This window comes from Telmatherina bonti, assembly GCF_933228915.1.
Source record: "Telmatherina bonti genome assembly, chromosome: 17".
Lineage (NCBI taxonomy): Eukaryota > Metazoa > Chordata > Actinopteri > Atheriniformes > Telmatherinidae > Telmatherina > Telmatherina bonti.
Window position 1 is genome coordinate 20,962,584 of NC_136615.1, and position 115,339 is coordinate 21,077,922.

Here is a 115,339-nt window from a genome sequence, read left to right on the forward strand (position 1 = left end):
TTTAAAAAGCTCCAGGGCACGCCACTAGGGCAGCGCTAAAGAGCCGCATGCGACTCTAGAGCCATGGGTTGCCGACCCCTGGGCTAGAGTCATGGCTGATAAACCTTCATTTTAATCTGTCTATCTAATTTTATCTAGAGTTTCAGGTCATTTTATTGCTTTAAGATTAACAGCAAGGTAGTGAAGTGTAATAATGATAAAGACAATAATAAAGACATGTCATTGTACTTTCAGATAGCTTATTTGAACTCATCACAGTGTGAGAAGCATGGGTGTGATGATGGGGTCCAGGTGGGATGAAGCCATGATAAACCTGTGCAGCTCCAACTGATAGAAAGTCTGCTGTGCTGCCCACTTTACGATTGCAAAATTATGGATTGGCTGATGAGTTTGACTCACGTACCTCTCACAATCAAGTCTCAATCTCTTTAAAATGACTCTCTTTCTTACTACTGTGATACTTGTACACAGTACATCTGTGTAATTAAGTCACAATCACCTGAATATCCATCAAATGTTGAGCCAAACACAACTACTGAGCAATCTAGGCAAGTTAACTTATAGATGATGTCTTTTAGAACAATTTTTGTTTTGTCCGTACTTTTGAATTTAACTAATCTACTTAAAGCAGACACACTCTTCTACGCAGCTTTTTTTAAAACAAGGAAGTACCTGCAGGAATTAAACTGGTTATTATGGTTCAGTGTTATGTGCAAACCTTATGTAAACACAGTGTCTCATTTCTGATCCACGTTGAACTTTGACTAATAGCCATTCTGTAATGACATCTGTCAGCAGAACCATTGCATATACATATATATATATATATGTATATATATATATCTATGTATATATATATATATGTATATACTCTGTATATACTCTGACTTACTCCCACCATCCAAAGAATTTGTGTGTGTGTATATATATATATATATATATAATATGTAGCCTTTGCTCACAGCGTAGAAACACTTTTATGGCCTGTGGTAATAATTTAAATGCTACAGCTTCTTTACAAACATCTTTTCATTCTGAATATCTTCAAATGATAACTTATCCTATGAAGGCTTACTTTCGGTGATCCTAAATTGTGGCCCTCCAAGGTCGATGTCATGCAGGTTTTACAAGTTTTACCTGCTGCAACACACCTGACTTAATCATTAGTTCGCTAGCAGACTTGTGCAGATCCAGACATCAGTCTCTGATCAAGTCTGAGCCTGAGATGTTTGTGTTACAGCAGGAAAACTTCTCAAACCTGCATGATACTGGTCCTTGGGAACGGGGATTAAGGATACCTACTTCATTTTGAGTGATTTGTTGTGATTTATTACCATAAACGTTCACTTGCCACTTCTTTAGCGTAATTAAGTCTTGTTAATACAGCTTTAGACCCTTTATTACTTCAGAACTGCTTTAATTCTTTGTACCATAGATTCAGATCTGGGATGTGGGGACTGGAGGTCTCACTGTCAGTTTCAAGAAACCAGTTGGAGATGATGTAAACTTTGTGACATGGTGTATTATTTTTCTGGAAATAGCGGGCAGCAGATGGGTACACAGCGATTATAAAGGGATGGACATGATCATGAACCATACTCAGGTAGGCTGAGTTGTGACAACAATGCTCACTTGGTACTGATGGGCCCAAAGTGTGCCAAGGAAATATCATCCATACACCATTGCACTACCAGCAGCCTGAATGGTTGATAAGTAGGACAGATCCATGCTCCTTATAAAAACTCTTGCTGTAACCATACTGATGAACATAGCAGTAAGATATTCCAATGCAGATCAGCCACTGCTGAAGAAGAAAAATAAATAATAAATAAACATTAGCTACACAACAAAAGCGGATAAAAACAATGAGCGACCCTGCTAGAGAAAACTGTTCAACAAATAGTGTGAGGAAGCTTCGCTATGTCACAGCCATACTAAGTTTAAAGTTTTAGTTCTACCTTCTGCAGCGTTGCTCTCTACATTACGCATTTGATGCTGTTGTTATATAAACATTTTGTCCTTGCATTAATTGAGGATTCAGGACATGTTTTTTTGGCCGCTTTGATCTCAGGATTATAATATTGGTCAACATGAGAGCTTAGCAGATACAAAACTTATCAAAATCCTAGTTATGCAACACTGGATGTACAGAACTGTGACAGGAGATTAGGATGCCGCTGCCTTTACATTTCCGAGTGATTTTGTTGAAACTCTATTTCTCTTTTTTGTTATGTTTCTTTTTAGGAAGAACTAATCTCATCTGAACTGGTCACAGTGTGGCTTGGAGGTCAGAGGAATCCACCTCTGCAAATATGCCTGGGAAGCGTGAGGAGATTGGACGTGTTTTTCCAAAGCATCACATTTCAGACAAAGTTCATTTATAGGTAGATTTATGTTTCCCATCTCAGATGTGCTGTGCTCTGCAGATGAGATCCATTTTCATTAGTTTCCTGTGTTTCCTGTGCTCCTGGCTGGTGTGCTAAACCGTGTGTGCATATGAAGTATGATTCATAGCTTTTTGTTTGTGTGTTTAGATGGGAGTGGGGAATACCGTCCTGATTGGTCGAAATATTTTCTCTGGCGACGAGCAAACGTGATCCCGCCTGCAGAGGCACTGCAGTGTGTGCTGCAGTGAGGGAGAGCATTAGAGAGAGAGGGCAGAGAGAGGTGGTGTGTATATTGGAGAGAGAGAGAGAGAGAGAAGAGGGGGTAGGCAGGCAAAATAAGCCACATGCATAAGGAGGGAGTCAGAAGCGCAGCAGAGACAGATCGTGTGCGTGTGTGTGTGTTTGTGTGTGTTTGTGCGCATGTATGTGTGAAAACACTGCGCATGTGTGACAGTGAGCCGCACTGACTGGAGCAGACGGTGGAGGAGAAGGAACAGTAATGAATGGCAGCTGAGAGGTAACAGCAGAGGAGAGGGGACGAAGGAGAAGCGAGAGAGGTTCACCTGAAGACCCAGAAGAAGAGGCGGGCAGACAGAAAGGAGGAAAGAAAAGAGAAGATCTGCCGGTGAGAGACCTGAAGCTGCTGCATACACTAAGCTGAATCATTTGTGAGAAGAAGCGTAGAGAAGAGGGGGAGGGATGGAGAAAGAGGTACCAGAGGGCGACGCTCAGCCACAGCTTGAAGAAGAAAAAGCAAGGTTGGAAGAGTGAAGGACGAGGGTAGCAGAGAGGAGGCGTGAAGAGAAAAGAAGGATGGAGATGGCAATGAAAGCAGCCTGATGCATCCACCTTGCAACAGCCTCCTCCATCTTACGTCTCCTCCATGTTGTCGATGCCTCTAGAATAAAACAGGCATGAAAGAGCATCCCACCCCCTGATGAGACGTCGCCTGGACAAAGAGGCGAGAGCTTTATCATCGCAGGACTGCTTTGGAGAACATGAGCGAGAAGAAAGCAAGAAAAGGCCGGAACAAGACAAGTGCGTAGATGCGCAGGTGAGGACGAAGTGAGGCGTTGCAACCTTTCTCATGGTGAAGACGCTATGGCTTTTCTGGGTGATGGTCCTGTGTTTGCATGTTCTGTGAAGTGCAGCTCATGCATTCTGCTCTGAGACAGACGATTCTGTCCTTCTTTTCTTTGTGCAAGCACGACAAAGGTAGAGGTCGCTTCTCGCTTTGTTGCTTTTAAAGCTGGGATTTGCATGGCTGTTGCATCATGTCACATACACACATGGATGCATGAATGGAGACACAAATGTAAGCGCACACAGACGCACACCTACGTGCCTTCACTGACCATGAGCAGCGGGTGGAAACTGTGAGTAGGGCTTAAACATGTGTGTGAGTTTGGGTGTAAATGGTGTCTTGAGGGTTTCCTGTCTCCATGACATTTGACAGACCTCTGCACAGACAGCAGGGGCAGGAGGACAGAGGGAGGGGTTAAGAAGGGGTGGGGGGGGTGCTAACAGAGACGGGGTTTAGAACTGCCTGTTCTGTGGTTGTCAGCAACACTGAAACATCTCCATATTGGCCATCCATTGGCGCAGCAGTTAGAGCGCTCGGTACGCCATGCTGCGATTGCATAACTGCTGCTTCCAAACACACCCCTCCCACATGTGCAGCGCAGTGGGCTGAAGCCGCTCCGTCTCACACAGCCCAAATATTTTGACCACCTTACCTCTGCCTTACATACGATCCCCTTTTTGAGCTGAAAGCATCATGGCTGGGATCCACCTTAAACCTGGCCTGAGACAGCTATAATCAATTTCTAATCAATCAAGCCTCTTACTGCTCGCACTGGGCGCTTGCTGAGCTTTTCTCTCATCAATTTTCAATAAGGCATCCATCAGGGAGAGCGATGGTAGTTATTGTTGCTTTTATATTTCTGCACGCGTGCACCTCTGCCTTGTTGCCGTGAGAGCCGAGACGAGAACAAAGAGCACTTGGCTGTAATGAATTGCGAGGCAAAATGGCCGATGTCTGCCGTGAATGACAGCGGGCTGAATTATTAAAATCAACACCTCGCCACACACCCACGAAGCACTCCATACCCATGGAATAAAACACACACATGAAGCTGACGTTATAAGTTAAAATGACAGATGGGCAGATGAACGCATCATACGCAGATCTACATGCAGAGGAAGATTTCCAGATGTGTTTAGATACTAGCATGAGCTTCACATCTGCTCGCCATTGTTATTATGGTATATGTGCAGCAAGCAGACATACACTAAACAAGGGGACTTGTCTTCAGATTTTTAGCAAAAGTTGTGATGTGCTACGTAATCGGAGAACGACGTTTTTCCACACAGACATGACAAGAGACGTGTCAACATTTTTTACGAGCCGGAGTGTGAATGTGAATTCAGATGTGGACATAGCTGGCATACTTTGACATACTGCTGGCGTGTTGCATGGGGGCACAAAGGCCAGCACCCTCTGTTTTTGTCCAGATCAACATGCAGATAGAGAGAGAGAGAAACCACTGGACAGCGAGAGGGAGAGACGGACAGAGAGACAGATTTTCAGTGAGAAAACAAGATGGACAGACGACGAGAGCAGCTCGTGCGCAGTGTTTCTGTAAGTCATTCAGAACATGGTGCCCTTCTCCTGCTCTCCTGACTGCACAGGTGGCCTCTATCCAGCCATGTTGGCCAGGCCAAAGCTGTGTGTGATTGTGCAGGTATGTGTGTGGAATACACAAAGGAACATGGTAGGTGTGATTTCAGATGAAAGTTTTTAGGTGTGTGTGTGTGTGTTTTCTGCTTTCCATCACACATTTAGAAAAATATATTTTAGTGGTTCATATCAGCCTGTTATCAGTTTGTTTGTGTGTCTGCAGGAATGTGAAGGGTGGAGCCCTGTGTGTGATGGGGAGTTGTCTGAGGGTGAGAATGTTCTAGGTGTGTGTGGCTCTATGATCTTGAATGGAGCTCTGTGTGTGTTTAATGGTATGAGGAATTTGCTGCTGAGGCAGACTCCTCCGACATCTCTGTGGTCAGCTCTCTCTTCCACCTCTTCTCGCTTGTGACGATGAGGTCAAACGCCTGCCATGATTTCATCAGTGTAATAATTCCTCTGCTGGATGATGATCCAGAATAATGTTCACACACACAGTGTTGGGACTGGGGAGTGCTGCTGCAGTTCACACAGCTTTAATATGATGGCTTGCTTGAAGATGAGCCCCTTACATAACAGAAGCGGGCTCAGTCTATTAGGAGAAGGCTGCGCCAAACCCGGCCCATCAGCAAGCAGCCCGCATCACTTATCAGCCCTTTTCATAATGCTGTCACCAAATTAGTGGGTAATTTTAGCTGCTTCGTCTCCTTTAGGTGCAGCGTCTCTTCATTCTGCGTAGCTGCTTCATCATCCCGATCCTTACCATTTTTGAACAGATCGTTTTTTTACAAGCTGTTCCTGTCCTTTAAATGATTCTGAACAAGCTTTTAATTTTTATCTTTATGATGATTCAAGCTTAACCAGAGAGTTTACAGAGTTTCTCTGAGTTTCTCTCTCCTTGTTCTCACAACAATATTTCTAAATTATCTTTACTATACAATGTCAAAGTATCAAAAGCACCTGGCAATTATGGTGTAGATCCCCCTTAAATAGCTTGTCAGTGCATGGACATGAGGCCTCTGGAGGTGTCCTTTGGTCTCTTTCAAAGGCTTGTTGGATCCTCTGGGTTGTGGGTTGAAGCCTCTAATTGGTATTCTGCAGACTGTGGAAACCTAGATTAGTACTTTTGGCTCTTACACATGTTTTTCAGGATGACCCCCAACAGTTATTGTGGTATGGAAGGTGCATCTGGCATGTTGGGGGTGGGTATGTTTGGTCGGCAGCAATATAAGGAGGTGAGACGAGTCAAGAAAAAACCCACAATGGGTATTACACAAACCCAGTTTCCATGACTCAGGTTTTTCCACCTTTGCATTTTAATGCACTTGTCAACATCAGACTTTGTTTTCACTTAAGATACACAATCTTATTCAGAATTGCATATATTTATGTGGATTTTAGTTGGAATAAAACCTACTCAGACCCCCATTTGCTTTATTTATTAAGCAAATTTCATTTCAATTAAACATTTTGACCTAAAGCAAAGGAAAACTTTATACCACAATAAAAAAAAAAGGGCAAAATACAATTTAAATATGTAACTATATAATCAATAAGTATATAAACATCATAAGAAAAAAGAAAAATGTACGTAAATAGAACTGTACATATCGCATTAAAGGAAAACAGAGTTAAAATCTCATCCTATCATTTAAATTTGACCATACTAGCAGATGTGTCCAAAATGTTCTACTGTTAATTTTATATGAGTATCACAAAATTTTTCTTTATTTTTATTTTTCTAAAAACTCCATACACACTCGACAAGTTGTCTTAAAAAATGTCATTTAAAAAAAGATGCAATCACACATATATCTGTATTGGTAATTTGAACATGAATACATTCATAATGACTCTACCGCAGAGATCTCATGCTATTTGCTACATCATATTTGTTTTGCTAACACCCATCCTTCTGAAATGTGTATGAAAGCCTGCTGTGTGTACCCACAGACTGCCAGAGGATGAAAAGAAACAAGCTATTTTGGGGAAAGTGTTGCAGTGCTGCAGTGCTGGTTGGACACATTTGGTGAGATAGTGAGTGATTGGTGATATTTTCAGTGATGCTTGCTACCATGCTGGTGTGCCTGGGCGTGCAGATATGTCAACAGATTGATAGAGAAGAGATGAATAAGAGAAACTACCCAATATGGCTCTCTGCATCACATACACCAAAGCACTTCCGCCCGTTGAGAAAGGTGCATCTTCCTCATTCAATGTGACTCTTCAGCAACGGTTGGGGGCAGGAAACCACTAAGAAGTGCACAGATAAACAAGCCATAAATAGAAGCCAGGACCTGTGCACCGCTCCCTCTACTCTCTCGTTTTTCCTTTCTCTGTCTCTCCTCTTCGCCATGTAGGTCACCTCCTCTGCTCAGTTTTTTTTCCCTCTAATGAATCATCACTGCCGACAGCCGAACAGAGAATGAATGACGTGCCATCCTCCCTCTTCTGCCATTTGGCAGCTATTGTTTTGGTGGAGTTAAAAATGTTCATTTGTACATTCGTTCTTTCTCACAAACCCACTCACGGTATGACACAAACCATCCGTCCAGATTGTAACCTGTTCCTACGCATGTTAGAGTCGAACCAACACAAGAAGCCTGTCGACGAGAAGCAGGAAGGACCAAACCACTGCTGTGTCACAATCAGCTGTTCTAACCACATCTTCTTACTGTCAGTTTAGAGTTCAGTTTTCTCTTTATGAGATATATGCAGTATTCTATGTGTAAAAAAGGGAACAAATAAGAATTTAAATGTACTACAGCTAAAGGTAAACATGGCCCTTTCCTCACTTTGCTGCTGAGAAATGCTGCATTGAAGTACCGTACAAATGGAAAATTCAAAATCTAGCTCAACATTTTTGACATCACATCAAGAGAAACTAAAACATCTTATTCTTTTTGGCAAAAAGAAATTGAGTTATTAGCAAGACAGTCCATCTTTTTGTACAGTTATCTTTAATGTGCTCGAAGATTTGATATTCTGGCAATTGTGAAACAAATGATGTTTGTGTAAGTAAATCAGAGAAATGAAACATAAAATACTGTTTGTTACTGGTCTCAGCAGTTACTTAGTGGTGCAGCAATAATTTTGTAAGAAAATAAAGTTGTGCTAAAGAAGCTATGCATGTGTGTGTGAGTGAGAGTGTTTGGGAGGGACAGCTAAGTTTTTTAACATTGCATGACATCATTGCATGGTGTCTGTACACCTTTTGTTTAATAACCGCTTCCCCTTAATGTTATACACACAGCAAAATTGGGAGAAACGACAGAAGTATGAGCTGACGGTTGTATTACTACTGAAAAACACACCATTGCACCAATTTCTTTGGGTCATAGGATAAAATTTAAAAAAAGAATAAAATGAGAATTGGTGTAAGTTTTGTTCCAGTTTTTAGGGATATTCTGCTTTTTGGTCAAGTGAAAGTTGTCAAAGTAAAACTACCCATGCTTCTGGGAGAGGGACTACACATGAACCCTTTAACTGCATCCAGATCAAACTGGATTCTTTAGGATTTAATAATCCTGTGAACATATTTAACAAATTTCTTTATTTTACTATATCAAACTGAAATGCATTGCCATGTTTTTTTTTCTATTTATGCACATGGTCTCAAAAAATATAAGATCCAGGTTCTACCATCATTGTACAGATTCACACCAAATACATTGTGGTAAATCAAGTGATTCAGTCAAGCACTCAATGAAATCATTCAAAAAAAAAAACCTCAGATTTACTGCAACATCACAGTTTCTAACTCAATGCAATGGAGTACACAAAATAGGTGTACACAATTATAAGTTACTAGAACAGACACTTAGTCAAGTGGCACATTACACATTTTGCTAGTCACCCAATGTATTAAGAAAATTAACTATTCAGTGTCAAACATCTGTATTAGAGTCAGCTGATCCTGCAATTTGCATTTCAGTTATTTCTTACATGAAATAACTTCAGAAGGAGGTCTGAAGAGAGGAATCCTTCCCATGTTGCACCTCACAGCGAGTCACAACACAGACTATGTCAGTCTTTCAAGACACAGCATATTACAGATGCAACAGGAAATGGGGATCTTTTTTCCGCCATCTAGACTACCCTGGCATCTTTTACCGTCAGATAAGAATACAAAGAAACTGATTTCCAAACAGATAAAGCTGAATGAATTCCAATCAGTCTTTCTGAGATTCTAATAACATAAAACATCTCAGTAGCTTTTTCATGTCAAAGACATGGGTTGCAACTTTGTGTATTTCTTCATAAAAAGAAAAATAAAGCCTAATTTTTTTCTTTTTCTTTTGTTTTTATAGGTAAATGGACCAAAGGTATCCTGAGGAAAGTCATGGATTTGAGATGCTGATAAAGGAAGACGAGCACATCTAACTGCTATTACTCCCTCTGCCTAGTTGTGAGAACCGTCTGAAAGTCTAAATAAAAAAATATATAAAAAAACACACTTCACTCCCACATCTTGAGGAATTCAAGGAGTCTTTGGAGGAGACTTCGCACCACCCCTCTTGACCATTATAAGTCGGCTCCCAAAAAAGATCTCCTCCCTCCTTCTTATCAACAAGCCAAGGAAAGAGGTGACACAAGCCCTCCTACATAAGCTGGACCAAGAGGAGAGAGAAATACTGAAGAGTATTCTTTCTTTCTCACACTTTAAAGTCAATATATAACACAGCCACAGCCAAAAACAGGAAGTTAAGTGGTTGTGTGGGTGAGTAACACCCAGGCAGGGCACCGGTTATAGTCTCAGACAATACCTCTTGGACCTTTCTTAACTGCCTGTAATCAGTTCCATCACCCTCTGTGAATCCAAAATTACAACAACTTGTACTGTATGTATAAATGTGAACATTTGTGTGCACACAAGACAATATATCAATTTATATTTTAGTGTTACATTGATAAAAACCAAGTGAGAACATATCTTAGTGTGTTAAGTATTCCAGACCCCAGTGTGCTCTGTGGATTGCTATCAGAAAGAGCACAAGAACATCAACACAAGCAAGTTAAAACAACAAAAGTCTACCTTCAAATAGTCAACACTTGACAGATATTTCAAACCGGACGGCTAAAATCATCAGTATAGATTAGCTGTAACATAATAAGACCGAAAGACTGCATTGCTCTGGCTAAGATCTACTATCAGTTTCCCCCTCATAAAGACTCAGGCTGACTGGGTTTCCCACCGGGGGGATCTCTAAAGGAAAACATGGAGGCAACCATCCGTCCTCACGTCCCCTCTAATGGCTGATTTCAAAGACGGAGTCTAATCTTCTCGTACAGAACCAGGCAGGGGTGTACAGCGCTGATTAAAGCTACAACCCTCTAACACTTCCAAAAGAGTGCGAATGTCCTGCCTAAGGCGTCAGCCCATCACCATCCCCATGGATACCGTCAAGATTATCCAGTCGGAGAAGTTTCCCAGAGAGTGCCCTGTTCCCGTCACCCAGCCCCGCTATGCCCCGCCACCCAGAGTGGCATGGGATGGTGGCGGTGAAGGTGAAATTATTGTTAATCAGGCCTGCAGTGACCTGACACTGGACATAGCGGGGTCTCCCAGGCCTATGGTGTCTCCTCCGGCCCCCATGACACGCAGGGAGCAGAACTTCCTAGCGCAGCGCAAAACCAGTGCCAATGAAATCTGCTACCACCAGTTCCATTACAAGATGGAAGACGTTATAGTCAACCAATACGTGCTGCGCTCCTCCTCCACCTCCTCCTCCACGTCTTCGTCCTCCTCCTCGGGGCCTGTCATGCCCTGCGAGCCCTTGGACTGCCCCACCTGTGGTCACACTTATAACTTTGCTGGAAAGCGTCCGCGCATCCTCTCCTGCCTGCACTCGGTGTGTGAGGAGTGCCTGCAGATCCTCTACGAATCCTGTCCCAAATACAAGTTCATCTCTTGCCCCACGTGCCGGCGCGAGACGGTGCTGTTCACTGACTATGGCCTGGCTGCTCTGGCCATCAACACCAGCATTCTGAGCCGCTTGCCCTCTGACCCCAACGGGCCTGTGCAGTGGGGCGGGGACGCCGATCGCAGCTGCTACCAGACTGTGCGTCAATACTGCCAGTCAGCCTGCACCTGCCAGATCGCCAACCCCTTGTCCTCCTGTGGCATCATGTAGACAAGGGGGGGCCACTGCAGGCATGACTCGACGCTACTCCCCACCACCACCACTCTTCTTGTCTATAAGCTAAACCCTCTCTGCCAACTCCCTCCTCTCACACGTTCAGTAAATAAATCCTTCTATAGATGTTATCTCTCTATATTTAATAGCACAGATGGATGCTGTGTGGGACTAATGGATGCTGGTGGTTCAGTATATAGTAAATAATGTATTTTATGTATGGACTGAAAAGCTATTCACCCTCTCTTGTTTGGTTGGAAGTGTTTGTCATGACATCTCTTTACATGGGAATGCCAGGGGAGGTCTGCTCCCCCCCCTACCCCCAACCTAGGTGAATAAAGACTAAATGAATTAAACAAATACATTTTTGTGGCTGATTTTGTTCTCTTATACAAACCAGATCCAGTTAAAATGTGTGAAAATGACAAGCTGTGTCAGATTTTAATGACATTTTTAATGACATTTAATTGACATAATTGACATTTCCCATTTTTTTTTAGTAGTCATCAAACTAAGAGAAATACTTACTGTTAAACAACAAATAAAAGAATGCTTGATTTTTGACACTTGTAGATCATTACAGTGCAACCCCCCCCTACACTCCCCACAAGTAGTGACAGAATTACACTTGTGCAAGAGGAAAGTTGTCATCCAGTGAATTGTCTGATTCTTAAAGGACATCTGAACTTATAAGACAAGGACATAGAAACACAATACATTTGGACATTAAGAACTAAAACATATATCAGATGGGCCAGACCAACCTTTATGGGGACCTAAGCCGAATTTGATCCATGTTACTCATTAGCTTGCATCACACCTATGTCATTCTGGTGCTTTTCAATGTTTCTAGGATAACAAAAACAGTCAAGTATCAATTTTTTTAGAGTTATGTATGAGTGTGGCACTCTGAACTTGTACATGTAAATGAATCATAAAGTGAAATTTCAGCAGGAATTGATTAAACCGATAGTTTCATGGCTGGAACGCAGTCTTAAAAATAGTATGTAAATACTGTTGAATCTGAGGCAGAAGACAGAACAGCTACTAATGAAAATGACATCCCTGTTACTTTAGACCTTGCCACAACAACCAGCCTTGGTCAACACCCATGGGTGACAAATAACTGAACAACCCAGACAATGGTCAGGTGACACGTGTGACCTCAACAACCCTCATATGAATGTTTCTTTTACACCCCTAGGCGTTCCATGACTCATCAGAACTGAAAAAGTTTTACAGCTGAGAGGAAATGAGACAAGAAAAATCCAGGGCCTTTATTCAAGCTCACGTCTTGGAGGTCTGAGAATCTATACCAATATACCTGGGTCAATATACAGAATTGTTTCTGAACAAGAGCATGAATTTTTTATTAATTGCATACCATTTTGCATTATAGCAACCCAACTGGGATCTTATTATTGCTTTACCTCAATATCAATCAAGCTTACAATGCTAACCATCAAGCTAATGCATACAGTTGTTCTACACCATTATTACCATTCATCAGGCTCCTAAATATTTATTCTATAGGTGTCTGGACCACAGATAACACTGCTAACCTGCTAAATTAAATTACCTTTGTTACGCCAACTACAGAACCTGTGAAGAATCACTTGATCTAGCGGGCATTAAGAAACATAACATTAACAAACATTACGGCTACTTTGTTCCAAACAAGCAAAAAATGCTTCATTTACGGTATCTTGGAGGTGGATGTTGGATAAACAGTGCAGCCATTGTTGGACGCTGATGTGAGAAATTTTAGACAACAAGATAGAAATCTTGTCTAAATTTCTATCTTCTTTAAAAATAGTTCATACCTGGCTGGACTGTTTACATCTACTTGAAGACTAATTTCAGCTATCATTGCAAGGATTAGAAGCAGAAATGGTTTAATTTGCATTACATGAACGTTTACAGAGCAATCTTCAGTTGTATTGAAATGTAAGATACTTCTGCCTTGGTTTTTATGTGTCACAATCAGATTTATGTCCATCTTTCAACAACAGTCTATGCTTCAGATAGGTTTTCAGTGCTGACGGTGGTGAAGCTAAATTTTCCAATGCTACTTAATGGCATTCATCAGAAAACGTTACATTTTAATGTTTTGAATGATTTTAAAGAACTACGAACACTATAAACTGCTCAGGTTCATTCAAATTCAAGAGTAATTAAAACCGCAAGCGGTGATATAGGCCCTCGCACCATGGCGCCGCTCGGCATAATGCCACCGCCTCCCCTGGCAACATCCTTCCCATGCCTCTCTCAACCTAAAGTTCAGCCAGACTGCACTTCAGGCCATTTAGGCCTTATGAAGGGTCACTTCCTGTCACCAAGGGGCGGGGCTAATTTATATTCTAATTATTGACATACAGAAATGTGAAGGATATGACTGGCATCATCTGTAGCAAATTTGGTGCAGGTTGGTTGTTTTTTGTGGGAGTTATGTCAGTTTTCCTTTTCATTGCATCACATCTGCTTTGCTGCCCCGCCTCTCCTAAACGATATCCCCTATTAAAAGAAATAGCACAACTTTTAATCACACATGCCTCTTGAGCATCCTGACTCATTTGGGTTAAAGTTAGACAAAATTCTTTGGAGAAGTTCCTCAAAATGCATGGCAAAGAAAATGACAGAAATGACCCCAAAAATGGCACCTTTTTCAAAATGGCCGACTTCCTCTTTGATTTAGCCCATATGTCCAAGAGACTTTTTTGAAGGTACTGGAAGCATCTACAAGTGTGCTGAATTTTATCCATGTCAGTCAATGTAGTGGGCGGGGCTGATTAATTAAAATATTGTAGGGGGCGCTATGGAGCCATTTACTATCTTCTCCACTATATTTTAATTTTACTCTATTAAGGGCATAACTTTCATGACTCATGGCAAGTATGGTGAAGATCAAAGGTTTCATGGCTTTGTTACAGGTACTTCCTGGTTCATGATATCAGACACTTCTTGTTGCCAAGGGGTGGGGCTAATTCATAGTCCCATTATTGCATTGCAGATTTTGTTCATCATGGGACTGGCATCAAATGTGTCGATTCCTGTGCTGATATGTTGTTTTATGTGGGAGTTTTAGCAATAAGTCATTGTTAATGAGACATAAAACTTTGAGGGCCCGCCCCTCCTAAACTAAATCTTCTATTAGAAGAAATAACACAACTTTACATCACATATGCCTCCTGAGCATCCTGTGCAACTCCTAGGAGGAGTTGTTTAAAATGCATGGCAAAGAAATGACCCCAAAAATGGCACCTTTTTCAAAATGGCCGACTTCCTGTTGAATTTAGCCCATATGTCCAAGAGACTTTTTTGAAGGTACTGGCAGGTTCTCCAACTGTGCTGAATTTTATCCATGTCGATCAATGTAGTGGGCGGGGCTGATTGATTGAAATATTGTAGGGGGCGCTATGGAGACATGCTCCATTTATTCCATAATGTTTCAATGGGGCTTAGTTCAGGGCCTTACTGTCATCAGTCATGGCAAGTTTGATGGCGGTCCAAGGTTCCATGGCTTGGTCACAGGTACTTCCTGTTTCATGGCGTTGGACCGCCATTCGCCATGTCCCGTTTAGCGTAGCGACTTGAGGTTTTTATTGTGGCATCATGAATGGGTTTGACATGTTTTGGAGGAGGCTCAAGTGTTTGGGACCATTTGCTTAGAAGCATGACCCTCAAACGTGGAAAAAACCACTTCCTGTTGTAAGTGGACGGGGCTTAGGTCTACACCAGCAATGGTCACATTAATCTGTTCAGGGCTGATCCCTTATTAATCCCTATAAGTTTTAGGGTGATCAGATCAAAATTGAGAATTTTATAGTGATTTATGATGTCACGCCGCCGCATGGAACTTCGCCATGGCGTCACGGGCATGCCGTGCAGCGTAGAGCAACGTCCTTTATCAGATCTCTTCACCAACATGTTTTGTGATGCCTGAGTGAATTTGGGCCATGTGGTGTCCACCAAGCCAGAGTTATGGGTGTGTGAGCAAAAAACAACACTTTTGACCTCCAGGGGGCGTGGCTATTTCATAATCAAAATATTGACATATAGAACTATGTAGGAGGGGACTGCCATCATATCTAGCAAATGTGGTGCAGAAATCTTGCTTTATGTGGGAGTTATATCCGTTTAATTTTTCATGGCGAGACATCAAACTTTGAGGCCCCGCCCCTCGTAAACTAAGTCTCCTATTAGAAGAAATAACACAACATTGAATCACACATGCCTCCTGAACATCCTGAGCAATTTGTGGCTCAGTGGGATAAAAGCCCTAGGACGAGTTCGTTAAAATGCGAGGTGCTAAAACACCAAAATATTGACTTTGACCTAAAATGGCCGCCTTCCTGTCGACATTTCACCATGACATTAATAGGATTTTTTGTTTGTCCTGTCATGTAGATCATGTGTATGAATTTTCATAAAGATTAACGACATGCAGTGGCGGGGCACCTAAAATAGGTGGCGCTCTCGTTCAGTTTCGCCCAAACATTCTGGAGCACCTCAAAGTATCAAATTTTTCGTATTCCCTTGGGGGGGTACGCAAAATTTGGTGAGTTTTCGAGCACGTTCAGGCCTCCAAAAAAGCACGCGAAGTGTCCGAATAAAAATAATAAACACTGCAAATACAATAGGCCTTCGCACCGCCAAGGTGCTCGGGCCTAATAAAAAATGTATAGACAGTTGCACTTTTCTTTTGTTTTTTACAGAAAACAAAAAAAAAAAAGCCAAATAATTAATTGTTCTGGCTTCTCTACATAATATGTCTGTTGTATGTAGCCCTGATATGCAGCACGACAAAGCATCAAGAGAACAATCTAAATTTCATACAAATGAAACTAAACTAAAATGAAAGAACACAAATCCTTATGCCTGATAAGGGTGCTGTATAAAATTTAAATATTCATATTGAGGAGAAATGCATCAGGAAAAACACACAGAATATAGAAGTCGTGCTCTTGTTTTTATTGCAAAATTCCATCAAAACAATTGATGTAAACACTATGATAACTTATATTTACAATATACTTAGTAATATTTACAGATCTGCAGATTTGTAATAAAATACCTGCAAATAAAGATCTAATGGAGCTTTTAACTGCCTCTAATTTCACTCAGATGAACTTTTTCAAGAATCAGCTACAGTTTTGTATTAAAAAAAAAAGAAAAAACTGAAATAGGTCCAAGTTATGGGGTTTGGATGTTTGTCTTGTTTTGGCCCAGTGATGGTCTGAAGATCCTGTTCGGGATATACTCCACATCTAGCCTGAAGGCAACTGGGACAGGCTCCAGGTCCCTCATCACCATAAACTGGAATAAGCAGATATTAAGATGGGTAGACAGAAGGTGCTGCATCATGAGACTGCAGGTAGACATTTTGAAAGCAATTCGCTTCTCTTCTTCACAAACGAAAATGTCCAGACATAAAGACACTGCAGAGCATTTATACAGGCTGAGTTTTCCTCCTTCCTCTGAACAGCTGGCTTAACCGTCGGCGGGCTGGCTGTCTCTCGGATGACTGCATCTGTTGGCTTTAGAGATAAAAAATTCATCAGGCAAAGGAGTTGTGGCACAAAACTGGAGGCACTGTGTGAGCTAGATTTCATGAAAAAATAAGGACCAAGTGTTCAAGAGTGCAGATGTACAGTCTGAAAATGAACTCTTAACCAAAGCCCTGACATTTACTGTGCCTCAGCTCTGAGCCACTGCTGCCAGTGTGGCTGGCTGCCATGATGGAGAAGCACACTTCCTCACAGCATCATATGAGATTAATAAGATTGCTCCTTTAGAGGTGATGTACACTAAATCTCACCCATTTGTGTCTGACGCTGTAGACGCCTCCCTTCTCAAAGACCCCAATTTTAACTTCCAGGACTTCCTTTGTTTTTTCAGATCACCTTTTGTCAAGTTCTGAAAAAAACAAATATAAAATATGAAAGAAATAAAGAAAATATATATCCACTGTGTATGTACACTGTACATTTATGAAAAACCATGGACTAATACTGGGTATGTCAAATTATTTTGCTATGATTATATTATTTGTTTCATGTTAACTGCACACATGTTAAATTATTATTATAAATGTAGCTCACCTGCTTTTTGCAGTCTTCCTCTATCGTCTCTAGTAGGTCATGTGTGCTCAAGTGCTGCCCTCTGCAGGTCACATTTTTCTGTCCTGGACCAAGCACACACATAGTCAAACAGGACATCTTCATACAGGTACATCCATCCATTTTCTTCACCACTTAGTCTAATTCAGGGTCACAGGCATACAGGAACAGCAAAGCCAAGAAGAAGAAAAATGCCGCAAAAGTTATTCAGGACAAAAAGCAGTGACTCAGTGGATGACTCACTTAAATGGATTGCTGCAATAGTTGTGTCTGAGATAGATCTCTGTCGAAAATGTCCGTACTTCCGCTGCTGGGGTTCAATAGAAATGCTTTCTGCATTCTCTGCATTTTGAAGCCTTTGACAGGTAGTTTCTTCCTTCTCAGCAGCTGGGGATGCAGTCCGACAAGCCTCAGAAGTCTGAAAGAAAAATCATTAGGTGTTGCTACTGTAAAAAGGAAGCTCATCATCAGTAAACTGGTCTGACGTGACCTGGAGTGACGCACATGCCACATTCATAAACCCTAGGCACCTCGTCAAATGATCAAATCTCTTCTGAAGTTTACACACAAGTGTTATCGAAAGGCTCACCTGCATGTCCTGATGTTCTTGGAGGGAATTTGTCTCCATCTGCAAAGCTCGGATGTGCATCTGCTGTCTCGCTATCTCCTCCAGCGTCTGACATACCTGCTCCAAGTAATGGAGCCCGGGACTCAGTTGTTTCCTCTCCTCCACACAAAGGTCCTGCTCATATCAGTGAGCAAGAAAATGGTTATAGTATAAACCTTCTTAAAAACTGAAAAAAAAGGGCTAATGAATACTTCAACTGCAAAATAAACAATACTGAATGAATCAGTGAGGTTCCACCTCAGGTCCCAAAAATTCCTATGAATAATGAGTCTATCTCAAATTTATGGATATATATAAAAAAGAGAAAACAAAATAATGCAGAAAAAGTTGGAAATTCTGTAAAATAAGCTCAACGGAAATATGCAAATCCATATTATAAAATGTAATTTTATGACTTGGATGCAAGATTAATTTTAGAACTTGTCCTTTGTCATAAATTAGCTGTTTTTTTGTTTTTTTTGTTTTTTTTTTAAAGCATCTGGTACTGTTTATTGAGAGTTAGTAGATTTGTTTGACAGTCTCAAGCTCTATCATGTGGGCTTATAACTGTGATGAAAGAATAATTGAGCATAATTGCAAAAAAGCTCATAATTGCTGTTTTGACAAGCTGGCATCGCATGACTTATTCATGCTGCGTTCCTCTCAGCCATTGATCCTTGACAACAACAATGTAAAGGATACCTGTCACAAACACACACAAACACACGCACACACACACACACACACACACACACACATACAGACTGGACCTTTAAGAGCTACTTACACAAAGCCTGTTGTTTAGACACCATGTGCCATCAGGATGAACTGAGTTTGAAGCTGCTCATTAAGTCACAGGTTATAATCAAATTTTTTAATCAATATGAATTTTCTCAGCGTTCTGATTCACCTATCTTTCATAACTATCAACACCCCACAGACTGCTTAACTTCCTCTTCATGTTTCCATCAATTCTTCTCATACTTGTCACCTTGCCAGACTGGTTTACGATCTCTTTTTACCAAAGATGGATTCTAAACAAGCTGTAAGCATGAAAGAGATTCTGCATCGGTGATGACAAGCCTGTCTTTATATTTGAAAGCAGCTTTGTGTGTGTGGGTGTTGCAAACCTTTCACTGAGAACTTTCTACCATACTTTCCTCAACATTCACAAACTGGAGCTGTGCAAGACCATACATGTGATAGTGAGTCACAAACAAGTATGCAATGTTGAAACTAGAAACAGAAACTAATCCATGAGAAACACAAGGTTTAAAATTCCCATTTAAGTGCGCCGCAATGTCTAAAGCAAAGATCTCAAAGTTTTAGAAAATTGGTTCATGATTTTAAAAGTTTCTCACCTCTGATCCCTGCTTGTAACATCCTATGGAAAATGGACGCTCTTCTGACATCTGCTTGGCGACCCTTCTCCTGGGGCCCAAACTCGCTGACCTTTGACACCCCTCTGCCATTGGTGTGTGCTGCTTTGATGGTAGAGATGCTCGAAGCCTTTGGCGGTGCAGCTCATCTTCCCGGTTTAAATGTCTAAAATTTGCCCTTTGTAGAGCTTTTTCTAGTTTCACATGCAAGTCTTCGGAGAGCTCTTCGGCTCTGCTGGCGCACAGTCGAGGGGAAGAAGAAGAGGAGGAGGACGTCACAGAGAAGGATGGCAAGAGAGACTGCGATGGAGTGAGGCCTTCATTTTGTTCTGTAAATAAATCCACTTCTACATTATTTGTTGAGGCAGAGCAGGGTGTAGCGGTACATGGTGTGTCACAGCTGGCTGTCTCCACTCCAGAGTCCACAGAATCGGAACGAGGGTTTGTTTCCATGTCAGGAGAAGATGGTAAACAGTCTTCGGTATTACTTCCAGTCAACTTGGACTCAGTACAAGTTCTATTTTCGTTTACCCAAGCCTCCATGAGGTTTCCAAAGCTCCTGTACAGATTCATCTTCAAAGCGCCACACCCCTTCTCCTCACACCTCTGTGTGCGAACTGCTGAGGAAAAAGAGAAAAACACCAGTTTATGCACCCTGTACAGGTGAGCTGATGATGCAGACTTGAAAAAATCCCCTTTGAACCGCCTCCATTCCTTCTACATGCCTCTCTACATCACAGCATGGAGATGCATGTTTATACCTGCTCCTTCCTGTCAGTAAATACTGGGGGAAACGGTGACTCCTTGCAACATTATTTGAAGACTGATTCATCGCAGCACTTACAAGAAATCCAAAACATAACATCAACAAGCCTTTACACGGTTGCATGGATTATACCTCATATTTTGCTTATCTTTGTTCTGTTTATTTGTTAAAAAAAAAAAAACAAGTTTTAATCTGATTTAATAAATGACTTTGTGTTTACAGAAAAGTTGTTGTCAACAAAGGAGTCCTAACATTCAAAATGAAAGGAAAACTGACAGTTGCCACCTGGCTGTTTCCCAGGAACTGAGATGGAGAGAAGAGACACCGCTGTGACCTACAAGCCTCAACATGACAGACATTTTCATATAGGAGAAGTTTGGGCACACAGTGTTTAGGTGTGTGTGTGTGTGTGTGTGTTTGAAAACCGGAGCTGCAGGAAAATTTAAACAGTGCAAGCTGCTTCATCGCATCAACAAACCCAATAAACCAGGATTTATCTGAGGCTGTAAGACTGTGTTGAACGAACACTCCTGTCTGCTGACAGGAGCTTTTTTCCCGCTCAGCTCGGGTCATCCAAGCTGACAAACAGGCTCATTCATGACCTCGCAGGAAGACACAAAGAGGCCTGTGAGGTCATCTCTCTGGCAGCTGATGAACACAGGAATTTATTACTAGATGTGAATAGTCTGGTGGATTTTTTTCCCTTTATTATTTCTTTCTTTTTTTTTGTTTTAAGTCAGATTTGTTTTAAGTGTTTTATCTTTTTGTAAGGATTAATGCAATGTTTGTCTTTCATTTTTCAGCTGGATGTCCCGGTGTTTTCTTTTATGTTGATGTTTTCTTTTACATAATGTTCTGTCAGCTGATGCATTCTGATCATGAAAAAAACTCTCCACAAGGAAAATATAGTATATTTGATCTGATTATGTCCAAGTATGTTTAGTACATCAAAGCATTTTTTTTTAAAAACTCATTTTGGTATCCTTCTCTGAAGCCTTGTTTAGTGTGTGCATTCCTTAAAGTCTGCAGTTTCAGGCTGCATTTCAGAAGCTCTTAGACCTGAAAATCACTAGGGGTAGCTGTTGTCTTTGTCTTTTTTTTTTTGTTTGTTTGGCAAATACAATTTGTTTGGGTCATTCTGTCAAATCTCAGGCATTTCTGTCCCCAGGACATTATATTTACAAGGTCTGTGTGGATATTACAATTCACAGAGGAAAACTTGTGGATCATTTAAGCTAAAACTGAAACTGAACAAAAACTGAACAACTATTATGATCGTAAACGTGATCAACTTTATGCAATCTAAAAGGATCCAAGTCTTGTATTAACATACTGCGGTCAGTTGTCTAATAGCTTTTTTTTTTTTAAAAAAAAGATCCTTGAGGAAACATCATTTAAGCACCCCATGACGCCTACAGAACCACTGTAAGTGTAATGATGTTGCTACATAAGTCTGATTCCAGAGCTTATCGGTAAGCCTCATGAACTCATTACAAACATTATGAGGTTGGTTGCATAGATATTCAGCAAGACAGAAGAAAGAAGACGGGTACATTTGTTGGGTTTTTATTGACAGAGGGTGATTGTCACTGGGCATTAGAGGAAGCATCCAGAAAAGAAAGAAAATAGAACAAAGTGGAGCAGTTTCACAAATTTCACACATCAAATATTCACTGTTCAGAAAAAGAAAAGAAAACACGTTTTTAACTTTTATCTGCCCCGCCAGCCATAAATATACTCCTGAAACACAGATCAATACCTGAAACAGACACAAGGTGGCTTGTAACTGTGCAACAGAGAATCAACTCTTGGAGACACATTATTATAGTAAAAATAAATACAGAAATGGCAGAAAATGTTTTGTGAACCTGTAAGAAAGTCAATGGAAGGTGTAAAGGCAGGATTACTCACTATATGTTTGTAAACTCATGCACTTACAGTAAATTCATGCTGGGAATAAGCTGAAAAAGATCAAGTTGGTAAAATAAAAAAACTTTACTAACAGTCTACTACAAGAGGATGGTGTCTGTCTGTCTGGGTGTTTGGAACTGCTGAAGTGTTGGTTTCCTTCTACATCTAAATGAGAGAAAAGATGGGACTATGTAGAGGTTGATACTGACACTCAGTATTAGAAATATATAGTTTTGATCCACAAGAATGCTCGACAGTCTACAGCTGATAAATATTCACATTTCATGACTCATGTCCACCAACAGGAAATACAGAGGAAGAAACCCAAGTCCCTAATCTTTATCATTCCATAGAGTGGAGGCAATTAGGGTCATTGGCCTGTATTAATCCAAGTATTGCTGGGAAACCTTTAAGGTTCTGATGCATCATTACATCTTATCTCATAGCTAACATGAGCACAAACAACTGTATTAAAGAAATATTTTAAGGTCAGACCTGTTTAAAAGTTCAGTCTGAGTCAAGATGTGATGTAGGTGAGTCGCTACAAAGTGGACGTTAGTGCATTATTAGAACATGAGTAAGATCAGTTTCCACTCTGAACATGTACAAATATCAACATATTCATGCATATAAGCATGTAACAGTTTAGCACCTCTGCAGATCAGGATTGTTTCACATGTTTAGTCTAGAATGAGCACCGTCCAGGATATTCACCTACCCTGTCAGCGGCTTTCAAGCAACTAAAGAAGAGTAAACACTTTAGCATACGGAAGAAAGAGACCAAAGACAATGCTAGCATGGAAATGAGAAAGTGAAAGTGAGAAAGAAAAGAAGAGTAAACATCAGGCGGGTTTTTAATCTCTGAAAAGCTCAGAGAAAAAGAAAAACAGGTTGTAAGACATGTCATGTCACAGAGTCGTCACTGTTAACCAGTTAACTAGCTTACTTTGTGTTGGGATTGGTTCTGTCTGTAAAGTTGATGCCAATAATTTATAATCAGGAAAAGATTGTGCTCACTTCAACAGTATTTTAGCTGCTTTTTAGAGGCCATGTTTGTAAAGTTGTTACCCATGTTTAGCATATCTTCCTGGGCTAGCATCCCACACTAGCTTGACTTTTTGCCTTTGTTAGGAGAGTTTTATCAACTTTGGGTTAGCATGTCACCAGTAAGAGTGTGCTGAGAAAATACAGTGGTTCATATTGTAGTTCAAAGAACAACTTAAAGAAACTTGTGCAAGTCAAACTCCCTTATGCAATGTTCATGTATATTTCTTAGCAATTACATATTTGATTAATATTACAATATTATGTAATATTATATTACAACCAATAGATATTACACATTACAACAGCAGTGAGTTGATCCTTGTTATGTTATTTAATAGATTTAACTGTAAGTTGTGACATGAATATCATCTCTGTCTCTTGTTTTTGCTTTTTTTTTTTTTTTAGTGCCTAATGATGATGTTGGCTTCTTTAGCATGACAACAAATTATGTGCATGTCTGTCCACATGCAGATGAAAAATGTGATTTTATGGTTGTGAGCCATAAAATGAGATGAGGTGTCACATCACGCAACTGTAAGAAGAGCCAGAGAGCAAAAACCAGCTAGACAAACTGGTGCAACCAACATTTCCTCCCTTTTCTTTTTGCTTTTTAGCTGTCACGCTACAGTTTGTGAAGTTAAATGGATTTTTGTTCAGGCAGGTCATTTCTTTTGAATGTACAAAGTGCAAAAGATGTTTTCTTGAACATCCAAATATAAAAAGTTTTAATATTTTTGTCTGTAAGTACAGGAGCTAACAACTGAGCTGGTGTGGTGTAAAGCTTACTGAATACAGGCCAGGGGCTGTTGATCTTGTGCTTTTACATTTTTTTTCTATCAGCTCAGAAGTGCAGTTGAGCTCTGTGTATTTCTTTTCATGCACTCAAGAGTTTTCTTTGTTAGAAGTGTAAATATCCCCCACTGTGTCATTCCCCCACAGAGGGTTTAGATTTCAGCACTCCTTCTGTGGCTGAGCTCCACCTGGCTTCAATGATCTGATGGATTGAGCCAAGATCCCAAGCTGTGATCTGTCCAAATGTAGCCACTGCGATGGTAGCCTGTGAACATGGAAAAAACAACAACAAAAAAAACCAATCATGAATAGATATTGTTGGTGTGGTGAGATAAAGATGGTATTTTCATTAAGCTAAAGCTGATTCACAGAAAAAAACGAAACAAATGAAAATATACAATATCTCAGGATTACGAAGAAACAGATGATTGTACAAGGTTTAACACACGAGTGAAATCTGCTTTTGTTTTAAAGCTTGCCGCTTCTTACCTTCTGCTTTGGACTCCATTGTGATGCTGAGAAGAGTTTACTGCTTTTTTAGGATTATCAGCTGCTCCAAACAGTTTAGCCCAGCGCAGGTTGCCCTGATGAGGACTCTCTGCCTGGACCAAGGTCGACAGCTTTTGTGTCCCACAGTCTTGCCCCACTCTCCTCTCCTCTTGCCAGCTGTACATACTCATCTGATTCCAAGTGTCTGTCTGATTTTGACTAAAATCTACAGCTTCGGCATCCTCAAGATCAGGCTCCTTCAGCAAGAACTCTGCAATAGGAGCCAGTGGACTCCTGCTGACTTGCATACTTCCAAGTCGTTGCTTGTAGCAGCCGGAATTCTGCGGACCGTGAATCTCTTGGTCTCTGTTGGGTGAGATCTTAGCTTTTTGGGGGCTACAGCTGTTCTCTACCTTTCTGTCGACTTGTAGCTTTGGCCAACGGGTCACCAGTAGTGCTGAGCATGGCTGAGGCGGAGAACCCGTCGGCACCTCTGAACGCACTCCGTGACGTAACAGTCTTGGCTCCAAGAGCAAGTTGAGGTCAAAGGGCAACACAGAGAGCGGCTGCAGCAGAAGCAGCAGCTCTTGAAACAAGGGCTGGCAACGACCCAGTGACATGAACAGGAACCCCCAAGAGTGGTAGTACGTTTCCACCACATCTGTAAAGCACACAAAGATGAAAACAACAGTGACTTTAAAAGACTGTTATTGCATGAGACTTGTTAATAGTTCTAATGCACAAACCAGATTTCTCTCATGTAGTTATATGTTTTAATGACTTTTGCTTCCAAACCCAACAGAGTAATATAGAAACCTGCAGCCAACTAGCGTTTTAGGGGGTCTGATTGCAGATTAACTCAGATAACTCATTAGTGCATGATTGATAATGGGTCAAAAGGGTTGATAGGCTGAGCTACATCACCTTACTGTGGGAAATGACCTGTGCACTCACCTTTTTGACTCTGTAAATGGCTGAGCCAAAACTCCAAAGCCCTCAAACTGCAAGAGAAGATAAGCAACAGCATTACTGGTTTTATGCACCGTTTTCCTCATTAGTTTTATTCGATATGGTTCTTACTTAAGAAGGCCCATGATGAAGGCTCTCAGTCTCATGCAGTGGCTGGTAAGCTGGGGGCATTGCCTGATTTTGGAGACCAGACTTTGAAGGACCTTGGTGGATGGACCTGCAGCAGAGTTGGACAGAAACCAGAACAAACAGTGACAAGACCGCATCCCCCACAACACTATGCTAACAGCATTTAGCACTGCTGAGCAAACGGACCTTTTCCGTGATATTTAAACATACCGATTGTAGTGGAAATCTCCACCACACTCCAGGAGTGATTGCGCCGCTGCCCGAATATGAAATCCAGCTTGTGATCCTTCAAGCCATCGTCTAAAATCTTCTGGATTGCGGGACACAAGTGCTCCAGGACAAGGCCGGCGATTGTTGAGCTGTAAAAGCTGTTGCCCAGACGCATCTGTGCCACCAGGAGAGAAATCTCACACCAGGGATACATAATCCTGGTCCTCAAGAGCCAGGGTCCTGCAGGTTTTCAAAGTGCCCCTGCTGCAACACACCTGATTCAAATGAATGTGTATTCAGCAGACTTGTGCAGAGCTTGTCTGAGTCAGGTGTGTTCCTGCAGGGACACTGGCCTTCGAGGACCGGGATTGAGGATCCCTGTCTCATACAGTGTCCTGTACTCTATGTTCTGCTGACAGAAGTTATTTGACTCCTCTCCTATCATACCAGTTTGGCACTTTTCCATTGGAAGTACATCATTGACGGTGCTTAGCTCTGCATATTCATACCTTCTCTTCAGGGTCTCTGCTGCTGCCAAAATGGGCCACGATCAGATCAACTGCTCCGCTTACATTTCTCAGCAAACCTGGAAACATCAGACGTGTTGAGTTTAACTTGTTTCTCATACTTATAATCTTTTTCAGTATTTTTCAAGATTTCAAGATGTTTCAGGTTTTGAGGTTAAAAACTATGACACAGCATCTGTAGATCTTTAAAAGGGTACCTAAACAGAAATGGCAGACTGCTTTTAAGTGTCATTATCATACTGCTGGTATGCAATGGGAACTAAAATTGAAGATGCAAGAGTGACTTTTCCATTTCAGTAGTGATTCCCCGCCTTACTTTTTACATCTCATAAAGGCCAGCCTCTGCAAATGTCACGGTAAATTCTTTATGCATGTTGATGCTGCCTGGAGCGCCGCCCCACACTGACTCTTCAATGCTGCTGCAGTGCCTCCATCGATGATTATATTCCATAAATAATTAACATCGGTATAATTAACTTTACAAGTAGCCCGTATATTAGCATTGACCCTAAATGACTAGGTGAAATATTGCTTACTCGTACTACTGCATCACTCCTTTTCTCATCCTCTCTTGGAGCTTGCAGCTTCAAACACATAGGCTACAGAGCAGAAGGCTCAGCCAATCCCGTGCACGGAGAGTTAAAAATAGGTCATGTCTGAGAGGAAGCCCCTTCAGGGTATTGAAGTGACTGCTGCAGCACAGCGAGTTTTTATTGCTGCTCTAAACCACTCATCACTGGTGTGACGATCCAAGCAAAAGGGTCTAGTTATTACTGATACTAGTTTACTTTTTCTGCTTTCAGATTGAAAATTCAAATGTGTTTTCCATTATTTGAACACGTATTCATGTATCGGTGAGAAATGGGCCGTTACCTCTTCTTTGAAGATGGCTGATTGACATGGATTCGTATGATGTATCGGGCGAAAGAAAGAACTCTGTGGGCGGTCTGTCACTCAGGATCAGAGATTCGCTGTGTTGACTCGGCTTTGAAATGAGCCTGGCAGACTCCTGGATTTGCTGGGGATGCAGGCCAGAAGTAGCCAAGGAGAGCAGAGAGCTCAAAGAGGAAAGAGGAGCTACTGTGGAAAGGGCAGCGGTGAAACTACAGTGGAAAAGGCTACAATCAGCAGGGTTCTTCTGCTGCGGCTGTGAGGTTGTGGGAGGCGATAGGGTGACTTGCAGGTTAGGGAGTTGGGTGTCAGCTGTTCGGGGTAATGTGGGTGGTGCGTGGGAAGATCCTGCATGGTAGGAAGTTTTGGTGAGGGACTTACTGGGGCTTCTGGGTTCAGGGCTGGCAGGAGTCTGCTCCAAGTTGACGGTGATCAGATCCTGATAGGTGGGAATATTAACAAGGTTGGATTGATTTGGGGCAGTAATACAATGTACAGAACTACTAGTTTGGGTTTCACTACAGTTTGGATTTGAGTTATCTTGAACCTGAACCACTCCGGGCTTTAAACTAGTGTGATATGCATCCAAGCTGCCTTTTGATGTATTTGGGCATCTTTCTCTTTTGAAGGATTGGTTCCACGTGTGTTTGTGACCAAAGCACTCTGGACTTGGGGTGCAAGTAGAGCAGCTATCAGAGGTTGAAGGAGCCTCCAGGAGGATGGGGCAGTGGCTCTCCATTAGTGATGAATGAAGATTAGATAAGCCCTGGCTTCTCTTAACCTTAAACTCCAGGCCTGGCTGTGGGTTCCCAGGCTTGTTGCTCTTTTGATTTATGTACTGCTCAAGAAGACAGCCCAGATGCTGGGTCTGGGACGGCGGGTTTCCTGCAGGTAGCAGAACAAAGGGCTGGATTGGCAGTGATGTTGGTCTTTGGGGCTTAGTGGTGTGCTCCATTTCTTTTTCCAGTGAACAAGCTCCTGAAAAAGAGAGAGAGAGGTTATAAGCAACACTAGATTCACTTTGCAAAACTAAATGTCATTGCTTATTTTGCTCTCACACCCACAAACCAAAGCAACAAAGAAAATATCCCAGAAATGGTTCTTTTACCCATCTCAGAAGGATCAGTTTTATTGTGCTCTTGGTCCGTAACTGCAGATGGTAGTTTGGATGCAGCTCTTGCATCTTGGCATTTGCTGCTATGTGGGCTACATCGGCTGGGGCAAGATGAACATGGTGTGTGGGAGATGTTCTGGATGCGGTCTGCATGTTGCTTCCTGCAGAGGGCTTTGTCAGTAGAGGTGGTGGCAATCTGGTAATCAGTGGTCTGAACGTGGGAAGAGTCAAACCTAGAGCTGCATCGGGAAGATGTCAGCCTGTTTTCTTGATGCTGTTCCTCTTTGTTCTGACGAGGATACACAAGACAAAACAGTAGCAATTAGATTTTATTAACCAATAATACATGGTTAAACCAATAATAATAATAATATTAACCAGTTTTCAATTTCACAGTAATTCAGCAAGTCTTTGGTTAATATGAAATATTTTTTATAAATAAAAACACATTTTTTTATGGCTTTTCCCTGAGATATTGTATCAGCGGCGAGCTAAATATGCAGAAAACAGATTGTGATTCTATAAAAGGTTTAGAGATCATCCGTAAATGTGCATAGGAAGAGCAAGGCTCAGACTTTACATTTCAGTTTCATTGTTTAAATTTCAGCTGTTTATGAAATTATATTAGTTTCAAATGCTGACTCTCAGATAAACAGAAAAAGTCCTGAATGTACACAGAAGACAGCAGCAGAGAATATTTTAGGATTGTTTTTCAAGCAATAAAAGCACACCTAGACAAGATTAAGGCAGGAACACGCTCCAGGACGCGACATGTAATTATCCAAGTCTACCGTAAGAAGAGTTTCTGAGACTAAATTAAGCAGGTTAACCACAAACTGAAAGCAATAAAAAAAAAAAAATTAAAAAAAAAAAACAACTTTGATTTGAGTTAAGCTAAAGCAGCTCTGATACACAATTCTTTGGACAAATAACACTAATTCCAATTTATAACAAGGCTGGAAATGCTTAATCATCTGAATCTAATGTGTGGTTACACAGTGATGGTGGGCTTCCAGTGGGTCACTACTGTTTGCACCTAACAAATGTAACAAATGTAGTTTCAGAAGACAAGCTAAAGGTTTAACCATAAACATATTAATTTTTTTCTAACATACCTTCTTAATTTCATTTAGTTGCCCTTCACTCTTGTGATTGGCAGGGGGAGGGAATGGGCTGCTTCTGCCCTGCCCCTCCGGACAGCTTGTCAGGCTAGACCAGGCTGGGCTTGGTGACTGGGAGGAGAGGTCACAAGACACAAGCTTGTAGTATTTCTGGTTAGTTCCCATGGCCAACATTGACTGGCTTTGAAGACAGGCAGCCAGGTCTGATACCTCCAGTGAGGAGAGACTAGGAGTTAGCACCTCCACAGAGTACAGGTTGCAGTTAGAGTCGAGACCCTGAGGAGACCAGCCAGAACCAGAAAGAGCTTTGTCAGCCTCTTCTTTTGGAGGAGAGTAAACAGTCCCATCATAATGAAGTGCATGCTCAGATGGACTTTGAGGAACAGGTTGGAGATTGAGGAACACAGATCCCTCAGAAGAGTGACAGGGATGAACTGCAGGACTGCTGAGATCATGAGGGGTGGCGGGGTTATTGCTCCTGTTATAGATTGTGCAGAAGTTAACTAAGATGCCATCAGAACTGTTACAGGAAGAATCACTGACATAGTCTGTGTGAATGTTGGATTGCAGCTCTGGGGAACATTTGTGCTGGCTGTGGATGCAGCAGGACATGTTATCCTGCAGTCTGTCAGAGTCCTGTTCCAAACAAGGGGTTCCAGATCTGCCAGATCTGTCCACATGAAAGCACTGACATTCAGGCTGCAGTGGGTCCATCTGGTTAGAAAGCCACTCTCGGTCGCTCCTTGTACCCAGCATTGTCCCTTCACTGCCCCATTCACTGTCCAGGTCCCCGAGAGGTAACGTATCAGTTATGACATCATTATTAATCGGCCAGTTTGAATTTCCATGCAAAACAAAAGACGAGTCCTCGTGATATCTGTGGAGATTATCTCCATCACTGTTTTCATCTTCCTCCTCATCATCAAGATCTGTGTTGGGGAGGAATGAGTTGTGCGAGCGCTGGCTGCCTTGAGCTTCTGGACTTTCCTTCTTCAGGTGGGAACTCGTCTCCTCTGGCGATGAGGTGGAGTCGTACCTCCCACTGCTGTCACTGGTCCCCTCCTCCTCTGTTCGCTCCTCATTAAGACTACAGTAGCTGCTGGAAAAATGTCTTTGGCTGTCTTTGAAGGCATGTTCTCGGTTGAGAGTGTATTGCTCTGGGAGGGACACAGCGCGGGTCAGGCCGACTGAGCACAGCCGGCTGGGCCTTTTGGCTGAGCTGCACACGGCCTGGACTGGAAGCTGCCATGTGGGAAGTTGGACCACAGGGAAGTGGCAAGCTACCAAAGTGTGCCCTGAGAGACTGGATGCTCCAATCATGTTGCTAGAGAGGGCTGGACCATAGACGCTTGCTCCATGTTTCTGAAAAGAAACCCTGAAAGAGGGAAAGAGGACAGTGTGTCAGACAATGATGAAATGGTGCAGCAACAAACTCAAAGCTATGGATCACGCAGCAAAGTGGATACCAAGACATTAAAATTACTCTGTGCAATTAGCAGCACTCGCAAGTTAAATTGAGAACTATGTAAAATGGCGCCTCTATCTGCATATCAGGTGTGTAGGCCGATCCCTCTGATCTGCTTCTTAGATCTTTTGCCTTCAGAGATCTTTGTGATTCAGGCTTTATTACAAAAACAGACTGAGGCGTAAATATGTAAACACTGCAGGAGTTGGTGTAAAGAATGTTATTTTCCAGCCATAGATCTGAAACAAAACCTCTGGGACCCAATTTTAGTGCTTAGTAAAGAACATAAAATACAGATTTACATGTGGAGTCGAAGCATCCCAGCAGGACAGAATAAAACACCAACAAAAAGCAGAACTCCAGGCTACTGCTGTCTCCCTCTGCACTACCAGTCCTCAAAGTCAGACTGTGTTGTGAGTGTGTGCCTCTGGCCCTCAGCACAGAATACACTCCATGATTCACTCAACCATTAATAAACCCCTCCTCTTGGCTCTGGCCAACCACGATCCTCTCACAGTTACTCAGCTGTGCTGTAACTAGGGCAGCTGCACTGCAGAGATGCTCCGCTGGCAAGGCTAAAAGTAAATACTTTCACATCAGTTTAGTTCATTCAAAGTGTTCAGTCATATCAATATGCGGAGCACTTGGCATGAAATGCACGTACATAATCATACCGGTCCTGAAAAATAATTACAAACCATGTAAATGTGCTTGTAAGCTTGTAAAGTTGTAGACAGGAGACGTATGAGTCTACTCTGAAATAAAATCTTGCTTGGAGAACAACAGATTTCTAAAGACGCTGTAACGGCCTCAGTCACATCTGCTGCTAAAGACAATGCGGTAAAATTTTAAATCATGATGTAACCATTAAATAAGCCCCCTGCAACATTAAACATAAGGAACATGTTGCATTAGAACCTCTATAGCACCATCTCATCTCAAATCCCATCATTGGACTCAGTCATTTATGGTACAGTGTTAATTTAAAACGGTGCAACCAAAAGGCAAATATAGCATGCATATCATTCCGATCTGACACTATGCAGGTTATCCTGTGGATGCTACTGTGACACACACTGCCCGAGAAAACATTGTTGCCCACCTAGCACTTCCAGCATATGTTATATTGTATCAGAGAGGGACAAACCAATGTGTAGCTTTGCAAAATATGACTTAAAAATAACAATAAAAACCCAAAGACATTGACCAGCAGTATCCAAACAATCTGACAACGTTATGTGTCATACAATATGATGTGCATTGACATTTATACCTTGAACAGACAAATTCTATGCTGGTTTGTTAACATTTCGTCCTCTACATGGAGTCTTACTGCCCTGTTTGGTACACAGTTGTGAAGCCACTTTAAATAGTTTTCATGCGATTATTCAGATTACTGTATCTGGCAGGAACCTGTGTGAGAGACTGGTCTGCTCTCCCTGCTGGACCTCAGCTGTAAGGAAAAAAGTCTTATTGGAGCAACTCTAGCGTCAATCCGCTGGAGCATGCAGAGATGCTTGTGATTAACTCACCAATTTCTCTGGAGATGTCTGTCCGTTCATGTCAGTCCATCGAACATGAACTCCGAAGCAGAGTCCAAGGCCACATTCAAATCATGATACCGCTTGTTATTTCTGATGTGGATCTGTAACAAGACATCATTACAGCTCATATGAATCTGCATTTGCATTATTTATAGAAAAACATCTGAGGTTTAACTCGACACGATCAGAGATGTTTGATCTACATTTTACCTTAACAGACAGCCGTGTGCATATGTGTGTATGTCTGTTAGAATGAAGAGATATTCAAAGAGACTTAATGAGAACAGCTTGCCAAATAACTAGAGACAGAGCAGGATATTCATGCTCCCAAAAAACACAGATAGGGAAAAAAAAATCCATTGCAGAATCTAGAAATGGCACATTTAGGGACAGCAGTTTTACAGCATAAATATTTAGATGACCTCAATACAAAGTAACTGAAGACAGGCTTAATATCCTGGAAAACCTACCAGAAAGCAATCAAAAAAATCAACATAGAACAGAGATGATAACCTTCCCTCTTCTTCTATGTTCCTCATTAAGTCCAAAACCTCGCAAACATCCTTTTTTTTTTTCAAAGGCATTCAGGTTATCAGATAACTGATATTTAATGTTACCGGATTAAATCCCCTGGAATAGATAACTCTGGTGGCTGCATGAACCCGGTCCAACGCGGGGGTCCGGACAGAAAAGAGCATCAGTCCTCGCGCCTCGGATTCAGCACCGCTCAGGCTGGCTGACATATTGCGTCACGACGGCTTAAGCCAATGAGAGGAGAGAGAAGTCTCCGCAACTCAACGTATCCAAGACACCAGGCGGAAAACTCAGACAAAGCCTAAAAAATGTTTGGCTTTTTTTTTTTTTTTTTTTTTAGTCTAAATAATTATACAGTAAGGAGCATGTTTACAACTTACAGTATAGTACATCCACTTATCGTAAAAGCTGCTTTAATAACAAATATAGCCCATCTCGTTTTTATTGTTATCATATCGCTGCTCAAAACTGTTTGAATTTCAAAGTTCAGTAAAAAAAAAAAAAAAGAAAGAGACAAATAAGGACTGAGTAACCTCAGTAATCGTTTCTGCATCTACAATTTGATCACATTTAGATAATTGTCCTGAGTAGCTCGTCAGACATGTTGGTGCTACAGTTACCTCACTAACCTGGGCAGGGGCGCCATCTAGTGGTGAACATGAGTGCTAACGTTTGATGCATCAAAGTGGCACATTCAGGTGTGTTGGAGCAGGGAGACATTAAATACCAGCAGCACTGCATCCCTCATGGGACCAAACTGAGTATCTGTGGTATATAGGATTCTGTTGCTACCCGGTGTGGGTAAAGATAAGGGCATTCTGGATTGTTAGATTACATTAGTTACCTCTTATATAATCCAGTAATTCTGTTTCCCTCTTCTTGAATATGAATCAATTGGATGTTAAAAGGACTTTTTAATATCCAAGTAATTGCACAACCTGCAGTATAATTCAGAGCTTCACATTTACTGCCCGGAAGTATAACCTTTTATTCCAAAAGGTGAGAGAAGAGATTTCTTTTTGTGTGTCACTGCCTGAGTGGTAGATTCCTGCACTGCTGTATACACATAATTGAAATCAGATTATGTGATTACAGCACATAATCCCCCCCCCCCCCCCCCCCCCCCATTAATGACAGCAGAATGCAGCTAAACCTGGCATATTTTCATTTGTTTAAGAGTAGAAAGGCAAGAAAAAAATGTGAGCAATACAACTTCTTTAAAAAATATATATTGTATATTTGAATATTCACAGTTTATAATGTTTACAAATAAGTATATAACAATAACATGAACCAAAAAAGTCAGAGCACCTCACAAACTTTGCATGAATATTTATATTTTCTTATCAAAAACACATTCAGATTACACAGCCTTGCTGATGTTGTAGCAAACAAGATCACTCCAGATGCCATTCGACTTATGTGTACACAGTTTTTACAACTCTGTTGTTCTGCAGGAATTATCATTTCAGTTGAATGCACAGGGTGTGATAAGCTTCCAACAGGTCTGCAAATCAAGCCCGAGTGACGGACAAGCAATGATAGACAGGTGGGCTTGGTCCATGAAGCCTATGCGTGTTTTGCAGCCACCCTGATAGAGTTTGTGTTCTTCACATGGAATATCAGAAGGAACAGATATTTTTCCTGTAAAGATAAGAAGCAACTTTATGACAGTGTCCTGACTTTGATAAAACACGCAAAATGCATGTGCAAACAACGGCAATGAAACAGTAGAGAAATATAAGTTTTTACAGGATATAACTATGTCAAGGAATATAATCTATTTAATGTCCTGAATGTTGTTTTTGGTTTATTATCCATTAAAAAAGACACAACAAAATGTTCAGTAATATCAAGTGTCCTAAAGTGGAAAATAAATTGCATTAGGAAGAAAGCTACTGAGTTTCTTAAATGTTAAGGCTTTAACATGAGAGAAAATCTCTTCCCTACCTGCAGTATTTTGTGCCACATTCTAAGTGATCTCTACAGCTGGCACCAACAGGCTTCAGGCTGTTCCAACGCCAGAGCAGGGATCGCTTTGTCCGCTGGATCAAACCGTTCCAGTCCTCAGGAACAGGCAGCGCATTGACCTGTATAGTCAAATATTAAACCCACTGAGTGCAAAAAGCTTCAATCTGTTCCTTCAATAAATGTCAGAAAAAGATAAAGCAAATTTCATAAACCACAATATAAAGTTATTGGCTCACCTGAGTGATGCATATCAGGGATAGAAAAACCGAGACAATGATGATCTTTTGCTGAAGTGTCGTCATTGTTGCCAGATGGAGTTTGTGCAAGAAGTTGGTCTGGTGCAGGGTTGGTGTGGCCTGCGGTGCCATTATATTAAAGGCCTTAATTAGACTGGGGAGGAGTCAAACTTGGACAAATTCACTGTATTTGTAAGTGTAATGACTGAGACTGAGCTGCCCAAGGCAATGCCAGTAATGCAGTTTTCCTGCACAGCATTCCTTATCAGTTTTATAGTCAACCAAAGTCAGAGTTTATCTCTGTGGACCAAAGTACATTTTAACCTGGAAATTGAGGACAATTCCACGTCAGAATAACTGGAAATTTTAAAGAGAAAGTGAGGTTTCTTACAAGAAAGGTTAAATAGGGTTACACGAGGTAGGATCACTGCAAACAATCAAGCAAAGCTACAAAACTGGAAAGATAAACAAGGAGCAGAAAATTCATGAATTAGGAGGATTAATAAAGTATTTTCCATTTAATTTAATTTCATTAGGGTTTGGGTCCCTTAAGACCTCCTTTGAACTTCATGGCATAAGTAGGCAGTTATTTTGTGAATTAAATGATTTGAACCTAGTTATTATAAAATGAACTAATATGAATCATATTATGGATTTGTTTTAATCAATTATAATCTAACTATAATTTCTTGTATTGAATTTGACAGTCAAAGTGCTTTGGAATGACTCTTGTGAACTAGTGCTATGCAAATAAAGTTTATGCGTTACTGATTTGATAAACTATAACTAAAAGACAAAGGTCTCAAATATGGAGTCAAATCAGGGTCACAATGTATGTCCATTTGAAAGAAATATTTAAAATTGAAAACATGTAAGCTGAAAATAGAAGTTTGAAAAAAAAATTTTGTCTGTGAACTTTGAAAAACAAATAATTAGATTACAAACAAAACAAAATGCGTCAAATGTTGATATGGATTTAAATTGGATTTTTTTTTGTCTTTTTAATAAACTTTAAAAGTTTCCTGTTCTGCAATGGACTGGTGAGCAGTACAGGGTGTACCCTGCCTTTCGCCCAAAGACTGCTGGGATAGGCTCCAGCTTCTCCACGAGCCTTCATCAGACCAAGTGGTTTGGAGAACGAATAAATGAATGAATGAATGAATGAATGAATTCATTAATGAAAGCTTTCAGTATATTTTTTTCTCAGGATGTCTTTTTTTTTTTGATTCAGCTCTACAATTGAGGGTTTTTGTTTTTTTTTTGCAGTTTCAGTTTTCTTTCATCTTCAAACTTTGATTTTACAATTTCTAATTTCTGATTCACACTTTTTGTCCTGATCTGGTATGGTATCACGATTGCCAGTAAGCACTGCCTTCCCTCCATCACATTATCTTCAGGAGGCCTGGTTCCTAATTCTTCCAGCACCGGATTCTTAGGTTAGTATCTCAAAGCAACATTAGCTTCTATTTAGTTATTCAAATAATTGTATTATGTGCAATGAACGTCCACACATTAAGAGACAAACACAGAAGGTTTATTGGTGAGTCATGACAAATGACAAGACAAGGTTCAAATTGTTAGATATTTATGAGATGACCTATTATAAATGTGCAAGCAGAGATTACACTGCATTTTCAATACTGATTATTCCATGAAGTAGTAGTGTAAACAATGTTATCATATATGAGGACAACACAAGACCACGAGACAGTGGCAGAGGTGGAGGTATCAGTCACAGCTGTTTCATCTTAGTTATAATAGCACTGTTCATAAATGGATAATTCAAATCAACAAAATAAAATGTGTAAAAGTTATGTCACGAGCATAAATCTGATCATGCAATGATTCTGTGCACGAATCAGTAAGAATTACAGTCACAAATTAATGAAAAAATACTGAATCCAAAAGAGAAAAAAACATTTCAGTTTGGTTCACCGCCCCACGACATTCAAAAGATTAAAAACCTTCCCTTTATCCTTTTTAAGTACTACCTGTTAGCCTTTATCTCACATACGCTGGATTACCAGGATTTGATACAAAAAAGTTATGTTTTTCTAAATAAAAGTGATCAATATTTTCACATCTTTTGCAATCGAGACTGATCCTATTTACATATTTGAGACTTGTAAAGTGTTTTCCCCTCATGGACGCCACATTTAAGGCTATGCAAATAATAATCATTGCATTAAGAATAAAACATCCTCCCAGCAGTCAGTGTGCACAACTTGTCTTATTTGAATAGGCTTTTAGTCCAAACATACATGTGAAATATAAATTTCGTTCTCTTTAAAACAATCTGAGTCTCTCACACACTTTGGTCGCTGTAGCCAACCATCTTAGAAACACACAGGTACAAACACACCAATAGGAAATGTAGCTCATTCGACCAAAAATATCTCTAGGCTGAATTTTCTACTCTCCAAATCATTTGGATTAAGTAAGAGGTTTTATCACATTCAGGTTCCACTCAGCTCAATCCAATGTCCAACATTTAGTGGTAAAAGAAAAGCATGACCAGTATAAGGGTGAGATAAAAAAACAAACAAACCAGGGATTCATCATTACATCTTGTCAGTAAGTCAATGAAGTCAGTAACTAGGTTCCTGCTGCAAATACAAAGACAGTCATCCTCAAGTAGTTTCCTAAAACCATTAAGCCAAAAAAGGATTAAAAAGTGGCATTGTGATAATCAGTGTTTATGAGATCGATTGGTTAAAATGGCAGATAAACTGAACCACTGTATTTATGGCAATCCTCCTTCTCAGGCGTCCTATTAAGTGCTATGATGAAAGCAGGGGCTGTCGCTCAGCAGCAGTGCTCTGAAAAACAAAACAGAAACTCAACATCTGCAAGTTTTACACTTAATTTATCAACAGATTCACCGACACTGAAAAGAAAATGATGCTGAATGACCTCACCGGTGAGGTCAAGGTCACGTACTCACCTCAGGGATTTTCTGTCGACACATCAAGAGCATGAAGATGCCTCCAAGGATTATGCCGAGGCCGATCAGCATGAAAGGGATGTTCTCCACAACATCCTTTGTCACAACGATCTCTTTCAACTTCTTGGCTGATGTTTCGTCAATGACAATGCTCTGATGGTTAAGGGAAACAACAGAAACAGATTAATACACTTTACAGAATTAGAAAATATGCGAGGCAAGTCAGACGGTTAAAAGGTGCTAAATTTAATATATTGTTAAAAACTATTTCTATTGGGATCTAATCAGTTTACTGTAAAGTATTATTCTGTTTTTTATACAAGCAATCAGTTTTGCTTGCATTGGATCCACATACATGGCAGCTGTCATATTTGAGCCACCATTTTTACTACGGTGTCTTTGAACTGACAAACATTTTGTTTGATAGGTCCTAAAGCTCTTTTTGCTCTAAGAAGCACCTTAAAAAGGACCATAAACAGTACACATGCACGATTTTTCACTTATTTACCTGTTGTGCAGTCATTACTTCACCTAAAGCCACTGGATCAACTCACAGCTGAAAACATATACAGTGGGGCTCCAAAGTTTGGGCCCCCCTGGTAAAAATTTATTTTAATGTGCCAAAAAGAAGCAAACAAAAGAGGGAACATCTCCAAAAGGCGTCAAATTACAGATTAGACATTCTTATAACATGTCAAAAAAAGTTTGATCTTATTTCCATCATTTTAACTTTTAAAATAACAGAAAACAAAAAATGGCCTCTGCAAAAGTTTGGGCACCCTGCATAGTTAGTACCTTATATTCCCCCGTTTGGCAAGTATGACAGCTTGTAAACACTTTTTATAGCCAGCCAATCGTCTTTCAAAGCTTGTTTGAGGTATGTTCACCCATAGTTTCTTGCAAAAGTCTTCCAGATCTTTGAGATTTCTGGGCCATCTGTGACACACTGCTCTTTTAAGGTCTATCCATAGACTTTCAATTATGTTGAGGTCAGGAGATTGTGAAGGCCATGAACCTTCAGTTCATGCCTCTTGATGTAATCCAACCTGGATTTTGAGGTGTTTTTAGGATCACTATCCATTTGTAGAAGCCATCCTCTCTTTAACTGCAGCTTTTTCACAGATGGCATTAGGTTAGCATCCAAAATTTGCTCAAATCCCATTGAATCCATTTTTTGTTCTACTCGCGACATGTTCCCTGTGCCACTGGCTGCAATACAACCCCAAAGCATGATTGATCCACCCCCATGCTTAACAGTAGGATAGAGGTTCTTTTCATTAAATTGTGTGCCCTTTTTTCTCCAAATGTACCTGTGCTCATTCCGACCAAAAGGTTCAATTTTAACCTGATCAGTCCACAGAACTTGTTTCCAAAATGCATCCGGCTTGTCTATATGTTCCTTTGCAAACTTCAAAAGCAGATTTTTGTGGTAAGGACGTAAAAGAAGTTTCCTTCTGATGACTCTTCCATGAAGGCCATATTTGTACACGTACCTCTTTATAGTGGAAAAGTGCACCACAACTCCAGTATCAGCCAGATCTTCCTGGAGGGATCGTGCAGTCAAACTTGGGTTTTGACTTGCTTTTCTTACAATCTTGCGAGATGTTCTGTCTGATATTTTTCTTGGTCTTCCAGATCTTGCTTTAACTTCCTCTGTTCCCAATGACCACCATTTCTTGATTACATTCGGAACAGAGGATATTAGCATCTGAAAACACTTTGCTATTTTCTTACATCCTTCTCCTGCTTTGTGAGCATCAACTATTTTCAGTTTCAGTGTTCTTGACAGCTGCTTAGAGGAACCCATGGTGCCGATTGTTGAGGTAAGGTCAGATGAGTCTGAGCATTTAAAACCTTTGAGATTGACATCACCTGGTCTTTCCAGACACTAACTGTAAACAATCCAGGACACTGTCAGGTCTCTGTTGTCAATTTGGGTTTGCCCAAACTTTTACAGACACCATATTTTGTTTTCTGTTATTTTGAAGGTTTAAATGATGGAAATAAGATGTAACTTTTTTTTTTTTTTTTTACATGTTATAAGAATGTCTAAACTGTACTTTGATGCCTTTTCGAGATTTTCCATCTTTTTAAAGCTCCTTATTTGCACATTAAAATAAATGTTTACCAGGGGTGCCCAAACTTTGGAGCCCCACTGTATTTGTCTGGAAATGTGGAGTAATTTCTATGCCCATATTTACCACTAGATGTCAGTAATTCGTTCATACTGTACCTTTAAGCTACTAAACTTTAAATATTAGGTTTAAAGCTGGGGTGGGTAATGTTACTCTGAGACATTTTTTTTTTTTACTCTGGGTAAAGTGGTTCCTCACCCTGATAGTAGTCTGAACATTCTTAAATCATGAAAAATAAGAAATATAGTTAGACCCCTAACTTTACTGTAAATCTGTAAAAACTCTGACCAATCAAAACGTTCGGGCCAAACTGAAGTTGTTCATTTCTTATATTTCGTAAGCTTCTTCACGGCTAAGAAAATGCAGGAAGGGTTTCTCTAACCCGGTTTGGTTTATTTGCTTTCTCCCGCTAAACAGCCGTAAAAAAGAGAAAATCATTGGTGGAAAAAGCTGCAGACTGGAAAAGCACTCAGCGAGTGCAAACCTCTGCCACGGCCTTTAAAAAATTCCTGGATCCAAACGGTGATCCGGATCACCACCAAAATTAAACCTGTTCTTCCTTTTAACATTTCCAACAATTCCTGAAAATCTTATTAAAATCCGTCAATAACTTATTGAGTCATCTTGAACACAAACAGATAAACGCCGGTAAAAATACAACCTTGGTGGAGGTAATAAAAAAAAAAAAAAGCCTTGGATCACGCAAGGAGCAAAACCAGAGGAGGAGGAGCCAAGACAGGGCGCCACTTTCACATCTTGCCAGCTCCCCAACATTACCTATCCCACTTTAAAGTACCGTAGTTAAAAGTTTAACTCTTGGATTTATGTAATAGCTGTGTCAAAATAGGAACACAATGTAGTAGGGTAAATAATAAGTGATAAGTAGAAGATAAATTTAACCTCAAGTTAAATTTTTACAGACAAACCCAAAAGGTTTGTCAAGGTCAAGAGAAAATCAACTTTTTAGATGACTTTGGGTTCAGTTTAAAATACTGATAAGGATTTCTGTACATGTAAACAAGCACTAAGTACCATGCAGATTGTGTGTGTGTGTGTGTGTGTGTGTGTGTATTTGTACCTCATTGAGATAAACCACAGGCAAGACCACCGTCCTCACATTTCCAGTTTGACTGAAATAAAAATAAAAACAATCACGTTTCTTTTTCTTGTTTGAAGCTTTTCAAAATTGATGTCTGAGGTAATAATTAAAACAAAAACAAAAAAAATACTTTAAAAAAAAAAAAAATCTAGCTCTGATTCAACATGTTTAATTCAGTAATTCTTCTTTCATGACATGGTTTTTGCATTATCGAGCAGGTCCATGGCTGACTGAGTGGACAAGGGTTTCCAGGGGCAGAGTTCTCCATTAATATGACTCAAAGTAGTGAGCAAGCAGAGTAGATGAATAAAAATGTTTAACTCTTTTCAAAAGACATGAAAGCAGATAGTTTGACAAAATCAACAGCAGTCTGGAGCCGCATCGTCTGTATCAGTCAGGAAAATGGCCCTCTGAAGAGTTAAGGGGTCCTTATTTTATACGCCACATTCTGTATGTAAAGACTTATTACAGTCTGCATTCTGGTCTTTATCCTGTTTATACCTCATAAACATCAATAGCAATTGATTTTTATTTGTTAACATTGAATCTGCAAAAGTATTCACCTCCATCAAAGTCTTTTTTTTATTATTATTATTTTTTTTATTCAAACAATAACTCCTAGCTGCAGGTTTCTTGGGGTCTGTCTTGATGAGTTTGACATTAGTCGTCACTGGGACTTTTTCTCAAGATACAACTTTCTCAGTTATTTTAAGCTGATGGATGTAATATTATATAGCAATTTAACACTTAAGTCGTTTTTAAGATTCCCTATCTGGGCTTTAACTCAGAACAGGGAAAAAGCGCGTTGACATGTTGCGTGTTTTCGATGTAATCCGCTCTGCACGGCTGACTGCGAAGGGCTTCCTCATCGGCTTCATTTGGTGTCTTTCAAACTCACTTTCCTCATGAACTCTGACTAAAACTAAATTACATCTTGTTCTGTGAAAAAATAGAAATGATCACACACCAATTATTCTTTGAGATGATAGGTAGACGTACAAACAAGTGAGTCAAGACTGTCCAAAAGTCCATTCCTAATGATGATGGTGGCACATTTACCTTTTATCGTTCAGACAGCTCAGAAACGCCCTGTCATACAGTTATTACAGCTCCAGTTGAAGCCAACATAGTGACATCGAATTATGTTGTACTCCAACGACGAGTAATAAATAGACGAACAGAGAAAATCAACTTATTACCTGAAGGTTGAAATTTTTTCCACATAGACGTTAACTTGGAGGCGTTTAGCTGCTCGGAGGATGCTTCCTGTCACCTGCAAAACAGATTTAAAAATCATCAGGAACACGTACATGAGAAATGTAACATAGCTTTGTGCGTGTGTGTTTACCCATCACTCCCGATGCAAGTTTTAAACATTAATGCAGTATTATTTTCTTAGACGCGATTTACCAAGAACATTTAAAGACATGCAGATTCTTATTTATTACATAACATCTGGTCTGAAAAAGCAACTTGCAGCATGATTAATGTGATCTTATATCGCCTGTGATGCATAAAAATCTTTCAGTTTTCATGAAACGGGGACGTGACTTCATAAAACGTTTTACTGTAAAAGAAAGAAGCATCAAAGTTGTGCTGCCGACTGGAGAGGTGGTCAAGTGGTGAAAACTTTGCATCGTAATGACAGTTAAGTAAGATGAAAAGACTTTGAGCAGCCTCCGTGACTTCATGCAGTTGTACATAGATGAATGCAACATAGGAAGGGGGACACAAGAAAGAAGCAGCAGCTTGTTTACAAAGTTCAAAGACGTCTTCTGAGTCAATAATGTCCCCGTAATGAAAGTATGTCTCCCTACATGTAATGCTCATGCGTTACTATGCATTTTTAAACCTGATAATCTGAGGGGAAAGCCTCTACTTGTGGTGGTACATTCTGACATTTACTACAAACCTTTGAAAGAGCAGAAAAAAGCATTTTGATAACAAAACAAGAAGCAAAAGGATGGCTTAAAAAAAAAAAAAAAAAGTGAGCAAAATGTAAGGGTACAAATAGGCCTCAAATTGATGTACTGTAACGGTTTTAGTGTCACTAGACAAAAGTACACATTTTGCAACCTGGTGTCAACAAAAGCTGCTATTTTTAGAAGCGTTGAATGTCTTTTTATAGGCAGGCTTTTAAAAAAAAACAAAACATTGACACAACTTTTTGCTTTAAAAAAACATTGACACAACTTTTTACTTGCCTTGCAGTGCACTTGTTAGGAATTAGAAGCAACTTCCTGTTTATTATGTAAACTGGTGATACAACATATCCTTAAATAACACAAAAAAACAAATCTTACTCTATAATAAAGAATATGTAGCTCTCCATTTCATTGTGACAGGTTCTTCATATGTGCAGGACCCTTCTCCCTTACTTTAAAGGACTCAAACAATGACAGGTCCCTTAATTATATGCAATTCTTAATATATATATGTGCACATGTACCTTGTGCTCCTTAAGAGTGTTTTTCTGTCTTTCCTCCCTTATCTAGGATTTACTTCAAGCTCAACCCAGTTATTACAGCATTGCTTATGATAAGAAGCAGCAGAGTTTATCTGTGGTGATAGCGCCGTACCAGGCACTTCTGCTTTAATCTTTAACGACCATTTATAATCCAGACGGTTTCCTTGCTCACCACAAAGCTGAGACAGTTCACCATCTAGTGGTGCAGATTTATAGCACAGTTTTTGCTTTTTTTTCCAAACAGCTGATGATTAATTCAATCTGAAAATAATTCTGTAATATTATGTAACACGGAAGCAGAAAAAATGAACAACACACAACGCAAAGTGTTAAACAGATGTTAAGTGAGGAAAGTTGGCGTTCTTACTGGGTCGATATCGATGGCAGTCTGGTGCTGCTCCTTTCTAGGCCTCATGCCAAAAACGTTGTGGACAAATTTCTCATCAGCCTGGTAGAAGTGTGGCGAGGACATTATGATGGGCGCTCCTAAACACAAGATTCAAAACTAATCACACAGAGCGCATGAACCTGAATAGATTCAGATAAACTGGCTTTAGCAAGGATCCAGGATTGTATTTTACTCATTTTGCAGCGGCTCTCTAAAGAGAACTTGCCTGTGTGACACAAAGAAGCATTGTGTTGTGTTTGATACGGACTGGCTGCTAGAGGATTGCCCACCTTGTTTACAAGTGCTGACGTTGAGCAGGCCAGAGCCGAGGCAGTTACCGGCAGGCACACAAAAGCCTGCGTTGGCCGGATTCACAGACAGATTGGCAAAAACCTCGCTGGGGGGAACGAAACGATACCCAGGGATCCCCCTCACTGCCACATCATCCTCATACAGAGCGTACAAAGACCTTGGAAACAGAACCACATGCTGGTTAATCTTTGGAAACAGAGATAATTATGCACTGGAGAAAAGTCTTACAAGCAGGAGAGATTTGCATTTATTTTGCATCTAGGCTTCGCCGTAAGCTGATTTACTGGAAACTTGCAAAGCACAAGCAGGTTTTACCAAAGGAGAACAAAGGTTGTGTTAACATGTTACTGCCTCATTAAGCTTGGTGGACGGTCTTGAAAACAAAACACTCAGCAGTTAGTTGACATGAACATGTTGCACTTCTTGTTTGTGATGTATAAAAATAAAAACAAACAAAAGGGGTAGTTAGGTTGCACGCTAAGAGTGGCCTACTTTAAAAAGCTAATGCTAACCTGAAATGCAACCAGCCAGGCTAAATAGGTATCCTTAATCCAATCTCCAGAACTGGATAATGCCGAAGGGAAAGGCTTAGGAAGACTAAGGGGCTAGCCTTTTCAATAGCAAGCTCAAGCTAATGGCAGTTGGGTGGAGGAGGAGAGGAGGGGCTTATACCACAAACGCTGTGTCAGCAAAAGGGAGCACAAAACTGGGCTGAAATTATTTTTCCACACAAGCGTCAGCACAAGATGGTTCCATGTTTGTCTGGGGACAGCAGCTCCCCAGCCAAACATGCCAATTCAAGAGTCCTGCTGTGGAAATGATGTAATGTTTTACAGAATTATAAACGTATTGATCGCCCACTATTTACAGATAAATAAAGTTTAGCCAACCACAATAAACTCTGTGCTGCAGTTACCTTCATCTCCACATTACTGCACCTCATTTAACGTAAAAGTACAAATATAGCTCAAGACGGGGCATCAACCAGGACAAAAAAATAAAAATGAAGCGAGGACCTGAAGCTCACCTGCAAAGGTCAGAGGAGAACATGTACAGCATCTCATTCTTGTTGATAACTGGATGGAAAGACGCTCCATTGGTTCCATTAATCATATTGCACTCATCAGACGTCCACCAGTTCAAAGAGCTGCGAGTATAAACCAAAGATTTTATATTATTATAAATAGGCATAGTATTTTGTGATTTTGTTGCCAACATGTGTCTTCAAATGTAAAAAACAAGTAAGAAAATACAATAAGGAAAAATGTAAATTTAGTAATGACAGTTCTTTTCCAAAAAATGAGCACTCGGCATCTGAAAATTGATCATTTAGCTTTCTTTAAAAAAAAAAAAAGAAACAACAAAAAAAAACAACTATAAGCACATTTAATGTTCTTTTAACATGAGAAGAAGCGACTGACATTAGACAGAATTTAAATAACCTTTTAAATCACTTCTGACTTCGCAAAGATTAAAATGACTCGACTGGCTAACTGGTAGTTTCTGGTCTAAACCAGCAAACAACCTCGCATGATTAACTGATGTTTTTTGTTTTCAGACTTACAAGGAAGCAAGTAAAGAACTCTTTATTTTCCTACCAAGGACTTCTATTGCAGAACTTGTTGTATTTCTCTCCCAGAGATAAAAGGTTTTAGTCAGGACATCCTCTCTCACACATTGTAGCATGTACTCCTGCATCACCTAATCTAATTCCTTCAAAGCAGTCATTTAAATGTGTCATATTACACTCCTGGTTTCTTTCTTTTTGTTCCTTCAGATTTGCTTAAACACGCAGCGGACAGCATGAAAAACAACAAGGATCATTATAATCTAATGACATCAGAGCTGATGCAATCACACATTATTCTTTTCAGACTATCTAATCAATGACTCATTGATTTGCTTTAGAAAATAAGAGATAATGCTACCATTTAGAGGTAGAGATGAAAGAAGGAAACTACCTTTTGCTATTCCAGGTGTCTACTCTAGCAAAGTCCTTGTAGTTCTGCTGGCCAGTGAAGAACACATATTCTCCATCGTTTGAAGCATTAGTCTGTAGAAAACACGGCAAGTTAATACGAGCTAAAAATGCAGAATAAACTAAAAATAGTGTAAAATAAATTATGTGTATCTCAATCAATCTCATACTTTTGATTATGTGTTCTTTGAGCCAGTACACTGCCTTCCTTATGAATATGAGTGAATTTAGTTTTTTTTACAAAGTGTAGATTAACATTTAATGTCTACATGAGACCTTATAGAAGAGTCCAAAAACATCATCCAGCTCAGGTCTGATAACTTTAAGGGCTTTGAGGAGAGCATCTTCATATCCCCACAGGAGTTCTCCCACTGTGTGGGTGCTGAACAGGCCTTCACCAGAGGACCTCATAAAGGCAGAGATCAGATTGGCCTCAATAGGAAAATTCTTGAACTTTTCCATCACCGTCTACCAGAGGAAAAAAAAGGCATTGATGTTAATAAGAATATTTAACTGTGATGGTGGTAAATCAGTCATGGAATTTATCAGCATATGAAAATGACAGGATATTTATGTTTCAGCAGAACATTTCGGGGATAACAAATTAAATAAATAAATAAACTTTTTTTTTTTTTTTTTTTTTTTTTAAATGTGGGCTTCTTTGGCTCACCATGGCAGGAATGTTAGCTGTTCTGATGAGATCGCTCTCCGGACCTCGGGACATGTTACGCTGGAAGATGTAGGTTTTAGTGTTGACTGCTGCTACTTTAGTCTCATTGTCCTGGAAAGACACTTGCTCCATGGGCCGATACTCTCTGTGTGGAAAGATCCGTCAATTTAAGACAACAAGTGGACAATAAAACACATATTCCTTCTTAACATAATTTTACACATCAGTCAAAATCTTAGACCGAGCCTACAAGACTGGTTCAGAGTGACTACAGTTAGAAGTGCTTATTAAAAACCCGACTCCAAAAATCTCCTTAAGAAGTTTGTTATTAAGAGTTATTGACAACTTAAGAAGTTATTAAAAACTCTACTTGAGGGTCCTAAAATGCTTAAGTGTGACTGAGTCAGTAATAAGTTTCATGTAATACTGTAAATAAGTTTTAACAGAGCTGGGATTATAGGGTCATGGGAAAAGTGGTATGGACTGAATAATTAAATGGATCAGGGTGTCTTGCAAGCACATTAATGCTGAAATACGCCAAGCTGGGGTAATAAGGGGTAATATTGACAAATATTTTGGTTTAACTAACTGTATTAAACTGTGATGCTTAAGGAAACATGATCAAATTAATATACTAATATCTGTTTTATCTGTAGCCTCTGAAAACTGCAAGTCATTTCTGAAAGGACCAGACTGGATGTGGTCTAAAAGTGTTTCACTTTTAGACCACTTTATTTCACTTCAATTGTAGCCTCTCTGTGAAATCCTGAACAAATAAGTAGAATTGAAGCACAGCTAGCTTGCACTGATGTAATCAGTGGATTTTCCATTTTACCCCTGATTTAATGGAATATTTTTTATCTCTAATAAAAAACAGTTAGTTCTTTAAACATACTCCACATAATTAGAGAACGGACTTTGAAATATTGAAAGAACTGAACAGTGTTCAGTAAGCTCAAAAGAGCTGAAATGTTTGCAGCTAAGGACAACTTCTACCAGCTGAGTCTCCACAATACTCTGATTCACAATATTTATCATCCGTACCATAGGCCTCCATCCAAAGACTGACAACATGTGGTTTAACAACAGGTCTACCCGGTTTGATGGCACTTCTTTTGCTTCCCTGTGGCATTTTTGAGAAGATTGCGCTCTTATTTCCTCCATTCTGCTTTAATCTAATAATCAGCCGCTATGCACCTTTCAGGTTTGACTGTTTAAAATTGTTCATATGCAGCTGCAATGTTTTCATAAGATTGTTTCACAGCAAAACCCGTGTTAGAAATATATGTTGACTGTGTCTCACTTTTTAGCATTCTAACCGTAGCGTGTTAATTTAACAAAGGCAGGATAAAAGTGAAGCTTCCTGGATGTATTCTCTCACCGATATGTATAGGGTCCAATCTCCACCACAGCCGGTCTGTCACCTTCCAGCACCTCTTGGGGATTTGTCAGATTGAAGAAGTAAAACTGCATGTAGATAGGTGCCGGTGGATCTGTCCAGGCCTCAAAAGCCTCTGTTCCATTTTTCAAAACTACTTCCTATAGGGAACAAAGGGCAGTGGGTTAAAAATGTTTGACAGCAGTGAATCATCTCTTCTTGATGATGTTTCACGTCACATGATAAGCCAGCAGTGAAATGAACAGTTCTTTTTTATGGGAACATTAAACAATGAAAGCATAATTTCCAAAGAAAAAAAATAAACAAGTTGTGAAATATTTTTAACTACACATGAATTTTACTCAGCTGGTTTCAAACATATGTCATTAAAAGCTTCATAAAATGTTCGTGGTATTCGGTGGCTCATAGGAAAGTCCCAAACAACTACAGTCATAGCTGTTTGAAACAGGCTAAATACAAACATCAAGAGCAGCATTGCCACAATTACTTTACCAATAATGAGGTTCTTGTGAAATATTCAGCTTCAAAGATAAGGGTAACTGCCGCATAATGATCCACCTACATTTCCAAGAATAAATTCACAAGCTAACCCTGCCCAGATTGCATTAGCGTCTTTGACAGTTCAAGCTACGTAAGCTATCGTTAGCTTATCTAATGTTAACGCTAAATATAAACATTTTAGCCTGAATTAGATGCTTACCTTTTTAACTACCGACTGAATAAAATGCGGGAACACGTCAGATAAAACCAAAGAAATTCCGAGAATGAGCATTAATATAGAAAACACTCCGATGCTGTAAATGCAACATGATTTCAAAACCATGATGACAAAGAAGCAGGAGAGCTGTATGGACTGACACCGAGCTGTTTATGTTTTGGAAAGAGCCCTTGTCCCAGGAACTTGCTCGATGAAGCAAAGACCCACATCCGGTGCGAAATATCATCCGACACCACTTCCGGTTTCTACTCAGCCTGGAGAACTCAACTGTGACAACGTTTAAAAAAACTTTTAATGCATACTTTTCAGTAACATGTACAGCAATGGTAACATAATACAGAAAGTGTAATTATATTTTGTTATATTTTCCAAAGTTGGCTGATGTTATTATAAAACCAAACTGAGGGGTAGATATCTATCTTGGAAATGAACACTCTTTGTTTTTAATCTCTCAAATGAAACTTGCACAGCAGGAAACATATATGTTTTATGATACTTATATCTAAACACGTGATTTGCAGACTGTAAAAAGGTATAAATAAAATAGACACACAATGTAAATAAATATATTGGTACAAAACTGAACAATTAAAAATTTTGGATAAAATATCTGTTACAATTGTGCTACTTGTCTTCTCTAGTTGTATCTTATGAGGGGTTTTGTATGCCCCCTCCCTTTTCTTTATTTCTTTCTCTTACTTTGGAGGGTGCAGTCTGGAATTTTTGCACCAAGGTATGTGGGAAGATGGCATTACAGAAAACAGAAGCAAAATCAATCAAGAGGAGTCGTACATCTGAGTCCTTTTGCTCCAAATGGCAAAGGGCTGTGTCGACCTCTGACCAGATGGCTTCATCAGTGGAACAGTTCTGTTGTTAAGCATACTTGTGGAGATCCACAATGACACTGATGGAATCTTTAAAATGGGCCATGACTAGCCTCTCGAGGCACTTCGTGACTAGCAAGGTGAGAGCCTTGGGCCAATAGTCTTTCAGGCTTCAGGTTGAGTTTTTGGTGATGGCATGATCGCGGATACTTTCATGCACAAAGGGGCAGCTGCTTGTGACAGGAAGATGTTGTAGATGTCTGTTAACATTTCTGATAGCTGAGAAGCACAGCCTCTCAATACTCAGCCTGGGACATAGTCAGGACAAGCAGGTTTGCATGGGTTGAACCTTCACAGGAACATTAAAACATCAGCAGGTATCATCTTCAGGGGGTGATACCTGCTGATGTTTTAATGTTCATTATATTTTAACTCTCAAAAGAGTTAAAATATAATGACGTTAAAAATATAAAGTCTTTAAATCTTTTTCTCTAAGGAGAAAAAATGTGAAACCGTCCTAAAAAAAAGTTTATTAAACAAGAGTAAAGTCAAACAAACTTTTTTCTAAGAAGGTTTTACATTTTTTCACCTTAGACTGAGACTTAGATTGTGTTTACTGTGTAGAGATTTCTGTGTAGATATATGTGGTGGGTGCAGGCAAAAACTCAGCAGTAAATGTGTCATAATTTCAACCACATATTCAACAGCTTCCTCTCAAACGCAAAAGTGAGTAAGCAGCTAAAACCTACATGGCAATACATTTAAAAGCCTTTCCACTAGATGTCACTGTCTTGGCATTAGCTGAAAAGCCACTGCCTAACTCTTTTGTTGCCAAGAGACTGGAATTGTTGAGGTTGTTGAGTCAAAATAACATAAAAATGGCTAAGCAGACTCACCTATGAGCAGGCATCTGTGTCACTCTGATTCCATCTTTCAGACATTTTGCTGATTGTTTGGAATGTAAATTACAAATGTTAGTTATCTGATAGATATGAGCTGCTGCTCATATTAGTCAACTGTCTGGTCACAGTTCAAAACGTGGGACATCTAATGTTAGCCTTGAATTAATGGCTTTGGTATGACACACAGACACTAAGTTATGTCATGATACATTATTTCATCTTCCTAAAAGGGATACACATTTACAGCCTCACAGCACAGGCTTGTTACTACTTGCATTATTACGATTCATTGAGATGCTGTTGCGACATGGAACCATAACATCAGCTTGATTTGTTTGACTTGTGGTTTTAGAACTGATGAACTGAGACAGTCTGTACTTCACAAGATCAGATAGGGTATGGGGAGTACGACACAGGTTTAGGAATCAATGTCTCCCGTAGATCTGGAAAATCTTGGCCAAGTCTGAGATGCACTGTTGGAAATGAAAGAATCTGATTGTAGATCTTGACTAATGTTAGTGATTAATAGGTATGTTGGGTGAATTGAGGTTAGCTGTGTTCTGGGTTTGGCTTACCTTTGGTGAGCCTGTTCTTGTCCTGTAATGGTTAACCATTTTGCCCAGGTTTTAGGTGTGTTGATTTTTGCTGCTTTGAGTTTAGAATCAGCACATTAAAATGGATTTCAACAAACAATGGATAATATGAAGCAGCCTGACTTTTAAATGCTTTTTACTGCCTCAGTTTTTAGCAGCTGCATTTGGTCCTGCAGTGGCATTTATGCTGTAGCTACTTGAGCATATGTTCTCCCTAGTTTTCTGGATTTATGCCAGTTCACTACTTTGTAAATTATGTGCCACATATTTCAAGCCCAAGTAGACTGTTTTTGGTCTTATAACATCATATTTACACTAAATGACCCCACAATCATAAAAAAACCCAAAACATATGCACAAGAAAAATTTGATATTAACAAAAAACGGTCAAATAGAATATTTGTATACATATATTACATATTACAATTCTGACTTAAAGTTTGTGGGAGATGTGGGAGTTTCAGCAGCTTTGTAACTATAGGTAAGCTAAATATAAATAAATAAAAATAAGCCCTTTCATTGTAAAACCTTAACCATAAACCTGTGATTAAAATAAGGTTTTTTAAATGTTACAAAAAAGTACCCTCTTCTGTTGTCGTTATGCTTGGTTTTAAAGGAAATACCTATTTGGCCACTACAGGAATGGGGTACAAGTTTCAGCAGCTTCCAGTGTTTGTAACTAGGTAAGCTAAATATAAATAAATAAAAAAATAAGCCCTTTAATTGTAAAACTTTAACTAACCATAAACCTATGATTAAAATAATGGTTTTTTTTTTTTTTTTTTTTTTTTTTTTTAAATGTTACAGAAAAGTACCCTCTTCTGTTGTCGTTATGCTTGGTTTTACCCCTTTAGCCACAACAGTAATGGGGCACAAGTTTCAGCAGCTTCAGTGTTTGTAACTATGTAAGCTAAATATAAATAGATAAAAAAATAAGCCCTTTCATTGTAAAACCTTAACCATAAACCTATGATTAAAATAATGTTTTTTAAATGTTACAGAAAAGTACCCTTTAATGTTGTCGTTTTACTTGGTTTTAAGGGAAATACCCCTTTAGCCACAACAGGAATGGGGCACAAGGGAGAACTGAAGGGGGCTCGCTCACCGCGGTCACGAGAGCACAGGGACGTGACGTCACCTTCCTAAACCGGGCAGCAGGCAGCCGTTGAGTCCCGAGCGAGAGACGAGCAGGAGTCCCAGAACAGCTCAACTTTTAATGTAAGCGGGCCGAGTCGGGTCGCCGTTAAACGCCGTGCCGAACCGTGCTCCTCCTCTTTATGCATCTGCCCGGCTGACTTTGCGGCTCAACAGCTCGCTGTTTTCTCCTCTGTTCAGTCTGGTTTTGTCTTAAAAAACAAAACAAAACAAAAGGTTGCCTCTTGTATACGTCCAGCCGTCCAGCGACTCCAACACACAGCAGGGTAAGTGTCCGGCCACTTCATATCATTTAGGTTTATCTGGGTTCAAATGAGAGTTATTTTGAAATGAAAATCCTCGCAAGTGACAGCTTGAGAGTCCCAGTGGTACATTAAACCAGCACAGCTCCTGTTCAGTCCCACGGCGCAGATTCAAAGCGCTTAATCTGATATGGTTTGCTCTGAAGTGATGTGTGTCGTATGCATTTGGATAGTCTTTGAGCCAAAACGAGTTGCAGCTTCATACACATTGGTTCAAATATTTATGGTATTCATGCAAAGCCGTCGTTGTTTGATGAGCTGTTTGCACATATGCAAAGCGTGGTCAACAGTCGCCTGGGCTGCTTGTAGTCTTTGTGCAAAGATGTTTGACAGTGGGTTTACTTGTACTTTCCTCTCCTCTGGACAAAAGCTTATATTTTGTGGTCATTTGGCGAATGAGCATGTGTTATTTACAGCTAAATGTTCATCATGTTGAAGGGAATCCCTGATGTGAAGCTTTCTGCATTTTGCAGGCTGCAATTTGCTTCATTTTGGCAAATCGAATTTAAACCGGAATATATAATGTTGCCAGACACCATACAGGCATTAATCTAAACCCCCACTTTTACCCCACTTGATAGGCTTGATATGTGCAAAACTTTCTCCAATAGCCTTAAACACTTACTTCTTACCAGCAAACTGCTTGTATTTACTGCATCTCAATTTACTTTCATACAACTCTAAACCGAAATACAAGCTGCCACAGAGGATCCTGCAAATTATAATTAAATATACAAGCTTTAACTGGATTGCTCTAAATTATATTTTTGGGTTTAATCACTGACGAGGTCACATTGGGCTTAAAATCTGGAAACCACTCAATGTAGTTTGGGAGCAAAAAGTTATTCACCAGACGTCCCAAAGGGATCTCCGGTGATTTATAACATCCTTCGAGGAAACAATACAAAACCACATACCATTTTCTGCAACAGGCTTAATATGCCATTAAATGCATCGTCAATTCTCCAAATTGCTCATAAACCGAGGAGGAATAGCTGGATGTGAAATTACTACAGATTTGTTGGACTTTAAGTACTGATTTTCTATTCTCACATGCTGTTAATGAGGCTTAATATACAGATTGTCCATTTTTAAATAAGAACAATGTACTTTCTCAGTCTAAACACTAGTGGTTTAACTTTCTGTTGTTACACTCTATTGAACTTGTATTGAGCGTTACCTATCTAAAACATTTAATATGTCAGAAATCTACAGGATCTCATTGAAATGAGGCTGAACATTTGAGTCTGAGTTTAAACATGTGGTTTATTCTCTACAGCTTCAGCTGAGCGATTGAGTGGGTGACTGCATGGATCAGGCTGAACATGAAGAGCTTTAAAGCCAAGTTTCGGAAAACTGATGTAAGTATTCTAACATATGCTGATGGCTGTGTGAACTGTGCCCCTAGTGCCCCTATGTGTGTGTGTGTGTGTGTGTGTGTGTGTGTGTGTGTGTGTGTCTACATGGGTGAGTCACTGGCTGTGCATGTTATGTCTTGAGATTTGTAAATGATTTTGGTCAGACTCTTTCAGCTCATGGCTTGTTGATAACTGCTTAAGAAAAAATAAATAAGTTTGAAAAATGAAAGTGCTCCCTTCAGAGCTTTTGCAAACAGAAAAAGTACACCATAGATGATTTTTTAAAGAAACATATCAGCCTATCAGCTCTTGCTGTGTGTGTCTTATGACTCATGACAATCACAGCAAGACGGAACAAAATTGACATGCTGGCACTGTGAAACTATTATTCATGGTGTAAGTGATACGGCACAGACTTTTAAACAAACAATATAAAAACTTTAAACTTTTCATATTGAGAAAGTGATTGCACAACGTAATGTGAATTATTTTTGTCCCACAAAGACCACAAACCTCCTCAGATACTATGGCCTCCACACAACGAACTGATCCTCTGATTATGAATCTGTCTTAAGAGAGGAATTTTGTCCATGATGGCACGCTAATTCATTTGGTCTCAGTCTGGGATGCTCTACACTCACAGGAAGTGAGGCGTCTCCACAACGTCTGACTCATCTGTTGTCACGGTGACCCTAATGACACAGAGCAAAACGGCAGACAGGAAAAGTCTGGAGAGCTGTTTGATGAATGAGACAAGTTTTAGGGGGATGGAGGGTGTGGCAGAAGTAGGGGAGTCAGCAAATGGAGCGCAGAATGCTGACTGAATGAGACATTTGGTGTATGTTGACAGTTTCCCAGAAATTAAGAGTATGTGGTGGGGCAGGATGGTGAGCCCTGGTTAAATGGCATGTTCTGCTGAACGGGGGAAGAAACTTTCAGTGAGACAGTAATAGGTGGAGTACACCCTTGCTTTTATTTAGTTATCCCCACCACACACTGCAAGGCATCATAAGAGTTTGGATTATTGTGTAGAGAGCTACATGTCTCCTGGTGGAAGGCAAATTAATAACTCCAGAGACCAGCCTGTGGAACATACAGGCAAACTGTAGATCCACATAGCCCTTCTGTCTAAAATGAGAAAATTATTGCAAATTCAGTCAGCTATGTGGGGGAGTATAATAGCGTCTATTGTTCTGGAAAATGTTGAGTCGACCGCTGCAAGGTCAGATACTTCTTTCTTCATGAGTAAAATGAATTTGTTGCGGTTTCACCTTTGTTTGATGTTTTCTAGTGCAACCCTGTCTTGGATAATATCCATTCTGATCCGTATTAGTTGCTTTTTAAAGCAAAATGCTCATCCGCCCTAGAATAGCTGGTCGTAGGCGGCGTGAGAGAAGACAGGGAAGAGCTCTGGATGGGAATGTTGCTTAGAAACACAACTGATGCTACATCACGCATACCTTTGCAGACCTCCCACTCATACACTGTCGCTTTTTTGCTCAGAGAATTGTTCTATTTGTCTTCTGTATTATGTAATATGTGTCCATTTTCAAATCTGTGGATTAATATGATACAGTTTGCAACAGGAAGCAGCTGCACTCATGTGCTGTTTTAGATAAAGAGAAATTATAGAGGTATCACTCTTTTGCTGAACGACTTCATTTGACAATTGATCAAACTCAACATTTGTCCTTTTTATTGTATGTTTTATGCACAGCCCGCTTATAATCCTAGTCATTCTTGGTGTTTGTATATTACACTGTTCACACTAATTACAACAACTGCTGTGTGAACAATTAGTGTGAACAATTATTGATGAAATAAAGAGCATACAACAGACTGTGTTTGAAAATTCAGAATGTGATCGACTGGAGGACTCTTGTTAAAAAAACAAAACAAAAAAAAAACTCTTTTCAGTGAAGGAAACAGTCATTTTATTGCAGAGGAAACCAGCCAGTGCAGCAGTTTACATTCAGTGATTAAAATGAATGGACCTGATTAAAATGAAATAAAACGTTTCACAGGGCAGGGTATTTTTCTTGGTTAATAGTCATTCCACAGCTTTTTATAAAGATCCTGAACAGCTTTAATAGAAAGAAAACATCTCTGGGGTTCTATTTTAGGCTGTGTGTCAGTGACAGCTTATTTGGGAATGTTCCCCCCAAAACCAGGCCTTTTTTTTCTTTAACAAAATAACAGAACCTTAATGCCATTGTAAATAGCTCTTTGCTGAAGTAAAATAATTTTGAGTCAGATAACAAGTAACGTAATGGAATCTGTGCCTCAGTTCCAGATCATAATGTAATGCTTTCATTTAAATATACTCCTCCAGTTTAGTGATATGAGTGTATTAGTCAGCCAAACTATTAAAGACCTCACCAACACGAGGTCTCAGTTTGCAGACATGTAAAAAAAAAAAAGAAAAGAAAAAGAAACTGACAAAAACAGGGTGGTAATTTTTTTATTGCATCAAATCTTTTGACCAGGTTTGACATAGCAGCTTTTGATGAGCATATTTTATTTATGACATCATATGTAAATGTTTAAACAGCATCCAAAACATAAGAACTCTAATTTTCCCTTTTTAAAAACAAGGATTGTCGAAAACTCACACAATCGCTGATACATAGTTGTATCTTCAGCTATTGAAATATTCAACATCTTATAAGTATGAACATATGCCCCCAGCTTTGTCCAAATCTGGATGTCATTTTAGACTATTTGAATGCTAAGAATGTATGAATCCATAAAATATGCTTCTGCTATCGTATCTCACACATCTGTCAGATAAGTGTACTTCTATTTAATTTATACAGAATATGTAAAAATATAATTGTTCACACTCACAGTACCTGACAGAAAGGTTCACTATGTACCACTTAACTGTTTGTCATCAGGGTTATGCAATGATTATTGCATGATTTTCATTAAACTCAGTGGAGAGTTTCAGATCATGCTCTTAGAGATTCTGACTACTGGAAACACTCTGTGTGGCAACTATGGGTGATTAAGTATATGTCTGCTTCATGAGTAAAAAACAATCAACATACTTTAATGACTGTTTTCCGATATGAGCTTTCTGGCAGTTTGTACTGATTAACCTGCCAAAAAAATGACAAATTATCAGAATAAAATCAGAGGGAAAAACAGGATGTAGTTACATATGGGTGTGTGGTATCAGGCTGTCATGTGCATCATAAGACACACACAATTCAACATGAGAGCTGAGATTCAAATGGTGGATTATGATCTTACCTCAAAAGATATTTTGGCCGTCTCATAATGTTCTCCAACATAATGTTTGAGGAATGCTTTCATGTTTGTTATTCTTTCTACTCTCAGCATGTTTGATCTTTATGAATTGCATCTAATTCTAGAAATGCAGCGCAAACTTGCTTAAAACTGGACTCCAGACAAACTCAGCAGTGTCACCACAATAAGTAAATCAGCTTTTGAAATGGGCTCTGAATACGCCGTAGGACCATGCACTGAGAAAATTTGTCTGTACTTAAAATGCTTATGTACTGCCATGGTTGATTCTAGACAGGGTTAATGATGCACAAAACACTAAGTGAGAAGACAACCTATACAGACGTGCTTTTCATATATTTTATATATTCTTAATGTTTCATCTTTGGTGGGATCCTCATAGCTGTGTTGTATGCTGACTTTTGCACGTAGGATTTGCACACAGAGATTCTGTGCATACCAGTGCCTGATAGAAAGGTCCACCAATGTTTCTTTATCAGAAGCTTTGTGCAGGTGTGTAGTTGTGCAAGGATAAGGTGAATTAGAGGAATTCTTCAAGGTGTGTCTGTATTTGTTCTGTTTGCAAGTCTGTCTGCTAGACTCTGTGTCTGCACTTCAGTGTTTATAATTGTGACTTAAATATGTCATCATTATTTTTGGATTTTTTTGTGGATCGTTTTAGTTTAGCGTCTTTAGGCAAACAGGATAGTGAGGGAGTTTCTATGTTTTTGTATGTTTGTGTTGGGGATGGGGCATGTTTAAGAGAGGCAGACGGTGTAATCTTGTTTATAGAAAACTGCCACAAAGAGAGTCATAAGCACTCCTGCTGTGACCTGCAAAGATGATGTTCATCATAATAAATTATCTTTGCCTCATATAACTAAAAACAAAGTTGTTGATTTAATTTAAATTCTGTAAATTTCTATACTTTCAAAGGCTGCCATCTGTTGATTAACATCTCTGCAACCTCAAATAGAAAAGCATGAAGGTGGATTTCTGCAAATTTCATTTGGTAATATGCTTTTATTTTAGTATTTAAGTCATGCCACATATTGCAAAAAAGTTGTAATCTCAGGTGTATAGTTGTGATTTCATACCCATCATACCCAAGAACCATCATTTATCAATAACTAATGATTTTGTGGTCAAAGGATTACTTTGGAAAATCCTGTAAGCTTGAAATTCACTGCAGGTTTGCGGGATACACAAACAGCAGTGTGTAATAATGTGCAGTAAAAGTTTGCATCCAAGCCATAAAACCAAAAGGAAGAAGAAAACTTCTACACATTTGGCTCGTTTGTCTTTCTCTCTCTAAGCACTCAGCTCCCTCTGCTGTCACAGTGTCGCTCCCACTGGCAAACCAAATATTTCTACCTGATTCCCCTCAAGTAAGCAAGTCTACTAGTTAAAATTTAAAACTCACCTATCATCTAAAGAGGCAAACATCAGGACAAAAGATCAGTGCAAGTAGCAGCGGTGGTGTCAGTGATGTTGTCTTCAGGCGTCACCGATGCTGGTAACGGTACCAAGCAGCCCAAAGAAAAGTTTCAGGCTAACCTGCTCAAAATGTGTCTGTGGCTTGATCATAACAGTTGTGACAGTAACCACACAGTTTTACATTCAACTCTGCAAGTGCACCAGCCTATGCTTTTTCTAATTCAGAGGCACATTTGCAGAGTTAAGAGGAAATTAACAGACTTCTTAAAACTTTATAGTTTTAAAGCACAAAACTACTGAGCCTGCCCGATGACATTGAGAGCAAAAAAACAAGAGATGTTCGCTCACTGTCATGCATTAAGTCATGCCCACTGATTGCTAACATGTGGAGCATGATCAATAACTTGCAGACATGTTTGTCACATATTTTTGGTAATTGTCATTTAATTGAAAAAAATTAATAAATTGCAACCAAGCTTACTGGGTTGTTGATGCGTTCCTAATCCATCCCCATGATTTAAGAATGTATGGCCCCGAATGATTTATTTATTGATTTTTGTCATTTGATGTCACCAAATGGTTTTTTTGTACTAAATAAATTGGCTAATTTTTAAAAAATATTTCTCATCTGGTTAAATTCATTAAGGGGATTGAATATTCTCTCACTCACTCTAACAAGCTATGGCAGTGAAATTAAAGAAAAAGGTTCACCAGAAATGCACCAAACAATTACAGATACACTTGTGAAAGATATCAACAAAGCTTTGTTAAAAGTCTTGTGTTTTCCTTAATGATGAATCTACTGTAACACTAAGAAACTCATTTAGACACACAAATGAACACCAGACCAGAAGAAAATCATATGGACGTGGATTCAGCATACAAAGGAAGATTAAAAAACAATTCAGAAATCCACTAAATACCACAGACTTCATTAATCTGATGCTCATTTCAGAGTTTGACCTTCCTTCTAGACAAGCTTGAATTTAGCAGAAGTCTTATCAAATGGCAAGAGATTACGCAGAGGAGACAGAGAACAGACAGGACAGAACTGAGCATAAATGGAAGAGACACCAAAACGACACTGATGCATGACCAAGCGTCCACAAATTACAGCAATGAATATAGTTTTTATACCACCTTGGCTAAGACTGATAGGTGAGCAGGTAAGAGAGCATGTGGATGAGACCATTCAAAGGTGAATTATCAACTTTTCTATCTCTATGCACACCAAGTGTGATGCGAAATTGTGAATAAATCATGAAAATTCTAAAACAAACTCGCAAGGTGGATTCCACACCAAGCCACAGCAAATGTGCGCTGATGATGCACAAGAAAAGACAAAAAGAGGCACTGAGTGCATCCTCTTCAAGAAAAGAGAGGAGATCTTCCCTTCATTGTTTAATTTAGGAGCTGAAGCTGGACTTCAGCCGCTTCAGGACAGACATTAGGATGTCTGTGGGGCATTTCGAAGATCTTCTTTAGCAGCTAGAGGAGAAAAGAAATGAGAAAGAACATCGGCCACAGTGAAAAAAATGTTTGAATGAAATAGCAGCGACACATTGATTCTTGCATAGCTCGCGACCACTGACATATCAGTCAACACGCCTTCTCTGATTGGTTGGTGATATATCTGTCAGATGCAAATATTAAGAAGCTCATTGGTAATTCAATGCTCTGGGAAAATCCTTTTTACACCATTGTGATAGCAGTGTTAAAGCAAAAAGGATTCTCTGAGATTTTACAGAAATATATGCCGCTTCAAGACAACAGCTTTTCCAGGGATGCTTATGCCTTTAATTTGCCTTATGCAGTTTTCAACAAGACGGTGCAAAACCACATTCTGCACACATTCCAATTGCACAGTAACATGGCTGAACAGGATGTGGGTAAAGGGATTGAACTGACCACCAGATCTGTCCCTGACAGAAGATATTGGAGAATATTGAACTGAAAAAGGACAACCCTGTACTCACACACACTTGAAGACTTGTTGGCAAGTGGAATGAAGCAAAAGAACATCTGAACCATTACATTATTTGGCATCATCAATACAGAAAATATCTGTGTTGTGAGAAGGAATGACAAAATTCAAAATAGAACTTTACAGTCTGAACTTGTTGTGGAATGTGTTGCATGTGTTGCAATGTGCATTCTTATTAACAAATGCAGTTACATTGATGAGGTAAAGCTCAAAATGTCCAAGGTTCATACTGCCTACAAGGAACTAAAAGTCCAAGTAAATGCAGGAACCACTTATTCATTTTTCATTTTGTTTCCTAATTATGATTTTCTATATGACTCAACTTTCTATTAATTATGGAGTGTTTGGTTTAGTTGGAGTAATGCCAAGGTTTAGCTCTGTTCACAATGGCACACCTTATGCCCTGTCTTACTAACGATAAAAAAGAAAGAAGCCCTGCTAACTGGTAAAAGTCTTTAACATCTGGATTTTGTCTTTAAAAGGAAATTGGCATTCATTCCTGGGTCAAATGACTCTGGAGTGTTAAATCGGTTCCAGTTCCAAACAGAAAGCAACACAGCATCCTCATGGACCCACTAATTTATCATGTGTCTGCTGAGCTTAGAACTGCAGAATCACAAATTTATTGAATGAAAACATATCTTTAAAACATAATTTGACATTTTCTTGGTTTGGCTGTTGGTGCTGATGTACGCCATTGTTTCTTGTCCTGATGATTGATTGTTGATATGTGATGTAGATGTGGGTGAATTACAAATACATGATCTTTTTGGGATCAATAAAGTTGTCATGAATCTTGAATCTTGAATATCAAATGAGAGCGGTGTAACTGGCAGGAAGACCAGCCTATAGTCGAATAGACACAGGGACAATCAATACAAATAAATAAGATTCACATCACTTGGGTATTATAAGCTCACTTCCAGTCTTAATGTCTAGTCAAAAACAATGAATTAGTTTTCCTTGAAGGTTATGCTAACCGCGATCCACCACATCCTGTATAGTAATACAACCCCTTCCTCTGGTTGTAGTCCACACAGTTTTCTATGCAGCAAGTAAATAATGCAGCTTATCCAGTACTTCAGTATGGAGCCCAACTCATTCTTTCTTTACATTTTACTTCCAGTAGATCAGATTTTTTTAATATTGAAAAGTAGCTTTGTAAAGTCTTTTTTCAATTACTCTCAGTCTAGTTATTTTGCCTAAATATAATTTATGGAGGACCAGCAATTCAACATTTACTATTTGTCAAATAAAATATAGATTGCTAAATATATTTTCAAATTAAAAAAAATAATTCATACAAAACCGTAATTAAAAATTTCTGATTTTAAATTGAATTTTTTTTTAATACTGTCATTTGTAAATGTGTTTTCAAATGCTATTTGTACAACAAGACATAACACAATTAAGATGTTTTGTTAAAAAAATATTTTCCATTTCATACATTTGAAAAGGTAATTTCCTTTTTTCATATCTGTTTTCTTTTCCATCTCCTTTTTTTCTATTTTATTTCCGCTGAATTTTAAAATCCTTTTCACAATCAGATGTCATTTGTGGTTCATCCTGTTCACAGCTGCCTTCAATATAACCAGCTCTCTCATTGGTTGGCTTTTAACAATATCTCAATGAATGTTATAATATGAGCAGAATGACCTGAACAAATGTTCAAATATTACAAAGGACTCAAAGGTGTACTGTAATTGTGGACATGCTGAATAGCTGCAGCCAGTTTTCACATCTTTCTGTGCTTTTTCTGCCTTTTCAGTACTTTGAAAAAAGATCTGTTATTGTTTGTGGAACTGCTATGTTTATTTCATCCAGTCACAACACAACTTTTCAACATATTTAAAGGAAATCTATGAGCAACCTTTTGTTGTCACTGGCAGAAGACCCAGATGTTAGTTACCCAGTGATGTTCCTGGATGTTTGCCCTGGGACTTTAAAGAATCCTTTAAAACATCCTAGATTTAGGTGGTGATCTGGATCATCCTCAATATATAATCACTTGTTCCTTATTCCATTTCACAGATTTGCTGAAAATCTTATCACCATTTGTCCATTACTTTTAGTTATGTTACTAACAGACAACAAAACACCCCCGAAAACCTGACCTCTGCCTCGGTGGAGAAAAAAAAAAAAAACTATCCACAGCAGATGAAAAGTATCTGACCAAAAAGAAATGGAAAAAAACATCCATCAGACCTGACACTTGACATAAAATATCTTCCAGAAATGGTCTAGATAGAAAGTTGACCATCAGGGAGCTATGAAAGGAAATGGAACAAAAACCTGAGTTATCACAAATTAGACAAGAAACCGACTTAAACTGAGAATCTCATATTTGAAACTTGCTCAGGAATACATGTCAAAGCATATAATGTAATGCAGTAAACATGATTTCAGTCTTATTAGTTGGAGAAATCTTTGAATCCTGTGATGTGTGTCACCCCTTTTAAATTTCTATTTGCTGCTTCAACAGAGCACCCTTAAAGAAGTAGCATTTCACTCTCATCTTTCTCCCAACTTATCTTATCATCACCACCCTCTAACGTTTTCTATTAGCTTTGTTTTTTGTAAAGACACTAGCAAACACACAAATAAACTAAATCTGTTTGTTTTTGTCTGATTATTGTTCTGTCATCAGTAGTCGTAGTATTGAAAACTCAGCCAGCACTTCATGCTTTCACACTGCTTAAACTGCTCCCCCAGCTGCTAGACTAAGCAGGATTACTTGGAGCTTACAGATATACACACACACACACAAACACGCAATCATGTGAATAGACCAGTATGCACGGCAGACACTTGCACCCTCCCCTTATCACCCAGCCTCTGTCTAATTGATGTGTGGATTATGCTGTCTCCCCTCATCCCTCACAGCTGTTTCATAGCTTCAATTAATCTGACTTACAAGACATTGAAAACTAACTCGCATGCACGTTCCCTTTGTGCTGTGTTTTTCCACACCTCTAGAATGTACGCAGTCTTGATTAGAAGAGAGGGGTCATTCTTATAGAGAGTTATGAAACGTGGTTGCTGTATTAACTGGAGCAGAACCGCAGAGAAAATCACATGCTGATCATCAAAAAAAAATTAATCGCAGTGTTTCCCATTGCTCTTAGTGCAATACGTCAATGAGTCATCAGGATAAATAGATATAAAAAAAAGAATCTTTCCTTTCACTACAAAGACAAAACATTCATTGTAAAATATTTCCTTTTAAGCCAGCTGCTACATAAGGTATCCACACTTGGCTATGTTTGATTCAGCCAATTCTGCTTTTATTTGAATTGGCCGAGTGCAGTGAAAGAGTATTAATATTGGCAGTGACAGTAAAACCTAAGAGATAGCCTGGCATTAATCTGGAAGAGGAGGTGGAGGAAGGGTGGCTGTCTGTATTATCAGCTGTATGCAGGGGAAATAGCCAGAGGGATAATTAGGAACCTAGTCTGGCTTACTTCATACAGTATACTCAGTCTGTCTATAGATCCAGATGATTGTATTCTTTAATAAGCAATATTAAAACTTTCACAATAATTCATTAATTTAACCAAACCAGCACTCTGAGAGTGCAGAACTCTGCCAAGCCACTAATTTCCCCCATTATTGTGAAGGATTCTTATGAAAATGTCTGTGTCCACAAGTCCTTCAAGATCCCTCCTAAAATTGAATGGAATGTCACGTAGACAAAAACCCATTCGAAGAAGAAAATCCCAGAAATCCACAAAGTGGTTTTTGTGTTAAGTTGCTAACAGACAGATAAACGTGGGAAAACATAACCTCCTTGGAGCATGTAATTATGACATTTCAGAGCTTTAGAAACTAAGAAGCCACTTCAGATTGATTCTTGGTTTTGATCATTTCCACGTTATAGTGTGAATACAAAAAAACCTGAAAGGATTAGTCAGTTATTTCATTATCGTTCTCACTAATTGTTATTTTTGACCAGTTTTATAAAGTCTTAGTTTTCCAGGACTCTTTTTTTTAGTTACTGTATTGCTTCAATTAGTATTTTACAGCCACTGCTAGTTTGATGAAGGTTGCACCAGTTATAACATAAGTGAAGCTACAGATTTAGTCTCGCTTTTGTACACATATAAATATTGAAGACTACAAAAACTCCAGCACTGCACAGGTTTAACTCAATCCAAGGAAAGATGGTGAAAATGGCTTATCCTTTTTAAAGAGGGATCTAATTAGAGCAGGAACTGCCTATGGGATTTCTTGATTCATTATCAGCTGTATACATGAACTGCAGATACATTTAAAGGAAACTGGCTTGTCAGCAAATATGAAATGCTGTGTATGCTACTGGGAGGCAAATGTGATCCTGGTGTCTGCGTGTGTTTGCATACAGATTTATGTGTATGTACGTTTTTGTGCATGGGGTGGGTTTATTGAGACATCACTGGTGATGCTTGTCAGTTTGTTTGTGCAAGTCCTTGAGCAATCCTGCGTTTGTAAGAGAGGATCTATTTGTTGGAATTATTTAAAAGCTTTTTAGAAAAGTCTATGTAGTTTATACAGTATAATGAAGTCTGACTGTCTGTGATGATACAGCAATGAAAATCTTAATCTGTACTACAAGGTAATGGTTAAAGACGCAAATAATCACTGACAGTGCACCAGAAAAGGTGACAGAAGTAGAAAAGATAAGTAAGGGAAGTTATGTTGAAGGGACGGGGGAGGAGTGGATGCGTGGTAAGATTAATACGATGCTACAATAAAGCAATAATAAACCAGAAGAAAAATTGTGAAATGATTGGGAAGAACGTGTACATAGAAACACCCTTTTGGAGTAAGAACAGTCAGCCTCTGGGCCCCAAGTTTGGTTCGGACCGGTTGTTTAGTTTGGCCCACTCTGAACAACTGGAACAACATTCACACCAGGCGATGCATGGAGGGAGGTAGAGTTGGACTCGGTTCACCTGAAAAAACGGACACTTTTCTTTATGAAAGCCTTGTTCCAGTGCTCTGCTCTGCCTGCTGCTTACCTTTAGGATCTGTTCACACATATATACAAGCTGTGTTTTTAGTTCTGTCTAATTATTTCGGTGAAAGAGGTGACTGGCAGCTTTATTGGTCACAACTTTGAAGTTGTTTGGCCAGACAAATACTTTTTTCTGCTTAAGGTCATTCAAAATGATTTTCTTTGGAGCTTAACAAAATGACCAGTGAGGTCATCTAATGTTTTCTTTTTTAATTGGCTACCACAGCACTCTGCCTGACTGGTTATGTGTATATTTAAACTGCCTGTGTTATCTATACACACACACACACACATATATATATATATATATATATATATATATATATATATATGTGTGTGTGTATATATATATATGTGTGTGTGTGTATATATATATATGTGTGTGTGTGTATATATATATATGTGTGTGTGTGTATATATATATATGTGTGTGTGTGTATATATATATATATGTGTGTATATATATATATATATATATATATATATATATATATATATATATATATATATATATATATATATATATATATATATATATATATATATATATATATATATATATATGTGTGTATATATATATATATATATATGTGTGTACATATATATCCCCAGTAGTTCCCATTATTTAAATGTGTTTCATAATCTCAATAGGAGGTTCCTGTTTGGCAGTGTTGTGAAATGTATGGCAGCATCTTTCATCATAAGAGCAACCATCTGGTCTTTGTTTAACTGTTCTGCATACTCACCCTTTTATTCTTGCTTCCAGAGTTTCAGAGTCTAAACTATTGTGGTGTGTGTGTTTGTGTGTGTGTGTGTGTGTGTGTATGCCTTTGCGTGTTTGTACTACAGAGGACAGTAAGCGGTTTCAGCTGTAGCTCAACTGAAAGGAAGTATTGTTAGAGGACATTTGAGCATCAGAAATGCACGAGATAAGGAGTTTGAAGTTAACAGCCACGACTGATCAAAGGGCAGCAATATAGTACTTGTGTCAGTGTCTTCCGTCTTTTCATATTTCCCTTTTTGTTCTGTACTGTATGCAGTGTTTTGTCTTTTCCCCAGCTTCTTGACTGTACCCTGTCTTGTAAACAATGAATTATTCACCCTGTATTGATGTTGTCCCCCCCCAGGAGTTAAATCTTGTTGTGTTTCTTTCCTAGCTCCTGTCTAACCTACTTTACTTTTTACATTAAATCCCATAGATATCACAAATGACAAATGTGGGTTAGTGTGTGATTTGGAATAGAGGATAGTGTTATATGCTCATGTTCTCTCAGAAAAGATTATTAGGATACAGTTTTTATCCTAATAATCTTGTATGGCTTTAGCTGTTTTATGCTTATCTGTCTGCCATAAACAGGCCTGGTCGTTTTACCATTCTTTTTTCTGTATTGTACACCATCATGAAGATCAAACTAAACACAGAGTTTAATTTATTTATTAAGTTTTTTTTTTTTTTTCTTTAAAGGAAAACCCTGAATTTTTTTTTTGAAAAAGTAAATATTTTACTGCACAACTCAATCTTCCCTTGGTGTATTAAATACAGATGTATATGTAAATACAGATTATGATGTAGTTCTTTATTCTTACTTTTCTGAGCTGTAAATTTTCCCTCAGAAAACAGTGGATTTTTACAGTGTTAATCCATACAGTGCTATGAAAAAGTCTTTGGGTTAAGGAGACATACACTCGGGAATATTTTTCATTGTGCAATTTATTCTAAAATCTAAACAATTTTTTTTCTAAATTTGAATTCCTTAAAATGTCATCAATACTTTACAAAAAGAAACACTAATGTCTGAAAAGCATATGACAGGAATGTTGAGGTTAAACATTAAATTTTAGGCAAGAAAAACGCTATATGTGATTAAAGCCTCTCAGCATGCATATATAAACTTATTTATTAAATCCTAGCACTGAGCAATGTTCATGCTCCCCTGTCATTTCAGAAAGCTACAGGCCTGGGCAAACAGGAAACTCTTAGTGTTATTAGTGCACTTTTTGTGTCTTAATGAGTGTCAGACGAGAGAGCGAAAAGCGAACACACACACCCTGATCTCACTGTAAACACTCTTAGAATAGCACAAGAAACAGAAAAAGCAGGACAGCCTAAAGGAGAAGCAGGCAGATCACAAAGCCAGAGGAAGCAGAACTGACAGAACAAGAGGAAGTGGATATCACTTCCTGCTAGTACACATGGAATAACAGTGTTTTTTACTGGCTAAAATCTCAATATTAGTGACCACAGTGCACTTACTTGTGTTATCTTCTTTTAAGTTTTTATGTTATTTTATTAAAAAGTCATTAATTAAAGCAGTGCATGCTCTTTCTGTGCTGGCAAGGTCACATTCTTGGAAATCTTATCACACCAACTCCTTATTTCTACTTGTGCTGTTTGTTCCCAATGCAGAAAAAAAAATGTCATTCTCTCTGGACCCGGATAGTTTCATGGCAGTCATTGATATAAATTACTTTCCTAGAAACAGAATAATTTAGTCTCTTATTTATTTATTTCACTAGGAAATACTCGAACATGGCAGTTTCCCTTTCAATTACTGCGTAAGAACACGATAAAAAGAAATGTAAAACAAATAAAATGATTGTAAAGTCCTTATTTAAACAAGTCAGCACCAGAAACGGCTAGTGACCTGCTAGCAAACACTCTTGGTCAGCTTGGTTTTAAAGTTTGCAACATTTTGTTTGCTTGTCTTTGTGCTGAACTTTTAATGACCCTTTGTTCAGTCAGGTTTCTGTGAGCTGAGGTCCGTGCTGATTTCTCATTCTCTCTCTCTTCCAGCACATGATTATTTGATCAGCCTCCCTGCGATGACACTACGTTTGAATGTGACTGAAACTAGAGCATGGCATTCCGCTCCACTTAAACCTGTCTACTACAATAGAGTCAAATACTGTCAATGCCATGCTGCTCCGTCCTTACTGCCCTTCACACAAGTTTCGCATGGTCATGCTACAGTGGCCATTGGTGTTTTCTCTGTAATTGTTTCTGTAAGTACTTCAGTTAAATGGTTGAAACATCCTAAAGGGATTAGGAAAGTTGTCTGAAGAAGTCTACTACCACATAGTATTTATTTTAGTTTTGATACAACTAAGTTTTTCTTCTTATATGTACATACACTAGCTCTTGTTAATGGTGTCATAAGCAAAATGCTTGCTGCTTTTGTTAATGTAAATAAATAAAGAGAGCTAGCTTGCCAGAAAACAACATTTTCAGTCTGTGAACAGCGAAGTGCAGCTCTGAGACACAGATTTGTGAAACACGTGCAAAGTTGTACACTGCAGGCATTCCAAGACAGATTTTCTTTTCTCAGCGGACCTGAGTAATAGATAATGACATGGTAATAGAGAGAAACTTTCTAGATTTTGTCTGATAAAGAAAGGGATTGTTTACTATATTATAAATTGGATTTGTGTGAAATTTTTGTGTTATGTGAACGTCTCCAAAAATTATTTAACTTTTTTCTCAATTAAACTGGAGTTTACTTTCGCTGCTTAGGTGAGTAAAATGTGTATATTGGGGGCGACAGTGGTTCAGGTGGTAGAGCATTTTTTCTTTGAATCCTGCTTTCCCCAGTCAGTGTATGAATGTTTGGTGGTGGCCAGAGAGCCCACTGGCTGCAGCATTTCTGTCCGTTTGTCTCAGGGTAACTGTGGCAACACATATAGCGTATCATCACCAAGTATGAATGAATGATGGATTCATTGTAAAGCACTTTGGGTGCTTGGAAAAAGCAGTATGTAAATCTAATCCATTATTATTATTATTAAAATAGGGATATGAAGTCTTTATTAGCTTGTATAAAATTTTCTTCCTCCATGTGTTAAATTGTTAAACTTTCTTGCAACAGGAAGATAATTCACATGTATGAGTTGAGGTTGTTGAAGGAACCAGGCATTGAAGCAGAATTGAATTTCTCTCTGAAATAAGGAAGCCTTATGGAAGCTGAAGTTCATCCCAGGATGCAACCGATTAAAAAATCAGCTTCACGAGTGCCTGGTCAGTCATAAGGCTCACATGAACAGACAAAGTAGAGTTTGAATGGTTGGATAGAGAAACTGAGAAGGTTGGGGCTGATATATTTAGACAACCTTTCGCTGAACAATACAGAACATGAAAGGAGTTCAGTGTTGTTTATATTTTCAAAGGTGCTCAACTGAAGTGCAAGCTTGAATTTGACCATAATAGGAAGCATTAGGAAATGAGTGTAGGTTATCATTTTTAATATCTGACTGCTTCTGCTACTCTGTCATTCATAAGGGTGGGTTTGTTTTGGTGCTTCTTTCGGACCACAAAGGCACTCAATTACAACAGCTGGTTCTGCCCTTCCTGGTATCCACAAAACAAGATAAGGAGAGTGCCGGTCACTGTTGAACTAAACATGTTTGTTATTGTAAACAATAGAAACTTTGATGTCCATCTACATTGTAGATGGTAATTCCAATAAAACTCAGGCAGGACCAGTCTATTACATGTTCATATGTTCCGCTTTTCCTTTTTACATGTGATTGTTTTCTTTTTTATACGATTCCCGAAGTACTGTTATTTTTAGTAATTGATTGCCTCAGTGCTCTTGACATCACATGTCTGTAAGAAAATCATGAGACTTCCCTCAACAGACAGACTGGGAAATCCAGCTCATTTCTCTGAAAACAAGAAATCCAAACCACTGCCTCCTAATAACTTCAGCCCTCTCCTGCTGGGTCATGTTTCAGTGCACACCAATCAAAATGACAGACACTCACACTTCTAGTAGTTACTGTGTCAAACGTTTCTCTGCTCTTTTCCCAGAGGCTCAATTTCATGTTTGTAAGCATTTCAGGTTAGGTGACTCACAAATACAGTAAAATGTTAATGCTTTGATGGGATTCAAAACACCCTAGTGGTGTTTACCAGTATTGTATGTCTATTGTTTTTAAATTTGTCATAATCTTAGCATTTGTAGTTCTTCATCATTGAATAACCAGCAACTTGACTCTTATTGTGGCGATTTTAGGCCTGGATCACAAGAAATCAGGGGCATTGAGTGTGTATATACTGTTTTATTTGAAGTCATCTAAGATGTCTTACATTGTTAAAACTGCATGAATCAAGTATTTCCTCCCCCTCACTGATCCATGGTAATGTTGCTGTGCCTGAGGCTGCAGTGCTCGGTGGTCATCCTAGCTGTTCAAGTGATGGAGAGGATTTTTATAGCCGTGCATTTTTCCACCAGCTGTGCGAAATGTATTGCAGTGGTTGCACTTGAGTGTTTGCCACAGAGGCTGTTTACACCCTGTAGTGCTATGTTGGCTTATTGCTCCCTCTAAAAAAAGGGTGCAGTCTGCCACCACATGTATTATAGAGTCACAGAGTTCATCTTCTTCTCACGTGTAGGTCAGTGTGCTATCAGGTCAAATATAATACTGTACTGCAAGCTAATATGAACATTTGGCAGCAGGGAGAGATGACTAATGAACTTTTGGCCTACTTGGTGGGGGTCTGCTTTGCTTCCTTTACAAGTTGCTCCTTTTACAACATTTCCTTTAAATGTATTTGATATTTTGTCTTTGATCAATTAGGTTTTTAGAAAATCAAATCGTGTTAGTTCCTGTCTTAGTTCATAGAGCGGCTCTGCTTTTAAGGCTTGCTCTTTTGTATCTTGCTCCTCTAAAATGCTGTGTTGAAAGAATGAGATCATGTTTGAACTTTTAAAATAGCAGACTTCTATAAGAACAGTTTATCAGTGATCCAAATGTGGGGCCATTTTGTGTTTGCAGTAATTCTCAAATGATAAGGCCGTAACAGAATCCAAATGTGTCCTGTTCTTCTAGGAAACATTAGTCATATTTTGGGCATCCGCTTTGACCTCTGTCATATTTCCCAGTGTGTTATTTTCACTGATATTGTTGCATATATTTTCCTAATGCAGAGTATCTTTCAGAATGTATCATTGTTGATATATTTTTGCATACAGGAAAACTGACATAATACTGTCTCTTCCTGTGTATTACACTTTATTGCTTTTGATAAGCTCTTCTAATATCCCTTTTGTTTCTCTCTTTCCTTCCCATTTAGGTCCACGAGTGGAACAAAAACGATGAGCGCCTTCTTGCTGCTGTGGAACATGGTGATGTGGAAAAAATTGCACCCCTTCTTGCAAAGAAAGGAGCCAGTGCTGTTAAGCTGGGCAGTGAGGGCAAATCAGCGTAATTATTATCTTTATTTTTCTCTACTTAAAAATGAAAAAGCGCCTTAGGTACAGATTCAGTATTCTTTGTGTGTGTGCGCTGTATGTTTATCTTAGTATAATTAGGACATGAATACCATAACACCAATAAACCCAATTTCCCTGTGGGGTTAATTAAATGCACAAAAATCCCAATATCTTCTCTGCAAAAAGAAATGATTTCTGCAGAGCAATCAACAATCGAGGCAAGAGAAAATACTCTGCAGTGAGTTGTGAAAGGGCAAACAGGAAATGAGGGCAGTATAAAAGAGAGCAGAATAACATACGAAGCTCAGCATGGTTTAGAAACATCTAACAGGCTTGCACACAACAAAGGCTTGAATGAAAAATTACTGGACTGCGGTGAAATAAAAATCCAGAGAACCTCAAGTTCTTCATATTTTTTTCTGTTTTCATAACAGTTCAAGGATTTGACATCTCTCTGTATACTCTGTTCTCTGAATCCGGTGCTTATGAAACTACTTTCAACGCTCAATAACACAGTGTTAAAGATGAACAGCCATAATTAAAGTATTTTTTAAAACAAAAAACAAAGCAAAGCTTTATTTACCCTCCCTGTCATTAGGTGTTTTGAGAGCTAGTTTCTGCAGAGGAGCTTGTTGCCTCTCTGGTTGAGATTGTCGATAACACAGAGGCGCAGTGTTAATATTTGACCTCTTTCTGTTCTGAAACGCAACACCCGCTGACCTCAATGTGTTGAGCAGCTCACACAGAGCTAGGTAGATTGAAATGCAGGATCAGATCCAGTGAGAAACAAATATGCAGATTCTAAAGTGCTAAACCAAACAAATGACCTTTTTATTTTCACCCAATTTGCATCCTTGACCTTTTCTCTCAGTGAAATTAGAGCACATGAACACAAGCGGATTCTCTTTGTGTATCGTGATGAACGTGGTTTGGAATCACAATTCTCCCATCTTTTCATTACACACAATGGAAGAGTCTACAGTGTCTCTATGGCAGTAAAACCTGACCGAGAGGCATGTGAACATAGTTGTATGTTTCAGTGTGTGATGTGTGTACATTCGAAGCATACACACTTACAGAGGAAAGGAGATGTGCTGTGTTTTTTTCTTTTTTTTTTTCTTTTTTCTTCTTTTTTTTTGTTGTTGTTTTTCCCTCCGCTCACTGAGGTGGTTGAATTGATTGCCATATACACACACACACACACACACACACACACAAATAAACACATGCAATCCAGACAGAGCATTTCTTGCGTATGTACTTTAACAACATAAATGATGTAGCAGCATCTGTATGATGGGTAAAACACAGCCTTGTTTGTGGAGAAGAAGCTAACTTTCTGTAACTACTAAGTTGCTTGTGATATTGCTGTATTATTAGTCGTATTATTTCTTCATTTTGTAACATATTTTACATATTTTTCATAAACCACATTGAGCTTGCTTCTGTCATCTGAGGACTTTCTGCAGATTGCTGCAGATTGTTGTGCAGTCTATTCTTCCATTCTGGACCAGATTTGGTCTCAAATACGTAGGAACGGATCTGAGGAGCTGGCATGGCCATTCAAGGAGAATTTCTATGACTTACTTTTTTGCAGTTTGCTCTCAAAGCTCCCACACTAGCAAGACAAAAAGCTGACCAAAAAAATAGTCCCTTGTAAACCACAGTTGTTTTATTAACTCTTTGCAAGAACTGAAGAACAGGAACTGTTTAGATTTGCAGATGAGTTTGATACAAAGATGCTTGTACATGTTCTCTGTTTTGGGTTTATGTGCAGTCTTCATGTAGCAGCTGCTCGTGGTCAGACAGAGTGCCTAGCTGTGATCTTGGCTCATGGGGCTGACTTGTCAGTCACTGATGCTGCTGGTATGTATTGCAAATGATAAGTGACAGATTTCTGATTTTCTGCTTCATAAATATTGATTTAATCTGGTTTTCATTGATGTTTTTTAACTTTTTGTTAAGGTTTTACTGCTTTACATCTGGCTGCCAAAAACAATCAAGTGGAATGCTGCAGAAAACTCATTCAGGTAAGGCTTGCAAAGGCGGCCATTATAAATAAAACAATGATGCCCTCTGTTCAGAGGCTTGAATGTACTTATATGGCCAATAAGGCACAAAGCTATTCTACATATTTATTAGGTACATATTTATTAGGGGTGGGAAGATCGGATCAAAAAATAAAAAATCTGGATTTTTTGCTGCACAATTATAAAATAATTTGTTTTGTTAAAAAATTAATTTCTTTTTTAAAATAAATAGAAATAATCCATTATTAAATTGTTGTCATTTTTTATTGCTTTTGTTGATCTTTTTACTTGTCTTGTTGGGTTAGCGTCTTGAGATGGCATTGCCGTGATTTGACGCTATATAAATAAAGTTGAATTGAATTGTTGGGCATTATAGCAGCAGAATGATGATCTGGCCACTGTGTTGTTTTTTTTCCTCATTGAAATCAAGAAAATTGACTAGCAAAAATAGGTTTTATACATTTTTTTTTGTTTATAATAAACAAAAATCAGCAATATCAAAGAATTGTGAGAATCGGAATTTAAATCAAATCTGCACCCAAAAAATCGTAATCAAATCAGGACAAAAGCATATCGTCACAACCCTAATGTTTACAATACACAAGATTGTTTAATTGATTATAATGTCTGTAAACTATTTAAGTTTAAATTAAATATCCTCCAGAAATGTTAGAAAATGTGTTAGGAATATCAAACTAAGAGTGTTTTAATAACACACGGTGTCATTGTCACCCAGCAGAAATTGTCTTGGACATTGTACTTGTGCTGGAGACAAAAATGAAATGTTTATGTGAAAGCACCTCATGAACCATATGAAAGTTATGGTGTGAACTGTCTGTATTCTGTTAAAATGCCTGAAACCAGATAGCATCACAGCTTCATGTCCTCAGTCTGCTGATTCTGTGTGCAGGTCAGCAAATCTTAGCAATAGGACACACACACACACACACACACACACACACACACACACACACACACACACACACACACACACTCTTCCTCCTCTGATCTGCTGATCTCACCACTTGATGACAGTCTACAGCAGCATCTCATCAACACACACCTGAATGGCCAGCCAAAGCTCTGCCCGTGCATGCTGGCATTTGTAACGCCTGAGTTTCATTACTGTTTAATGTGGCTTGCATTAAGACTTACTATTAAATGGTCTTCTCTCTTTAAAAAAAATACAAAAAACAAACTAAATGTATTTTCTAGTAAACATTATTGCAATAACTGTAAAATAGACTCAAACACATTTTTAGTTTTTCAGACAGAAATAAACATTCTTTGGAGCAGATATATTGACCAATTGCCCAGCTGCTTTTTGAATTGTATAATTTAATGAAATAACTTTCCTTTCACTCTTTAAGAGTAAGTGTCCTATGGAAGCCGTGGATGTCTCAGGGAAAACTGCTCTGCATCATGCTGGTAAGTGTCTCGATATCTCGACAGTTTACCATACAGAAGAGCTTCTATGTAGCGTTTGGTCTGCTTAAATGAGGACATGGGAAAACTTCTTGTAAGATTATGTTTAAGCTCTGATATTGTTTGGATAAATTTATCTGCGGTATTTTTTAATGAAGCCATTTAAAGCCTTTCTTTTTCATTCATTTTCTTTTTTTAATCCTCAGCTGCATGTGGGAACATCCAGATTGTTCAACTGCTGTGCGAAATGAAAGGTCCTGTCAACCTAAAAGACGCCGTACGTGCTTTCTTTATTACTTTCACTTTAACCTTCACTCACTCACATTTCCTGGCATATCAGAGGGTGGGGGGCTTTAAGCAGGATACAAACCACAGACATGTGTTCCAGTGCATCTCATTCACATTAGTTTCAACAGGGATTTTTCTGTCGAAGTATTTATGAGTAGTCAGTGAACAGCACGGATTTTCTTAAAGATTTACTTGTGAACTGATTAATCTGCTGTCAGGTATCTTAACGTCCTGTTCTGAGTTTGGCATGTGTAGCTTTACATGCTTTCTGTTCGCTTATTTCCAACAAATATTAATCTACAGGATGTGAAAGATCCTTCTGAACTAATGTGTCTTTTCCCTTTTCTCCTCTGTTCGAAGATTGATTACTGGTGTGTGTATAGAGTGTATGCATGTCAGTGCTTGTTTAAGGTAGAAGGTCAGAGTAGTGTGGGAACTCAAGCCCCAGACATGTGGTCTCCATTGCAGTGACAGACCATGCCTGTGGTTTTAACCCAGTTGGGATGCGTAAGCATGAACTGCTGCGCATGTTCAAAAGAAATGACAGAAGAGGAAAGAAATGGAGATGTTGCTTGTTTATTTTCATTTTACTATCCTGCTGCTGCTCACCCGACAGTCTGGGAGCCTTTTTGCAAGTGAAAAAAAAGTGTTTTCAGTCTCCTTTTTAAACATGTTTTGTTTTCTGACACTTTGCGACTTGTTTTTCTGAAAAACTGCATTTTTCTGACTCCACATATTTTCAAGTTCACATTTTAAATCTAGATGGTTGGGGAAAAAATGTTTAGTGAAGTTTCTGTAAAAAGAAAACAAAATCATGATATCCCTTTCACTGAAGATTATTTACTTTTGCAGCTGTAATCATCTGCAAATGTGTCTTCAGAGGTTTGAACGGCTCTGTCTTTTGTTAGTGGATACAGACTGTGGAGCTGAAAGTCGTCTGGAACATGAAGCTTTTTACAATGAGCAGAACATGCCAGCTTGTTGGCCTTGGGCGTACATCATGGCTGTATCGTATATCAGCAACTGATGTGTATTAGACTTAAATAAACACATCTAGATATAAAAAGAAACAGAGGAACATATACCAGGTGAAACGTTGTGTAAGACATTCTAATGCAGATGCTTCATCAAGCTCTGTTTGCTGTTAGACAGAAATCATTTTGCATAAAATCAACACAAGTCAGTCTCTCATGACTTTAGCATCCATGCAATGCAGTACATGTCAAGTGGTATTTTTTAGGGCTTTCTGACTGAGCTGGCTCAATGACTTCAGACATCTCAGCAGATTTTGGACATGTGTTGTGGTAAATATTCCTTCATATCTGTGTCACGTTCAGAGGCCTGCATGTTTGTTTACTACATGTATCTACTAACAGGAAAGGGAGAACTGAAAAGATGGGGTCAGGTTTGGCAATTAGGACCGGTTTGCTGTCCGATTGACATTATCCTCCATTTTCAAGTTAGCAGGAAATAATACTCCACCTACGGTTGTGCTGCATAAAAAAATGCAATGTTTCCCAAAATGCAAAGTTAAAATTTATCAACGTTTATGTGAAAATGTGTGTCTTGGTACTGTATTGATTCTCAACCAGGGCATGTATTATGTATTTTTCTTGATCATCAAACTTCTTCTGATCCAAGACATTGTTGCTGCTCCTTTTCTCCCCTTCAACTCTGGCAGGACTTAAACCTTTGTCCAAATGTGGAGAATCTAGCTTTAAACAACTGAATAGTTGTAAACATGACTTGCATAGAAATGCCAAGCAATACACCTGCACACCCACAAACATGCACACTTAATCTATTGCCCAGAAAAAGGCAAAACGATTTTAGTCTTTTGGATTCCAGTGCAGCAGAACTGCAGACATGGCAGGGCAGACTTAGGGCTGTTAAAGTCTTTAACAGAGCTTAGAGGAACCCAGAAAATAGTTTTGCTCTCTTTGGTCTGTGGAAACAGCAGCAGGCATGTAATATAAAACACACAACTATGCTGACACACGTAGCTGTTTCTTTTCCTTTTGGTTCAGACTTCAAATGTTTTTTTAACTTCTTGTTTCAAGTTAATATGAAAGAAAATGATCTTATTACAGTTTAAATTGGAGTTCTTTATAAATTGTGCTTTTATGTTTAGAAACTGAAGTCTACCCATAAGTTATAAATGTAATTTATCAACTTAATCTTGGCCATTCAACATTTTTCTGAGCTGAGCCTTTTGGGCAGCCAAAGTTTTAACTCTCTCAGCAGTCTTGCCAATCAAGTGCTTTGGCTTTGGTAACAGAGGGCTTTGTTTAGGTAAAATATTAAGGTTGGAGTTAAACTCTGTCATTCCTCTTAAACAATGTTAGTAAAATGTGGCTGTAGTTGGCAACTGTGTAATAAAGTCTACTGATCTCAGTCATTTAGCACTGCAGTTATATCATTTAGAGATTTTTCCACACAATTGCTAAGTAATGAGAAAGTAAATGCTCATTTTGATTTAAATATTTTGAGGAACATCTGTGATCTGATTTGAAACAAGTCACTTATTTTAACACAGCCATTTAGGATAAAAGTTTAAATTAAACACACCAATTCTTTATTTTGAATAACAAAAATTTTTTTTTAACCTTTAGTTAAGCAAAAATGATCAATAATATTTCTCTGTGGGAAGAAAAGCGCACCCTTTATTGTGGATTCTTAGCTTTTAAAAAATTGGACACATTTTGAACGACTTTCCATCATTGAATCTTTTCTGGCTAAATTTTCTAAGGCCAACTGTCATCGTCATCTTTTAATTATGTGTCACTGTTACACATTAACATTTACCTAGTTAAAGTTTGGCATTATTGAGTATCTAAGTTAAGTTAAAGTTAAGTATTTTAAAAGGGATTGATAAGTGTCGAAATTTAAAACAAGGGGATTAAGGTTAAGAAAACATCATGGCTTCTCATAAAACAGACAGTCATCAAACTCATCATATTTAAATACTTCTGGTCCTCTGTTACTGGCTGCCAAGTCCTGTTCAGTCACTCTGACAAACAAAACATGCTGGAAACAAATAGTTATACCATCTACCTACTGATGCTAAGCAAATCTGCTGGGCTTAATTGTATTTTGGCAAAAGTTTTCAATCTGTAATATTGTTGATGATAATCCTTATATTATTGGAATTGTGTATATATATATATATATATATATATATATATACATATATCTACATATATATATATATATATATATATACACATATATCTACATATATATATATATATATATATATATATATATATATATATATATATATATACACACACATATATCTACATATATATATATATATATATATATATATATATATATATATATATATATATATGTGTAGATATATGTATATGTGTATATGTGTATATATGTATATATATATATATATATATATATATATATATATATATATATAATATACACACATATATAGTGTGTATAGTTTTATATGTGTGTACATTAGATATATATATATATATATATATATATATATATATATATATATATATATATATATATATATATATATATATATATATATAAATATAAATATAAATAATGTACACACATATATAAATATATATATACATATATATATATATATATATATATCTACATATATATATATATATATATATATACATATATCTACATATATATATATATATATATATACACATATATCTACATATATATATATATATATATATATATATATATATATACATACACACACATATATCTACATATATATATATATATATATATATATATATATGTATATGTATATGTGTATATATGTATATGTGTATATATGTATATATATATGTATATATGTATATGTATATATATATATATATATATATATATATATATATATATATAATATAATTTATTTTTTTATTTATTTATTTTTTGTTGTTTTTTTCTTTTTCTTGATTGTATCTCTCTCAGCTCTGTTGGAAGCTGAACAACGCTTCCTGTCTGTGAGCTTGTAAATCCATTTACAATAGCGCACATTGACTTGTTCCTCACATGGACCTGCGATTTTTCTCACCACACAAACGGTTGACATATTCCATGTCAAGGCCCACATCCTGATGTCATACATGATGATATATGTGTGTTTGTATTAATTTAAATGTTTGTTATGATTTTTAATGATTCTTAATGCCTATTTAATTCTTTTGCAATGTCTCCTTGTCCCAAAGGATGGTGTTACTTCCTTACTGCTGTCAGCCAAACACAATCATCCTGAAGTATGCAGCACTTTGCTGGACTTTGGTGCTGAAATCAACACATGTGACAATGCTGGCAGGTAAAAATGGCTAACACTTGACTGAGACAAATAATTTACAAATGGTATGTAAGGATGCATTTAAGGTCACGTGCTTTAAAAATTCATACACGGGCCCCACTGTTTTGTAGGACAGCCTTAATGCTTGCCACCGAGTCCAATGGAGCATCTGTGGTTGAAGTTTTGGTTCAGAGAGGGGCTGACCTGTCAGCTGTTGATTCAGAAGGCCATGATGTTGTGCACTACACCAAGCTGTTAAACAACTCTGAAGCCAAATCTGCCATCATGGCTGCTTTGAACAGACATCCGCATTTAGGTAAGAGTTGTGAAAAAACAGAGAACATACAGAGGATGATATGATAATGAACCACACTTTGTTTGTCAATGGACTTTGTATGAATGATTGTGTTTTTTTATATTGATCTGCCTACAATGGACTTGTCTACTTGAGTTATTGAAGGAAAGGGATCCAGTTCAGGAACCTACTGCACAAAACCAAGATAAGGGGTTGAGCTGTGATATGTTGGTGACCCTGGCCTAGCTCATCCATGATCCACTTTCAGTTAAGCCGGGAAGTGGAAAGTGTGATATGTTATGACATAAGTTTCTCCTGTGGAGATTGCTCCAGATCAGGCTAAGTTCCATGATACACTTTCTCATGCCTTATTACAGACAGCAGTCAACACACATGGCAACCAATATTTATTCCACACATTAGCACATTCAGCTAGATCCACTGTCATTAATCAACCACTTGTGGTCATTAATTGTAATCATTTTAGATAATTAACACTTTCCTATTCGCACACACACACACATTTATTTATATATACGTGTATGTATATATAAATATATATATATATATATATTCCCATCAAAGAGTAATATATTCCTTTATTGAATAAGATAAATTATTTAGCTCTATTCAAGTTTAAAGTTACAGAGTGCTGTACAAGATGGAAAGCAACAAAGCAATATATATTATCACAACACAAGATCAGCTAAACATTTACAAAGGTCTATATATAACATACCCCTCATGTCTGTACATGGAAGTAAATGCAGGACAGTTCTATACACAATTAACTAGCAGACAAATGAATGGATGCAGCAGCCTCCCTGGAGCTCTGCATCCACACAGTATGCAGCACAAACATCATAAAAGGCCAAATCTGTTTAAAATGACACAAATTGCTTTGTTCTTGCTGGCCATTTGTATTTTAAATGAAAAGCATTCATATCAACTAAAACTAGAAAAGCACACTAGACTGAACAAACCTCTGTCAAGGGCCACAGTTTTAAAAAAAATTCCTGGATCCAAACAGTGATCCGGATCACCACTAATATTAAATCATTTGTTCCTTTCACATTTCCAACAACTCCTGAAAATTTCATGAAAAGCCGTCCATAACTTTTTGAGTTATCTTGAACACAAACAAACAGACAAACAAACAAACAGATAAACACCGGTAAAAACATAACCTCTTTGGTGGAGGTAACAATTTAGAACATAATGATTTCTGACCAGCTGACCACTGTCAGCACCCAGGAAATGGCAGCATTGTCCCAGTCGATGTGTGGTGGCACTTTTTGGGTTCTCTTCTTCTTCAGACCACATGTCAGTGATACTGTGATGAGACCACAAGGGTCTATTTGGAAGCCGCAAGCACACACTGATCTAGGATTGGTCTTACCAGGCTAAATGAATCCATGTCTGGTCATACTGGTTTGCTCTTTTTGCTCAATGAATCAACCAATTAAGTCTGGACGCTCTTCTCTTGATTTCATAGAACTGAACATAATTCTTTAAACTGGATATCTGAACCCTACTTTTGTGTAACCAGCCTCTGGTCAAACATTGCTCCTCTCATGCTCATTTGAAACTTTATGGCTGATACTGGCATGTTCTGATTTCTGCTGCTTAAATGGGAGCTATTTCAGCAAATAAGGCACACACACACACACACACACACACACACACACACACACACACACACAAAAGCATTCAACTAAGTCAGCACTGAGTCAATACTGCCATCTAAAGTAGAAATCTTGTTATTGTTCGATGTAAAATATTATGTTTAATACAAAATATGCTTCAATATATAATATATACAACGTGTATACGTGTTTGTGTGTGTATATATATATGTGTGTATATATATATATATGTGTGTGTGTGTATATATATATATATATATATATATATATATATATATATATATATATATATATATATATATATATATATATATATATATATATTAGTATACACATTCTACTGTTTACTACTGTTTATCATGTTTTAATTTTCAGATGTTTCCTTTTGCAGATGTCAAGTCTCCTAAAAGTCCTCAGGTAAGACATCTGTATTATTCAGCACTTCACTTCTATCAGGCGTCAAAACGTCTGAATAAACAGGAAATTAAACATCCAGTAGTGTAAATATCTGCCCTTTTTGATGCTACAAGGAGGTCAGTTGTGAGAAGTAAAGGGGTTTGGCCATTGTGGGTAAAAGGAAAACCTGTAAACTCACTGCCTGTTTTAAGTCCAGATGAAATGATGAAATGGTTATTTTGGACTAAAATCACAAGATTCACGTAAATTAAGAGTCATATTAACAGCTCTGCTACACAGAATGTAGTCCTATCCAAGCTTTCAAAATGCAATAGTAAAAAAAATAATAAAATTAAAAAAAAAAAAAAATCAGCCATAATACATAAGGAAAAAAGAAAGAAAAAAATCTTTAGTTGCTGTTTTTTTTTTTTGTTTTTTTTTTAAAGCAATAACTTAGCAAAATGACTTATTGATTTACTATTCTCTTACTAACCTGCACTGAGTCCCAACCTTTTTTTTTTTTTTCCTTTCCTTTTGTTACCTTTCCCCTCTGCCTCTTTTGCTGGCTCAGCAGCATGATCAAGTAGCTAAGCTAAGTGATGAGCGGATCACAACTCCCAAAAAACGAAAAGCCCCTCCACCTCCTATTAGCCCACTGCAGGTAAATGCATGACTCTTTCATGTCTGCTTGTATCAATGCGCCACTCTATATTAATATTATTGCATGTGTGGAAAATGTTAATGAAATGAGCCGTGAGTTGTCTGTGATTACCGTTTTGTTCATGGAATATTTATGCAATATTGTTTTTTTGATGTTCAGAATCCATTTTCATCAAACTGTGTTGCCGTATCATATAATAAGCAAAATGTTTTTAAACATTGCCAGGAGTTTATCTTAAAAAACCTGAGAAGAAATAAACTTTTTAATGCAAAAGATAAAGCGTTCAGTAGAAATGGCAAAAAAATGACCTCCTGCTTAAAACTTTTCCTTTAGAGTTCTGGACCCTCTTCTCCTTCAGTCATCACATCTACAAGCACTCCAGCATCCAATAAAAGCGACACTCCCATAAAATTCCACTACAAGGTAACACAAACACATCAGACACTATGACCAGTTTCATAACTTGAAATCTGCTCTTTTCTAAGCTGTCCCTTTTGTCTGTTTTTTTTTCTCCCCTTCACGCCCCTTCACTTCTTCCTCCTCCCCCTCATTTGAAGGAGGATGAGATTAGAGGAACAACACTGAGAGAGGAAGTGGAGAAGCTCCACGAAGAGAGAAACATGCTGCTGGAGACAATCGAAGACCTGAAGCAGACGGTGGAGACGGTGGCTGGTCCTGAGCTGGATACAAAAGTGAGTAAAGACTAACAAGCTGACAACATGATCACCTGTTTGTGTAAATTATGAACTGATTTTAAAACGGTCATGTTGACAAGCTAATAAAAATCCTGAACAAAATCAGTGACATCATACTGAGAGTTCAGAGTACCACAAAGTTGATGCTTCATATTGATATGAAATGGCTCAACAGGTTCCTTCAAATGAACTGACATTAGACATATAGTCATGTACTTTGACTTATTGGAGTTTATTTCAATGTCATATTTAAAATACATAGAAAAAGGAGTTTACTTTCTTCTATGTATTGTAAATGTGAAGCCACTGTGGTTGTGTTTTATGAACCAGAACTCATTTTTTTTAATGAATTGTGTGTTTCAATCAGAGCACTGCAGAACTCCTCTCAGCATTCTTAAAGGAGGTCTAATCTAAGCTCACAACGTGTCACGACGTGTTGTTTTTCCACAGGTAGCAAGTGGTCCTTAACATTGCCTTTATGTCTCCCTGTGGCATGTGTGCACGTGTGTGTGTGTGTGTGTGTGTGTGTGTGTGTGTGTGTGTGTGTGTGTGTGTGTGTGTGTGTGTGTGTGTGTGTGTGTGTCAACAGGTCGACAAAACAGCATCTTCATCTCTGGTTTCTGCCCTGCAAGCCAGGATTACAACTCTTACCTTAGAGAACCAGAAACTTGCAAGCAAACTAAAGGTATGTGGGTCATTTAATCACATTAAAGAGTTAACCCTTGAGCCAATGATCAAGTAAGAATCGTACTCTGTGCATGAGGCAGGGAGGAGCTGCGCAGACTTCACATAAGGGACAAAGAAGTAAAGCAAAAGGCTTTTTTGAAATGTCAAAACAGACTTATATGTATATTTATTCAGTTTAAGATTAAAACTAAGAAATGGTGCACTAAGAAGGCTTCAAATCAAGCAAGAACAATAACTTTCTTTAACTCATCACTATTTACATTTTTACCAAACAGTCTGTTATTTATTTAGTTGTTTATATCGTCCCAAGTTATATCAAAGCCTAAACTCACTCTTGGAAACAGCCAAATATCCAAATTACACTGATATAGAGTCACTTTTGCAGTTTTTTCAGGGTTTTATTAAAGAAAAACCTTGCTGGAACTTTTGAGTAATGATCTTGATTATAATGATGACCTTTAGATATAATAGAGACAAATAGTTGTTGTCAGTGACTCTCCTTTTTCTTCACTTTGTGCCCTGAAAATACAGAGACATCCATCCGTCCAAGGAAATGAGGAGCTGAAGGACGACAGTCGTCCAAACAGTATGGCCTCCAACTCCTCCTTCCACTCCCTTCAGGATGAGTTTGATACACTACCACAAGCCCACTCCAGCACCCAAATGGAAGGAGGAACCCATCCAGGACCTGATTCTGTCATACAGAAAGAAAACCGCCCGCTTCAGGCTCAGCTCACATCTGAGAAAGAAACTGAAAGAGAGGAGGACCGAAGCATACGAGTGAAAGGGAGAGAGAAAGAGTTAATGGAAAGTTTAGCAGAGCTGCAGGCGAAGCTGACAGACACTCAAGAGAGATATCACCAAGCTATGGAAGAAGTGGAGGATCTTCGGGCTTGTATAGGAAGAGGAGAAGCTGAGGTGACCGAGAAACAGGAGGCACAGAAACATACATCTTCCACACTTGAAAATGAGGTGAAACAACTGAAGGCCCGGCTTGTCCAATCCCAGTCAGAGCAAGATATGGCAACTCAGCAAATCATACAGCTGGAAGAGGTGCTAAAGAGGACGGAAGAGGAAAGACAGCTTGGAAAGGAGAAAGAACAGAGGGCAGCAAAGATTGAGGAGCTGTACAAGGAGGCACAAGAGGAAGTGAGGGTGCTTCAGGTAAAATCTGCATTATGTTCTGTCAGTGTACATGAGACGGATTTCACAGAATTCAGAATGACCACATTCTTCTTTTTAACATGCATTTTGCCTTCATTTTCCTGTGATGTCCTCATTCTGTTGTTTAGGAAACAGTACGGAGCATGATATCTGTGGAATCTGCAGCCAAAGACTTTGAAGACATGAAGGCGGCGAAGGATGAGGTCATTGCTGGGTTGCAGCAGCGCTTGCTGGAAATGTCACACTCCTACAGCGAAACCAACAGCAAACTAAGTTCCGCTCTGAAACAGCTGGCTGAGGCTCGGGCTGAAATTAGTGCAGCTTCCTCTCCCTCTTCAGAGCAACAAGTTCAGACACTGAACGGTAAGGTGGAGGAGCTGCAGGTGTTGCTGGCAGAGGCCGAGAGGAAGTATGCAGGCGCACAAGAGGACATTGCACAGCTGAAGCAGGAGGCAGAAGCTCAGGCACAAAGCTCCGTCGCCCTCACCGACCACCAGACGGTTATGTCTTCAATGGGAAATGTGATCAAAGGGTTGGAAAGCCAGTTAGAGGCACTGAGAGAAGAGCTACACCAAAAGACCATGCAGGTGGAGGCTCTCCAGAAGAGGTGAGGAGTGAAGCTTTCAGCTAAATTTTGCATGCATGTCATGCATCTTTCTTAGTTTTAGAAAAACCTGCAGCTGACTGAAGGGTGTGTTTTGATTATAGAACTGTTACATCCCCTAATTTTTTCATATTTGCAACAAGTTTTCTACTGACAGCAGTGAATACATAGTAGATTTAAGGATCTAAGCTGTTTACCTCAAGAGGTAGAGCTTGTGCTTAAACCTGGTGATAGCAAGTGTACTGTTGGACAGCTCTGAGTATAGGTGTGAATGCACTTAACAAGACCTGCAGCAACTGTATGACTTTTCAATAGGTTAGAAAATATCTTAACCTGATATGTTTCTTTTGATTTTAAACTGAAAGTGAAATATTAGGGTTAAAAACGTGAATGTGACCACTAGTGATAAGTTATTGTCAATTGTCAGCCTTAGTTTTTTATTTAAATGTTGTATAATCATTTTAAAAAAAATTCGTATGAGTCTAGAAAATAGTTAAATCATTTTATTGGCCAGATTTTTTTTTTTTTTTAACTTTTAATGAACAGAAATGAAAAGCTATGTGGTGAAAAGACTTATGTGTTGGAACAAGATGCACCTCAGCTGTAGTTATTACCATGCGGTACTTGCCTTTCTCACCAACAGGCTGATTACGGAGGAAGACGTCACCCCAGATGAGTCAGTCTCCCGTTTGGAGCATGAGACCATGCGGGAACAGCTGGAAGCGGAGGTGAACCAGCTGACGCAGCTCCTCCAGGACGCCTTGAGGAAGCAGGATGAGATGGCTCTGGAGGCGGCTGATGCATGGCAGAAGGTTGGAAGACGGGGGGGAAAAAACAAGACTTCCACAGAAGAGGGTTAAAAAGCTCTTTAAGTACTCTGCTATGTTGCTATCATTAATTCATTAGGCACGGGATAATGGCTCAGAGAGGGAAGCCCTGCAGGAGCTGCTGATGTCGAGGGAAAAGGAAAACCAGACTCTGACCTCCAGACTGGCTGAGTCTCAGAATGCTGTGGGTCAGCTCAAGCAGCTGGTCGAGAATCATGTTGCTTCCGAAAGAGAAAAGAATAAAAGGGTCAGTAGTCCACCTGATAGCCAGCTTAGTGGAAATGAGTTGTTTGTAATGTCTCCAAGCATTTTTTTCTTACTTAAACTCAATCAGTCCTTTCATTTAATGACAACTTGTTGCTGCTTCAAACAGATTTTTGTTCTTTTCCCTCTCAGATAGATGACTTATCTCGGGAGGTAGTTAAACTAAAGGACGCCTTAAACAGCCTATCACAGCTGTCCTACAGTTCCTGTTCCCCCTCCAAGAGACAACAGCAAACCCAGCAGCTGGAGACACTGCAGCAACAAATCAAACAACTGCAGTACCAGCTCGCTGTAAGACTTATTCAGCCAGTTTTCATATAGCTCACTATGATGCTATCAGGTGTTACACCAGAGGCTCTGATGTGATGAAACCATGGTGATGAGTTTGCATTTTCTTTGTGTTGCTTCTCCAGGAATCAAAGAAGCAGCACAATGAAATAGTGTCAGTGTACAGGATGCACCTTCTCTATGCTGTTCAGGTAAATTCATCATTTATAAACTACATTATTTGTTTATTTTATTTGGCTGCAGCTTTTCAAACGTCAAGAATTAAGCAACCTAAACAAGAGAGTTTCATTTTCAGTCTTTAACTATTCCTTCATGGTTAAGGGACAGCGATGTTTATGAAGATGGATGATGATGGAGATATTGCAGCCAATGCCATATTGTTTTTTTTTATTTTTTTTATCATCAAATAAATCATAAAGTGCATTTGGAAACCTATGACATGGTTTACAGCTCAAAAAGACATTTTAATCTGCATTACCTTTTCAAGATGAGATAGAAATGTAGGTTTTATTGAACTTAGTGAACCTTTTTTTTTTTCTTTTTGTGTTTGTAAGTGACTGAAGCTGTACTGTGTGCCTTCAGGGTCAGATGGATGAGGATGTCCAGAAGGCCTTGAAGCAGATCCTGATGATGTGCAAGATGCCAAGTCAAACCAAGGAGGCCTGCTGAGACACAGCTGGAGTTGCTTTCTAGAAGCACATTGTCTTTGAAAGTGAAGACAGCCCAACACATTGTGCCTGTGGTCAAAGCGAGAATATTTGTGTCAGGAGTCGGTTTACAGCCGTGTGTTTATTGCCTTTGCAAAAATTATTTGGAACCTTTATGATTTTCTACAACCCCCCACACACCTTGCATTATAATGTATCCTATACCTGGGTAGCTTGTCTGGATGAGATGGAAACATGAATGCAGACAGAAAGCAGAGTCCCTTGTGGAGGTCCAGGTTACATGTGGTCTGAGCTCAGCTTGGTGTCAGCGCAGCCTGTACAGCATTCATCAGTTTCATGAGTAGAAAGGTTCTGAAACCATGTCTCTTCCTGCTAAGATGATAAGTAAGTTAGTTTAGCAAAGAAAAGAAATGACCAACATTTGATATCTGATCAAACTGCTGACAAGGACACACTTAAGCTGCCGGATAAACACAAAGACCAGCAAGTCAGATGGCACAATTCAGATTCAGATTACATGTCATACCAGATGTAAACTGGTATCGAGTTAAAAGATCTGATAGAACAACATCATTATTCAATCCACCGGCTTGTCTGTTCAAGTGAATGCAGTAGCTTTCGTACATTCTTTTTTTGTTGTTGTTTATTTGAGTGTGTGTGTGTGGGTGTATGTGGGTGTGTGTGTGTACCAGCCAAATTTGTAACCTGTTTGTCCACATTAACACTAAACTTTGACACTGCCTGCTTAGTTTAAATGACATGCAGTGGCAAAACTCTGGTAGTTTAAATGTGTGTGTGTGTGTGTTTTCTGACACAACAAACATGCTGTAAGTGTGCACTGATAAGTCTTATGAAAACAGCCAGTTTAGTTCTGGTACAACTTGTACTATTTGTAATATCTATTTGTTGATACCGCAGTGTTATAACTTTAATCTGAATGTGTCATGGCTGTCCACTCGGACATCATATCAGCCTTCTCAACATGGACTTTCAGCTCTAAATAACCCCATATTGTTTTTTTTTGTTGTTGTTTTTGCAGCACTTCTAAAACAAAAAAGCAAAATGTTGTTTCTATTTGTCTTTTACTATTCAGTAAAAAATGGCATTATATATATTACTGAACTGTGTTACCGTGTTGTGTTTTTTAAGTTGCTGTACTGTAATGAAGTGGTATGATAGTTGTTTTCCACATCCTCGCGCAGTGTATGAGTGAAAAGCTTTTGCTCATGTATACCGTTGCACTGTTTGTTCAAGTCACTCCTGAATTTGTTTTTTTTTTTTTCCTTTTTCTATATTATCGCTCCTATAAGAGACTGGCTTTGATGGTTTACCGTAGTAAAAAAGAAAAACATCAAGCAAAAGCCTGTCTGTGTACTTCAGTATATTTGTCTTTTTGACTTAGAGTTCATTCTCCTGCAGTCTTTTGTTAGCAACTTCATATTTGAAAAGTATGCTAAATGTATTGGGTGAAATCAAAACTGAGGCAAATTTTTCCTGGTATGTGCCTGTAATCAAACGGCTTCTACACCAGGCTTCCTTGTACCATCTCATTAATTTATTTATATTTACCAGAAACCGTCGTCTTTCTGTGTTTGTAATATTTTTATCTGTCAGTGCTCCTCTGTAGGTACAGAAATACACTACAACATTACATGTTCTCTGGATGGATCTTCTGGAGGCTTCTGCACTGTCGTCACTAGACACCCCTCTGCCTTAGCGCTGTGCTTAGAGCCATGCATCACCTTTCTACTGAACAGTGTTGAACTGTTCAGCATACACACAACTTTAACACTAACTGGAGTCAGAGTAAATGAATTTGTGTCTGAGTGAGTCAGACAGGAGTGTTTCTGCAACTGACTGAAATGTTTGGCCCAGAGAGGAGCCTTTGCATGTCCTTATGTCTTGGTGTGTAAGATATCAGAACCTTTTTTCACTAGGCCTTGACTGAAATGTTTTGTACCAAGAAAGGGAAAACAGAAACAGCTTTTCTCTTAGTTGTTTCTTCACAAACAAGTTTTGGAAAATTTTGCCAATTTCATTTTGCCCACTTTATTAAATTTTCAAGATACCATACCATCATCTGTGTCTTTCTTATTTTTGCTTGCTTGAACATTATGCTAACTCATCTGACATTTAAACAAAGCCTGAACATGAGATTAGTGCTTTTGCCTTCCATAAAAGGACAGTTTACTTTGTCACAAGGAAGACCAAGAAATAGAAAAGAAAAAGACCAAAGTCAGAAGTATATGAATGCATGTTCTGTAGCCCTGTAACTTTTTAGAGCTGATTGGTGGTTTATTTTTATATGCAAACATTCAGACTTGGTTCTGGGGGAGTAAAGTGGCAGCACATAAGATTTTTATAACATTAAATGCAGTTATAGGCAAGGCAAGTTTATTTGTACAGCACATTTCAGATACAAAACAATTCAAAGTGCATTAACATAATGTGTATAGAAGGCATTAAAAAGTAGTAAAAGTCAGCAACAAATTGCAAAAAATCATAAATAAAAATGATTAAGTTGCACCGACAAGGTGCAATTTTTTTTTCGCACCAGCAGGCAATAACCAGCAGGTGGCAGCCTTTACCAGCACTGACTCTTTCCAAATACTTCAAACAAAATTTTAATGGAGTGATATAATTAAAGAAAGAGATTGTTTACTTTTATGCAAATACACTTAAACACAATCATTAAACTCCCAACAAGGGGATAACATTTGGGTTGTTGAAGTTTTAGAACCCCAAAGCTCCTGGAGTCGTGTAGAAGCAGTGACAACCCACAGAGAAGCTGTTAGGCAACTCATGGTGCCTCAAAGTTGCATTGATTTTCTTTCAATTTGCCCAAAAATCATTCTTCACATACATATTTTATTTACATCATATTCCAATACAAACAGTAGAAGTGTGTACACTTCAGAGTTTGAAATACTCTGCGGATAGAAAAATAATCAAATGCATTGTTTGTTTTCCTGTTGGGTTAGGCACACCATGATCCATGTCAACACTCTGTCCTCCTTCAATGTCCACTCAGCTCCGCTTCTCAGAAGTCCTGCCAGCCTGATTTTGAATCATTCCTCTGCTCCTGTGTTCGCTCTGTTCCGGTGGCACAACCACTTGGTTTCCTGCCCTGGCCCTGTGTTCTGCCCACTGGGCAAACACACACACACACACACACACAACTCTGCCTTTTTTGACTTCCTGTCAACCTTGCTTTCCCACACATTCTGCCCTTAGGCTTTGAGGGTTAGTGGGGAGAGATCCAGTGCTGTGATCCTAATCCAGTAAGGGCCCATATTTGTCGAGCATCCTGAGCTGCAGTGAATTCCCAAATTCTGGAGGCTGTGAGTGGCAGGATGAACTCTGCTGGGCTCAAGTGAAATGAGAGTAAATTGTACATTGGAGACTTTGGCCTGTTTGTTGACTAAACAAATCATTGATTTGTTTTTAAAGAGTTATTGCAGATTCCTTATGATGAATCTAGTCATTATTTGCAGGGCTGCTTGGAAGCAACATTGCTCTGATTCAGTGTTCCGGTTCCATTCATATTTCTCCTGTTTCAACATTTTGCTTGGACAAGAAGTTAGAAAAATTAGACCATTCTAATAACAAATTATTGCTGAGATAGTAAAATTTATGAGGTCAATGGATTTAGCCTATATGATGCCAAAAGTTAGCAAATCATGAAGGGCTAAAGCCCAAAAAGCCTCTCGACAAAGCTCATGGACAACCACTGTTCTCCAAAAATTTAGACAAAAAAGTTGTGAATTTGTAAAACTCATAACTCAGTACTTTACTCACAATGTGACTTTCAAAATAAATTAAATGTTCAACGTGAGACATTTGACTATTTATGAGTAAAAATTGTTCATTTTGCCCCACGTCTCAGCATTGCATCAGAGCCGTGTTTACCGCTGTGTGACATTCTTCTTGGGAACTTACATCTGGGAACTTGAGAGATCTGCTCCTGGAGACATTTCTCTCCATTCTGTTACTCGACAGTATTGTGTCTTCTTTGTCATCTTTTTGAACTAAATGCTTTCATTTGGTAAGAAGTCTAGACTGCGGGCAGGCCAGTTCAGCAGACCTGCAAAAACAAGGTTTCTATTATGCAGCCATGTTGTATATAAATGCAGTATGTGGTCTAGCATTGTCTTGCTGACATATGTAAGGCTGTCCCTGAAAATGTGTTGTCTTGATAGGAGTATAAGTTACTCTAAAACCTGTAGATACCTTTCATCAACAATGGCGCTTTTTCAGATACGTGGTTAGTCAGTTCCTTAGACACTAATTCAACCTCACACCATCAGACAGACCTACAGAGAGGATGTTCTTCCAGCTGTTTCTTTTACTTTTTCAGCTTTTGTTGCCTCCGATTCAACTTTTTCAATGCCATCAAATTCAAAATTATGTTATCTCTGTCATGAAATTGTAAAATGTCTCACTGCCAACGTTTAAATAATTTCTGGTGTGTGAGATTAAAGTGATTGCATTCTGTTTTTATTTAGAACTGGGATCCTGTGTTATGACTGAATCCTCCACAAAGCATCAGGAAAGCGTACATTACATACATACAAAAAGAAAGGCAGAACTCATTTTCTGAACTCCACAAGTGTCCAAAGATGTAGGGATGATCCTTCGTACGTAAACTGAGTCAGAAAAAGCGAAGTGGAGAGTGAGTTTTGACATGAGTTTTGACATTGTGAAGAAGCCATGACAGAGGGTCAAAGCCCTGGAGAGTAAGACTGTGGCTGAAGGAGCTCATTCGGAGAGGAAATGAGACAAAGTTGTGGCCAAGAAAGAGAGAGAGAGGGAGAGAGAGAAAAGATAAACTCGAGAGAAGCAAAAGCAGGACATCAGGAGAGAGGGACAAGTGTATGTGATGGATCACTGGAGGGATAACTACACACTCTTCTGACGTAGCGTACGTAAACTTGCATTGATTGCCAGGAGCATGTGAGGAGAACGGGCTGAGGGGGGGAAGCTACTGATGAAGAGGCTGGTCCTCCAATTTGTCTTTTTTTTTTTTTTTTTTCATAAGTTTGGCTAGATTGTGATTAAAACTGCCAGCAGTAAAGCAGGCGGTTCTAGCTGCCATCCTGCACCTGCTGGAATCACTTTTACACATTTTCGCCATTTCTTTTCTAACTATTTGTTTAGATCATGTATTTCCGACTCATCAGAGTTGGTGTGCTTTGTAAATATCGTGAAATGGCCTCTTGTTAATGTGCGTCATAGGCCGCGTGCTTGCTCTGAGTGAGCTGGGCTGCTATATCTGCTTAAGTACTGGTACTTCTGTCTGCTACTTGTGACCGTATGTTACAGCTGTTGTGCTAATTTAGTATTTCTAAATGTATTTGGCAGCTTTTGGGGATATCTGTCTTCAGATTCTTTTAGGAAGCATTGAGGGCTGTGACCAAAGTAGCATTATTGAAAGTTTATCAATGTAATCATGTATCTGTATAATCAGCTACAGCAGCTCCATATCAGTGCCCAGTACAGAACCAGTCTTCTTGTTTGCTCACTGACTTACTGATGGAACATGGAGCAGACATTGAAGGATATTTGGTTTGTCAAGAAGAGGAGTCTGCTTTGTTCTTTCTTGTAGACAGTCTGCGTCCCATTTCCGTCCAGTTTATTGTCCAAGTGAAATCCAAGGTATTTGAAGTCCTCCACCGCCTCCACCCCTTTTTCCAGGAAGGTAACATTGCTTCGCTGACTTTTGTTCCTTCTAAAATCTACGGCTTTCTCTTTTGTTTCATTTGTGCACAAAATACTGTTTATAATTTATACATTATCTCACAAAGCGATGACCAGTTTTCTGTCCTCAGCGTGTTGTCCATCACTGATGCATCCCACAACTGCAGAGTAAATGGAGTATTTCTGAAGAGGACATGAATCAGACTTGAATTGTAATTGTGTACAGTGTTTGGAGGAATGGTGAGCATACAGTCCAGCATAATACTCTTGCGCTGCAGTGCCGACCACCTTGTATCTCTAAGCAAACTTCCTGAATGGTGTGAGATCTTTTTGACTGGAGATCGGCATGTTAATGGTAATTTTATTAATTTAATCCCATATGATAATATTATTCACCCCCAACTGATTACCTTATGCATTTGTTCTAAAAGTAATAAAAGGCAATATTAATTTAACTCTGGATTTTTTATACGAGCTGTTTTACTGATATCCAATATACCGATTTTATCCAACTCTTAATTTTTAATACCAAAATCAAGCAAAATTTTTTAAAGTAAGTTGTACCAAACAAAGAAACATATCTGGAAAACTATACATGGCATTTCTTATATTTTCTTATTTTGAGTTAGAGGATATGCAGCTGAAGAGTCTGATATAAAATATGTGCATATTGTTAAAGGTTGTGCCATTAAAAATGTAAAAACCAAAGGTTTTCGATGTTGCGTTTTAATGCCAATATCCGCCAATAATATCAGTAGACCGATAATATCGGACAGCTCTACTTTTAACATGATAGACTATTTAAAGGAAGAGCCACTTAATTTTTATCACTTTCTAAATTGGAAACCAATTAATCAGCATGTTTGTCTTTATGTTGTTTTGGTCCAAATCTGGAATTATGTAAAACAGTAAGACGTGACTGATCTGTGCAGACCTTCATCGCATCATCATGCCTTTGACTGAAGTGGAATACTGACTGTAAGCCAGATGTTTGCCGCTGTCTCCATTGCTCTTCCTTTGGTCAGATCCACGGGCACCATCTTACCTTGCACGACAACTTCTAATGCATTACAATGACCTGGATAGATTCATTTCCCGCAGTAGAGCAGAAACATTTTAGATCTGTAAATTAAAACCAAAAACCTCAATGACTTTTAGAAAGTAATGCATGTTGCTGTAGTCAGTGCTCTGCCATTGCTCAGTAAAAGTTGTCTCTCACATATTTGATGCTTAATGTTATTTTAGCCTTGTTTGGGATTAATTCACTAACCTTTGTGTGTGTTTAGGCCCCTAATTAGAAGTGTGTTACTATTTAATAATTCAAATAGATATCTTATGTAAATATGTTATTAGGCATGGTGTTGACTATTTTAGACTATTGTGGCAGTGGATCATTATCTTAGTATTATTACTTTAACTTGTACAGTGTGTAAACTAATGCAAAAAAACTAGTGGTTATTTTGTATCAGTCATGAGACAGACAAACATCACTGATGACTTTGCAAATAAAAAAGCCAGCAAACAAACATCTTTAGGATGATACACTGTGATTGTTACTGTGAATAATGTGTGTTGTTATTGGTTTTTATGCTGATAAGTGTAAGACCAAGGTAAACAAGCATTATTTTAAGTGTTGGTCTGTTGGATTTTCTTATGTAAAGGAAACATTTTTTTTTAAAATTTATAAATACTCAATCTATTCTATTTATTGACATATAGACTATTTTTTCCTTGTATTATAGTGTTTTCTTCATCATTTTACCTTCCTGAGTGGCTCAACTTAAGATTTTTTTATTTTACCTGCGCTGCCTGTTTTGCTAATGAAGTGTAATAGATGGTAGTAGACCATCTAAAGGGTTAGAAATCTCTTCATCACAGTTTCATGCATACATTAGTTAAAGGCTGGAGTGATCACTTTTTTTAAAATTGATGCCTCATTTCCTACAAGTGTTCTACGTTAAGACAAAATAATAAGAAAAAAAACACTATGCATTTACTTAAGGTACATTCGCATCTCCTTTTTAGATTCTAATCCAAGTCCATTTGCTCGAATGTCCGCTTTGTTTGGGGAAATGTAAATGCGCCAAACAAATTCTGATTTGATCCAAAGAAGTGGAATCAGTCTGCCTACAAACCATAGACTGTATATAAAGATGGACGGAGCCTCAGGAGGTTAAAAGTGAAGCCAATGCAGAAGTGCATAAAACTGCAGTTCCCCCCTCATCCACTAGGGGCTGCAAAACAGAGCAAATCCCCATAGACTCCCATGTTAAAAAGACCAACTTCACAGCAGAAATAAACATGTTTACAGCCTGGTTCAAAAATCCATTTTCTGTTTATAGGTCAGGTTTACCTTCATGACAACTTTGGGGGGAATGATTTTTTTCCTAACTCGCCCGTTTAAATGTAATTTAATCTCCAAATTTGGCATATTTAGGAGTGTGTCCTTCTGATTGACAGGTACCCAATCTCCCGCCCTCAGTAAGAAAAACTGCGGTTTTTAACAACGTGACTTAGCTTTAGTCCGCATACCTCCGTTAGCTGGTTAGCTCCTGTTATCTCTGGGTTAGCCCAGTAAGCTCATAGCTACAGAAAGCTTGGAGTTCGCTCGATGTTAATCATCCACCATGACACTCACAGCTCCCCTCTCGGGTCTACCTCTTTGCCCATATTTGTATTTTTTGGGCGAGATGACACGCATGCCCCTGCCAACATGCCGATGGTAGGAACCGTCCACAGGGCTTCAATTCAGCTCATAAGAAACCTATGGGTGACGTCACGGAGGCTACGTCCATCTTTTTATATACAGTCTATGCTACAAATGCAGGTCTCAGCCAGTTTCAAGTGGACCAAATGCAGGAAGCAGACTACAAAATAAAGTCTCCTCCTGCATTTGACGTAGCATTGCATTGTGGGTAAATACATGGCGATAATGTTAAGAGTCCTCTACTGCGTCTGTTGTTGTTGCAGTGTGTTTCTGCAGTATACTTGAATAAGACAACATAAAAAACCCAAAACAACAATAGTTTTGAGCTCTGTTTTAATCGCAACAGAGCTTTTGTCTTCAAACGGGTCTTGTCCTCTCTTTTGCTAAATACTAGTGCAGCGCCACCTTTGGTGGAAATAGGGATATATTATTGTAATGGTTTGGCGTGTTTGACCAAAGTGCAGTGTGAACGCAATCTCGCTCCACATGGATACACCCCCCTAAAACTGAGCCGAGTCCACAATTGGACCAAGTCTTGCAGACTATCCTGATGTGAATACACCCTTACTTTCAACAAAATTTTCAGAGTAAGCCTAAAAACACTGCTCTTCTACTGGCAAGTATTTTCTTTTTGCTGTCTGTGGATCCAAACTTTATAAATTTAATTTATTTATTTATTAAAAATTTATTAATATGCAGCACAGAGAATATATGATTCCAGCAAAAATGTCCAGGTATGGTCATGGAGTGTCCACATTATTTTAGCAACAAAATATAAATTCAGGCTGCAATAATTAGACAAAACTTACATTTTCCATAGACCACATAGAAACAACTGGGACCCTACAGGTTAAATAACAATCTCTTGCAGCTGCTGTTCTCTAGCTGTGCAGAACTTGCTGCACACATAAAGTCCTTCCTCTTTAACTAAACTTAACTGTTCATCTGCGATAATTTGTTGATTGTCTGATAACTTCCTGTGGAAAAAATGTGTGACATTCAGCTGTTGGAAGTGCCTCTTAGGATCACTTGGGACACTTTGTTTTTTGGTTCAAAGTTCTTATCAACAGACATTTCCCCATGTCAAATGATCCATCCATGATTGCTTCTTGCTTGTTTCTCAGTCATGTTGTCATCAGCAAAGATTCCCACTGATCTACAGCCCTCTTTTTTGGCAGCGCACTGAGACCGCAGCGGTATTTACATTTTAATTTCAATATGAGATGGTCTAAAATGAAACATGTTAGTTAACAAATAAATGTTGCTTCACCTATCTCCTCCGCCCCACATCCACCACCTCTCCCTTCTTTTTAATCAGCTCTCTGGTTTGTAAACACACTCACATTCCATCTAATAAAACCGCATTTTATTTTCACGTAATTAACTGATGAGTGCAACATGTTGTTGCTGGGTTCAGTCACCAAGACATCAAATGTTGTCAGTTTGTCTAATCCAGGCGGTCCTTGAAATAAGACCCTGCAGTAGACGAATGGAGGGGCGTAAGAAACGCATGCAGCTTAATTGCTGCAAGATGTAACCTCGCCTGCGGCATACTGCGACCCACAAACACACTCACTCAGACTCATGCGTGTGAGAAAATGCACATACACACACATAGAAAAAAAAGCATGCAAACACACAAATGTGTATACATAGTATATGCAGAAAGGAAAACACCAACTGTTCCTAGTGTGTTACTAAATTACAGCATGGCTGTGTTTTTGTTTTTTTTCAGATACGGTTTGTGTTTGTTTGCTGGTGAAAAATGAGTTTTTAATTCTGCCTAAAAGATGTCCTTTGATGGGGAAAATTAAACCTGCTCGGAACTACTTGGAATTAAATCAAGTCAAAGGGTCTCAAATTCTACTATTTGGGCTTCTTTTGGCATTTGAAGCAAAGTATAATGAATAAAAGACAATATCGATGTAAACATGTTTTAGCTGGAATATTCAGCGTACTCCTGGTAGAAGCCAGAGGAACTTTTCTGAGGAATAATGCGAATGGGATAAGGCAGGAGAGAGATTTTAAAGCTTTCTCAAAACCATAGGGGAGAGGATTTGAGTTACGCCGTCAAATGCAAATTTCCAGCTCCGCTCAGAAAGCATTGAATGTGGCCTCATCAACAAATGATGAGGATTGTGTGACCAGAACAAACTTCCATAGAGAATCATTTGGAAAGCTTAAATTGCGTTACACTAAAACATTTCCGATGAGTTTTTTTCTCATTCTAACATCCCCCCAAAGATTACAAGAGAAAGCCTCATGTTGACTGTCAATCCAAAGTGACATCACAGATGACAAACATGGTTATATAGTTCTTGCTTTTGGGCGAACAGCAAATTGCACGCTGTTATTCTGTTTGTGACGATGTCAGATGTGAGTTGTTGAGCTAATCTATATGCCTCTAAAACCACCACACCACAGGTCCCACAGTACGATGTAAATTTAGTAAAACAAACATTTATGCAAAATAAACAAACAAATAAAATATTAAAAAAATTAAATTATCAAAGGGATCTTGATATATATATATATATATATATATATATATATATATATATATATATATATATATATATATATATATATATATATATATATATATATATATATATATATATATATATATATAAAACTATACTACACCAGTACTGAAATACTGCAAGTGTTTTAGCACAGAAGCTACATTAGAATTAGCATCAGAGAAAATATGAGATAGCTAGTTATTTGTAAAATCCAAATATTGACAATATTCAACCCAAAATCTCTTTGCTCAAAAACATGTTTTCCTCTGTAATTATTGTGGGATAGTTGGAAACAATTCTTGATGTGAAAGAGTTTTGGCTACAAATCCAAAGCCTAGAGTTGTTTATTTCTGAACCTGATTTAGTACAGAATGATTGCAGCAATGCAGTCTGGAGGTGGGGTTACAGCAGTGGGCAGCACATGGGCTTTGATCTGTCCAGTTTTCTTGTTTAGATCTTTCTTTTAGGGAACTTACATCCCCTGAGGCACCCTGACTTTCAGTCCAATCATACAAGCCATGAAAACTAAACAGCTGGCAGGGAGCCACAATCAATAAATAACAGTGTCTCATATGTTGATGTTTAGTATTGTGATATTTTTCAAATAATTAGTTTTATAAGTAGAATTTTTCATGTACCACCTCTGTGAAAACCTGTGCACATAGCAGCAACCCTGCCATCTAATTACCTTGCCTTGTGCTGCTGCTCCCACTCCAGAACGGGCTTCCCAGTTTCAGTCCCTTTCGTTTGGCCGCCCCACATCAGGTTTTGATGAGTCTAACTGGAAACACGTGCTCCACGCTGGCTCACCCGACAGATGGGACAATATCATATTATTAATGACAGAAAAAAACGAGACGGCGAGAGAGAGAAAGATATGGGGAAGGAAAATCCTCCGTCCTCAAAGGCTCGCTGGTCTTAAATAGCTCAACACTGAGCTGCCGTCGCTTCTGAGGAAGTTATTATAGGCAAACAGCATGTCTATGTTTGCATATGGAATATCCTTTCAATCTGACTCAGTCCTCGGCAGACTCGGCTCCTAAAGCTGCTAAACTTTGGACTCTGATGTGAGTGTTGGATTAAGGAAAACCTGAGTTTTCTTTGTCTTCACGTGTACGTGTGTATATTTGTGATGCAGGGCTGGTATGATTTTCCTTGAAACAAATGTTTTCTGCATCTGCAGTTGATAGCACAAAATTTCTCCTTAAGTTATGAGAAAATTCAGGAACAAAATGCGAGGACTTGGCTGTCATTTTGGCACAATGGGAAAACCATTTCACTGCAACTTGTGCATTTATGTTGTGTTGCACGTTGGCTCAGAAAGAAAACTGAACACATTTTTCTGAGCACTACGAAAGAAAAGTCACTTATTTCTTAATAATATATCTTAATTTGATCCATTCCTTTTTCCACTTGAAAAGTTTAAAGAAGCCACATGAGCTTTTTTTCTCCTATCCTTTGAATGGATGTGGGAAACTAACAGGAAGTGAGGCAGCTCGGCCAGCAGAAGATTCAGATGCACATGTTGACAAGAGAGTGAACCCACACACACACACACACACACACACACACACACACACACACACACACACACACACACACACACACCATTTGAGGCCATAGATTTCATCACACCAGACTAACTTTCATTCAGGAGAGGAAAATTGCTGGCAGCCATATCCAGTCCATCTTCAAAGGTACCATATATAGACTGTAGGCTTTGTGAGCCTTACTTGGACTCACTCCTTGTGTGAGATTAATCTGATACTCAGCTTTGCTATTGACAATAGTTTCAAAGTGTTCTCACGTCAGATGAGAGATAATCCGGGTACCTTTGTTTGGTTTGGTTTGGTTTCAGTGTACTTTACTCAAGATGACCAAATTGTTCAGACAACATCAGGCAGTTACAACAATTGCTTACTAGGAGCTAAATTCCCCCAAACAAACACAGACAACAAGAAATAAGAAGAAAAATCCAGTTCATTGGTTGGCCAGAACTGGATTTTTTTTGTACTGCAAGTAAATAATGGAGCAACAAAAATATGTGTTTCTGTTTTTCCTTTGGTGTTCAATCGTCATGTAGTTTTCACCAGAATCTGAAGAGTACAAGCAGCAGAAGAGGCAGCAAGTAATCATATATGTTGCACTTTGACTTTTCCCTCATCTCTTTGAGTCAGCAGACAGTCTGTTTGCATTCCCACTGAAAGCAAGTTGTACCAGGGTTCACTTGCAGGTTATTCAACACCGCAGAATAACCTGTTGAACAGAGTTTGCTTCTTTGGTCGTCACCATGAGTTAGAATGAGCGTTCACGCTGCTCCAAATGAAATGCACCGTCAGTGGAACAGGACCAGAATAGATACACCCATAGTCACACCAGTGTGTCCTGCATCTCACTTCGCCAGGGAGGTGTAGAGACCATAAAGCCAGTTTTTAAAGCCATGAATTGGCCCACCAAGGTCCCTGTCTTTGGCCACCACCCAGGTTGCACAGTACTCAATCTCCTTTGCCCCTCCATGGGGTGTGAGCTCAGGGGAAGGGAGACTGACATTGCTTGGTGTGAAGACCTTTAAGGTCTGATTGAACTGCATTGTATTTGATCAGCATTGCAAGTAAATGATGTTTGTTTTGTTTCCAGAAAGATGCTCAGCTGATAACTGAGCTTGTGAAAGAACGAAGCTTCCACAAACTTCATGCTTCATCCCCTCCCCCCTCACCCCAAGGCAATAACTATATTTTGAAAGTCGTCACATTCCTGTGTTTACAGGAAGTGGAATAAAAAGTACAAATAAATAATGATGCACAGATGGTGAGGGGAATACAGATCGACTTCACATCTCTCTGTCAGCACTGTATCAATACAAACGCCTAGACTGCCTTAAATCAGGGTCCTGATTCTAGATTAAGAGGGAAACCTTGTGCTAGAGGTTGAGTCACAAAGACCAGATTCACCTGCACCAAATTACTGGAAAACCCTGAGGCTGTGTATACGGACATTGCGGGAAACACTGAGCATGAACAGATAGCGGTGGTGTGGAGCCAAAAGGTAGTGATGTTTTAAGTCAACTACTCGAGAGGAGCTGCAGGTTACAGCAGCATGTTCATTAATACGGGTTTAGATGGTAATGTGTCTAAACACTTTGATGTAGGCTGGCGCAATAAACAAACAAATCATTTCTATTGAATTAAACTGGGCAGGTAATGGGTCCAAAAAAGCCCATGCTGAGCGACAATTAGTTGGTCTACTGCCTTAATGGTCTCTTTCACCCCCCAGTCACCACTGATTCACTTTGTATCAAAGCAGCGGAAGCTGCATTAACTCTGAGTCAAACTAGCAGAAACCACTTCTGTCTCTCTTTCATTTGGCCCCCCACTCACACACACACTTACAGTACCACAGCATATGCACAGGAAGGGGTCCCTGAGTTTGCAGCCAAGTGACAGAATTTACAGGCATGTTTTAAGAAGCTGTAGATCTAAGTGTGCATGTGTATGTGACAGAACGTGTGAGAAAGAAAGAAAGGAAAGAAAAAAGGTCTGACACTTGTCTATGGGTGCCTTATTAAAAAGGTGAGAAGTGAATGCAGCGTCGGGAGGAGGGGGTTAATTGTGGCCTTTAAAGAGGACTTCAAAGAGTGGCTGGTGTCAGGGCTGAGGGGCATGGGAGCGAGAGAGGTGAAGAAGAGGAGAGGGAAGGGGAAGAAAAGATACTGTAACTGATGTTACGATTTTATTGGAAGGTACTTTAAGGATTCATATAAATGATTTTGAGATGTCTTGAAGAGAATGAAGAAGCTGAAGCCCCACTTCTTTTTACTTACCATTGATTCTGAATGTTTGAAATGTTCCATACACAACTTTCTTTAGATTTGTCTTCCAAAATTGAAGAGTTAAAAAAAAAAATGAAATCAAGAAAAAAAAGCAACAACAATTAAGTTAAACAATTTGACATTCTGAGTTGGCAACATCCACTTGTGTGTGTGTGTGTGTGCCCAACACTAGATAAACTAAATAAACTGAACTCAACAGTATCTAATTTCATATAATAAGATTATTTCCCTGTTAGGCCAAAATTCCGGCTCCAAAAAAAGCGATACATTTTTACCAAGTCTTTCCAGTAACCAGTCCTTTCATGAGCTTTGAGACATTGTGCTCTCTGGCTTCCTGACTGGTTGTGTTAGATGTTAGTTAAATGTAGCATAGATGATTGGACATTATCATTGCTCTAATTAGCTCCTGTGACGGGCAGCTGTAGAGCAGATGGTGGATTGCAGCTCCACTAAACACACCGCATCCAGAGGAGACAGATTCACATTTGCTGTCTGGTGAACCCGGTCTGGAGAACCCCCTTCTCCAATACCCTCGCTTTCTAACTATTGAGAAAAAGAGCTGTTGCCTTATGACTGTGCATAATTATGAGTTTTCATTTGTTTTTAACAGCTTTTGAAAGTAAAGGCACTGTGCTCTGCTCCCTGTCCACCCTGCATGGCCGGTGCATGGAGGGGTTGGCGGCTGCCAGCCCACTGGGGCCTGTGCCCTATGGTTGCAGGGGGCTCTGCCTGGGACCTTCCTCCGCCACCGGCTGTATGGTGTCCAGTTGTGATACATGTTTTATTGCAGCTTGTCTGTCTGTTTTTGGTGCTTCTGTTAATTGTCAGCTTTTTTTTTTGCCTGAAAAGACTGTTGTGTTTCTGTGTAAGTGTAGCAGTTGGTTGTTTGGTGTCTGTTTGGATTAAAGGACATTGCTTTCTCTCTGGTGTCTCTTTTCCCCCTTTTTCTCCATTCCTCTTTTCATTTCTATTCCCCCTACATGCTTGTTTGTCTACCTCTGTCAGGTTCAGTATTTGAAGCTTTGCATTGTTTACAACTTTAAAGTTCTTACTTTAAGTTATTTCCCTCAACTGTAATCAGTATTGTACGTCTCTCTTAGGACACATGTTTTGCTTCAGACAGCAGCTTTCTGGGATTTGAAGTTTGAAAGCAACAATCTGCGGCACAACACTTTGAAACGACTTGAAATACACAAGCAACAAAAGACAAATAAGTTGCAAAAGATCCTCTGGCTCACTTCAGAAAATCTTTTTGTCAAAAAGGGCATGAAAGAATTTATGAGAAACAATGTTTGTCCATAGATCTGGTGAGTGCATGAATAAAAAGTTTAGAAGACCATTAGAGTCTTCTGTCTAGCTAAAGTGAACAGTTTCCAGCTCTAGATAGGACCAAAAGTATGAAGTTTTGATGAAGATGGGCAGGACTGTCACGAAAGCAATGGAGATGTGGTGTGGACCCAAACGCGGAGACGAGGGAACAGGGATGCAGGTTCAAGACTGATTTATTTTTAACCCAGGAAACTAAGAACAGACAAACTAACTGAGGTACAAAATGATCCAGCAAACAATGAGTGAACATGAGTGGTATAAATACACAGGAAAAACCGAACGAGAAACAGGTGAAACAAATGAACTAAATGAACCCAGGTGAACCAAATCAATGAACAGGAAATCTAAGAAGCTAACCAAGAAAGGAAAAACTACAAAATAAAACAGGAAGCCCAAAAACAAAGCACAGAAAAATCCAAATCATGACAGTACCCCCCCCTCAAGGGCCGGCCACCGGACGGCCCAAAAAGTTCAGAGTCCAGACACGGGTGGGAGGAGGGGGCCCGGAGGAGGGACCAAGGGAAAAAACAAAGTGCAGGGGCACAGGGCCGGGGGAAGAATCCAAACGGCCCAGCTCAGGAAACAGTCTGGGGGCAGGCTCGGCTCTGGAGGACGGCCGGGAGGCCCAGACGACGGGGGCAGCCTCGGCTTAGGATCCCTCACGTTGGACACTGGAGACGGAGGAGAAGGAGCGACCTCCTCGCCGGACACTGGAGACGGAGGAGAAGGAGCGACCTCCTCGCCGGACACTGGGGACAGAGGAGAAGGAGCGACCTCCTCGCCGGACACTGGGGACGGAGGAGAAGGAGCGACCTCCTCGCCGGACACTGGGGACGGAGGAGAAGGAGCGACCTCCTCGCCGGACACTGGAGACGGAGGAGAAGGAGCGACCTCCTCGCCGGACACTGGAGACGGAGGAGAAGGAGCGACCTCCTCGCCGGACACTGGAGACGGAGGAGAAGGAGCGACCTCCTCGCCGGACACTGGGGACGGAGGAGAAGGAGCGACCTCCTCGCCGGACACTGGGGACAGAGGAGAAGGAGCGACCTCCTCGCCGGACACTGGGGACGGAGGAGAAGGAGCGACCTCCTCGCCGGACACTGGGGACAGAGGAGAAGGAGCGACCTCCTCGCCGGACACTGGAGACGGAGGAGAAGGAGCGACCTCCTCGCCGGACACTGGGGACGGAGGAGAAGGAGCGACCTCCTCGCCGGACACTGGGGACGGAGGAGAAGGAGCGACCTCCTCGCCGGACACTGGGGACGGAGGAGAAGGAGCGACCTCCTCGCCGGACACTGGAGACGGAGGAGAAGGAGCGACCTCCTCGCCGGACACTGGAGACGGAGGAGAAGGAGCGACCTCCTCGCCGGACACTGGGGACAGAGGAGGAGGAGCGTCCCGACCTGGGACCCCCTCGGGAACTGGGGACGGAGGGGGAGCGTCCCGACCTGGGACCCCCTCTGGAACTGGGGATAGAGGAGGAGCGTCCCGACCTGGGACCCCCTCGGGAACTGGGGATAGAGGAGGAGCGTCCCGACCTGGGACCCCCTCGGGAACTGGGGACGGAGGGGGAGCGTCCCAACCTGGGACCCCCTCGGGAACTGGGGACGGAGGGGGAGCGTCCCGACCTGGGACCCCCTCGGGAACATGGAGCAAGGGAGGAGCGTCCCGTCCTGGGACCCCCTCGGGAACATGGAGCAAGGGAGGAGCGTCCCGTCCTGGGACCCCCTCGGGAACATGGAGCAAGGGAGGAGCGTCCCGTCCTGGGACCCCCTCGGGAACATGGAGCAAGGGAGGAGCGTCCCGTCCTGGGACCCCCTCGGGAACATGGAGCAAGGGATGTGGACGAGCTCTGAGCGCTGGCGTGGGAGCCTGCAGCGCCGGACGGGTTCTGGGCGCTGGCGTGGGAGCCTGCAGTGCCGGACGGGTTCTGGGCGCTGGCGTGGGAGCCTGCAGCGCCGGACGGGTTCTGGGCGCTGGCGTGGGAGCCTGCAGCGCCGGAGACGTGGACCAGGGCGGGGACACTGGAGACATGGGCCTCGGAGCAGGAGGCAAAGGGGAGCAATGTTGTTTGCAGTCCCGCCTCCTCCTGGCCATCCCAGCAGTCCATTTAAGCCCTAGCGATGGAGGAGACCAAATAGCCAATCTGGACCCCCAGTATGGATTGGGGAGTTCATAGCAGCCCGTCTGCAGAAGAGCTCATATGGGGTAATTTTCTCCGCTGGATCCGCGTCTGGCTGGATCATTCTGTCACGAAAGCAATGGAGATGTGGTGTGGACCCAAACGCAGAGACGAGGGAACAGGGATGCAGGTTCAAGACTGATTTATTTTTAACCCAGGAAACTAAGAACAGACAAACTAACTGAGGTACAAAATGATCCAGCAAACAATGAGTGAACATGAGTGGTATAAATACACAGGAAAAACCGAACGAGAAACAGGTGAAACAAATGAACTAAATGAACCCAGGTGAACCAAATCAATGAACAGGAAATCTAAGAAGCTAACCAAGAAAGGAAAAACTACAAAATAAAACAGGAAGCCCAAAAACAAAGCACAGAAAAACCCAAATCATGACACAGGACAATCACACGCTTCAGCATAATACAGTGCTGAAATATGTACAATAACAAATTAATGGTTGAAAACCAAATTTATGTCCATGAACAAATATGAACCATCTTGGCTATTACATAAATAAAAAACCTTGCAAGGTAGAAAAAACATGCTCAAATGACTTCAGATGTTCAAAGTTTCATGTTGTACTGATACAAGATACACAACCTGAGTAACACCAGAGAAAACCATGTTCATATCCTGAAATACAAACACTCTGCACCATCTGACTTCCTTAGAGCTACACAGGGCCTTGCTTTCAATTTCATACACACATTTTCACACAGCTTATTTTTTTAAGTAAGTCATTGTCCCATATAATTTCCCCTGACATTAATGACTTCTGTCTTGGGTAGATGGTTGAGCAGCTGCATTGAAAGATTTTACCCCAACTGCAGCACCAATAAAAGGAAATAAAATGTGTGGTTGAACCACCTTTCCTGCAGCATCTTCCTTTTTCCATCTTTGAAAAAGTATCTCAATGTTAATTTGTCTGACACAGTGATATGTAAGTACGCCATCAAAAAGGCAAAGATTTCCTTGGAAAACAGGTACTGATATGAATAAAATTATTGTTCCCATGACTTCAAAATTGTGTTTGAAGCCATTTACGACTGCTTTAAAAGTAAAGCAATGACCATGCTTACACGACACCATGATGTTGACTCCCGAAGTTCTTCCTTGCAGCACCCGTCTGACAATAATTACAACGACTCATTTAGTTTTATCACAGAACAGACATCTCTGTGTGTGTGCGTCATGGCCTGGAGAGACCTAAGTGTCACTAAGTGACGGGTCTTTAATTATAAGCACAAACAAACGACACCATGTACATGTGTTCTGGTTTACTGTAATGAGGGAGTCATGAAAATGATGCTGTCATCGCACAAAGGATTACTGAACAAAAGGTATCAAATCCATCTCACTGTTTCACTGTAGAAACCAATCATCATTACTGTAAGTTTAGTAATCCAATCTGCTGATCCAGTTTGCTTTGATCCACTGATGCCGATGAGGCAACGGGCCTACATGTACATAATGAATTAGTATTTGGCCCTTTGATTCCCTTTGCATCAGAGCCTTAAGAGGAGTTTAACCATGTGTTTCGGATCAGTTTAATTAATTACCGTTTATCAGGGCATTGTTAATTTGTCACAGAGGAAAAATAAATCACCTTGAATTAGCCTTTTTCCCCATAATGCTCTCTGTCTTTGTCACCTGCTGGAGCTTCACTTGTCAAGTGTTTCTTTAGGGGGAAAGAGTTGAATTACCACGCACACATAGCCAGAAAGCTGCACTCAGGTAACTAAAAGACCCGACAGTGTAAAAGCTCTGAGCTGTGCTTTTGTTGCCCTGCATGTAGCTGTATAAACCTTATTTCTGGTAAGCATGAGTTGGTGTGTGACCAGAAACACTGGGCTGTGTGAGTAATGCCGTTAGCCTTTGGATGTCTCTCATACGGAGCAACGTCAGAGCCTGTTAGTAAATGATTAATCAGTGATGTTATTTAGATTTTTGCTGTCCAATTGCATTTTTCCTGGAAGCTCTGGAATCCGTCATCACAGCTGGACTTTTACAAGATCTCTCTGCTCTTCAAGTGAGTGACAAAAAAAATGCAGAGTGCTGCAGTGTTGCAAAAGACAGAAAAATCTTGGACAACTAGAATAAACTGGTAGAAGATCTGTTCAAAACTAAAGATATTTTTCCCCAGCTTTGAAACTGCACAAAACAGGGTCCTGACATTCATTCATTTATCAAAATAATGATAATATCACTTATAGTGCAAGTTGTTTTTATTTCAGTATCTTAGCCAAAATAGTCCTTACTTGAGGTTATCTCATAAAGCATCTAAGCAGTGATTTATTTATTGCTTTTGACCTCACTCCATCTTTCTCTCCTCATCTTTCTCAGATAACAAGTTCAACACTTCTCTTTATCTCCCAGACAAATTCTTGTCATGACATCATTGTTGTTTCTTAGATTACAACCCACCCACTCCTCTTATTACCCCCCAACAATCTGAAGCTGTGTTTTCATTGCACATGGAATTGCACAAAATCTAAGTATTGTAATAGAAAAATGTTAATTACTAGCAAAAATTTAATGGAAACACATTTTCTTATTTACGTGTCAGTGGATGCGACATAATGGTCATGTGACCAGTTTATTTCTGGTAAAGATGGTGTGTGGTATGGAACAAACTGTGAATTTCAGAGTTTTACAAATAATTAGAAAAGGAAATGAGGGATAAAGGCTTTGTAAAACCATGGATACCACGCATAAGCTGCAATTCTGGTCAGGTGGATGAGATTTTACAAGAACTGAGACTTATGTGTTAATACAGTTCTTAAAAATACTTCAAATATTGCTTTTATTTAGCGAAAAAACTGGAAACGTGTGACAACAGTGCGGTTTGTTAAAGTGGTGAGTTTCATAATGCTGGTTTGATGATTACAAGTATAAAATGGGTCTCTATTACATCATTTAAGAGAGGATTGAGAAGTAGTGAATCTACCTCATCCCTCCATTCTGCCCTTGCATTTTCGTAGCCGAATGTGCCACAAAGGCGCATCACTTCTACCTTGAAAATGCACATCTGACAGGAGTGTCCTACATCATTAGATACCAGCGAGAGGACGTTAACATGAGAGAAATTTTCTGATAGTTTTTAAAGATTCCCTCACATTAATTTGAGTGAAGTGTACTGAAGTGGGGGAAGAGTGTTGAACTACAGGCTTTGTGGACCACTATCAAGCTTCCCTGTGTAGCCCTGTAGTAATTGGGGGCTAAAGTAAAACCTCTTTGAGTTTATTTTGTCACTACAGCACCATAAAGTGAATGTTTATTTACTTTGCACTGCTTCATTTGTAAAAGGGTCAAATACATTTGTTATAAATGTGTTTTACTGTTGTTATTTTCTTCAGACATGAAGAGTTTAAATGTAAAGAGTTAATAATATTATTTCATTAAAATAATCACCTATAAAAGAGAGACTGAACGGGTGCTACACCTGTTTCAACACACCATGACCTCTTAGATCCATTTGATATGAATCTGGTGTGTTTGAGAACCATCTAAAGCCTGCTGGTCTCAAGGGACAAAATGAGATATCCCTGGTTTAGAAGATCAGGGAGGAAATCTGAAAGTTAGCTACCTAAGAGCTACCTAGTGCAGGGCCACAAAGCGTGTGTTTTTGCCATCTTGCCTGAAAAATATCATAGGTTAATAAAAGTTGATTTGGATCATCATTTGAATGGTCCAAATCGACTTTTGCTGGCACAAGAGGGTACTCAGTGTGCAGGAAATGAAGTGGAGAAACTCAGAGGTGCACAGTAGAAAATGAACATTATATCACATTTACTCAAACTTCAAATGTGATCATTTTTTTTTAATGCATTCTTGAATCACTCTTATTTTATCTCTTCCATCACAATTCCCTGATTCTCAACAGATAGCACTCTGAAACCCCCCGTCTGTCGGATGCTAATCATAAAACAGCAATAAATCTACAACACTTGCAAAAAATGAAAGTATACCAGACTAAACATCAGTTAATGAACAAAAACTTTACTCATTTACATATGAAGTAAGTTAAACGTTCTATCTGTGGCTCAGAGTTAACGTAGCAGAGGATGTAAATTGGAACTGATGAAGGTAAGTGTTGCTGTTAAGCACTGGACTCCAGCTTGTACTTTACAAGCTACCATCAAAGGCAACAAGTACCCATTTTTGTATCCTCTAGATCCTTTCTTTCACCTCAGCATCAAGGTGGCTCCTCTAGATTTCACGCTAGTGGCTGGATATGTTAGATGTGAAGGACAGTCGTATATACCGCAGACATATTGACAGATTTACCACCACAAAGACCGGTGGTTCTGTTGGGGGAATGGAGGAACAGATGTGCACATGATGCTTTAGACTGGCTTAAGATTATAGTAAGACAGCAGTTAACAAATTAATCATTTTTCAGCACCAAATCTACCTTGTATCTATTTGTTTGTATCAATTTAAAAAAAAAGTGGAAAAGAAAGTGATTCAGGTTCTGCTGAGTTTCTGCTCATTTCCCGTTGACTTAACATTGATTTTTCTATGATTTTTAATGGGCTCTGCTTATAAACTGTTTCTGCCATCACTGATGTAAAACAATTCACTTTCAGGTTGTCCATGAGTATACTAAAATGAGCTACAGTTGTGATCAAGATGTTCTCCTCTAAGTCACAGCTGGTTGTGCAGGTCATCCAGGTTTAGGAGCTCAATGCAGAGTCCTTGGGCAAGAAAATGAACTCTGCTCCTCACTGGGTGGGTGGCCAGCTCCCTGGGAAGCATTTCTCTTGCTTCATCTTCAATGTATAATGGCTGAAAGCACAAACAATATATTTGCTAAAACCAGTTAAATGGAAAATGGAAAAGGTAAAATATTTGAGGGGGTTAAATACAGAAGTAAATATAGAAATAGAGCCTTTAATTGACAATGTAAAACTGTTTCCAAAAATGTTGGGGTCGTTGCGAAGATCTCCCTTATAGTCCTCAACTGGCCCAGGGAACAAAGAGTAGTTTTTCAGTAGATCAAAGAGGGCTGGGGTTAGCGTAAGGAACAAGGAGTTCAGAAATGGAGTCAGGTGCCAATCCATGTTAGGCTTTAAAAACACACAGAGGAAGTTTAAAAAAACACTATTTCATTTTGAGCCAGTAGAAAAACCTGAGAAGAGGAGCGATACTTTGTCTTAATTTTATCGCATTTGTGTTGTGTAGCAGGTGAAGAGACTGGCTAATATTAAAATACAGTATTGAAGTAACCCAGCCTTATGTGATCTGAGATGTTACGACTGTTCTCAGTTCACTGATGGAAAGGAAATATTTCAGTTTTACAATAATTCAAATCGAATCAAATTTCATCTATGAAGAGCTCATGCTTGAAGCAACACAAAGTGCATATAAAATCATTTATACAAATTGAAAATAAATGTAAAAAGCCTTCACACAGTAAAGTATGTGCACACACGTAAACAAAGCACATGTATAATGTCCCCACCTACACCTACCCCATTCTGCACAAATGATCTCCCATCCCTTGTGACTGTCTCCTAGCTGAATGGGTAGAGAAGCACCAACAGAATAAAACATTTGGTTTGATGCTGCAGTGAGGAAACCATATGTTGGGGATCCACTCACACCAGAAGCCAGCTCAAAAACTGGCCAGATCCAGGCAGGTTGGGGTCAACAGCACAGCCACAGGGCTGCACTGCAGGACCCCCACAGCCACCCAGACAAGGGCAGCCACTGTGGCACCAACCCTGTAGACCAAGCAGGCAAACTGGTGTGAAGGATCCAAGAGGAAAATGCAGCTGAAATACCTTGTGAAAGTGAATGACAGGCTTTTTAAATCTGGAGACCAATAAGAGAAGCTGAAAAATATCCATCTCTGATTTACTGCCGTTAAGCTGAAGGGAGTTTCTCCTCATTTCCATGGAGTCCGTGTTCCATCTGCACTGCAATTTTCTTCCGACCTCCTTGGCACACCATTTTACACTGGGCAGATGCACAGCATCTGCAGGGGCAGTCTGCATAAATGCATCAGTGAGATATGAAATTGCTAATTCTTTCAACAGGTATATCACTTTATTGCCCTTGTCAGACATCTTACCCAACTGAATGTGTAATATGCATAGAAAAGAACATATTTATGTCAATATGTCAAACTCACCATTCACTTTTCCGTCTGAACTGCTGAAATTGACACGATCTGGAAGTGTGGTCCGTAAAAACTAGACCTGGCGCGTATATTTAGAGGAGAGCCGCGTCTGACACGCAACCTGTGTAAACCACTATTGCAGTAAACAAGTTCAGTTAGGTCCAAATGCTCTGGTGCAGAAGAAATGCATCACATTAGTACGCAACGTAATCGGGTGTCATTGGAGTCATCCAGGACTTTCCATCAAGATCAGGGTGGCATCATCAAAATTTAGCCTCTCAACACCTGCATTTATTTACAATCTTATAAAAACAAAATTGCACAGGGAAAAAAATTTAGAAAAAAATTAGCAGGGTAAAATAAATACAATAAAAATATTTTTTAATTCAACTTTAATATACCCTTCACTGCCAAATTTTTTCTAAATATTTATTCATATCAGTTAAGAAAATACAGAAATAATAAATGGTTATATAAAATGAAGTGAATAAATGCAAATAAATGATAAGTTAATAAGAGAGTAAAGGTGGTTTGTCACGGCTTTTCAACAAAGTGTCAAGAGCTTTTAGGGAAAGTAGATCAGTGCATCATCTGCATAACTATGGAGGCAGAAATGGAACTGTAACATAAGGGAATAATATAGTGAGACGGTGGGACTGTAGAGGGGGAGAAATCACTGATACCAACTTAGAATGTCCTGTCAGATATATATGAGGTCCATTCCTTGAATGCCCATCTGATCTTTAAGATGACTTCAAAGAATGTGACAGTCAACTGTATCAAAAGCTGCATTAAGATCTAAAAGAATTAAAATAACACAGATAGTGACACATGCTGGAAGTTATACAGTCTGCTTTACCCAGAAGTGTCTCTCCAGCGTTGCATACACCAGTGGAGAGCCAGACCAAATGCCTTTGTGAAGCTTCTCATGGCCCTTTCCTATTTCATGGTTTGGCACCGATTAATCATGGAGAATTGTTGCCTGTTGTTGTACCAGCCAACAGATTTCTACACTTTTGAGCCAACAAATCAACGGACATAAGACATAAGGTCCACATACCTCGTTTGTGACCTTGGATCGTATGACCTTTTAAGTGAATAACAAACCGTGATTGTGGATGTAGAAAAGCAATATCTTCACACGGGCTTTTTTTTTCCTCTGACCAGGGGTTGACTCTGTAGCAGTTTTTCCTCACTCTGTAAAGATGTTGGACACCTGTGTACTCAGAGCCAGCTGTTAACTCAAAAACTACAATGACCACTCCATGCAAACAGGGGTGCTTTAATGTCTTGTCCCTGCATTGTTGCAGCCTTTTAAGATGCTTCCAGGACCCTGCCCACAGTTAAATACAAATAGATGTGCTGCGCACTGGAAATGATGGTGCATGTGACCACCAGTTACTTGTTTCTGAGGATCTTCTACCCCAAATTTACTCTAAACAGTATCTTCTTTTTTCCATCATTAAGTGAACAGAAGATTTTAGTCTGCAGTGCAGATTGGTGAAGAAATTTGTCTCTGACATCTGAAAGTACATCTGAAAATATACTTTTCACATTATTTGCTCCTGAAACTCAGTAAACATGCCTATTTAATTTCACATATTTTGTTTTTCCTTTACCTTGCAAGTAAAATGACTGCATATTTTGTGTGCATGTCAGCCATCTCCACTGTCTCCACTGTTCTACTTCAAACTCCCCCCATGACTGCCTGATTTACTAATGTTACACTTGGGTACACTGCAAACTTTCTTGGCATCTGACTTTGGGCTGAATTTGTAAATGGCCACTAGGTGTTTATTCCATGTATGATGAAACATGAACATTTTACAGGTTCATGCCAAAAATGAATTGAGTTAGTAAATTAGTTGTGCAGCTGTGTATCGTCTCTGAGCGGAGAAAAGTGGAGGTCAAAAGCATCTGGATTCGAGAACTCTGTTTAAGATGAAGTTTCAGCGGACCGTTAGTCAGATTCCCTCCTGTTGAGTAGGCGGATGTCTTGTCTCGGTGCAGCAGACCAGTCAATGTCCAGTGCAAAATTATATCTGTAATTGGACATGATATAATGAGGTTTCAAACCAGAAACCCACTGGGACAGGGAGTTGTAATCCCCAGCATTGAAGGATTGAGTAGTTATCGAACCATGAATGTTTGTTTTAGGCTCAGTTGGACAATGACTGAGAGCTCAAGTAACATTATTTCACATTTCTTTATAGCTAATCAGCTGGAAAACACCATCTTTGAAAGTCCATGTAAAATATATAAAAGACAAGGAGCTTTGTAATACATTCCCAATTAAATATGTCACTAAATTCTACAAATGGACTATATTGTTTGTCTTAATATTACTAACAAATGATGTGGGCGTTCGAGTTGTATCACGTAAAAATTAACATCAAACTTCAAAAGAAATGTTTGCAATTTTCCCCAATTTTTTTTAATAGTTTCCAATCAGACTGTTGCAAACAAATTACAAAGACAAAAGTACCATATCACACTGCTGCAGGCAGATGGCACTACTTCAAGCATATAAAAACAAGTACTTGAAA

At 39.2% G+C, this 115,339-nt stretch overlaps 4 protein-coding genes across 4 annotated transcripts; 2 read left to right on the forward strand and 2 right to left on the reverse strand.

Annotated features, from left to right (window-relative positions):
- Positions 1-10,424: 10,424 nt before the first annotated feature.
- Positions 10,425-11,201, forward strand: rnf208 (ring finger protein 208; the record flags this gene model as incomplete). The annotated part of the gene is made up of 1 exon (XM_079256245.1): positions 10,425-11,201. One exon carries the CDS (start codon positions 10,425-10,427, stop codon positions 11,199-11,201), a length of 777 nt encoding a protein of 258 aa, XP_079112371.1.
- A 12,754-nt stretch (positions 11,202-23,955) lies between these two features.
- On the reverse strand, positions 23,956-30,595 carry LOC306768116 (AP-4 complex accessory subunit RUSC2; the record flags this gene model as incomplete). The annotated part of the gene is made up of 9 exons (XM_079256348.1): positions 23,956-24,090; positions 24,315-24,975; positions 25,269-25,315; positions 25,395-25,500; positions 25,623-25,797; positions 26,132-26,208; positions 27,023-28,018; positions 28,149-28,443; positions 29,270-30,595. 9 exons carry the CDS (start codon positions 30,593-30,595, stop codon positions 23,985-23,987), a joined length of 3,789 nt encoding a protein of 1,262 aa, XP_079112474.1. The 3' UTR covers positions 23,956-23,984.
- Positions 30,596-36,571: 5,976 nt separating this feature from the next.
- On the reverse strand, positions 36,572-49,305 carry scarb2c (scavenger receptor class B, member 2c). Its single transcript, XM_079256495.1, has 12 exons — positions 49,118-49,305; positions 48,400-48,557; positions 47,019-47,163; positions 46,625-46,816; positions 46,332-46,423; positions 45,398-45,517; positions 44,349-44,527; positions 44,038-44,156; positions 42,403-42,476; positions 41,183-41,234; positions 37,970-38,122; positions 36,572-37,844 (listed from the first exon to the last, which is right to left on the reverse strand). Exons 1-12 carry the CDS (start codon positions 49,238-49,240, stop codon positions 37,806-37,808), a joined length of 1,446 nt encoding a protein of 481 aa, XP_079112621.1. The 5' UTR covers positions 49,241-49,305; the 3' UTR covers positions 36,572-37,805.
- A 3,517-nt stretch (positions 49,306-52,822) lies between these two features.
- rai14 (retinoic acid induced 14) lies at positions 52,823-90,439 on the forward strand. The gene is made up of 21 exons (XM_079256172.1): positions 52,823-52,875; positions 54,191-54,272; positions 72,003-72,133; positions 73,919-74,007; positions 74,107-74,171; positions 75,542-75,599; positions 75,803-75,873; positions 80,117-80,223; positions 80,334-80,518; positions 82,535-82,560; positions 83,114-83,200; positions 83,534-83,623; positions 83,758-83,892; positions 84,485-84,580; positions 85,114-85,746; positions 85,875-86,353; positions 86,994-87,162; positions 87,257-87,424; positions 87,574-87,732; positions 87,855-87,920; positions 88,312-90,439. The coding sequence occupies exons 2-21, from the start codon at positions 54,237-54,239 to the stop codon at positions 88,396-88,398; spliced, it is 2,937 nt and encodes a 978-aa protein (XP_079112298.1). The 5' UTR covers positions 52,823-52,875; positions 54,191-54,236; the 3' UTR covers positions 88,399-90,439.
- The last annotated feature ends 24,900 nt before the right edge of the window (positions 90,440-115,339 follow it).

Excerpts from the sequence above, each read along its gene's own strand:
- rai14 (XM_079256172.1), top strand. The coding sequence starts at position 54,237 with ATGAAGAGCTTTAAAGCCAAGTTTCGGAAAACTGAT. Across the intron at positions 75,874-80,116 it reads CTGTCAACCTAAAAGACGCC|GATGGTGTTACTTCCTTACT; the intron begins GTACGTGCTTTC and ends CTTGTCCCAAAG. Across the intron at positions 87,163-87,256 it reads CGGCTGATGCATGGCAGAAG|GCACGGGATAATGGCTCAGA; the intron begins GTTGGAAGACGG and ends TTAATTCATTAG.
- scarb2c (XM_079256495.1), bottom strand. The coding sequence starts at position 49,240 with ATGGTTTTGAAATCATGTTGCATTTACAGCATCGGAGTGTTTTCTATA. Across the intron at positions 47,164-48,399 it reads ATTGGACCCTATACATATCG|AGAGTATCGGCCCATGGAGC; the intron begins GTGAGAGAATAC and ends CTTTCCACACAG. Across the intron at positions 42,477-44,037 it reads CTGCCATCGATATCGACCCA|GTGACAGGAAGCATCCTCCG; the intron begins GTAAGAACGCCA and ends TCTGTTTTGCAG.